The sequence below is a fragment of the Ceratotherium simum genome, chromosome 9 (assembly GCF_057802395.1).
Source record: "Ceratotherium simum simum isolate JZ-2026a chromosome 9, ASM5780239v1, whole genome shotgun sequence".
NCBI lineage: Eukaryota > Metazoa > Chordata > Mammalia > Perissodactyla > Rhinocerotidae > Ceratotherium > Ceratotherium simum.
In genome coordinates, this window is record NC_141908.1 from 54,248,742 (window position 1) to 54,392,920 (window position 144,179).

The window sequence follows — 144,179 nt, forward strand, 5'->3', positions numbered from 1 at the left end:
GTTTCATTGTATATGAGTGGGGCTTAAGGTGAATGCAAAGAGGAACAAGGCCTGAGCACCCTGCAGTTAAAAGGTCTCTGAGAAGGAATGAATTTTACTACAGAAATAGAAAGTCTCAGGTGATAAATGCCCTTTTAGGAAAAAAACATATTATCAGGTGATGTTACTTTACGAAAGATAGGTTAAGAACAAGCAAATTATGAACATAATTTAAAGATAGAATTTATTCTCTGATGGTTTACTCATGCAAACTGCACATAAAAGAAAATAGTACAGTTTGTGTAACATTGCAAATATAAGGACTCAAAATGCTAGGTACAGAAGTAGTGTGACATTCTGAAAGTCAAAATGGAATTTGTGTTTATACAACTAATAATGATTTTTATTTGCTGAGTACAGACTGATTTACAATGAAAGTTTTGCTAACCTTGGTAAGCTCATTAACCGTTTACATGACTTCTTACATCTATGTAGTTTTATTTTACAGTTGCAAGAATTCCTGTTACCAAAGAACTTTAACTTGCATAAATAATAAAATGAAAGAAAAATGCACTGAAGGACTTAGGAAGGTGAAAAATTGAGGCTATTTATTCCTAACCCATCCAAACTACAATAAAAAATAGCCTTCTTGCAGAATTCATATTTTGTGCCTTTGAGATCAACTCCTTAGCATAACTATGGCAAAATCATAATTAGAAATTGATTACTTTAAAATTATAAAATCAGTTAAAAAATAAAAAAATTTTAGAGTAGAATTATCAACTAAAAATGCTCTCATTTTCAATAAGCCAAACAATAAAATTCCTATTCTCTTCATACTTAAAAGTCCTGAAATGTCATTTGTATAATTTGAATGTTTCCCAGTTTGGAACTTAGGCAGGTGGGCTATTTCCCTGAATTATCAAGGATATTCCATATAGGTCTTTTAAATGTCAGTCTCATTAGGAGATGGCACTGAGACTTTAGCAAATAGTGTAGTATGGTTGCAGAACTACACAACTTATTATAAATGCATTACAGATATTTACATAATGGAATCCTGCTTGAATGCCAGAAGTTGCTACTGGGTAGGACTCATAACTATTTTACAAAGTTTCCTTACACACACCTACTACTTTTTTATTTTTAACAATTTAGTCTATTTTAAAATATTGTACTGTATTTTGAACATAATTGCAGAATAAAAATAGATAATGGCACATTAGAAAACTCAGTATCCCACAGATGATTGGATAATGAGAAAAGTGTACCTACAATCATCTCATCAGAAACAAACTACATCATGGAATGTTAGTTATCCAAGCCTGCACAGTAATGACATTTTAAATTGCAATCATCTATTGGCCAGCATCACACTGAAGGCATCTTAAACATTCAAGCAAAGATTGCTGGCATGAACTATTGAAAGACACACACACACACGGACATACATACACTCTCTCATTCACTCTTGCTTCCCACATTATAATTACATTGTTCTAAAGATAGATACTGATTTTTTTCCCACGAGAAACGTTATCAAAATTCGCTACTAAAAGATGACAGTGCTTTCACAAGAATAAGTACAAGTTAGCTTGCAAGTACAAGACAATGGGGGTAAACAGTCTTAAATTTTCTAAGTAGTAATTTTTAGGCTTTTCTGGCAACCATACCATACTTGATTAAGCATAAACTTCTCAGTTTGTAACCTGAAATCCACAAAAAAACAAACAACCACCTAATTTCAAAAAGTTATTAGATATCTGATAACCCTGTATCATACATTATATAATTTCATATTAGCCTCAAAACATAGGGTTTAAAATACTGAATTTAAGACTTGAAAAATAGTCATTTTTGAAGTGATAAAGGATTTCAAAAATTTATGCCTACTTAAAATCTTAAAGAAAATGCACTACTAACGATCTTGATTTAGTTTGAGTGTGCATAAAAGCACTGTATGTCTTTTACCATGTTTCACTCACTTAAAAAGTGTTCTCTAATGTTCTTCCTTTTGCATAAGGTGCAAAATAAAAGGCAAAAAGATTAAAAGCAAATTTCTATCTTTCTCTGGCTAGTGCTTTATGACCTTGTTAACATGACAAAGTCAACAGGGACTATGCAGAACTTTGGTTTAAATGATATAATACTACTACCATCACAGTTGAGGGTTAAGAGGTGGTCAAAAGAAATGGAAGTGGGAAAAGAGATTCAGTAACACCCCCATTTATTAAAACACCACCAAATTAAAAGTGAAATAAACCACAATGAATTATAATACAATTTACACATTGAGCACAGAAAAATTAATAAATCTAACAATATTTATAAAAAAAAAAAGCAAAATCAGTCTTTTTCCAGAGACTAAAAACTGTTGTTCAGTCTGATCATCAACTGCTGCTACACCAACTTTAGAGCCAAATTTAATTTCAAGTAAAAAAAAAATTTACAACCACAGATTTCGCATAAATGGAAACTGGTCTTTCCTTGATTTCCCTTTGAAGTCACTAATGAGTATCTAAAACTGCTGCACTGCAGGATTTTAATCAACTTCCTGAGGGCTGTGACTGGGAGGAAGGAGCCATAACAATCTGCGAAAGCGCCGGCTCTGTACTCTGGTCCGCCATCTGCGTGAGGACTGATGTGGCTACAGCCTCTGCCTTGGAGGTTGAACTGACTCCATTGGATGTGCTGACAGAACTATGCTGTATCGCTTCAGCATGTGGGCTACTCGGCACTGACAGGTCTTCTGAACTATCATCTTTATCAGCAGCTGAGTGGAAAACAGAAAAATTACTCAGTTTCTTAAAATATCTAAGAATGTATCAGTAGGTTGAGTCAATATACAGAGTAAAAAGTTAGAAGGTATTTTACAAAACCAGTTATTGAGATAAGTCGGTATGACCGGAATTGAGTAACTGAAAGGCGGCTGTAAGTCATGAAGTACTCAATTTTACCTGCGACAGGTCAAATGAAGGCACAACCATGCACATGGAAACATCTGGGTGCTCAGTGCCTCACAGAACAGAGCTGAAGAAATTTTGCTAAACAGTGTTAAGAAAGAAAATGGGGTAGGAATTTGGGAGATAGCCTCTTACAGATATAATAAAACTTATCAAGCAACCCATTTAACAAAACCAGTCTGTTTGCCTACATGCCATTCTTATTAAAAGATAAAAAAATTTATAACCACATGCATAACCAAAATGAATTCTTACATACAAATTATATCTTCAAATTATTCCCTCTGCATTTTCCAGAACTATATTTATTCTGGCTGACTTTCCATCTACTTCAGCAATGGATGATTACAACACCTGATTCTAATGATGCATACACATGAGAATAAGCAATATTTAGAATCTAAATGCCACCAGCTGTTGTAGTTGCAAGAATTAATTGGGATTCAAATAAAAATCCATGTAAAACTCTGGACACTGCAATTGAAAAGATATTCAGGAAAGGGCATTCTAAATATTTATGAAAATAAATCTAACAATTTTTAGGCTTGAACAATGTATCTTCTATATCTTATTTTAACAGAATAGAATCTAGTAATTTCATTTAGTAAAAAATTTGATATGCACAACACACACACATAGTTATAGTGTAAGTAAGTTACGAGACACAACGATAACATGAACACCTGTGAACCCAGTCCCCAACCTGAGGAGACTGCCAATAACACTGATGCTTCCCAGAGGCTCCTCTGCTCGCTAAAAGGTAATCACCATTCTGACATCTCTTTAACCATTTGCTTGTTTTTTCTTTGAAGTTTTACCAAATAGGTATGTATCCCTGAACAATATCATTTAGCTTTATTTTTTAACGTTCTAAAAACAGTATCAAACTGGATGCATTCTTTTGCACCTTTTTCACTTGGCATTAAAATAATTTTTATTTAGTGTTTAGAAGTGACAATAAGCAGGCTTTCTATCAAATCTGAGAATGCATACCGGCCTGCTTACTGATGGCCAGCTGCCTATTCTGAGAGTCAATTATTAACAGACTGTGGACTCTATGAAGCAGGCCTTATCCCATGATCTGAATGGTAGGAGATGAAGGAGGAGGAACCTGGCAAACATCACTTTAGTTCAAAGAAAACTCCTCATTTTGAGGGTTTTCTGAAATATAGTAGTTCTCACAGAATTTTGACACATTTGCCTCAAATCTGTGCATTTTTGAAAAGCAGTTTTAAAATATATTAATGAGACAGAATCCCATCTTCTCTATACATCTGCTATAAATGCAAAACCATACCCCTGGATAAAAATTTGACCTCAAGAAATAACAAAAAAAATCAGAATCAGTAATCCTTTTAAAATTATATAAAGAAGAAAGAATATTTTTCTGATCAAGCAATAATGAATGTTATAAAATATTTACAATTCAGTTAAATAGCCAATACAATAGTTACATGTTCAAAGAAAAGAAAACACTGGCAGTGACAGATTAACTGGCAAGAATACATTCACCACTATTCTTCAAGAGGACAACAAACTGACCTTTCTCTCAATGTTTAAGTTCTAGGGATACACCAGCTTCAAAAATAAAGAGGCTGAACTGTGATGAGTGGAATACGGAAATCTAAAAATATAGCTGAGGCAATGACTCAAAATGAAACAGAAAATTGTAAGGGACAAATCTTCAGCCTGTACAAAGAATCAGGTAATCACTTATAAATTATGTAACTAGACATTTTATATATAAAATACCTTTATAATGTGATATATCTGCACCTATGTCCACTTCTAGAAGGTGAGGGAAGAAAATTACTAGTATAATCACAAGCACTAGAAAGAAAGATCTTACCGCACTCCAAGAGCCATTTTCAGCCCTACTTAAGCTAAAAGAAACCAGCTGTTTGACAATTCCCTCTCTCTGAAGTTCTCTATGTTTATGCATATTTTCATTAATGAAAATATAAAGCTCTCCATTACATTTAGGGCCCAAGAAGCTTTCCTTCCCACTTATGATTATAGAAACAACTATAATAATAAAATTTTAATTATGCCCAGAGATTTGGATAATAGGAATTAATGGCAATAAAATCACTCTTATGCTTTATTCTTCATGGAACCCAACCATTAAAAATGTATTCATATTTTCATTCATGTTTTATACTATTTGACTGTTAAGGTGACTATTTGTCACAGTTTTCCCATGACTGAGGGGATTCCTAAGACGAATGACTTTCAGTGTTAAAATGGAAACCCTAATATGGTGTGACTTTATACTGTCACCTTTACCAGCAAGATTTTGTAATAATCTTTAATTTCTACTAAACCTTAGTCTTCTTTCACAAATGTTTTGACAGAGTTAATTAGTTTTATAGTTCACCACCATTAGCAACTGCTGTGTGCTACAACATGATGAATAGTGTTAGGTATCTGTGAATTTCCCCATATTTTCTCCAAGATTTAAATACTCACTTCGTCAATCTCTATATCACTTCGTCAATCTCTATATTTACCTTGACTATTAAACAACAGAGAAGTCAGATTTTTTCCAAAAACTTCAAATTTGAAAATAGAAATTACTTTAAAATTTCTACAAAATCCAATTATCTCCCAAAAGCTGAAGAGAAGTAATTTTATGCTAGAACTATACTCTAAACTTCAGTCAATTTGATTACCTAGATGACTAGACAGGAAAAAAGGTAGGAATAGTTCCAAAACCCAAAAATGTCTAATTCATTTCTTGCATTCTCACAACCTAGTAGAAATCGCTTGCATTTGCTGAGCATATACTGCCTGGTAATAGAGATAAAATTGTTGGAATTATCCAATGAATTATCTAAGATTAAAAAATTGCAGATAATTTTTAACTAAATGCAACTTAAGAGTTAATTTTCCTTCTGATTTTATAGAATCATTTGTATATGTCTTTCTGAACTATCAAAATTTAAGAGAGCTCTCTTGTTAAGAAAATCATGTATGCATAATGCTGAACTCAGTAGCTTCTATAGGAAATTATGTTGTTAAGTCAGATGGGAGCCATAATGGCCTCATCCCTGCAGCAATCATTGTTAATACAAACCCCAAACATATTTCTATATGGTTCCAATTTACTCCACAATGTGTTTCACCATCCTGTCAAAATGACTAGATATCAAAGGACTGAGATTTATTTGCTCAAAACTGACAAAAATCAATGTTCTAAATATATATGGCAATAGAGAGTTGCTAAATCTACTGAATCTTTTAAATTAAAAAATATTGCCCATTCTGATGAAACTGCTTACAATGACTACAAGTAAAGATGGTGGCCATTAAGTTTTATTGTAAGCACCTGAGGAACTGTTTGCATCCAATAGAAAATGTTTTTCTTTTGAATTACTGACACTGGTAAATTAAAATGAAGTGGATACATATGGTTGAAACAATCTTCACATTTACAAATATCCTGAAATATCACTAAATCATGAAAATGAAAGCTGTGGGTTATATATTATGAATGTTGCCTAATGCATTCCCAGCTCTGTTATTTGTTACAAATTTGTGTACGATGGACAAAATTGGCCATTTATTCAAGAGTAACAGCTGGTTCCAACATTGTGCATCTTATCAAAAAAGGACATTACAAGAAGGAAAAAGCACAATTAACCTCTAAAATGCTGAAAATAGAAGAATCTCATTTTTGGGGAAAACATTTATGAGGAAACTTACAAGTAGATAATTTAAATACTGTTCTATTTTAGCATTTTTATGACTAGAAGACTCAATATAAAGGTTCCCTACAATAAAAAAATCACACAATGCTGATATCTAAGAAAAAACAATAGGATCTGATATTGTAAACAGATACTATATATTATTTATTTTTTTTTTTTTTTAAAAGATTTTATTTATTTTATTTTTTCCCCCCAAAGCCCCAGCAGACAGTTGTATGTCATAGCTGCACATCCTTCTAGTTGCGGCATGTGGGACTCGGCCTCAGGATGGACGGAGAAGTGGTGCCTCAATGCGCACCCGGGATCCGAACCCGGGCCGCCAGCATTGCAGCGCGCGCACTTAACCACCAAGCCACAGGGCCGGCCCCAGATACTATATATTATTGAGTGAAGACACTTGATTAAAAAAAATCATTACTGATTGGAGGCTGGAAAAGAAGTAGTGTTTCACCCTGTCAATCGAAGATAAAGTGTTACTCCGGGAAGATAAACAAAATATCATCAGTACTTACAATACACTTTAAATTATTAACTAACACATTTTGTTGATTTATAGTAATCCCTAAAAAAATGCTAGAAACAGGAAAATTAAAAAACTCTCTAGATTCTAAGTATACCCCCTATTCCACAGTAACCTTGCAGAAGTTCTGATATTTAATATTAAATATTAGAGCTGCAGTCTCCATTGTTTTAATGGTAGCTTGGTTCATTCTGGCAGTATGTCACTGATGTAGCCTGAGGCTATAGGTAATGGAACATTACTCACTATGATAGCCAGATTTCTTCTGCATGGCGGTTACAGGGCAATCTTTATGAGCCAGAAGAAGCTGTTTCAGCTGTGCCACTTCATTTCTCAGCAGGGTGACTTCACTCTGGAGAAGAAACAACTTATGTACCTTACCAGCATCAGACTGAATGTTTCTTACTGTTTAAAACAAGTAAAGATTAAGATATGAAAATCAAACATCTTTAACAGAATATCAAGGAATAAACAAAATATGCTACTTAAATACATTTAATCTGTACACAGAGGTTTTTATATTTTTGCATTTGTACAAAAAACTGCAACTTTTATAAAAACTTAAATGAGACAATGCCATGACTTGATGGCATATTTCAAAGTTTTCCCATTACCATTTGCCTGTGGACTGCTTATATATTACAGGCTACCTGCCAAAGGTTTTTTTATTTTACATGTTACCTGGTCTTTTGATTATCTGGAAAATTAGAAACATCAAAGGAGTCAGGATAAATTTTCACTGACTCTATTCACTTGAAAATGAAAAATTTATCCTGGAAACTCAACTGAGCAAGTTTCTAGAAACTAGGAGAAGCTCCATAGGGGAAACCACAATAACCAAAGAATAATAGATACCTGAAAGTATTGCAAGGCACCGTGTTGGACACGGAACCAATGAAAGTAGATGTAATATCTAAATGGCTTAGTTGCCTGTGACCTAGGCAATTTGTAGACATCTAAATTTAAATCTGATAAATAAATGGTGGTTTGTCCTACTCCTTATTACAGAATGAGGACTTCAGCCTTAGTTTTGGATGGATTAATCTAGTAGATTCTATGTAAAAGTTCCAAATTGAGAGAGTCCAATTCCTTTGAGTCATCCCCAATATTAAAGACACAAATTAGTGATGATTACCAATACTCAGGAGTTAGAAATAACACGAATTTAATAAATTGGTAACAAAAAAAATCTTAATTTACAAACACTTCTACTTATTTGGACTTACATTAACCTTTAACTACTCAAACTTCATCCATGAACCCAAAATTAAATAAAGAAATACAGGAAACAGCTGTATATAAAAGCTCAGGCACTTCATTTTCCATCCCTCAATCTCTTAATCAGAAAGCTAAATGTAAAATAATTCAGCAGATTAGACTCATCAGGCTCCCTTAAGTGATCAATGACATAAAAATCAAAAGAATAAAAGGTAAACAATCTAAAGGCAAGTCTGTTGGGTCAAATAGTTCCTCACACACCAATAACAACGAACTGCAACACTATATTAAAGCACACAAAAACTGGTGCTCACAGTAACTCTTAACCATTGATAAAAAGGTTAATTATGTTTTGAATATTGTATTTCAGATAAGAATGGGTGTATAGTGATCAAAATACAGAAGAGAAAATTTAAAAGTTTTGCTTTAAAAAATAAGCTGTTTTTAGAAAATACATTTCTATGGACTAGTGCTGCCATTAGTGTCAATACTACTAATTATAGCTCTTTATTGACACTATTGATGAGAAATCATGTTATGAATAATCCAATATATATTATCCAAAAAAGTTTCTCCCTCACTCTGTCTCATCAGCTTGATTTTGAGATTCACATCTACAAGTTTCTCTTATTAATTGCTGTAATATGAAATAGGGCTAGATATGTATTTTTAGTCAGGAATACACAATCTTTTATAATCTGGTACCTGTGACCACCCTTCACATTAGTTTGAACCTATGAAATAATATTTAAACGTTCTGACCTATAAAAATAGAAACTTTGTGTGGATAACTAAATACATACGGCTGTCTCTACCTAGAAAACCTTTCCCCTCCTTTTTGCCTTGCTAATTATTCCACCCATCTTTAAGAGTCAACTTAGTACAGTGTAAATTCGCATAGGAAAACAACTTAGGTGTCCATTTCTGTGGTCCCACAGCCATATATACAGTCATACATCGCTTAACGATGGGGATACAATCTGAGAAATGCATCATTAGGCAATATCGTCGTTGTAAAGAATATCATGGTGTACTTAACCAAACCTAGATGGTATAGCCTACTACACACCTAGGCTGTATATGCTACTATGGTCCCTTATGGGACCACCATCATATATGCGATCTGTCATTGACAGAAACGTCATCACGCAGCACATGACTGTACATGTGTGTTGTGTTTACTTGTTTGCCACCTCTGCCGGATTGGGAATTTCTCAAGGGCAAGGATTATCTTGCTCTTTGTATCCCCAGAGCATAGCACACAGCCTGGCGCAGACTGAGTACATAGCTATATTTTAGAGAGGATCATGGTACTTCTACGTCCAGGGGGTATAAAATACCAAAGAGGTGAAATGAAATAGCTTAAATAATATAAAACTGGTCAGAGGTCCTAATTTCACTCTTTATGCCAACACCCTCACCAACACAGCTACACTGTTAATTTTCTTAGGCATGAAATGAAAATTGGCATATTTTATAGCATCATCTCAATTACAGAATTTTAAAATTCAAAGTGCCTTCTCTCCTAAATGCTCTTATACAGACATTCACCATAAACCATATGATGAAACAAATGTATTAGATAACATTCCTGAAAGAAGTTATGACTTGATTATCTAATCGATACAAAACAGTTGATTTAAATAATTCTGAGGATTAACAATTAAAATATTCCTATGCACTCAAAATTAAATATATATATTCAAAATCTCTCTTTAAGGCAAATTTGAAACTGATGAATGGAATATCAATTTCTATATTTCAAACTTAACAGTTGGTGGTATTGTGGCTGTTCATCTAATTAGACTACCTGGTCCATTAAGAATGAACAAATGTGAAGATGCCAATAGCTAACAATGGGTAATGAACATTAAGGACTGAACAGGTAAGGCCTTCAATTCCTGTTACAAAACTTGTATTTGTCTTAACTGAATTTCAATCGGAATCACATTTAACAGAGCAAACAACTGAAAAGACCAGGAAGAGAGGAGGAAATTAAAAATAAAAACTTTTGAATATTTTAATATAATTTACATATACCTAAAAGATACAATACACAAGTATGCTGTTCTTTATCCAAAATTCAAATAATCAAATTTCCGCCCAACAAATTCAAGGTATGCTCAATACAAATTCAGTCCACTCTTTTATATCATTCTGATCTATAATGTTTTACAATGATAAAAGATTTTCCTAATGATGATCTTGATGCTCAAAAGTGCTTTTTTAATTTTTTTTTGGTGAGGAAGATTAGCCCTGAGCTAACATCTGTTGCCAATCCTCTTTTTGCTGAGGAAGATTGGCCCTGGGCTAACATCTGTGCCCATCTTCCTTTACTTTATATGTGGGACGCCTGCCACAGCATAGCTTGATAAGCAGTGCATAGGTCTGCACGCGGGACCCGAACCTGCGAACCCTGGGCCGCCAAAGCAGAGTGTGTGAAGCTAACCACTAAGCCACCGGGCCGGCCCCTCAAAAGTGATTTTTTATTGAAAAGTTAAATTAATAGTTTGTATTGTTATTGTATCCTAATATTCAATTTCTTGAAAAGCTGGTATCAACATTAGACTGGAAGCAGCAAATGGGACATGGTTATTAGCAAGGAATTGGGACTGAGAGAAATACTGCAAAGCAAACACAGTTGGAGTGCTGATTAGGAATGAGAATGGGCCAAGCCTTGAAGGAAGTGGATTTAGATGAGCTCTAGAGCCCTAAGTGTAAGTATACGCTAGTGGTCAAGATCAGGTCAAGTAGAGGTTGACAACAGGAGGCTCATGGAGGTAAAGGTTATAAACTGAATTAGGCACAAGAATTTAACCAGCGTTTTTTAAGTCACTTATGATAAAATGTAGTAAAATTTGACAAATTAATCCAAACATTCAAAAACTATAGTCTCATATCCATATGTAAAAAGGAAAGGACTTAAATATAAAGATAGGCATGACTTTTTTAACATTATAGGAAGTGGTTGCATAAATCATGACTTTAATTCTGAAATTTTTCTATGATAAAGATCAGAAAACAGGTAGAATCAGAGAGAAATCCCTACATACACATAATGAGAAGACTTCTGAAGATTCTATAGAGATACCTTAGAATGAAAAAAAAGAAAGCAGTAACAGACATAAATAATTTGTATTTACGTGTAGATAAATTATTTGTATTTATATAAATATATAAAACCAGTTTGCTTTAAGCCAAAGTGAATCTGAAGGGGATAAATGTTAAGCCATAAACAGATTTAATATTAAATGAAAAAAGAATTATTTATACCTCTACCATCTACTCTGTAGATTATTTTAGATTGAATATTAATTGGAGTCAGCCTCCAAAGCCCATCTATTATTTGTTAGTATATTTGCAGAATATGTTAATTATCTTCCTGCATCATTTTGAAGACGAAGTGAAATAAGGGACATGAAAACATTTTGAAAACATAGAAGTTCCATTCAAATGTGAGCAATTATTGTTTTTTTTGTCAAAGTAAAATGTATTTGGTAAAATAAAGCAGATGCTGAAAAAAATTATTATTCTGGTTTAAAATAAAATGTAAATTATTTTGGCATTGTCTGTACCACTGCTCCACTCTATTTGTAGCCACTCAAAGGTTTATTACATACTAATGAACAAAATAATATTTTTTTTTACAGTTTAACTGAAGCAGATCAGACTGATGAAATCATGACAGAACAGCCAACTGATTAATCAATCAAAACTTTTCATTGATATTTGGCCATAGATTGATGACCAGGTATTGCATAAATTTATAATCTTTGACTTTCTAGTTCAGCCACTACCCCTAAAATTAAAGAAACAATTTTGGATAGTTTCTTCTTTGGGAAATTTCTCATTGCTAAAGCTATGATTTTTTTCACGTTTAGTCTTCACAAAAATCAATGGTTAAGTATCAAGATTCCCACCACACAGTTCCAAAGGTTGTCATAGATGCAAAATCTTACACTTGAGAACAAAATAGTTCTTTAATTTATGTCTACAACAATAGAAAAAAAGATGACGAAGTTCTTAATATTTTGGAAATACTTTGCAAAATGAATGGGAATGACCCTTTTCCTATTCTCACATTTAGTTGTTTCATGTCTGTCTCTTCTGCTAGTGGGGACAATGTCTTTTTCACTGTTATAACCCCTGTGTCTAAAGCATGCCCTGCACACAAGAGATGCCTAACGACAGAATGAATAATAAATAACTAGCATTTGCAGAGTGTAGTTACAATACACTTATCTAAACCCTCTCTCATTTGATCTTCATAATAGTACTTATTCTATGAGTTTGACAGGTGAGGAAGTAAAGGATCAGACAGATTTTTAGTAAAGCCCAGTAAAAAAGAAGTAGTAGGGTCTCAAGCTCATAAAAAATTGCATGAGGTAAAAGATGGCATCACTATTACCCTTTTTCTCCTCTAGAATATAGCTAAAAACTTGGGAAAGAAAGGAAGACAGTTATATCATAGAATAATACTTTTTTCAGAAATTAAACAGGTATTATATAGCACCTTCCAATTGTTGCTATTCCCTTCTATTTCAAGTGATAAATACTGAAATAAAATATTGTTTAGGTACCAAGAAGAAAAGATTTGATCCTATTCTCTTTAAGTCAACGGACCAATAAACAAAACCTTTTCCATATCATTAACTTAAAAGTGAAAACTCCTTACGTATCCAGCTATCAAAGAATGCTTCCATTAATTTATTGAGCTTCTATTCCACACACATTTTGCAATATCTAAATTTTAAAAGCACAATCCACAACAAAATATCCAAGTTTTACCCACAGAGTAATTAAGGAGCTACTGTTAGTAACGACAAGAGTCAGCCTTTGTTCATAAAGTTATGCTGAAACTGTAAACTGAAAACTAACCTCCAAAATGAGTGTGACTGAAAAGACAAAGCCATAAAGAGGTTAAAACCATTTCAAGTAAAGACAACAAAGTCACATATTGCCTTTAAATATATAATAATTTATAACTAGCAGTATCCGATTCTTGGTCTAGATTACCATAAATGTCTCTAATACAATTTGATGAAATCGCTTTTTTAGCAATGATTTTAGAAAGCTAAAATATAATTAAATTCAGTGAGTGGGGCAATAAGGCTGAATATTAATATTTTCTTTAAATCTTAATATACATTTGGTAAAAATCTGATCAGTCACATCTCAACACTCGTTAAACCTTTTATTGTATATAATATATAAGTAACCATGGGTCATTACTGCCCACTACACTGATCAGCTAAGCCTGTATGTCACGTGAAGGATTATTAAGGAAATGTAGAATTGATGAATGTTTTCACATAAAGTAGAGTTTAATTATTTCTTTGACATTCACTTTTAAGTCACTCTGTTCTTCACAGTTAATGGTTTTGCTGTTGGCAGACTGAAAGAAATTTTTTCTCCCTGAATCTACTATAAGCAAGTTACCTCTTCACACTCTGAAAACTAGAATCTGTCACTTACTTTTTTTGTGTGTGTGTGAGGAAGATCAGCCCTGAGCTAACATCCATGCCAATCCTCCTCTTTTTGCTGAGGAAGACCGGCCCTGAGCTAACATCTATTGCTAATCCTCCTCTTTTTTTTCTCTTTTTCTCCCCAAAGCCCAAGTAGATAGCTGTATGTCATAGTTGCACATCCTGCTAGTTGCTGTATGTGGGATGCCGCCTCAGCATGGCTGGACAAGCGGTGAGTCGGTGCGCACCCGGATCCGAACCCGGGACTCCAGTAGCGGCACGCACGCACTTAACCACTGAGCCACAGGGCCGGCCCCTGTCATTACTTTTTAAAAAGTGTTTCTATTTTATTTCACAAATAACTAAAAAACAACAAAAAATAAAAATCATATATCCATTTGAAATAACAGAGAAAGTCATAATTCAAGTACTCTTTCTTCCCAAACCATCCATGCTTCCCAATACCCTCTTTACCACTGTTACATCCTGGTACATCATTCCTGAGATTTTACCTATATTTGGGGATTCATTTCTATACTGATTTCCATACCTACACATTTATCCATCTAACTATAAACCTTTTATTAACGAAAAAGAATTATGCTGTACATTTTAGTATGCAACTTGTTTTTTGAGTAATTTATTGAGGTGAAATTCCCATAATATACAACTAACCATCTTTTTTTTTTTTTGTGGGGCAACTCATTTTTATTTTTTATTTTTTTTAATTTTTTGTTTATTGCAGTAACATTGGTTTATAACATTGTAAAAGTTTCAGATGTACATCATTGTACTTCTATTTCTGCATAGATTACATCATGTTCACCACCAAAATACTAATTACAACCCATCACCACACACATGTACCGAATTATCCCTTTCACCCTCCTCCCTCCCCCCTTCCCCTCTGGTAACCATCTTAATGAACAATTCAGTTGCATTTAGTACACTTATTTACAATGTTGTAACCTTTGTTACAACCTTGTAACCTTCCTCTATCTAGTTATAAACCACTTCTGTTACTCCAAGTAAAACCCCCTACCCATTAATCAGTTTCTCCTTATTTCTTTCTCCCCACAGTCCCTGGCAACCACCAATTTGCCTTTTGTCTCTAAGGATTTATCTGTTCTAGATATTTCATATAAATGGAGTCATACAACATGTGACTCTGTGTCTGGCTTCCTTCCTTAAGCATAACGTTTTGAGGTTCATCCACATTGTAGCATGTACTTTCACTCTCTTTTATGGCTGAATAATATTCCATTGTACGTATGTACCATAACTTATCTGTTCATCCATTGATGGACCTTTTGCCTGTTTCCAGCAACTTTTTTTTGCCCATAACAATATATTACAGGCATTTTCCCAGGTTAATACATACAATACATACAAGATGGGCTTTTTTTTCTTTTTTGCAGAAATATTTTAAAGAAAATCCTTGACAACACATCATTTCACCTATCTTCATATTTTGGTATGCATCTCTAAAACTAAGAATATTTTCTTTACTAACCATGATGCCATCATCACTCAATTTTTATTAAAAATACATATTTTACTTGTTCTATTTGTAATTTGAGGTATTAACTAAAGTTATATTCAACTTGAGAGCTTAATTTAGTGATTTCTTGAATTTGACTTCTATTTAAAAGTTTCACGTTTTGAAACTGATGTGTTAGCTAACTTTTACCTAGACGATAAATCCTGCCTTTATTCCTCCAATCAAGAAATTTCTACCCGAATTAGGAAACATAAAAATGTAACACATTTTACAATAATGACATTTTAATCATAGTTTAGTTTGTATGGTGGAAAAAACATGACATTAATGAAGTAAAGATTATGTTTATTTTGAATACCAAATTTTCCAAGGTTTTCTGAAATAATAAAGCACTATTGCTATTAATAATGGTGACCAGGGCTGCAGTATAATTAAGGCAACAGCGAATACTCATTAAAAGCTGTTAAGGGCCTGCCCGGTGGCTTAGCAGTTAAGTGCGCACGCTCCGCTACTGGTGGCCCGGGTTCAGATCCCGGGCGCGCACCGACACACTGCTTCTCCAGCCATGCTGAGGCCGCGTCCCACATACAGCAACTAGAAGGATGTGCAACTATGACATACAACTATCTACTGGGGCTTTGGGGGGGGTGGGCGGAAAGGAGGAGGATTGGCAATAGATGTTAGCTCAGAGCCGGTCTTCCTCAGCAAAAAGAGGAGGATTAGCATGGATGTTAGCTCAGGGCTGATCTTCCTCACAAAATATAAACTGAAAAAAAAAAAAGCTGTTAATACTGTTATAACCTGGGTCAAAACAGAAAAGTGGCCAAACTTAAAGTATAAGAATACCCTGTAAATGATACCGTATTTGTAAATACTACTTTTTAGTTTTCAAACATTTTTACTTCTTAAAAAGGCACAATAGCCAAATTACAAAGGAAAATATTGATAAATTTATCTTATTAAAATTAATTTATATATTTAAAAATACTTGCATTCATTCTAATTCAACTGATTTATGCAACAACCCAGAGAAGTAGGACCAGCAAGTATTATTATCTCTAGTCTATGCCTAAGACAATTGAGGCTAACGAAGAAGGATATGTTGTTTAATGTCATACAATGATAAAAGAGCAAAGTCATTCAGAAGAATGATTTTGTTAAGAAAAGAAAAGGAAAAAATAGATACCTAAATGACTTTATTAATGTAACATAAATGTTTGACAACTTAAACAATAAGAGTTAATATTCTAATAGAGAGACTTGGTAAAGAATAGCCATTTTTATAGCATATAAATAAATTGGTACCTATAATCTGTTTCATTTTATTTAATAGGAAAAAATTCAGAAGTTTTTTTCTAAAAAATTATGAAAATAGTTCTTGAATAAGAATTCATTTATCAGATAATTGTATTATAATATTTCTTAACATATTGTAGTATATAAATATATATTTGAAGTCTCTGTGATGTGGTAAATCACATTTAAATTAACGGTTAAAAATAAGTTTTGCAAGACAATTTGTTTGTTCTAAAGCTAACATGTCAGTATTCAAAGCACAACAAAGAGTTTTAAAAGAAGTCTGCCTCACACATGAAAAAATTTACGTTATAAAATTCACATTAGATTAAATGCTATGCCTGATGTCAAAACCTTTTTCCTAAGCATTTAAACAGACATTTATATAGGTGACATCTTTCAAGATAGATTTAGGAAGAGAGCAAGTCTCATCATCAATTATGATTATACAGAAAGTTTCATTTTTAATTGGGAATGGATAACTCACAAGATTGAACAATAACAACTATAAGTCATTAACATCAATTTTCTAATTGATGCTCATCAACTGGTAGTTTAGAAGACTTTACCAGAGAATATTCACAACATTAGAAAAAAACAAAAGGAAGGAAGAAAAAACAGAAAGAAGGAAATAGACTTGGTGCTGCCCAATACCATCATTGGAAATCTCATGAAAGACTGAATGGGAAGGAGCCTTAAAACCTTTATACCCCATGAGATTCCTAAGAAATGTACCTAAGGCACACTGGCAGGGCAGTATGAAACGATTTCTACTGCCACTGGCCATATTGTACCTGTTCTGTGGATAATTAGAGTCCTTCAGTTTCCAAAGCTGTCAATGTGGCATCTTTCACGAGCACTATATTCACTTCAAATAAAACAAACAAAACAAAACAAAATTTATAATTCAAAAAACAAAAGAACTTAAAAACAAAAACTGTTACTGAAGCAACTTTATAGTTGTGATAAAACCAAAAAGTAAATAAGTGAAATACCAGTGATATTTTTAATTTTAAGATTCTTTGTTTGAACTTTCTATCACAACTTTATAAAGTCTGAGCCAGATAGTTTAGGTACTTTTGTACTATACAAGTAAACACTTATATTTAAAATTTCTTCATCGTATCAGTGTTGAAAGTTTTATATTACTTCATCTCAGTATTCCAATAGGTTTATAAAACTATGCTTTATTATAGATTCCATACACACCCACTATTGTGTCCTAAAATGTCTGGGTAGCTGACTAGAAAAACAGGGAAGAGCTATGTTCACAATTATTAAAAATAAATAAATAAAATGAAATTTACATATATGCACCATACCTGCAGTTGACCATTTAATGAACTCAAGTCTTCTGCTTTCTTCTCTAAAGACTGAACCCAGACTTTCCTTTTCTGTCGGCATCTTGAAGCTGCTGCTCTATTTCGCTCCAGAAACTTCCTCCTTTTTTCATCAGGATCTTCATTAGCTGCTCTCCTTCGACGACCACTTGTATTTTGGGTCTGTGGAGTTGTGTGAGCTGGAGAAGCCTATAATAAACACAAATGGGAGCTTTTTATATTTGTATCTAGTGAATGCACACAGGCAGTAAAGGGTGGCAGAAGGAGAGAGCTACTATTTTATTTTCTAAGTCTCACTGTATATATCAATATTTTGGGGCAATGTGAAAATCACTCTGTGGTGTAACAAATTCCTTGAAATAAATGAGCACTGCTAAAACAAGATTCTCACTAATTCACTATCATAGTGATTATATTCTTTAAAGTTTATATAATATTTTTCTTTATATAGAAATATGAAGAAACTGAAAATGCAATACAAACGATCATGTATATATCTTATATTTTTTCAAGTGTATTTTTTAACAAATATTTTATTATTCAATCCTTTGAAAACTAATTATAAGGCACTAAAGTAAAAAATTAATAAGTTACTTAAATTCACTATGGGAAACCATGTTTTCTTTGTTATTTTTGAAATAAAAAATAGCATTAAATCTGTAAATTTTCTTTAAAAATTGATTTCTCTAAAATTAAGGAGTGAAAATATGCACATACTTTGGTATATGCAGCTTTTCTTCAGTTTTTGAAATTTAGGGTCATTCTTTTTCTACAGGTCAGGTTCATGCAATTATTAATGCTCATTTTTCTGGTAGGTAGAATCCCACAGGAGTCCAGATATTCATTTTAATTGGTCCCTCACCCCTCAATGGATCAGCCTGGTTATCTCAGATCAGCCAGAGACAAAATCTTCAGTCACTAGTAATATCGTCTAGTGTCTAGGACTACAGAACAATAAGTATCTTCAAGCCTCTCACAAATCCCAAAATTGTGCCACAGAACACTTGAATATGGGAGACAGGAAATGAACCCTCGGAAACAGCTCTTTGTGGCCACAGGCACCTGATCCAAAAAAGAAGCCTGAAAACAATCTTTTACCTATAATTAATTATATTTTTAAATGGTGTGAACAAACAAAACTTCTATCTTCTCTTAATCTACACAATAAGCAAAAATCTTATACATAAGCTCAAGATACATTCTGTAGGGAAATCACCAAACTAGTTCTCACTCTAAAAACTCCAAAAAATACAAAGTTATCATTTAATATTTTCCAAATAATTAGCATTAAAAATTATGAGGGTTATTTCATTTATACTGTATTTTAACTGTAATAAAGATCAAGTATTAAATGAGATTATTTATTTTACCTACATAATTGCAAGTTAATCTTTTAGAAAAATATTTCTATGCCTGGCTTCAAGAATGGCAACCTTGAAATATTTTCTTTTCTTCATCCTCTTAACTTATTGATAACAGCAGGTTTTTTCCTTTACTCATTTGGCTGAATAGGAGAGAAGAGTTTTTTTTTTTTAATTGACAACTCAGTTATTACAGCAAACGCTAATCACAAGTATTAGAAGCAAAAACTATTACAGAGTTATATTTGTATATTTTTATGCCTAACAAGGATTGGAAACTACTTAGAAGCATATATTTTTCCTTCTCTCCCTCCTTCCATTGATTCATTCATTCCACTTCATTAAAAAAATATAGAACTATTCTAGAAACTAGAGATACAGTAGTGAACAAAAAGATAAAGGCCTGCCCTCATGGAGCTTCCCATACAATACAATAAAATATAAAGATAAAAAATTAGGGGCCAGCCCAGTGGCATAGTGGTTAAGTTTGCGCGGTCCGCTTTGGCGGCCTGGGGTTCGCAGGTTCGGATCCCGGGCACAGACCTATGCACCGCTTATCAAGCCATGCTGTGGCAGGAGTTTCACATATAAAGTAGAGGAAGATGGGCATGGATGTTAGCCCAGGGCCAATCTTCCTCAGCAAAAAGAGGATTGGCAATAGACGTTAGCTCAGGGCTAATCTTCCTCACACACACACAAAAAATTAGACCCAGGGAAACTATAGTTAGTATAAGAAAACAAATTATATTCATTTCTTCTCTTTTAAATAAACTCTTAAAGATGTAAAAAGCATACTTAACCTGCAGACCATACACAAAAACAGCCATGGCATTTGGCCTGTGAGCTGGTTTGCTAACCGCTGAATTATGATATTACAACACACTCACTCACTTACTTTCCCTCTCTCGGTCCCTAAGTAAAGTTGTTTAGTGGACGACAAGCACAACTACATTCTACTTTATCTTAGGTTTTGTAAAGAAAAATACAGTTATCTAAATACCTATGCTTAGAAGGCAATCTGAAATTTCCTCTTTATCTGTGTTTCTTTAATTAGAAAGTTTTGCTTTTTAATGCCAATGCTAGTATTTTTTAAGAAGAGAAGACAAAAGGTCTAAATAGAGTCTTGAAACATTTAACAGAAATATAGTAATCCTTTACTGTAGACATAGAAATATCAATCATCTAACAGGCAGTCACAAACTAGAGATAGATGCAAAGGGCCTCTAGTATAACAGCTCCCACACAGCATATCTGCTCCTTTGGAGATGTTTGAGAGATGTGAATTCAAGAATCATTCATGTTAGTAATGTAATACATATATACATTACTTGTTGAATACAATCAACAACAAAAATGCTTTATTTAAAAAGTATTGATGGATATTGTGCCATGTCAGACCAACAACATAGAACACCCACAGAAACATTTACAGGGTGTCCTGAGCAGTAACAATTGCTTGACTATTTATTTTTTAATTATTTTAATTAATTTATATAAAAAATATATATATCAATACTTTTATACTGAACTACCTTTCCCTAAGGCTTTTGATACACTTTTGAAATAACAACATGACCAGAAATGATTTTTTTTCAAAGTATATGAAGTAGTCATTTAAGTTACATTGTATTTGTTTTTTTAAGGATGATAGAGTGCTGAATGATAACAACAACACACATACCGGAGTTTCCGTAGTGGATGTGGCTGGCTGTTGTAATGACTGTGGTCGAGATTCCTCTGACTGAGTCCTAACCAATCCGCTACCATGACTTTTGACAGTATCGCCATTGGTAACTGGAGGATGTTGCTGGGTCAAAGCAGCTTTTAATCTCTGAAATGCAAACATCAATTTAAAAAAAGTTCCCTGATCTCTACCCAAATCCAACTCCCAATATACTCTTTGGTTAACCAAAAAGGAAAATTTGTTAAGGAATGAATAAATACATTTGGCTTTAAAATTAGTTTTCATTGATCATATTCCATTGCATTCCTAACATCATTATTAAATACCAGTAAGACAAACAATAGGACCTTTGGAAAGCTTCCCTGCATCTTTTTGTCTAGTACTACTAGAGGATTCTGTACTTTGTTGTACCTAACCAATTCTGAGAAAAGAGTGAAAAATAAAAACACTGTTGACTGAAAATAACTAGTTTTGTTCAACTAAAATAAGCAACACAAGTTAACATGTATATTTTCACCTATTGTCTCCACCCCATTCCTACATCTCATAATCCCAATCTTCTCAGGCTCTGCCTAGATTCTTAGACCTAAATTTCTTCTTTTCCAGATTTGGGCCCATATGGTCTCTGAAAAGGACCTCAGGGACTCTGAGAGACCTGGGACTATCATTGTTGATATTATTCTTAATAACTGAGATGTAGTCCTTGAGCTCCAAATAAAGTTTTATCATAAAATTTGATGCAGAGATATGTCCATTACATTTTCTTCAGCTCCACACTCCAGGTACATATTTGGAGGGAGGAGGCTAAAATATTGATATGAGGACTGTGCAGCAGTCTATCCAGTGCTTCCCCAAAGTTCTAGAAGTAAATAATTGCCTAGGTGTTACATGTTAAAAACAGACTCTTGGCAACCTTGACTCTCTTCTTTCCCTGGATGTAGCAGAAAGGGGTATGTAAGAGAGAAGAGCTTTTGAAAAAAAGCCCTCAAATGTTTCTAGTACAACTGCTTTCATTCACTCCAACTAAGAACAATTTAGAAAATTTTACGACTATTCAAAAATTTGTAATTTCTGTATTTTTATCTATGCGTATCTTCTTATAGTCTGTAAGTGATCCAGATCCCTTAAAAAACTGAAGCATAGGGAGCCAGCCTGGTGGCGTGAGTTCACATGCTCTGCTTCAGCGGCCCAGGGTTCGTGGCCTTGGATCCCAGGCACAGACCTACACAGCTCATCAAGCCATGCTGTGGCAGCATCCCACATACAAAATAGAGGAGGATTGGCACAGATGTTAGCTCAGGGACAATATTCCTCAAGCAAAAAGAGGAAGATTGGCAACAGATGTTAGCTCATGGCTAATCTTCCTCACCAAAAAAACCTAAAAACAAAAACCAAAACCTGAAGCATATATGAAAAGGTCACCAAAATTTCCACCGAGGCAATAATTATACCTGGATGAGTGTTAGTGGACATTGTCTCTCTACTGCTAATCATTGTTTCAAAAACAAAGTTGGTAGTTAAAAAAAGTTTTGTTTTTTTTTCGTGAGGAAGACCAGCCCTGAGCTAACATCTGATGCCAATTCTCCTCTTTTTCTTTTTTTTTTTGCTGAGGAAGATTGGCCCTGAGCTAACATCCATGCCCATCTTCCTCCACTTTATATGGGACACCACCACAGCACGGCTCAACAAGCAGTGCGTCGGTGTGTGCCTGGGATCCGAACCGGTGAACCTGGGGCCGCCGCAGTGGAGCGTGCGCACTCAACCACTTGTGCCACCAGGCTGGCGCCTAAAAAAAGTTTTATTGAGGTATAAGTTACATACAGTAAAATGAACTCTTTTTAGTGTACAGTTCTATGAGTTTTAACAAGCATGTGCAGTCTTGCAACCACCCCCTACAATCAGGATACAGAACGGTTCTACTACCCCTCAAAATCCCCTCATGCTCCTTTCCTGTAACATTTTCCTCCCATCCCCAACCCCTGGAAACCACTAATCTGTTTTCTGATCCCAAAGTTTTGCCTTTTTCAGAATATATAAATAGAATCATACGCTGTATAGCCTTTCGAATCTGGCTTCTTTCCTTTAGCATAATGCATTTGTGATCCATCGTATTGTTATCAGTAGTTGTCAAAGAGTTCTAATATGACAGTATCTTTATTTTACAGATTAGGAAACCAGAGATCATTTGCCCAAGGTCACACAGCCATTAAGCTAGTTCAAATCCTGGATGTGAACCTGGACCTCTTTAATTTCAAAGTGCACTATTTTTCCATGGCATCATGTTACATGCATTATCCTACCAAAAAAAAACCAAGAAAAGGTCAAGAAAGATAATCTGAGGCTGGATGGCTTAATGATTCAAAAGACAACCAGAAAGGATTAGACTGCCAAGTCTGATACTGCAATTGCTAAAGCCAGGTCACCCCAGGATCAGGTATGTTTTTCCCCTCTTTTCTGACGGAGTACTTCTTTATGACTTGTGAACAGCACCACAATATGTAAAGTCCTAGTATCTTCACTCATTAGCATACAGAATGTATACAGCTGAGAAGACACTTTATGTTCAGAATTTAACTCTACCTCAAACTAGGTGTGTGAGTCTGAACAAATCATTTAATCTCTGAATCTGTTTCCTTATCTGTAAAACTGGGAATAAGGATAACCTCCTTGCAGGGTTGAGGTAAAGATTAAACATAACATGCAAAACTTCCTAACTCATAAAAGGATTTCTCAAACATTAGCTTCCTTATTTCTTCAAAAATAGCGACTGAGGGGGGCCAGTCTGGTGGTGTAGTGGTTAAGTTCGTGCATTCCGCTTCAGTGGCCTGGGGTTTGTGGGTTCAGATCCTGGGCATGGACCTATGCACTGCTCATCAAGCAAGCTGTGGTGGCGTCTCACATACAAAGTAGAGGAAGACTGGCACAGACGTTAGCTTAGGGACAATCTTCCTCACTGAAACAAAACAAAAAAATAGCAACTGAGGTCTCTTATTTTCTTAGCACGGGGTTGCGGGGGATGCCAAAGAATCAGGAGAGTTCCTACATTTTTGTATTTTCAAAATGTACTTAGGAAAAAAAATATACTTAGGGGGCATCTTAAGCACTGCTTTAGCCTGAGACATATTTCATTATGTAAAATATGTTCTCAAGACTACATCACACACTGCACCTTTTAGAATCCAGATAAGATTCCTGGTTCTTTCCTTTTTTTCTTCATTCGTTTTTAAACAAGCAGAAATAACCACATTAGTAGCTAAGACACAGGAAATTGAGACACTCATAACTGATGGGATAATGTGGAAAGGGATGGATTAAAACTAAAATAGATAAGTGACCACAGCAGTAGTTGGCCTATAATCAGGTAGGAATACTTAGGCTAAATGGTCAAAGAATTGAAAGTAGAAAGACAGGAGTTTGAAAGTATGGCTCATATAAACAGAAAAAAAGAGGAGAATCTGGGGTGTTATTCTGTCTGCATAATTATATCTTTTAGACACAAAATGTTAGATATCAAAATACAATGAACAATACCCAGTCTATAGTGTTAGGTTAGGGCTTTCATTTCTGGATATAAAATGTGCATAAATATAAGTATCAGTTGAGATGTGAAGCTTGGTAAATTATGTGTTGGTAAAACATTTTTAAGTCCTTAGGTGGAAAACATCACAGAATTGAAGAGCATTTAAAGTTTTATAGTGAAGAGCTTAACTCTTAGAATTAATGAAATACAGTAACTGCACATAGGGGAGTCTGAAGCACATAAACATCACTCTCTTGAATAATCTTTAGTAGGGCAAGTTACTACCTTATAGAGCACTTAAAAGCAGCATCAGTATTCATTCATTATCCTCTCTTGACTGCCCTAGGGTATACAGTACTCATCCAGTGAGGAAGCTCTAATGTTTGCTCCATGCTGTTACATTGATTACAATGGGTCTGACTTGGAAAGTGTGCCACTGGGTACAAAAGATTTTTAAGGGTTAATTAACGCTGTCTGAACTGCAGATTTTTTTTTTTTAATAGCAACAAAAAACATATATGTCAAAAAAAATTAGAATGGGTTAGGTGAAAAAAGTTGTCACTAAATATGATTCATACAAATTTTACAATTAATATGAGGATATCTATAATCCACTCATATATTTTGTTAAAGACATTTTAAAGAAGGACAAATAGTTTGGTTCAAAAACAATTAATGAGGGCCGGCCTCGTGGCTTAGCGGTTAAGTGCGCGCGCTCCGCTACTGGCAGCCCGGGTTCGGATCCTGGGCGTGCACCGACGCACTGCTTCTCCGGCCATGCTGAGGCCACGTCCCACATACAGCAAAACTAGAAGGATGTGCAACTATGACATACAACTATCTACTGGGGCTTTGGGGAAAAAAAGGAGGAGGATTGGCAATAGATGTTAGCTCAGAGCCAGTCTTCCTCAGCAAAAAAGAGGAGGATTAGCACGGATGTTAGCTCAGGGCTGATCTTTCTCACACAAAAAAACAAAAAAACAAACAAAAAAAACAATTAATGAAAACATATATAAATATAATGGATATTTATTTTATGATAAAATTTTGGAGCTAGCAGAGATGTTGGAAATCAATTACTAGTCCAATCACCATCTTACAGATATAGAAACTAAGGCCCAAAGAATGAAGTTACTTCCCAAAATCATGGAGTTAGAATCAGAGCTAGGAACAGAAATTCTATCTGTTGACTCTTAATTCACTGAACATATTTTAAAGAAAAGCTTTACCAAACTAGAGCTTTTGTCTAAGTATATTAGTAATCAATAAGAGTATTAGACATTGGTCAGTCCACTATTAAAATCAAAATTTCTCTCAACAGAGAAATGTAACGTAAGTAAATAAAGATTGAGTACTCAGAGAAATTAATAAGATTTAAAAGGTCTACATTCTCCAACATGTACAATAAAACCTAGACATAATTTTAATTTTAAACTAAAGGGATACTGTGTTTGAAAGAAAAGAAAAATATCTTTATTACTATATTTATAAGCAGTCTAATGTTTTAATGTTTAGAGTTAATTTTTAGCAATGTAAAATTCAACTACTATATTGAAATTCTTTTTTCTTAGAGACACAGACTGTGTCAATTAAATAAAGGGTGAATAGTTTGTTGTGACCAATCTGACATATTCATTTTAAGAGGTAATCTGCTAAAAATAATTTGCTATTCAAATTCTACGTTGTATGTTGCACCCTTGAAAACAAATTTCATCACATCTGTCAGAACTTAGTAGGAACAAACTACTCCATCATAGTTCAAAGAAAAAACATAATGTTCTCTAGAAACAATTTATGAAAAAGTCAGATCCATATTTCATATGTGCCACAAAAGCTCATCAGAGTAATAACCCTCCTTCTCCTGGGTGTTATCCTACCATCTGCTGCTCTATTACTTATCTTTATTTTGCAACTAATTAACAGTATAATCTTCTAAATTCAGCAAGTTAATTATCATTATTGTGGTCTTTGCAGCATCATCAGTCCTCATGAAGTCTTGTCTCCCCACCCCCAGAGAACATATGAAAATGAAGTAGGTTGGAAGAGAGTCTGTTTCTTTGGAGTGGGCTCATTAGGTGTTTGCTGATTAGCTTGGCATCCAGAGGCAGGTCAGAAGAATTCTGCTGAACATGAGGTTCCATGCAGGGCTCAACTAAGTTAATGTAGGTTTCTGAACATTTGCCAAGATGCCCTCTGTCAGCTCTCAGTAGAAACCCCCTGCAGAAAAACTACTGGCTACCCACTGTGTGCAAAGATACTTCTCAGTTTGTCACACAAGTCTTAAAGGCATGATTTTGGAGAATACTACTTAAATACTTCACTAAACCTTCTTACACAAAGCTCCCAGATGATTAACATTTTCTTATTCAGAAGAGTTATTTTTCGATGACAAATATTACATAAGAAAATTGTTTTATTAGAAGAGTAACACAGATAACAAATATCTAAGGTTTATGTTCTTAATGACAAACAGAAACCCTAAACCTAAATTTGGTGAGATCTAATGCAATTTTGTAGAAAATAATAGATGCTAGGAATCTTTCCGTAGGATTCAAAAGTACTAAATAGGGGCTGGCCCCGTGGCTTAGTGGTTGAGTGCGCGTGCTCCGCTACCGGCGGCCCGGGTTCGGATCCCGGGCGCGCACTGACGCACTGCTTCTCTGGCTATGCTGGGGCTTTGGGGGTAAAAAAAAAGTACTAAATAATCTTGTATTTGTGGACTCCCACCTACACCTTTTTAAACCACATTCTTACTTTTCCAAAGACTTATTTTAAAGTTCTTAAAAAAAAACAAAAAAGGCTTGCTCTGAAGAAATTTCTTTAGCACAAAAGAAGGATCTTATTTCAATATTTATAGTAGACACAGATACAGTGTATCTTCCTGTAAGGACTGGAGATCTGAAAATCAGGGCACTACAAAAGCATCCTTAGCTACCTTAGGATACAAAGAAATTTCTCTTCACCTGTAGTGTGCTACTTACTCTTATGTGTTCCAATGCTGCCATTTCTCTGACACTATTTTTTAACCACAGGTCATTTGAGCAGAATCACTACTGCTATACTATTTAGCATGTCATTAATAGACTGTGACCACAAAGGTCAAATAAATCCTTAAGAGAGAGGATGTTTAAATATTTTCAAAAAGTTGAAAATAACAACAAAGCAAAATCCAACCAAAGCAATGAAAGAACAAATTATAAGTTTCATTGGGGGGCTGCAGGCTGGTGAACAGTCAGAAAAATTATTTAATGTGTAACATTAATCTAGGGCATGTGAGCTGGGAACCTCTCATTTGGAGAGCATGGATTTGGAGTTCTATCAGTGATGGAGAAAGAACCAAGTCCCATGATCATTTATCTGGTCATTAAGAAACCTCCGTGCACTGGGTATGAACTCAGTCTCAACTTTCTTCAGTTGGGATGATACAATTATTTCTTTATTTGGTAAGTCTTTTTAGCCCCTTGAAGCTTAATAAAGTAAATCAATGCCACTAACTGAATTAAACTGAAATTCAAATTTAGAAATAATCTGTACCTATTTGGTATTTTGTGTTCTAAAAGTATCTAAAATACCTTGCCACATAGAGTAATGGATGACCCTTGGATTTCTATTTAAAATGTTTATTTATTTTTTTTTTTAAAGATTTTATTTATTTATTTCTTCCCCCCAAAGCCCCAGTAGATAGTTGTATGTCATAGCTGCACATCCCTCTAGTTGCTGTATGTGGGACTCGGCCTCAGGATGGACGGAGAAGTGGTGCCTCGGTGCGCGCCCGGGATCCGAACCCGGGCCACCAGCATCGGAGCGCGCACACTTAACCACCAAGCCACGGGGCCAGCCCTATTTAAAATGTTTAAAAGAATGATTTAGTTCTGTGATTTTCATTGGAAGAGCTAAGATAATCTTAAGTAAGCCTCTAAATAATACAGAAATATTTAAGAAAATTAAGCCTCATTATATCTATAAGTTTAATTAAATTAAAAAGTTATTAAAGTACTTGGAAAAGTTTGTTAGAAATTGAGGTACCCGTAGAGAAAATAGGATATATTAAGTTTAAAATGAAGTTCAGCATGTTTAAGATTAATTATATTTTAATCCTTTTAAAAGTGATCATTATATAACTGGATTTGTAAATTGGCCTTAAGAACTTAGGGAAGACCTAAGTTTTTGAATTTATACCTTTAATAAATTTAATATTATTTTTAAAAAGGAGTCCCTGAATAATGGTTTTGTGCATAAAAGCCACCATCAAGGGCATCAAAAAATTGAAAACAAAAAACAAACACCTCATTGATATGATATAAGCCTAACTGTCATATCCGTTGAAAAAAATCAATAATGGCCTTCCTAAAAGGTAAGAAGACTCTTAACTCTCTTCGGGATCACTGGAAACATCTGCAAGAAATCTCAAAATTTAAGATCACATCTACTAAATTTCTTAGTACTCAAGAAATTTTTATTAAATAAATAACAACCAATAGAAATAATTGTTAAATGATGCTGAAGGAAAATATATGAACATGAATTAAACCATAAAAGCCAAACTATTTCTGGGTTATTCTCTAAAGTTGGTAGATTTGTTTTGTACTTACAACAAAATATAAGTATACAGCCATGCATCACTTAAATACCTTCTGAGAAACGCATCGTTAGGTGATTTCGTTGTTGTGTGAACATCATAGAGTGTATTTACACATACCTAGATGGTATAGCCTACTATACACCTAGGCTACATGGTACTAATCTTATGGGACCACCATAGCATATGTGGTCCATTGTTGACTGAAACATTATGTGGTGCATGGCTGTAGCTGATATTGACGATGACATGCAAGCACTGAAAATTCTTGAATCAAAGAGATACTAAATAATGTTCATTCTAGGTTACTTACTAAGACAGGGAAAATGGACTAATATGTGATAAAAATATATAACCAACAGCGAAATGTGAAATAATTTTTGTACCAAAAATCCCCTCCAATTAATCATAATTCCTTCAGCATTCCAGGCAACTGATATTTTGTTACCAGTTCATGTTACTTGAATAGCATGGCAATATCTAGTGTTTTCACAAATGAGCCAAAGAACTACGATGTACAAGAAAATGGATACACAGGACAATCAAATATACCAAAGGTAGTATATTCCCAAACGACAATGTAATTAAAATAGAAATCACTAAGAAAAAGATAAAGAGAAAAGCCCCAAAATATTTGGAAATTATAAATACACTTTTAAATAACCCATAGCTCAATGAAGAAATCACAAGGGAAATTATAAAATGAATGATAATGAAAATATAGCATATCAAAATTTGTACATAAAATTTATAGCTTTAAATGCCTATATTAGAAAGGTAAAAAGATTTAAATCAATGATTAAGCTTCCACCTTAAAAAACTAAAAAAAGATAAGTAAATTAAACCCAGTTAAGTGGGAGAAAGGAAGTATTAAAGATAAAAGTAGCAACCAATGATAGTACAAACATACCATTAAGAAAAATAAAGGGAAGCTACAGACTGAGAAAATATTTGTAAGATATACATATATATACCAAAAATCTGTATCTATGTGTGTATATACACACATATATATAAAGAATTCCTATAACACAATAATAAAGGACAAATAACCCAATTTAAAAAATGGGCAGGGCCGGCCCCATGGCTTAGTGGTTAAGTGCGCGCGCTCCGCTGCTGGCGGCCCGGGTTCGGATCCCGGGCGCACACCGACGCACCACTTCTCCGGCCATGCTGAGGCTGCGTCCCACATACAGCAACTAGAAGGCTGTGCAACTATGACATACAACTATCTACTGGGGCTTTGGGGGGAAAAAAAAATGGGCAAAAGATATCACAAAAAATGTCTTGCCAAATTGGAAATGCAAATTAAAACCACGAGATACTGCTACACATTCCTGGAATGTCTACAATGAAAATGACAGACAAAACCAAATGTTGCCAAAAATGCAGGAACAACTGGAATTCTCAAACACTGCTGGTGGGAATATAAACCTTTGGCAAAAGATCTGGCACTTTCTTATAGAGTTAAATGTATATCTACCCTCTTACTCAGCAATTCTACTCTGGTAGATAGACCAAATGAAAATATACATTCACAAAAAAAGTTATATAAGAATGTGCATAGTAGCTTTATTCATAATAGCTAAACACTGAAAACCATTCAAGTGTCTATCAACAGAAGAATGGATAAAGAAATTGTGGTATATTCACACAATGGAATACTACTTAGCAACAAAAAGAAGCAAACTATAATACACTCAACAACATGGATAAATCTCACAGACATATGCTTAGCTGGACACAAGAGTATATATTGATTCCATTTATATAAAGTTCTAGAATTAATTGCTGATAACAAATATCAGAACATTTGTGGGAGGTGGACTGATGGGGGAGGGAAATAAAGAAACTTTCTGGGTAGATGGTAATGTTCTATACCAAAATAGGGGTGTGACTTACATGAATGCACTTATTTATCAAAACTGTACAGTTAAAATTGGTCCATTTCAATGTATGTAAATTTTACATTAAGAAAGGCCTGTTAAAAAATAACCCAGTGGGGGCAGGGAGTGGTCTGAAGTATAGATAAAACAAGGAATGGCAGTTCCTTGGCTAATAATCTAAGCTGAGTGATGAGTACATGGAGGTTCATTATACTATCCTGTTTACTTTGTATATGTTTGAAATTTTCCATAATGAAAAGTTAAAAAAAAAAAGGAAATAAACTAATTTCTGAGTCTTTTTATCTAATTAAATATAGGACAATCTTATTTACTATCCCAATTAAAATAGGTAATCATCTAAATATGGCTTTTTACCTTAGCAAAATTCTAATAAGAAATTTAATTAGATTGTTAAATTTAAGTGGGGCAATCTGTGACTCCCCATGCTATTTTTTGGGCCTTCAACCAATGATTGTTTTCCATATATAAATTCGTGAAAGTTATAGCTTTGGTATTTTTTAATATACAAGCATACAAAACACTTTTATTCTTATTAATTTCCTGACCTAAAAAAAAAAGTCATTCAGAGAAGTGTTATATTTAATAGTTTCTACAAATATGGCCTACTCTTGTAATCACAAGTACTTCTTTAAATCTTATTCATTCCTTTTGAATTCTTTTCTGGAAAAAAGTCCTTTGAATATGTAAAAATATTTCTAGATGCAGTGTACAACAACAGAATCTCTTTAACTCCTATTTCTATTCTACTCAATTCTCACTAACTGAATTTTTCATTAGTACAGTATGTTTAAAGAAGAAAGAACAAAAACCGTTCCCAGTGAGGCTCTTTTGCTATTAAGTGAAAAAGATTCATCTTAGTATTTCCAAAGCTTTGACCTAAACATGCTGTTATGTGAAAAATTTCCCTCAGGTTTTCAAGCTGTCTCACCACAATCAATAACCAGCTGATTTTTATACTCCTCAACCAAGTATTGTTCATTCAGATGGTGTGTAAGTATTATTGTTAAAAAAAAGTTGGGTGTGTAAGTTTTATTGTTAAAAAAAGTTATCACATGCCAATTTCAGATTGATTATTTGCACTAATGGAGAACAGCAGTAAAAAATTTAAAGCCTTGTAATATATAACATTTTTTTGTGTACAAATTTATATCGTTAGTATGGTGCCTACCATAGAACTAAAATAAATAATAGCTGTCTAATAATTATTTATCTATTGATTTCCTAAGGATACATTCATTAATTGATGTTAAGAAGAATTAGCCCTGAAGTGTGTTAGACTGTAGAAGGGAGAATTACACTGATGGAAAAAAAAAAAAAAAAAAAAAAAAAGGCAGCAGCAGCTTCAGGTCTTCTACCAAGAAAATTACCAAGTTTATAGGATTTGGGACTAAAAGAGACCCCAGAAATCAAAGTTTAATCCCTTTATTTTACAGATGAGGAAAGTAAGACTCAGAACTAAGTTAAAGTGGCTTGATTAAGGGTAGTGAAGAGCAGATTAAAATTAAAATACATGTCTCCTGACTTATAACCTATAGTTCATCCTTTAAATAATACCAATTTCTTAGTGTCTGAAACACAACTCAAAGTTATGGTTTTCCTTTATATATTATGTGCAATGTTTACTAACTTTTATACTATTTCAGAATTCTTGTTAATACTATTCCACCAATTTGTATCACTGTTTAAAACCACTCATTACATCAGCACTGCCGTTAGATGATTACATCTAGTTTCAGCTGTAATATTCCTAGCCTCCACCAGGAGGAGAGTATGTTTCAAAAGCCACAGCCAAAAACCAGACAAACCAATGACAAGAACTAGAACTTTACTCCCAATCCATCCATTTATTTTCAAGTACCACTAACTATTCACGGGGCTAATGGAAGCTTCCCTTTTCCAAATTTTCTGGTTCTTTTAGAGTGTAATACAGTCCATAACTTTATAAAAGGTGATCTAAATTGTGCATTTGAAGCAGGCTTTAATGGAAAAAACTAAAAACAGACTCAAGAAATGCACAGCACAAATAAAATCTTGCTTACCATTTTTGCTTCTGACTGTACTGGTTGAGGGGAGGAAGGACCTGGAATTCCTGGAACACTAGGCACCACGGTGACTGGTCGAACGAGCTTTGCAAAACATATTGAAAAATAATTGCTAGAGAATATATTCAAAATGAGATTTGCACTTTATTTGCACAATGGCTGCTATGATAATTTGAGACTTCAGAATCAGAAAATTGTATCTCTACCCTGAACCCTTATTGATCTTACATCCTGATTTATCCTTCAAAAGTTGTCAATTTCTCTGAGACACTGGCTTCCCTAATCTTCAATTTCCACAATTTCTTTTTTCAATGGTTCCTTCTTATATGAACTCATAACATTCAAAGTGATTGATACAAAATTTCTCACAGACCCATCACCCTTCCATTTTGAATGTGAAAGGAAAGAATGTCAAAACTTGTGACAACTAGGCATAAAAAATAATTTCAATAATGAATTTTGCTTTTCTAAAACATATAAAATGTCTAAAATTCTTTGATATATTAATATACTGCATAATGACAAAGAAAGAACCTAATTACCTCTAATAACAATAATAATAATAATAATAATCTGGAAGAGATTTTTACATTTTGTTTTTCGCCTTTTTTTAAAACCTAATATCAACACTGAGAGATTTGTTTTTTGTATAATTAAAGTATATCTCTTCTTTAATTTCAGTTTCTTTCATCACAGTTACATTTAACAGGATAACCATATAATCTCAAATATATGTGTCCTCTCTCAAAAATATCCTAAGAAGTAGTCACCTTATATTTGAGTCCTTATAAAGTCTCTCAAATAATTCATTTTGAACAGCAAAGTTCTGTTTGAAGATGACACATTATCTTGAAATTATTTAATCAATCCTAATTTTGGATACTTAGGTCACTTGGAAGAATTATTGAATAAAAAAAGTAAATAATTTTAGTAATATTCCTAGGAGTATAATCTCACACCAAAAGAGTTGGATGTTACCATAAGTAGGCTTTTAAAAATAACTTTTAAAAGCTATACAATAAATTATTATAGTGTACTGACCAGAAATATCTATCTATAAGGTAAAAGAAGAAACTATCTTTTTATTATATGAATGAGCTCTAGGGTTTGGGGTAAGATTTCCAAGAAGAGAATGATAGATTCAAAAAGTATTATATTGAAATTACTTAGGTGAAAATGAAAATAATGTGTTTTGGAAGATTGTGCTAGATGTCTTAAAAAGTAGTTCTAATGATGAAAACTCGAATGTTGAAGGCACATTTGATGAGTGTGAATAAAATTGTTTTATAAAATGTGAGAATAAGAAAAAAGCATTATTTCTAACTTATATTATTCCAAAGAACGTGCTTTTATATATCCACTCTATTACTAAATATTATAAGTATATATTTAACTATTGTCTATGTCTTTCAAAATTTATGTATTTAACAAGCCCTCACAAAAACTTCTTTTGGGGGCTGGCCCGGTGGCGTAGTGGTTAAGTTTGGCTCTGCTTCAGCAGCCCGGGTTCACGGGTTCGGTTCCTGGGCGCAGACCTATGCCACTAATCAGCCATGCTGTGGTGGCAACCCACATACAAGATAGAGGATGACTGGCACAGAAGTTAGCTCAGGGTGAATGTTCCTCAAGCAAAAAGAGGAAGATTGGTAATGGAGGTTAGCTCAGGGCAAATATTCCTCATAAAAAAACAAAAAAACCTTTTCTTTTGGATCTTACATCCTGATTTATCCTTCAAAAGTTGTCAATTTCATTGAGACACTTGCATTAGGAAAGTGGAGACCGTTCAGATTTTCACATGTTTGGGCCAGCAAGGAATTCTGTAAACCCGAGTTGACCATAAAAGTTCACAATGTTTATGAACAACTCCTACAATAACTGAAATATCATGGAGTTACCCGACAAGTATTCTAGTATAAATATCTTCTTAAAGAATAGAAATCTGTATTAATATTTGAATTCTACAAATCCAGTCAAATTGAAATGGGTTGAACAAGGAATAAAGTTAATATTAAAAATACAAGGAAAATAATTAAGATTTTTGGAGGATGGAAAAATGTTTTCTTTTTTTTTTTGTGGTGAGGAGATCAGCCTTGTGCTAACATCTGCCAATCCTCCTCTTTTTTGGCTGAGGAAGACTGGCCCTGGGCTAACATCTGTGCCCATCTTCCTGCACTTTATATGGGATGCCACCACAGCACGGCTTGCCAAGCAGTGCATCGGTGTGCGCCCGGGATCCAAACCGGCGAACCCCGGGCCATTGCAGCGGAGCGCGTGCACTTTAACAGCTTGTGCCACCGGGCCGGCCCCAGAAAAAATGTTTTCTATCCAATTATGTTTGCCTTGAATGCTCTATGCTAGCACTATAAATGTCAATGAGTATGTTGAATTCAGTTTCATAAACCAATCAAGCAGCCCCAAGTGTACTTTCTGACTACCAAGATCAGTTTTGCTATAAAGAAAAGATTTAAATAACCTCAATTTCAAACTTACTGGGACTGCAGCTGGAACATGCACATTAGAACTTGTAATTGATGCAGGAATAGCAACAGGCATGGTTTGTCCATTAGGCAGATGTAATAGAAGAGGGAATGGGCCTGGTACAGGACTAAGAAAAACAAAAGAAGGGAAATAAAATAAATCCGTATCAATCATCTCTAAAAGAGAAAAGAGTACTTTTATTCCTAGTATCATATTTAAAATAAATTTTCTAACCACTGCAAAGCAAATTGTAAAATTTAATTATTTTAATTGCATCCTAAATGCATAATGTATGTAGCAGTGTGAAAAAAACAGGGAAAAAATGGAAAAAGTTATGGATTTACTTAGGACAATCTCCAATATGTTAAATGAAAAAAACTGTTATCAAAAAGCTCTTGAGAGCTACCTATAAGAACTGAAAGAAATGTCATCTGATGGTGGAGTAATTTTCTTTTGTGTGAAATAGCATGAAAACAAGAGACCACCTTAAATTCACATTCTATCAATTGATTTGTTTTTAAAATTAAGTTTTACATATTTATTTTCTAACCTATTAGATATTTATATATATAAAAAAAGACTACCCAAGTACTTTTTCCAAAAATCAAAGCATGCAGAATATGATTAATACACACACACAAACACACACACACACAAAACAAAGGCCACTCTTTGAACAATTAAATGTCTTAGGAAAAATCATAACAAGAAAAACTTAACAATTCATACACGGTTCAATGATTGGCCCAAATCACTTACACAATTGGCCTGTTGGAGGACGGTGCCTGGGTGATTACAGTACTTGAGGTTGGTGAAGGTACTGCTTGCTGAATAATTACACTTGAGTCAGAACTCGTAAGCAGCACATTGGGAACCTGTAATGATGCTGGACGAACGATAGCTGATGTGGGCTGTGCAGTTTGTGCCAATGGTACTTCCTATTTAATAATGAGATAGAGAAAGTGTGGAATTTTAAAATGCAAGTCAATTCACGTACCTTAGTGAACAGAATATAACACACTTCTAAAAGCATCCACAAGATAATACATAAGAACCCCCCCCAAGTAAATTAATATCTAAAGTTATTTAAAAGATTTTCAAAGCAGCTGTAAAATTTCAAATGCAATGTTCATATTTTAATTTAAAAACATCTGAGTGATTTTTTTTTTAGTACAACTTGTTTTCCTATCAATCCAGAAATAAATTAGACTGGGCAACTTGGCTATAGATTCCATGAGAATTTTAGTAAAAAATATAATCCATTCTCATGGAATCACAGAACTTAAAATCCAAAAGGGATTGGCTAGTCCGACTCCATCATTATACTGTAAGAAGAGGAAAGAGGTCCAGGAAGACTGTATTATGGTTGATACAAATTCAATAATAGAAATGTTTAAAAAATTTTTAAAGCAATAGAAATGTCTGCTAATCTCAGGTAGCTACCCCTCCGTTACCAATAATTTCTCAGTATCAAAAGGCCAAGTAATGCTGATAACTTGAATGTAAAATAAATAATTATTGGAGTGAGATCTTTCCAAATTAAAGGAAAACATAGAATTTGTGAATTAGCCGTGACCTTACAGATGGTCTTTTCCCCAGTTTTACAGAATAGGAAACAAAGAGTGAAGGGCCTTAAACTCCTTAACTAGTTAGTATAAAAATTGGGTCTACTGCAAACTGGTGTAGCCACTATGGAAAACACTATGGAGAGTTCTCAAAAAATTAAAAATAGAAATACCATACCAGCCAGCTATCGCACTACTGGGTATTTATCCAAAGAACTTGAAATCAACAGTTCAAAGAGACTTATGCACCCCTATGTTCACTGCAGCATTATTCACAATAGCCAAGACGTGGAAGCAACCCAAGTGCTCACCAACTGATAAATGGATAAAGAAGAGGTGGTATATATATATATATATATATATATATATATATACACACATATATATACACACAATGGAATACTACTCAGCCATAAAAAAAGACAAAGCCCTCCCATTTGCAACAACATGGATGGACCTTGAGGGTATTATGCTAAGTGAAATAAGCCAGACAAAGACAAACACTGCATGATTTAACTCATATGTGGAAGATAAACAAATACATGGACAAAGAGAACAGATTAGTTGTTACCAGAGGGGAAGGGGGTAAAGGGGCATATATACATGGTGACTGACAAATAATGTACAACTGAAATTTCACAATGTTGTAAACTATTATAACCTCAATAAAACAATAAAAAAATTGGGTCTACTGTGTTCTTTGAATTGGCCTTTATGATGCCGCTTATTATCGAAATCTTATTAAGCTTATACAAAGGAAGAAAGATAAACTAGTATTATTAGAACTTCATTTGCTCAACAAGTTGGAGAAGTTGTAACATGCTCTCAAGAACTAGTGGGAAGAGATAATAAACAAGTAAAACAAGAAAATTTCAGATTGTAACGTGTTATGGAGTAATAGTACAACCTAATAAATCATGAAAGATTAACTGAGGGATGGTTGGAGTTGGCTACTTTAGACAGCATACTGAGTAAGATGAGCTTTTCTGCAAAAATGGCATTTGAAATGATACTGAAAGGATAAGGAGGAGAGCATTCCAGGGAAAAGGAAGCAATACCAAGAGTAATATCTCTGAGTCAGGAAAAAGCTTGGAATATTTGATGAACACACCAGAGAGTCGCATGAGGTGAGGTTTGATGGGTAGACAAGTCCAGATCAATGAGAGATTATGGATAGAGTGTGAGTTACCTTAAATGCAATGGCAAACTACAGAAGGATTTTAAGCAGAGAAGTGACATAATGTATTAAAAATAAAACCATCTAGGGGCCGGCCTGGTGGCGCAAGCAGTTAAGTGCGCGTGCTCTGCTGCGGTGGCCCGGGGTTTGCCGGTTCCGATCCCGGGCGTGCACCGATGCACTGCTTGGCAAGCCATGCTGTTGCGGCGTCCCATATAAAGTGGAGGAAGTTGGGCACGGATGTTAGCCCACGGCCAGTCTTCCTCAGCAGAGAAAGAGGAGGACTGGCAGATGTTAGCGCAGGGCTGATCTTCCTCATGAAAAAAAATAAATAAATAAAATAAAACCATCTATGAAAAATAGATTGGAGATGGAAGTATAAAGTCCCGTTAGAAGGTAACTATTGGGCCGGCCCTGTGGCTTGGCGGTTAAGTGCACGCGCTCTGCTGCTGGTGGCCCGGGTTTGGATCCTGGGCGCACACCGAAGCACCACCTCTCTGGCCATGCTGAGGCCGCGTCCCACGTACAGCAACTAGAAGGATGTGCAGCTATGACATACAACTATCTACTGGGGCTTTGGGGGAAAAAAATAAATTACAAAAAAAAAAATTATAAGAAGGTAACTGTTAATAATCCAAGTAAAAGATGATGATGGCTTGGACTAAAGTGGTGACACTGAAGACAGAGGAGGATAAATTAAGGATATATTCAGGACATAGGTCTGATAAGATTTGCTGTTGGCTTCAGTGTGAAGGAAAAGAAGGAATTAAGGTTTCTTGGCTTGAGCAACTAGATGGATGGAGAGAAAATTTACTGAGATAGGGAAAACTGTGGAAAGAATCAGGGGCTCTGATTTAGACACATTAAGTTTAAGATGTCTATTAGACATAGAAAAGGAAATGTCAAGATGAAGTTGGATATGAATATGGAAATCCAGGAAATATTTGGGTTGATATAAATTTGAGAGTCATCCGTATGTAGATGGGTTCTAAAGTTACGGGCCTGGATGAGATCTTCTAAGAAGAAAATCGAGAAAAAGAAGAGAAAGGGGCCCAGAACTGACTTTTTACAACTTGGCATCACTATGCCCTGCCCATGGGGAACTAACGACTAAGGAATGCAGGAAGAAGGAATGCCTCTCAAACGGGCTAAAGTAGCAATGAACAGGGAAAAATTATTGACTATGAAGGGATCGAAATGCTCTGTAAGAAAAAAGATATGTATGTCAAAGATTTAACAGCATTTCTAATAACTGTGATAATGTGGAAACAACCTTAATGTCCAACAAGAACAGGATAATTAAATATATTAAGATAATGATAAAATAAAGTGCAACCATTAAAAATTATGATTTTGGAAAATTTTTAGTGACATAGAAAAAGGTTCATTAAGGCTGAATGTCTAAAGCATGTCAAAAAAGGATCTTTGTATTTTTCTGTGTATCCTTCTATCTTTCTGTGTAACTATTCACTTATATATACTTGTATGTATAAATGCGTGCACCTATCTAGGAAAAATGTTTCAAAATATTAGTAATTCTTATCACTCAATTATGGGCTAACAAGTGATTTTGGTTTTCTTCCTTGTATTTTTGTATTCTTAAAGTTTTCATAGTAAGAACGCACTTTTATAATCAGGAAATGAAAAAAAAACCCCACAAAACACATGCCTAGGTAAAAAGCTACTTCTTCTGCCTTACTTCTAGCTCCTCTGCCATGGCAGAAGTCCATTAATTAGGTTATGGTTTTAGAATAACATATTCTACAAAAGAACATTACCACTGCCTCTTTGTATGTCCCATTATCTCTTTATTATGCCCCACATGGTGCCCCCAAATAAATGTGTTCATTATATGTTCTTATGAATGAAAAGTGATCAAGAAGTACCCCTAATAATGGTTATTCAACCCACACTATAGCCCAGGTAGTCTCAGGTTACCAGGGTATTCAAGATCCAGGAATGAGGCCCAAAACCACACACAAAAGGCCTGTACTAATACAGTATCATCATCTTACTCTGCTGCTACCAAAGATCGATTGCTGAGAATGAGTAATTATTCCTTTAACCCTTTAAAAGCCTAAATAAATCATCTTTGTTCAAACAATTTTTAGTTGTAAAAATTCTTAATTACGCTGTCACTGTATAAAAGCAGTTAAAAATAAAATACCAAAACTCAGACAAATTAAGTTAAATTTATATAGCATTTAAAGTAACTGTTTTATCTAAAATGACTGCTGTTCTCCTCTACAATTTTTCTGTAATAAAAAACTATCTATCTACAAAGGTGGAGTCTTCTTTCCCTGAAATTTCTGTGAGTATTCACAGACTTTCATACATAAGACTATTACCATCTGACACTGAATTGAGTACAATTTATTACATTAACATTTTACATAGATCAAATATTAAACTTTACTTGGGGTGCTGATTTTTTCCACCTAGTTTGTGTTTCTACCATAAATATAAATTTCTAACCTTTTCATCACTGGTGGTAGACTCTGGGTGAGGTAAAGGACTATCCTGGTGAGTTGTTTCTACAACAGAGGGCTCCTCAATTTTACTTCTTATGATGGGTGTTGCAAGAGGGGACAGATCTAGAGGCATCTAAAACGTGAATATTAAAGAAAATGTTAGGAGTTCAAAAACAGCCAATCAGTATGTCTAAAATAAGAAAGCACAAAGTGTAAACTATGATTATTGTTCTGTCAGAAGTACTCTTTTTTAATTTCATAGTTCACAACATACTTTTTTAATGTCGTCTTCTGAGGCTTTCTTGAATTCATTCTCAAATGGACTTGCCAACTCATTAAACAAACCCACTTCTTCACAGTTTTTCAAGAATCTTGTTGGTGTTGGGGTCTGATCTGAAATAAATGTCAAGAAGTAATCACACAGATTTAAATATCATATAGGACCCTAAAACATAGCTAGTAAATTAACAAACTAGCAGGACTGGTTCAGTCAGCTGTTAATTCTCTCTTTGGAAAGACCTCTTCCTTTAAAGCAAACAAAATTTGGTTAAGTTTTTGTTGCAGTTCAAGATATTTCCTCCAACTTTATGAATATAAAAGTATAACAGAAGTCCCTCTTGTTCCTTAGTCCATACCTTCTGTCTGAGTAGACTGACATAAGCATCCTCTACTCAGAGATCAACTATTATCATTATATAACACAATAAGAATTTTTAAAAATTTACGTAACTAAAAATTATGACTGTTTAAAATACATGCAATTTGGGGAAAACTAGGACAAGAGCATGTATATTTGCTCTAACTTGACCCTTCTACTAGTGTTTATAATCTATTCTGAAAGTAAGCTTAAGACAAAACAGAATCTTTAGTAGGTAGATCAAAATATTACAAAGAAGAAAAAGAAAGTTAAAACAAGAGCCCTAAACGCAAACACAAACCAAAACAAAACCCTCCTTATTACTATCCATTGAAGCTCATTTTCTATATTAATGCATTTCTCAAGCTTGATACGAGGGGCTATGTGAGTTCATATCTATGGAATGTTCTAACTTAATTTCTAAGCAGCAGAGGAATAGTCAACTCTATTTTCTCACAACTTGAAACATTTATAACAATACTTGAATATGTACTCAAGCTATGTGCATACATGTATTGGTTACAGAACAAATGCCAGTTAAGGTCCATGTTGAATGAAAAACAGCAAATTTATGAATTTTGCCTCTTCAATCTTATTATTTTCAAGGCTATTTATTTATATGGATCACAGAATTGGTAGCACATTCAAATTCTATTCACATTTTATATATTTTAGGGCATCAATTTTATATCAGGGATCTAGTCTAAGCTAAATAAAAGTATAAGGATGACTGCTAATTCAAGATAAAAGATTTATAAAATCTGTGAAATTAAAATTCATATATCTGTTAACTATTGTGTCCCCAAAATGGGCATTACTTACTGTTTTATCTTTGCGCCCGCACACATATACCCCAGTACTCATATCCTCACTATATATAAATATATTTAACCCTAAAATGACCGTAGGCCTATCTCAGACACTATTAGTATTACCAGAATAAGTGAAGGGACTTTATTGCGCCATCACTTTACCTACTAGTTAGTCTGCAACATACATACCTCTACCCTCAAAAAGACTTCCAAAATCATATTATAGTAAGGGCCCAGCATACAAATATCAGCTTAGGTCCATAGTGACTGAATTAGTAAACTGAATATAAATCTGACTCTTCTATTCATGCCCAAAGGGCTTGTCTATCTAAGTTCAACAGAAGGCTCCTAATTTGTGTTAAAGGGAGAGAAAAGTCTTAAAAATAAAATGCATATGCATAAATCACTTTTATCAGTAATTACTGGAATGATCAGGCTTGAGAAGAGAAGTCAATACAGGTACAGTCGTCTAAACATGCAGGTGGCAATGGCTATTGATCATCAAATATATATCACACACATCATGCATTATGTTTCTACAGTAATGCTCAACTATTCATCTCAACATATGTTAGTGAAAAGATGGTCAACTGCTGTGTTTGAATGTGTTCTATTTTTCTACTGTATTAAATGTAAACAGGAAGGTTAACTTTTAGAAACCAATCTCAAAACAATTTTGAGTTAAGAAGTTACAGAGAGAAATGCTGCTCTAAGGCAGTAAGTTTCAGAGAAGCAAAGACCCTCATGCCCAAGAGAGCGAACCTTCCAGGTTGTTGTTGTTATTTTGCTTGTTTGACTGTTTTTTTCAGTTCTAGCTCTTAATATCAGATGTACAATATTCTAAAGAAATGTATACCTCACTCTGCCTCCTTATACTTATGGAACTGAAAATATGTTAAAAGTTCCCCTACATTTTTCCTAAATAAATTATTTTCAATACATTACCAACTTTTTGCTACCTCAAATTTTTTCATTACAAAAATTTTGACACTAAAAGTACAGGAAGAACCATCTACTATTATTAGCTTCATTATCTCTCCAAATTATTGCATATGACAATTTGATCTCTATGTTGGGTAGTAATTTAAAAGTATTAATAATATTCAGTATTCAGGTATAATTCCAGGCTAACAAATAGTATAACTTAAGCTTTACAAGAGAAAAGAAGAATTTAGGGTTAATTTGAATATTTATGATATGTGAATCTGTGGTTATGACACAAAAGGGTCTGAAATTTATAGAAATATACTAAATTTTATATAAAACTTTTTCTTATCACAATACTTATAAAATATACAAAATGCAGTGAAATTACATATATTATGTGTGTATATATATTTACATACCAAAAAAGGGGCAGCTAATACAGCATGCAAGGACAATAAACCAATGCATGAAGTGAGTTTCTCTTTTCATATATTGTAACAGATAATCATCTGCTTAAGTAACACTGTATGTTCATAAGATCAAAAACATCCTCTTTATTGAGAGTATTTTACCAAAATAGATGTTTAGTCCAAAAAGAAATATAAACAAAATCCCACTGAACAAGTCTGCTAATTGCTCTTTCTCCAACAGGAAGAGCTTGATCATTTTCTATCTTCACACAACATTGTAAACCAGGTGTAAAGTGCTAAAAGAAACATGGACTAAACATCACATTAGTTCAATTATCAGTTAAATGAAAGCTTTGGAGATGGTATGAATGCTCCCAGGATTCTAATTAACTTCCAGAAAATTAACATTAAAATCTACATTTGAAAACTACACAAAAAAGTGAAATGAATGGTCAGAAGGAAACATGAAAATGTAATGGGTAAAATACATGTTGCCAACATTTATTGTAAATGAAGTCATTGGAATATCACCAGACTATATTATTTACAGAGAATACACAAAAATTGTGCACATTCCAGGTGAAATATGTATATAAGCTATTAATAAAAGCATATACTAACCAGCCACAATGACACTGTCATTACGTGCTGGACCAAATTTCAGTGTCATCTCATGTTTATGTTTATGGACAGCCAAATGATCCTCGTTGGTAAAACGCTGTGGCAAAAAGTTTTAAAATATAGTTAAGATTTTCACTTTGATCAAATAAGTAAAATGATAAGGAAATTCATTTCCACAACATGTAAAACCACCATTAACAATGAAATAGCAGTTTGTTAACTATAAAAGAATCTATTGTTAGTATAGATTAACATACTAGATTTCAAATAATCATAGAGAAACCCATTACTCAAGAATAAACAATACTGATATATTACTAGGTCAAATAACTCATTTGAGAGCATTTAAAAACAAAACCTGAGGCAAAGAAACTTTATATAAAATTCATTTGGATACTAAAAATAGACCACTATTAATTTTTTGCCATATCATAGTAGAAATATATACTCTATGGTATAATGACTTTTGACGAAAGTACTGTATTTATATAGACTTCAGGTTACTTACCCACTTCTAAAATGAGAACTTTCTTATAAAAATATTAATGCTGGACAAATTAAGAAGTAAATCAGGGTCTTTATGTCACCACATAAAAAAAGAATGCCTCTGTTATAATCCAGTGAAGAAACAGCAACCAATACAATAACAAAGCAGTTCATTTTAAAGTAAAATTAAATTAACTTAAAGATTATTTTTCATCACTGTTTCATCATAGTTCTTACATAAAAAATGAAGCAAAATTATTTTTAAAGCTACAATTAATTTGGATAGGTCATGCATGCCAAAGGTGACCTTTATGATTACAACATAATAAACGCATTGTTTAAATATTTCCTGACTGTATCTGGACATCAACCTTTATGAAGGTGCTCCTTATTGAGCAACATTTACACTGAAAATAGGGAGCACTTACTTTTTGTTATTTCAAAGCAATAATTATCCCCTTATAAATGGGTATGTATTTTAAAATTATATATATTTGAACTTGGTTCCCCTAAATCATTAAAATAGATTCCTTCTCTTGTGGAAATATTACTTCTGGATAAATTAAGAAGTAAATTAGGGTCTTTATGCTACCACATAAAAAAGGAATACCTCTGTTATAATCCAGCAAAGAAACAGCAACCAATACAATAGCAAAGCAGTTAATTGTAAAATAATCCAGCTCTTCTCCAGTCAAGTGCTGTCTTCCTATTGCTTTATCATGATAAGAATCCCTCCCAAATTCGGAGGAATAAGTAGTCGTCATCCTTTGATAGACTGTTGAATAACAAAGCCCTTGGAGAATGAACTTATGTATAGAGTCTACTGGCATTATTTCATTGCTTTTTCCTTCACATTATGGTTTTAAATGTACATGTCTTACATGCCATGCTAAAAGTATCTTAAAGCAAGATTCACTTTACGTTCCAAAGAACCTGACAATGTGGCTTCTCCATGGAAGGCAATCATTACACATTTGGGAATAAACACCTTTTGGTAGAGGGTCTAGATTTAAAAACAGCAAAGTCAGCATAATTCCAGAACTTGGAAAGTTATCTTCTACGAATTTTATTCTACCTGTATCCTCTGTTTGGATTGGTTTGACCACAAATATCCAAATCAAAGAGCAACTACATATAGAATAAATAACATTATGTTTTATACAAAACATGTGAAAATGGCACCAAGATTGATCCGAAGTGAAAAGGAGAGCTAGAAGGACTCTAAAAACCATTTAAGATCATATGAATATTAAAAGGGGAAATGCAAAGAATTTCAATTTACAAAGTCTCATGTAGGATCTATAGATCAAATTTACCTAAATGGTATTTATAAAGGGATTGTTGATCATGTAATGATATTATTTATACACATGGATAAAATACACTGAAATTGGCACTCGATACAGGTGAGTTTAACCTTGGCTATCATCTGAGAAAATTTATTTACCTCTAACAAGAAACTTAAAAAGACAGTGACAAAATGCAACCTTGTTAAAAGGCAGTCACCAGGAGAAAAAAAAATATATATATATGAATAAATGAAATGCATTCTTTTTTCAACAAATACTTATAAAATACCTACTACATGCTAAGATAAAATTTTTGTAGAATCTATTTGAATTGCTTTCCCAGCCAAATTAAAGTTTATTCTAAAAATAAATTTTGTAGAAAAATTATGATACTGCTAGTAATAACAACATATCGTATTCATATAATTTCTTTCTTCCAGGCAATTGAGAGCACAACTCCAATGCAAAACGTTGTACATGTGCACGGTATTTTGTTAAACAAGACTTTGAACACACAGCTGAATAAACAATGAGAAAGGCAGTCCAGAAAGGTAGGTTAGGATAACCACCTCTGTTAAAAGTTTAAAAAAGAAGGGCAACCTGATAGATGGGAGGGAGGTGAATCAGTTGCTTCCACAATAAATTAATTTAAGCTCTGATAGCTGAAAAATCTATGTTTCCAAGGCTTGAACACTCTCACTAGAATTACTTCCTAAGACATCAGTTATTCTGCATTTAATATATGCATTCACATCCATGACATAGATTATTATTCCCATTTAACTGATAAAGTAGGCGAAACTAAGTTATAAAGACATCAGGCCAACAGCTCATTTTATTACTTCTTTCACTAGTTGAAGGAGTCTATTCAACATCAGGAAGTTACTGATTAACACACACACAAACACACTCACTCACACACACCCCTTCACTGAAACTTTATACTAAATAAAATAATCTTTATCTCCTTTGTAAAACAGCTTATAGTGTATAAACATTCAAACAATAAAGCAAAATGTACAAAGAACCTTAAAAATGTGTATACATTTTAAGCCAGTAATTCTATTTCTAAAAATATATTTTGAGGAATTAATTAGAGATGTACATAAAGGGTTATGTAGAAGGATATTCATCACAGTGTTGCTTATAATACTGGAATTAATTTAAAAGTTCATAATAAAGGAATGGGTAAATAAATTATGAGACCTGTTCTGGCAATACATAGCAGCTTAAACCCATGTGTTCAATTAACACACAAAATGCTCACGATACATATAATATCATCTGCATACAAACAGAATACAAAACTCTATGTGCAGTATAGTTCCAGTTATGTTTTAAAAACAAAAGAGGGAAGGATTTAGGAAATGTACCAAATGTTAACAGAAGTCCTCTCTGTATTTTATTTTGTCCTTTTAAACTTGTCAACATTTTCTGTGATGCTTTTTTAATTAAGAGGAAATAAAACTTTTATATACAAAGACCTGTATTCAAATATAACTTGAAGTCTGAACAGTCTATTTATGCATGTTTCACTATACACTAACACCAGACTAGGCCTGGGTTCAAATTTATCTCCAATACTTGCTGGTTCTGTGACTCAGAGGAATTCAGTAATACGTTTTAAGTTCAATTGCCCACCTGTAAAATGAGGCCAGTAGCATCCATTTCATAGGATTGTTGTGAGGATTAAATGACATAATCCATATAACCTTCTTAGCACAGTGATTGGCTAACTTAGAAAACGTTATTATCATTATAATTGCTTTTATTACTATGACAGCTATTATATGAACCTTTAATTCCTCAAATCCTTTTTGAAACAAGTTGGGGCACAGATAAATAATAGACATGGTATCCAACTGATAAATATTTGAAAGCTCTCTTTGGTGGTTCAGAGGTAATTTTGTGTGTGTGTGTATTTCTTGGGTAGAGGTTTTTGTTGTTATTGTTTTGAATAAACGTTTTAGTTTGGAAAACCCTTAAATTTACAGAAAAGTTGCAAAGATAGTACAGAGAGTTCCTACACACTCCTTTCTCAGTTTCAGTTCCCCAATGTTCTCATCTTACATTACTGTGGTACATTTATCAAAACTAAGAAACAAACATTGATACATTACTATTCACTAAACTCCACACTTCAGTAACTTTGTTTTAAACTTTAAAAGTACTACCCAGCTTAACCAGACTCAGGCTCCAAATGACTTTTTGCTAAGTTTCCAAATTCAGAATCATCTCTGAAAACTATGGTAAGGACTGCTTGCCTCAATATCTATTACTCTTTTTCCTTCAATAAAAGAACTTCTGAATTTTAGGTGAGCACTTGGGTGCCCAGAACAAAGACTACATTTTCTACCTTTCTCTGCAGTTAGGTGGCCATGTAATTGAGTTCTGGCCAAAAGGAATGAGTGAAAATTATTTGCATTACTTCCAGTTAATGCTCCTAAAATGGCAAGGGTGTCTGTGTTCTGCTCTGCTTCCCCTTCTCCCTCCCTTATTGCTAGAATGAGGACTTGATGGCAGGAGCTAGAATGGCCATCCTGGGCTAATAACACAAGTTGCATATTGAGGACAGCAGAGCCAGCCAGCCCTGGAACTCCTACTTCCGGGCTGTTACATAAAAACAAACTGTTCAATCTATTGTTAGGTTAAGTCTTTGTCTTAACCTGCATCCTAAGTAATACAAGGGGCAAAAAATCTGCCACTCCTAAGGCTATGTAAAACAATGGGCCATAGCCTCTAAAGGTAATTTCTTTTGTACAAAAGGATAAACAGAAATATAGTTTCTTTATGGCAACTATAGCAAAGGAAATATGTTTGTATGTCTAAGTTTTGATAAGCTTTCTTCTCTCTAGTCAAACCTTCCACACCTCTTCGCCCCTTTTCACTCTTAGTTACTATGGATAAACTGTCCACGGTCCTATCTAAGGCCGGTCCCTTCACTTGAGCACTGGATCCTATCCTCTCTTACCTATGTAAGGACCCCACTCCTGCAACAGTCCCTCTCTGAAGCGTCAAATATGCTGTGATAGTCCCACCCTAAAATGCAAAACAAATAAAAAAGCTCCATCTTTAATCTTCCTCCAGCAATAGTTTACTGTTCCCTTTAAGCTAAACTCCAAGAAAGAGGTGTCTTATAATGTCTCCACTTCTGGTTCTCCCCATTTACTCTTCAACCTACTCTAATCGCATTGTTGTCACTGCTGCTTCACTGAAGCTACTCTTAGCAAGGTGTCTAATAATCTCCATTATTTCTAAATCCAACGGTAAACACCAAATTCTCCCCTTATCCTATCAACTATATTACTACATTGTTCCCCCTACTTTGAAATGCTTTTTCTACTTGAATTCCAGGACACAATTTTCTCCCTTTTCTGCTGCTTCTCAGCCTCCTATGTTACATCTTCCCCCTCTTTCTGATTTTTAAACACTGGAGTGCCTTAAAGCTTAATTCTCACTCTTCTTTATCTACACTATCCAAATATAGAAGTAAAACTAAGCAATATGGGAATTACAGGTTATCAGACAAAATGTACTACAAATTTTAACAATGTAAAAGTAATAGAATAATTATCAGACATCAAGAGATGAGAAAGAAGAGGCAGGAGGAAGCATGAAGGTCAACTCCTTTCATAATAGGGAATTCTAACTTCTTAATATGTTTCATATTTTTTAATAATAGACAGGTCTTTTAGAAACAATCTCTATGATACACATACACACAGATATTTCTTATATTCAGCAATGTTTCTTTTTATTCTGTTGAATTTAAGTAAATTTAAATATAATGCTTTTTATTAAAAATGGCATTGTATTAGTAAGCAGTCAATCATAAGGCAACAGAAACCATTCTAACTATTTTTTGAGCAGAAAAGAAGAACGACAAGGAATTAGGGGCCTTTTTGAGCTGAGTTTCCAAGAATGAGTCCTAGAACAACATGGCAAAACTTGTCATTGTCCCAAGGCTGGCTCTAGAAACTTACTGTATTTGCTGTAATCCAGGGATTACAGAATCACGTTGCGTCTGTTCAATCCACTCCAGCAAAATGGATGACTTGAGTAATACCACTCTCTCTCCATTTAACTCAGTACCAAATCCAAGGAGTAAATGGGATTTACCAGAATGAGTAAATCTGGTTGGTGGAACCTAAAATCATATCCAGAATTCTGCTTGCAAAGGATTCTGAGAATTGTAGTTTTTAGCTTTCTTGAATTTACAGAAAAAGGTATACCAAATATTTCTTCAAAATATATGTCAAATCAGTCTATTTCGCTATATGTCCACTGTTACCACCAAGTCAAAGCCACCATTATCTTTCACCTGACAGCTGTCAGTCTCTACTCTTCCTGCTTCCACTCTTAGCTCAGCAATGGCTTTTCACTGCTCTGTGAATAAAACCCAAACACCACCTTATCTGTCTATAAAGCTCTACAGGGACTCTTTTTTCCTACCTTTCTGACCGCATCTCTTACCCTTACCCTCACTGATAACTATACGATCCAGCCACAATAGTTGTCTTTCTATCTGTAAACACACCAAACTCATTCTCTCCTTTATATTTGCTGTTTATGTTTGCTGTTCCTTCAGTTTGGAAAACTCTTCCCCCAAGGGTATGGTCCCACATTTTCATGTCTTTATTCAAATGTCACCTTATCAGAGAGGCATTCCCTAACCAATGTATCTAAAATAGCACCAACTCCAGTTAACTCCTATTTTTTACCCTGCTCAACACCATTAGACACCATGTAAATCAAGATCATAATGAGATACCACTACTGCCTCACCGGAATGATTAAAATTAAAAGACTATCCAAAACAATCTTGAAAAAAGAGAACTAAATTGGAGAACTTACCCTACCTGACTGGAAGTCTTACTGTAAAGCTAGAGTAATCAAGACAGTGTGGTACTGGCATAAAAGTTGAGAGATTGTTGAAAGGAATAGAATAGAAACAGACCTACACTTACAGTCATTTGATTTTCAATAAAGGAGCTGCAGCGGGCTGGCCCCGTGGCTTAGCGGTTAAGTGCCCTCGCTCCACTACTGGCAGCCCGGGTTCGGATCCCGGGTGTGCCCCAACGCGCTGCTTCTCCGGCCATGCTGAGGCCGCGTCCCACATACAGCAACTGGAAGGATGTGCAACTATGACACACAACTATCTACTGGGGCTTTGGGGAGAAAAGGCGGGGGGGAAGGGGGAGGATTGGCAATAGATGTTAGCTCAGAGCCGGTCTTCCTCAGCACAAAGAGGAGGATTAGCACGGATGTTAGCTCAGGGCTGTTCCTCCTCACAAAAAAATAAACAAATAAAAAATAAAGGAGGGGTCGGCCCCGTGGCTTGGTGGTTGGGTGCGCGCGCTCCGCTGCTGGCGGCCCGGGTTCGGATCCCGGGCGCGCACCGACGCACCGCTTCTCTGGCCATGCTGGGGCCGTGTTCCACATACAGCAACTGGAAGGATGTGCAACTATGACACACAACTATCTACTGGGGCTTTGGGGAGAAAAGGCGGGGGGGAAAGGGGAGGATTGGCAATAGATGTTAGCTCAGAGCCGGTCTTCCTCAGCACAAAGAGGAGGATTAGCACGGATGTTAGCTCAGGGCTGTTCCTCCTCACAAAAAAATAAATAAATAAAAAATAAAGGAGGGGTCGGCCCCGTGGCTTGGTGGTTGGGTGCACGCGCTCCGCTGCTGGCGGCCCGGGTTCGGATCCCGGGCGCGCACCGACGCACCGCTTCTCTGGCCATGCTGGGGCCGCGTTCCACATACAGCAACTGGAAGGATGTGCAACTATGACATACAACTGTCTGCTGGGGCTTTGGGGGAAAAATAAATAAAATTATTTAAAAAATAAATAAATAAAAAAAAAATAAAGGAGCTGAAGCAATTTAATGGAGAAAAAAAATCTTTTAAACAAATGATGCCAGAATACCTGAAAAACTATATGGGAAAAAAGTGAGATTCAACTCCTACCTCACACTATATACAAGAATTATTTCAAGATGGAACAGAGACCTAAATGAAAAACCAAGCTTTCAGAGAAAAATAAAAGGAGAATATCTTTGTGACTTAAGGGTGGGCAAAGGTTTCTTAGACAAGTCACAGAAAGCAAAACCACAGAAGACAAAAAAAATTAACACATTAGACTTCATTAAAATTAGAGACATCTGTTCATCAAAAGACATTATTATGAAAACTAAGATGCAAACAACAATCTGGGAGAAACTATTTGACAATGGACTGGTATCCAGGATATATCAAGAACTCATACAACTCAATAATTAAAAGACAGACAACTCAATTTTTAAAACAGGCAAAAGATTTGAAAAGATATTTCACAAAAGATAAGGTATACAAATGGCCAATAAGCACATGAAAAATTGCCCATCTTTTCATTAGTCATCAAAGAAATTCAAATTAAAACCACACTATAGGGGCCGGCCCCATGGCTTAGGGGTTAAGTGCGTGCACTCAGCTCCTGGCAGCCTGGGTCCAGATCCCGGGTGCGCACCGATACACCGCTTGTCCGGCCATACTGAGGCGGCGTCCCACATACAGCAACTAGAGGGATGTGCAACTATGACATACAACTATCTACTGGGGCTTTGGGGAGAAAAGGGAGAAAAAAAAAAAAAAGAAGGAGGATTGGCAATAGATGTTAGCTCAGGGCTGCTCTTCCTCAGCAAAAAGAGGAGGATTGGCATGGATGTTAGCTCAGGGCTGATGTTCCTCACAAAAAAAAACCCAAAAAAACACCACATTATGTATCAGTATACACAGCGAAAATGGCTGAAAATCAAAGACTGACAACATCAAATGTTGGCAAGGATACGGCACAAGACCTGTTATACACTGTTGGTGGGAATGTAAAGTGGTACTTCCATTTTGGAAAGCAGTTTGGCAATTTCCTGAAAAGTAAATGTATAAATATCATATGTTCCCATCATTATACTCCTAGGTATTTACTCAAGAGAAAAGAAAGCATGCATCCATACAAAGACTTGTACACAAATATTCACACCAGCTTTGTCTGTAATAACTAAAAATTGGAAATAAGCCAAATGTTTATAATTGTAGAATAATGAAATACCACTCCCACGAGGCCGGCCCAGTGGCGTAGTGGTTAAAGTTTGCGTGCTTTGCTTCGGCAGCCCAGGGTTCGCAGGTTTAGATCCTGGGCCCGGACCTATGCACCACTCATCAAGCCATGCTGTGGGGGCATCCCATATATAAAATAGAGGAAGACTGGCACAGATGTTAGCTCAGGGCCAATATTCCTCAGCAAAAAGAGGAAGATTGGCAAGGATGTTAGCTCATGGCCAATCTCCTGCACCAAAAAAAAAAAAAAAAAAAAAGAAAGAAATACTACTCCCTCAAGGAAAAGAAATTAACTAGTGATCATATAACATGGAGAAATTGTAAATTATGTGGAATGAAAGAAGTCAGACAAAAGTAACATACTATATATTCCATTTATATAAAATTCTAGAAAATGCAAACTAATCTATAGGGACAGAAGGCAGATCAGTGGTTAACAGGGGCGAGAGGGGCAAGATGGAGGGAAAACAAATGTGCATGAGGAAACTTTTGGGGCAACGAATATATTCGCTATCTTAATTGTGGTGATAGATTTCTGGGTATATATGTGTTAAAATGTATCAAATTGTACTCTATAAATTACGTGCAGTTTACTGTATATCAATTATACCTCAATTTAAAATATCAAATTTGTTAGCCCATGGCCAGTCTTTCTCAGCAAAAAGAGGAGGACTGGCATGGATGTTAGCTTAGGGTTGATCTTCCTCACAAAAAAATAAAAAATAAAAACTAAAAAATAAACTATCAAATAAAGAAAATAAGACCCAATGAAACACTTTAATGCTTATTTATGATTTATAGTTGTATATTTAAGTACTCTGTAATTTTACTACACATTAAATTTATTCTTTCAGGGCCGGCCCCGTGGCTTGGCGGTTAAGTGCGCGCACTGTGCTGCCGGCGGCCTGGGTTCGGATCCCGGGTGCGCACTGACGCACCGCTCCTCTGGCCATGCTGGGGCCGCGTCCCACATACAGCAAATAGAAGGATGTGCAGCTATGACAGACAACTATCTGCTGGGGCTTTGGGGGAAAAATAAATAAAAAATCTTTAAAAAAAAATAAATAAATAAATAAATAAATTTATTCTTTCATTCCTTAATGTCTAGTTATTTTAAGATTAGAATAACTATAATAGCAATGATTAATAATTTAATGGCCAGTAAAAAATGCTGAAATATTATTTTCTGAAAATGTTTCCACACATGCTTTCTATTAAAGATGTTACACTTAAGAACATTAATACATTAATGATACTCTCAGAGGTAAATATTAGTTAATTTCATAAGAGTTCAGCAAGTAAAATAATTTTCATACAAGATAATGTATATTTTATTTCCAATTAGGCAGTTTACAATGATTTTCAACCAATAATGGTCAAAGGAAAGAAATTTTTTTTAGTGAGGAAGATCAGCCCTGAGCTAACATCCATGCCAATCCTCCTCTTTTTGCTGAGGAAGACTGGCCCTGGGCTAACATCCATGCCCATCTTCCTCTACTTTATGTGGGATGCTACCACAGCATGTCCTGATAAGTCGTGTATTGGTGCACACCCGGGATCCGAACCTGGGCTGCCAGCAGAAGAGTGCACGCACTTAACCGCTACGCCATGGGGCCAGCCCCAAATGAAAATATTTCTAAACCCTGGATTTTGTCCAGGGTTTCCACCTTTCCATTCCAAGATTTTTTTTTTTTTCCATATTAGATTGTGTTTTTTAAAACTCAGATATGCTATTGAGGAAAAAGAAGAATTTCTTCCCCAAATTTTTCTGGGTTATTTTCATTCTAACTCCAAAATTGTACAAATCATTGTAAGAGTATCCTTTTAATGATAACATAAATTGTCATCAGTGTTTTTAATAAATGTGAATATACAAAATGATTTAAAGTAATTTATATATTACCTGGCCACATCCAGGGGCAGTGCATAGAAAGGGTTTGTCATCACTCATATTCCACAGGTCCTTGTATTGCCTATAACAAAACATTAAGAGATGGCTAAATGTTTTACAGTACAGATTTTTAAATAAAGAATAATTTAAAATGTAGTATTATTTGATTTTTACTAAGCTTATTACCTTTTCTATTTGAATGTGAAATAAAACACGTTTCCTGACATTTTAACCCTATCTTCCATCTTCTTATTATGAGTAGACAAAATATACATAACATGCAGATTTTACACTACAGAATAAAAGGGGTTAAGAACTCTGGTCTATCAGGCTCTTTCCTATTCAACGGTATAAGGGCAGAAAAAATGAAATAATTAGAAAATCACTACTTTGATCCCCAATGAAATAATGGATCTAGGTAACTAACATAAATGTCTGATAAAACCACTAGGAGAAAAGGTGATGGGAACTTGATAAGAGTTGCATCAGGCTGACAGCACCTGAACTCCCGGGTCAGTCTTAAATTAACATCACTGAAAGTGGGACAAAGAGACATTATGTGCCTCCTGATAAGATGCAACAAACAGAAAGCACATAAAGTATTCTTAGGGGGGAAAAAAGTCAAAGCTCAATCTAATCAAGCTTCTCTAGATCCAACTACAGGAAATACAGGAGATAGGAAAATATGTCACACACCAACACCAGAATGCAATCAGCCAAATTCTATAGGACAAAAGACCTGGTCTCTTCAACAAATAAGTGTCATGGGGAATAAAAGAGAGGAGGTAGGGGAACTGTTTTAGATCAAAAGAGGTTTAAAAAACATATTAACCAAACACAATATGGGGACCTTTTTGGATCCTGATTTGAACAAAATAACAACAAAAAGACATTTTTGAGTCAAGATTATTCTCCTACTTTTTGATTTAGGCTTTGAGTTCCCAATCATTCCTGCCATCAACTTGTAGGTTTTAATTTGTTTTGGCTTTCTTTCTAGAAATTATATACAACTGTATTTGACTCAACTAAAAATTCTGTAACATTATTCCTTTTCCAATATTAGTTTGTTAACCATTCAGAGCAACGTTTCCCAAAGCATTTTCAACAGGGATAACAATGGCTATTACAGAAAAAAGGTATGTGGCCAAACAAATTTAGAAACTGCCAGAGTACTTTTTATGTAGGACTTTTCAGAGCCTTTAACCTGTTCAAGTGAAATGACTGCAGAAGCAACCAGAAATATGGCATTTTTGCCACATCCATTTGTTATTTGAACCTTTTTTTCAAAGAACATCTCATCTCACAGAACATCAATGTTAATACTAGTAAGTATTATTTGGAACTCATTTTAGGGAAAATCAAAACCCTAAAATATGTTTATGTTTGTCATAGTCGAGTATATTTTGATGCTCTATTTGATAATTTAAAAACACAATATCAGCTAAACCACATACTAGATAAGTGTTTTCATATTTATGGAAAAAAACACTGAAATATTTATCTGGAAACAACCTATGAAAATTTTTATAATCAAAAATATGAAAAATGGCTAAAAATACCAAATATTGCATACATACCTGGCAGAATTCACATGTAACTTGAATTTCATAAGTTGACCAACTTATCACGTCCTCTTTTTCATGGCAAAGATACTGAAAAACAAAGTGGTTTCATACTGTTAAAAATGGTTTTGAAACATTTCTTGAAACACAGTAGAAAATAAAAACACTCAAATAATTACACTTTCAGTAACATTATTGTAATCCAAAAACCCTGTCATCATCAAGAATCTAATAGAGTACTGCTCCTGAAAAACAAATACCTATATAAATGCCTTAAACATAGGTATTAATATATCTATTAATTGTCCTCCATCACAAAGAAGGCAAAAGAGGAAGAAACATTTAATTCAGCCCATAGGCTATGGTTGAAGGGCAGCCACTAAAAGAGTAACTTATGAAGTCTAATGAGAAAGATGAGATTTAGTATTTCAAAATATCTATTCAGAAAGCTTTTAATGTTTTAAAATGTAGTCAATAGTGATCTGATTCTCTGCCTAATTCATTAAAATCTATTTGTCCCATAATGTAGTTGATCTATATAAGCAGCTCCCTCTTCCATAACTTTATAACTTAGTTATTTGCTATCAGCTTAAGGACAAGTACAACATACTGAAACTATCCAGGTCAGAGGCCCATTTTTATAACTCTGCTAATACTTCATCTTACACTCACTGAAACCCCATCTAGTGGTGAACGAAGTAACTATACGCTTATCCAAATAAGCCAATGGTGCACAGAGAAAAATTTTATTTTTCATAATTTTGCTTATAAATGTGGTGTCAAAAATGTCTCGCTCAGAAAAAATTGGATAATTGCTGTGGGGAAATGTGTAAACAACCACAGTTCTGAGTCCTGGAGTCAAGGGTGATCCAGTATAGGAGACAGGAAGAACAAAGTTTTTTCCTTGGCCCCAGGCAAAGAGGCCTTGCTTGTTATCTGGTAGGATTTCATTTTTCCATTCACATCTAACTTTACCATGCTGTCTGTGAGAAGAGGGAAAAGAACAATAGAATAATCCAAAGGAAACCTATAAAAGTTATGTTTCTGTCATCAGTAGAATGTGAGCTCAATGAGGGCGAGGATCTTATCTTGGGTTAACTACCTAAAACAGTGCCTAGCTCATAGTAGCATTTACTCATTAAATATTAAGGAATGAATAAATAACTGTATGATATGAACAAGTCAAGTAAGTTTAGTTCACTTGAACTCTAAATCAAAAAACTCTTCTAAAACTAGTAAGAAAATGCAGTTCATGTTGCTTAAAAAAATCAAAGCAATATTTTAACTCAGTTAAGTTCAAGAAACATTTAAACACCAAATATATGCCAAGACACAAAGATGAAAAAACAAGCAGTCCCTGTACTTGAGAAACTTTCAATCTAGCAGAAGAAAGAGGAATACAGATATATAATTTCAATTCTTTTGGTGAGAATAAGAGCTAAAATACTCTAAGAATATAGAGGTAGTGCAGAAACCAATCCAATAGTTCTAGAAATGCTTTCTGAGGGAGTTAACCCTTGGTACCCTTCTCTCTCATCTTTTCCACTCCCCCACCACTACAACTGTCCCCTTCCTCTACAAAAGGAGTTCCTTACCTATGCATCAGCCTATTTCCTAGCCAACCAACAAAAATTCCCATTCCTTATTACTGTTTTCTAATACCTAGCTGAGGTAGCTAGAATTATAACAGTTGAAGCACTCTGAGACATAAATGATGATAATCCCTCTGCAAGGCTTAAATGCTACCTCTTTGTTAATCTAACTGAATCTCAAGCCTCTAAATCCAGGTTTATCTCCCTTTTACAGCAAGATTGAAAATATGCTCACAGGGAAACCTGAAAAGGAGGCTTTGTTTAACTATAAATTGGGGAAGTCGATGACTGCAGACAGAGAACTGTTAATACACCACACCACTTTCCGGTGGAGAGATTTTCCAACCTATACTGGTAGGAAAATCACTCTCATGAAGAGTACATGGGAGGGTTCTAGACAAAATTTAAAAGAAGCCAGCTTCTTTGGTTTCTCTAATCTCTCTCAACTCTTCTTCTAATACTTCTTTATCTTCCTTGCCCTCATGATCTAGTGCCAGAGTCTCCCCTTTTCTTCTTTCATTCAACAAATAGCTGAGTGTCTACTTCATGCTTGGCACTATGCCAGATGCTAGTGACACAGTGGTGAATTAAGATAGATACCTGCCCTCAAGAAGCTTCTAGGAGAGTGAGGGAGCTTACACTAGTTAATCAAGCATCCAGCTCAGATCTCCTCTTTCCAGTTTTCTAAGATAATTCCACAAATAAACATGTATATTCTCCTCATATTTTCTATTTCATTGCTATAAGGCATTTTATTTTAGAACCCCAAACTTGGTTAAAGGTATACTTTGAATTTTGGTATACTTTGAATTTGGTTTGTTACAAGATAGCCAGAGCAACTTCTACTATTAGGTATCCCACATAAATGATCAATCTTCCATAATTCTAAAAAACTCTTAAAGCTGAAGTGTGTGTTTTTTGTTTTCTGTTTTTTTTTTTGGTGAGGAAGATTGGCCCTGAGCTAACATCTGCGCCAATCTTCCTCTATTTTGTTTGTGGGACGCTGCCACAACATGGCTTGATGAACAGTGTGTAGGTCTGTGCCCAGGATCTGCACCCATGAACCCGGGCTGCTGAAGCGGAGTGTGCAAACTTCACCACCACACCACCAGGCCAGCTCCGAAGCTGAAGTTTTAACTGGGGTTCAAAAGGAGGTCATTGTTATTTGCTGATAATATGAACTCAATTACACCTACTGAACTAAGATGTTGTAAGGAACTCTAAATTTGCTCCCAGAAACATATAGAAGAGCAAAAACAATAACTGTCACGCAAAATAACACCATTCAGAGTTAACTACTGTTTAGCATTCCAGAGTACATTACTCCAGTCTTATCAATGTATAGAGATATAAAACTTTAAAAACTAAAAAACAGTATTACAACTTTCTTTAAAATGCAATTATCTAAATTCTGCCACATGATTAAATAGCAATATCATTAAGTATTAGATGTCATTTTTAGTGGCTATATAGTATTCCATCATACGGGTATGACACATTTACAACAATTCTCTATTAGTGAAGTTTTATTATCAATGAATACCCTTGATGACAAATCTTTGTGCAATATCTGTTATAATTTCCACAGGATTAATTTCTAGAAGTGAAACTGCTATGTCAAAGTGAAGGCATATTTTTAAGGCTTTTGATTTATATTGCTCAACTGCTCTCAAATATATAGTATTGAGTTCTCCTTTACCAGCAGTGTACAGAAAGACCTCATTTCTCAACACCCACACCAACAGTGAATATTATTTTTTAACATTTTTATCAGGTTAGTTTATTTTTATGAGATTAGTTTTTATCAGAAAAAATCTAATTTTAAAATTGCATATCTTGACACACTAATGAGGTTGAACTTTTTCATACATATAATGGTCATTTGTAGATTTCTGTAAAATGCTTCCTTTGCCCATTCTTAAAAAAATAAGATGTTAGTCCCAAATTGTCTCTCTTGAATATAGATCACGGGCTCTTTCTTATGACATGGATTTCTGATCATGTACCTCATTGTGTTCCTGATCTAATCCTAACTACTCAACCTGCAAATGAGGTCCCAAAGGGTGAAATGACTTATTCAAGGTAAAAAAATGCGACAACAACATTTTTACTGCTATACTGTGTCTACCAGCTGGTATGCCTCACTATACTATGTATATCAACTATCAGACACTGCCATTCTATGCCTACCAACTATATAGAAAATTTTATGTAAACTAACTTTTTAAAAAAATAGTAAAGACTCTTTTGGGACTTCTAAAGTTATTCGACAGACCCATTATCAAGTAAAATCACACATAATATGAAATGTCAATAAGAAAATAACAAAGAAGAACACTTAAAAAAAGACGAATAGAAGAAAATGGGAGAAATTAATTGGTAAATCATTTCTTTTAACTTAAAATTAATATAAAAGCCAAGCTTCCAGAAAAAACATATATAAGTGTGTTTTCATGGGAGGCAGCTTAGACAGGCTACTGGGGGGGCAGACCAGTGCAGAGTGTGAGAGCCTGGGCAGGTGTCTGCGGTGGGGAGAGGGGTTGGGCTGGAGGGGAGTCTTTGTTGGGTGAGGAAAGGTCTATGTGTGGACAGGAGATGTAGCCTGATGTGGGATGTCAATGTCCAAGCAAGGTGAAGAGGCATCCACATGAGGTAAAGGATAGAGATGGCACCAGTCCAGCACAGGATATCAGGGCCTAAGCAGGAGGACGTCTACTTGATGGGGAGGAGAGGGCCTGGCAGCCACAGGCAATTCATTATATAAACACACAGGGCTTGATCGAATAAGTAAATATATCAAGGATGTGGCAGGTGAAGGTAAATTCACACTATAGGTGAAGGTAATTACACAGAATGAACCTTGGTATTAGATGACATTTGGAGACACTGGTGTGAACTCATGACTTTCAATATAGACATAAAGATACAAAAATACAGATGATAATGTGTGTGTATATATATATATGCATATATGTTGACATATTTCCGTAGCTGTGCCCATTGAGGGCCTGGGAACACTGATACCCCAATAGCAATAAGCCCACTTAGCACCCAGATCGTGATTATCTAAATACCATTCTCCAACAAAAGGAACCTGGGTTCCTTCAAGAATTGTCTGATTCCAGGGCTGGGGCAGGGAAAGTACAGTTGGGCCTTGAATATCTTGTGTAAGAAAGTAAAGAAGGACTTATGGATTTGGCCAGAAAGTGACCAAATGTGAAACAATTTGAGAATCAAAATAAATAATGATAGTAATGGATCATATGGTGAATGAAATAGGATTCCATTAATTCATCCTGATACAAAAGAATAAACTGAAAGTTTGATAAAACATGATATTTACATCCTCTCAAAGTATCTCCCTATAAAATACATTTTAATTCCTAAAAGCAAAAGAGTAATTTATAGTACAAAAGCCCAGCAAACATCACCTTACTCACGTGATCAAATTAACAACACTAGAAATAAGGGAACTCAGTAGTACCATGTGCCCCTGATAGGGTGCGATGAGAAGAACATAGCGTCACTTCCATGACAGTCATCCAAAGATACACAACCTGAATCTAATCATGGAGAAATATGACACAACCCCAAATTGAGGTAAACTCTTCAAAATAACTGGCCTATACTCGTCAAAACTGTCCAAGTCAAGGAAAGACTGAGGAAGTGTTTCAGATCGAAAAGACCAATGAGAAACAACTAACTGCAAAGTGAAATTCTAGACTGAAATCTTTTGCTATAAAGGACATTATTGGAACTGGCAAAATTTACATGTGATCTGCAGATTAGATGGCAGCAATATAGCAATGTTAATTTCTTGATTTTCATGGTTGTATTGTGGTTTTGTAGAAGAATGTCTTATTGTAGAAAATAAAGTATTTGGGGGTACTGGGACATCATGCTGGCAACTTACTCTTAAAAGGTTCTGAACTAAAAAAATCAAAAATGAGAAGGAAAAACTTATAGAAGGAATTTAAGTTATATATAAATAATATGCACTATAATAACTCACTATATAACCATTATAGAGTTAGTATTATGTAGTTTTTAGCAATAGTTATGAGAAAAATACTACAAAATATATGGATTCTCTAACAATTCTCTGCTTATTTCTGGTTTATAACTTTCATCTTATGACATGTCAAAGACTAGAAAAACAACTATGTTCTGTACTTCAAGGTTAAGAGTAAACAGAATCCTACTATGGTAGAACAATGTCCATATCTAAATAGAGACTCAAGGGGTGATATTAGACAATTATTGTCCTATTAGATGATTCTCTTTTTTTTAATGAAGTGTGGGTTAAATCTGTTAAGCAAGACAGATGATCTTTTAGCCTGTAGTATGAATATTTCCTCACCATTTTGTATCTATCATTCAAATGATTCAGCTGATAAAAACATTTGCTTTCCTAACATCTCTATCAAAAACAAGATGGAAACCAATTCACTGCAGAGAAAATAGTGTAGGGAAATGAATCTTAAAAAATGGGAGAGAGCAAATCAATTTTTGGTGACTAAATTCAGAAATCTCTAGATTCTAAAGCATGAATTTGACTGATCTTCTAACTAGTTGGTTATAGAACTATAAATGTTGTAACGTCTTACCTTTAAAGCATGTACTCAAGTTTCAAAGATTTCTAAAATATGGATAATACTAAATGTTACATACAATGTACAGCATTCCCAAACATTTCTAATAAAAATAATTTATTACATGAAATTTATTTGGAAAGCATTTGGCTGCCTATTTTATACCTGACACCATATTAAAAATAAGAGATATGGTCCCTTCCCTCAAAATCAGATTAGTAAGAAAGACAAATAAGTGAAAATAATAATTCTAATTCAGTGATATATATGGTAATAAAGATATACACAGATACCACTGGAACATGGGGGAATAAGGAGTATAATGGAGCTGGTCATCTCTCCTCAGCACCCATACTCCCCTCTTACAAAGCCTAACTGCCAGTAAAGGGCAATCCTATATATCCATGACCCTGACATACCTGCCTCAGGTATGGGGAGACACCTGACCAAGTTAAGCCAATCAGATTACCTCTTCAGGAAATTTGTAAGAAGAAAAAAAATTAGCCAAACAGAGGCGGGCACCAGAGATTCAAAATCATACTCAAGGGCCGGCCCCGTGGCTTAGCGGTTAAGTGCTCACACTCTGCTGCTGGCGGCCCGGGTTTGGATCCCGGGCGCGCACCGATGCACTGCTTCTCCGGCCATGCTGAGGCCGTGTCCCACATACAGCAACTAGAAGGATGTGCAGCTATGACATACAACTATCTACTGGGGCTTTGGGGGAAAAATAAATAAATAAATAAAATTATAAAAAAAAAATCATACTCAAGACTGGTGGACATTTTCTGTCACGTTTATACTGATAAGAAATTAACGAAAGCCAGAATGGAGTCAGTAGAGAAAAACAAAGATGGCTTTCCATACAGCCAAGAAGAAGGAAAGTAGTTTCTGTGATACCTGACTATGCTTTCCGTGAATGGATCACATGAGCCTTCTGTAACTCGAGTATGAGCTTTTTTTTTTTAAACTTTATTTTATCTGATTAAGTTTCTATCCCCTAAGACAAGTACCTAGCCAACTCTGGAGAGAGGGTCTGGGAAGGCTACTGAAGGAATAATGCCTGAGCTTAGTCTTCTCAAAGGAAGAGGCATCAGCCAGTCAGGGATGATGTTCTGGGCAGAGGAGACAGCATGTAGAAGCACAATAAAGCATAGTACACTGAGGGATCTCTAAGAACATCTGGCGGATGAACTGTGGGATACAAGGTTGAAGGGAAGAGAGGTGAGGCCAGAGAGGGAAGCAAATCTTGAGGGGCCTTTAAAACCCTGGCAAGGAATTTGGATTCCATCCTCCCCCTCATCCCATTCCCACCCTGAGGTTACAAACTATGGCCCTGCACCAAAATGTTGAGCTAAGCAAGTTTTTCACATTTTTAAATGGCGGGGGGGGGGGGGGGGGAGAAGAAGAAGTAACAGAGACCATATGTGGCCCCCATAAAGCCTAAAATATTTACTATCTGGCGCTTTAATTTAAAGAAAAAGTTTACCTAATCCCGCTGTAAAAAATGGAAAGATTTTAAGTAGGTGAACTAGATAACCAAAGGAGCATTTTTGCAAGATCACTAACAGAAGTGTGGAAGATGGATTAGAGAGGACAACACTATGCACAAGAAAACCAGTAGAAGCTAACACTATGCACAAGAAAACCAGTAGAAGCTACTGCTAAACTCAGGAAAAGAGAATGATGGTTTACACTCAAGCAATGCCAGTCAAAACGAGAGGAAAGGACCAGTTATGAAAATAATGCTCCTAGGATAAGGCCTCTAATCCATAACACTGTCTCCAGACCATTCCAGACACTGACCCCTGCCTCCCACCCCAGTCTTGTGCTACCCCTTGATCTCCTGGCTCTACTTACGCAGGCTTTTAATCAACTCCCTCTCTCAGACCAGAATGCTCTCACTTAGTTAACACCTCTCACCTCTGATCTCCCTGCATCCACTATCCTCCTACCCTGAAATTCAGATCTCTTATTTAGTCATTCAGTCAATAAATATTTATTGAGCACATGCAAGAGGGTAGGAATTGTGCTTGACTCCAAGGTCCAGTGATACAGACACAGTCCCTGCCTTTACGGAATTTACATTTTACGGAAAATACTTCTAACCAAATCAGTGGACTTGAACATTTAAGTTCACCAAGTAGCTCAAAATTATTCAATGTACATATCACTGTGCAAAAAAAATTACAAGTGTTCCCACTCTTTCCTCCTTAAGCCTAGTTAAAAATGTTTACTTTTTCAAACAGATATGACATTTATTTTCCAAAATGTCATTATTACAGTAACTGTACATTTACACACACTTTCCCTTTTTTTTTTTCCATGAGGAATTTAAGGATTTTTCGGTTATTTCAAATTTACAGCAGATGATGTTTCAGAAACAAAGAACATCTTGCATACGAACACATGAAATATACATATATACTATTACATACATACAATACATAACATATATACTCATATATACATACATATATTCATTGATTGTATCTTTATTTTTTTAAATTTTTTGTTTATTGCAGTAACATTGGTTTATAACATTGTATAAATTTAAACTGTACATCCTTATACTTCTATTTCTGCATAGATTACATCATGTTCACCACCCAAATACTAATTACAATCCATCACCCCACACATGTGCCGAATTATCCCTTTCGCCCTCCTCCCTCCCCACTTCCCCTCTGGTAACCACCAATCCAATCTCTGTCTCTATGTGTTTGATTATTGTTGTTGTTATATACTACTTAATGAAGGAAATCATACGGTATTTGACCTCCCTCTGACTTATTTCACTTTGCATAATACCCTCAATGTCCATCCAGGTTGTCACAAATGGCTGGATTTCATCATTTCTTATGGCTGAGTAGTATTTCATTGTGTATATATACCACATCTTCTTTATCCATTCGTCCCTTGATGGGCACTTAGGTTGCTTCCAAGTCTTGGCTATTGTGAATAACGCTGCAATGAACACAGGGGTGCATGTACCTTTATGCATTGGTGTTTTCAAGTTCTTTGGATAAATACCCAGCAGTGGAATAGCAGGATCATATGGTAGTTCTATCCTTGTTTTTTTTGAGGAATCTCCATACTGTTTTCCATAGTGGCTGCACCAGTTTGCACTCCCACCAGCAGTGTATGAGTTCCCTTCTCTCCACATCCTCTCCAACACATATTGTTTCCTGTCTTGTTAATTATAGCCATTCTGACGGGCATGAGGTGATATCTCATTGTAGTTTTGATTTGCATTTCCCTGATAGTTAATGATTTTGAACATCTTTTCATGTGCCTGTTGGCCATCTGTATATCTTCTTTGGAGAAATGTCTGTTCAGGTCTTTTGCCCATTTTTTAATTGGGTTGTTAGTTTTTTTGTTGTTGAGATGCATCAGTTCTTTGTATATTTTGGAGATTAAGCCCTTATCAGATGTATGGTTTGCAAATATCTTCTCCCAATTGTTAGGTTGTCTTTTCGTTTTGTTGATGGTTTCCTTTGCTGTGCAGAAGCTTTTTAGTTTGATGTAGTCCCGTTTGTTTATTTTTTCTATTGTTTCTCTTGCCTGGTCAGACATGGTGCTTGAAAATATGTTGCTAAGACAGATGTCAAAGAGTGTACTGCCTATGTTTTCTTCTAGAAGTTTCATAGTTTCAGGTCTTACATTCAAGTCTTTAATCCATTTGGAGTTAATTTTTGTGTATGGTGTAAGGTAAGGGTCTACGTTCATTTTTTTGCATGTGGTTGTCCAGTTTTCCCAACACCATTTGTTGAAGAGACGTTCTTTTCTCCATTTTATGTTCTTCGCTCCTTTGTCAAAGATTAGCTGTCCATAGATGTGTGGGTTTATTTCTGGGCTTTTGATTCTATTCCATTGATCTGTGTGTCTGTTTTTGTGCCAGTACCATGCTGTTTTGGTTACTATAGCTTTGTAGTATATTTTGAAATCAGGGAGTGTGATACCTCCAGCTTTGTTCTTTTTTCTCAGGATTCCTTTACTTATTCGGGATCTTTTGTTGTTCCAAATAAATTTTAGGATTCTTTCTTCTATTTCTGTGAAAAATGTTGTTGGAACTTTGATAGGGATTGCATTGAATCTATAGATGGCTTTAGGAAATATGGACATCTTAATTATGTTAATTCTTCCAATCCAAGAGCATGGAATATCTTTCCATTTCTTTGTGTCTTCTTCAATTTCTTTCAGCAATGTTTTATAGTTTTCCCTGTACAGCTCTTTCACTTCTTTGGTTAAGTTTATTCCTAGGTATTTTATTCTTTTTGTTGCAATTGTAAATGGGATGGTATTCTTAATTTCTCTTTCTGCTACTTCACCGTTAGTGTATAGAAATGCAACTGATTTTTGTATGTTGATTTTGTATCCTGCAACTTTACCATATTCGTTTATTACTTCTAAAAGTTTTCTGGTGGATTCTTTAGGGTTTTCCATATATAAAATCATGTCATCTGCAAATAGTGACAGTTTCACTTCTTCCTTTCCAATTTGGAACCCTTTTATTTCTTTCTCTTGCCTGACTGCTCTGGCTAGGACTTCCAGTACTATGTTACATAGGAGTGGTGACAGTGGGCATCCTTGTCTGGTTCCTGTTCTTAGAGGGATAGGTTTCAGTTTTTCACCATTGAGGATGATATTAGCTGTGGGTTTTTCATATATGGTCTTTATTATGTTGAGGTACTTTCCTTCTATACCCATTTTATTCAGAGTTTTTATCATAAATGGATGCTGTACCTTGTCAAATGCTTTCTCTGCATCTATTGAGATGATCATGTGATTCTTATTCTTCATTTTATTAATGTGGTGTATCACGTTGATTGATTTGCGAATGTTAAACCATCCCTGCATGCCTGGAATAAATCCCACTTGATCATGGTGTGTAATCTTTTTAACGTAGTGTTGTATGTGATTTGGTAGTATTTTGTTGAGGATTTTTGCATCGATGTTCATCAGTGATATTGACCTGTAATTTTCTTTTTTTGTGTTGTCCTTGTCTGGTTTTGGTATCAGGGTAATGTCAGCTTCGTAGAATGAGTTAGGGAGCTTCCCCCCCTCCTCAATTTTTTAGAAGAGTTTGAGAAGGATAGGTATTAAGTCTTCTTTGAATGTTTGGTAGAATTCACCAGGGAAGCCGTCTGGTCCTGGACTTTTATTTTTGGGGAGGTTTTTGATTACTGTTTCGATCTCCTTACTGGTGATTGGTCTATTCAAATTCTCTACTTCTTCTTGATCCAGTTTTGGAAGGTTGTATGATTCTAAGAATTTATCCATTTCTTCCAGATTGTCGAATTGGTTGGCATATAGCTTTTCATAGTATTCTCTTATGATTTTTTGTATTTCTGAGGTGTCTGTTGTAATTTCTCCTCTTTCATTTCTGATTTTACTTATTTGTGCCTTCTCTCTTTTTTTCTTGGTGAGTCTAGCTAAAGGTTTGTCAATTTTGTTGATCTTTTCAGAGAACCAGCTCTTGGTTTTATTAATTTTTTCTATTGTTTTTTTGGTCTCTATTTCTCTTATTTCTCCTCTGTTTTTTACTATTTCTCTTCTTCTACTGATTTTGGGTTTTGTTTATTCTTCTTTTTCCAGTTCCTTTAGGTGCATTGTTAGATTGTTTGAGATTTTTCTTGTTTGTTGAGATAGGCCTGTATTGCTATAAACTTCCCTCTCAGAACTGCTTTTGCTGTATCCCATAAATTCTGCCATGTCATATTTTCATTTTCATTTGTCTCCAGGTATTTTCTGATTTCCTCTTTGATTTCTTCGTTGACCCAGTCGTTGTTCAGTAGCATTTTGTTTAATCTCCACGTATTTGTGGCTTTTTTGATTTTCTTCCTATAGTTGATTTCTAGTTTCATACCGTTGTGGTCAGAAAAGATGCTTGGTATTATTTCAATCTTCTTAAATTTATGGAGACTTGTTTTGTGGCCTAATATGTGATCAATCCTGGAGAATGTTCCATGTGCATTTGAAAAGAACGTGTATTCTTTGGTTTTTGGATGGAATGCTCTGTATATATCTACTAGGTCCGTCTGTTCTAGTGTGTCGTTTAAGGCCAATGTTTCCTTATTGATCTTCTGTTTGGATGATCTATCCGTTGGTGTAAGTGGAGTGTTAAAATCCCCTACGATTATTGTGTTACTGTCTATTTCTGTTATTATGTCTGTTAATAATTGCTTTATATATTTAGGTGCACCTACATTGGGTGTGTAGATATTTACAAGTGTTATATCCTCTTGTTGGATTGTTCCCTTGTTCATTATGTAATGCCCTTCTTTGTCTCTTTTCACAGTTTTTGTTTTAAAGTCTATTTCGTCTGATATGAGTACTGCTACCCCAGCTTTCTTTCATTGCCATTTGCGTGCAGCATCTTTTTCCATCCCTTCACTTTCAGTTTGTGAGTGTCTTTAGGTCTGAAGCGTGTCTCTTGTATGCAGCATATATATGGGTCTTGTTTTTTTATCCAATCAGCCACTCTATGCCTTTTAATTGGAGCATTTAGTCCACTGATGTTTAAAGTAGCTATTGATAAGTATGTACTTACTGCCATTTTTTAACTTTTTTTTTTCCTCAGTATTTTAGTAGTCCTTCTCTGTTCCTTTCTTCTTCTACACAGAATTGATGGTCTCTTTAGTTTGACCTCTGTCTGAAAGCTCTACTCTTTAACTCCCCTCCTCCCTCCTTTTATGTTTTTGATATCATATCTAACCTCTTTTTTGTGCATTTGTATCCATTATCCTCTTATGGAAATAGATAATTTTTCCTATTTGTGGTCTTCTCTTTTCCCCTTAAATCAGTCCCTTTGACATTTCTTGTAGCACTGGTTTCTTGGTGACAAACTCCTTTAATTTTTGTTTGTCTGGGAAATTTTTGATCTCTCCTTCCATTTTGAATGATAACCTTGCTGGGTAGAGTATTCTTGGCTGTAAGTTTTTTCCTTTTAGCACTTTAAATATATCGTGCCACTCTCTTCTAGCCTGTAAGGTTTCTGCTGAGAAGTCAGCTGATAGGCTTATGGGGTTTCCTTTGTATGTAACTTGACTTTCTCTTGCGGCTTTTAGGATTCTCTCTTTATCTTTAATTCTGGACATTTTGATTATGATGTGTCTTGCTGTGGGCCTCTTTGGGTTTATCTTGTTTGGGGCTCTCTGTGCTTCCTGTACCTGGATGTCTGTTTCCTTCCTTAGGTTCGGGAAGTTTTCATCTATTATTTCTTGAAACAGATTCTCTGCCTCTTTGTCTCGCTCTTCTCCTTCCAGGACACCTATAACACGGATGTTAGTGCGCCTGTTGTTGTCCCAGAGGTCCCTTAGACTGTCCTCACTCTTTTTAATTCTTTTCTCTTTTACCTGTTTAGCTTTGGTAATTTCTTCTAGTCTTTTGTCCAGCTCACAGATCCGTTCTTCTGTATCCTCTACTCTGCTTTTGAGTCCCTCTAGTGAATTTTTCATTTCCAGTATTGTATTCTTCATTTCTGATTGGTTCTTTCTTATATCTTCCATTTCTTTGTTGACATTCTCACTGAGTTCATCTGTTCTTCTCCCAAAATCAGTGAGCATCCTTAACACTCTTTGTTTGAACTCTCTGTCAGGTAGGTTGCTCATTTCTGTTTCACTTAGTTCCTTTTCTGGGGTTTTGTCCTGTTCCCTTACTTGGAATGTATTCCTTTGCCTCCTCATTTTGCCTCTTTCCCTGTGCTTGTGTCTACGTATTAGGTAGGTCAGCTACGTCTTCTGCTCTTGGATAGGTGACCTTATGTAAGTGATGCCTTAGGAGGCCTGCAGTGTGCTTCCCTCAGTTCTCAATGTTCCAGAGATGACCCCTATGTGGGCTACGTGTCTCCTTCTGTTGTGGCCTGTTTGCTCTCCCTGTAGGCGCCCAGGGAGGCCGAGTTATGCTCCTGGCCAGCTGTTGTCATGCTCAGCTGCTTGTAGTTGTTGTGGACCCCTCAGTCTTTTTATCAGATGTGGGGAGCCCCAGCACAGTTGGCTGCAAGTTCTAATACCACATTTGTGTTGCAGTATTTAAGTGAGTAGGCCCCCAGCGTGGCAGGTTGTTAGGCTGAGGGCCTTACAATTGCTGTAAGCCTCTAGCCTATTAGGTCTCTTGTCAGCTCTCTGGGGATTGCAGCTGGGTGGGGTTGGCCTCAGGCACAGGAGCACCCAATCATTTCAGGTTTTGGAAGGTGGGGCAAACCTCCTATGTGGGTCTTTGAGAAGCACAAGTCTTCTGCAGCTGACAAACCCTGCCGCCCACAGGTCCACACACACAGTCAACTCAGTCCTGCCCCGTGTGAGCGCCCCGACCTCCCCAAGCGGACCCAGTCTCTCCACGGTGGGAGCCCCACACACTCCGTCACCGCCCCACACTCTCCACCCACTCCTTGTGCACACCCTGCCCCGCTCAAGTCGGCTCAGTTGCCAGGCTGCAGAGAATCCAGTCACCTATCTATGCAGGCCCACAAGTTGCCTGAGGGCTTACTGTTGGGTGGGGCCAGTCTCTAGAGTGGGCTGCCTGCCTGGCTGAGCTGGATTAAAAGGGTGCTCTAGCGGGAGGGGCAGACCTTGGGTTAGCAGGCCTCAGGGGGAACTCCAATGGCGTCTGTGTCAGCATGGCCACACCAGGCCACAACAATGGCCGCCGCCAATGTCTCAGTCCCTGGAGAGGTCTCACCTCTCACCGAGATGCACTTAGGGCCTATTAGGTGAGTCTCTTTTCACCAAAGCACCATGCACCTTTCTTTCTGGTGATTTTAGGTTGCTTTCTGAAACGGATGAGTTTGCACGTGGGCCCTTTAAGAGCCGGTTTTAATGTCTTTGTGAACCAGCTTTTCTGAGGGTACTCCCCAAGGTTTTAGTAGCAGCAAAGTCAGATATTTGCCACTCGTCTCGATTGTGCTGGGTCCACAAAACGTCCACAGCGGGGGCGCTCCCCGGCTCAGGGCCCCACTCCTCCAGGGAGGGCTGCATTCCTTTGGGCAGCTCCCGGGCGGCTGTGAGGCGCTGCGGCTTGTGAAGGCGGCATTTTTCCTCTCCAGAAGGGAGTTTCTGCCTCTTCTACCTCAATTAGGATTGTCCGTTGTTGCAGGAGTTCCTCTTATCCAGTTTTCAGTTCTGACTCAGGGGTAATTTTTCCACGAGTAGTTGTACATTGGCTGTGTCCGTGGGAGAAGGTGAGTTCAGAGTCTGCCTAAGCCGCCATCTTGACTTCCTCCCTATTCATTCTACACACAGTTTCTCTTGATCTGAACCTCCAGATTCAGGCACAACAGCGTAGGCCAATTTGCTTGTGTATCTTGATATATCTGACAAAGTCTATCACTAGACTACCATGTTTTGACAGATTCTGTATGCCAGATCACATTTATTAAATCAATATTTTCCTTCCATTTTTGGAAGCTATATCCCCAAACTGTAAATGGCCTGAGACCAGAAACCATTGTACTTTGTATCTTTAACATCAGTACACTGTGGCTGGCACATAATAGATGTTCAATGAAGGTACATTTGAAGTGCTACATAACTTCTATTAATGTTTCTGAACAGCATGAAATAATCACGGTACTAAATTTACCTGATATAATTCAATCCAAAAGCAAATAAATTTGACATTTTAGTTAGCTTGTATAGCCTTAGAGTGGGTAATACTTTTTGTCCAAAATATTTCTGAAATATAGAAAATACCTCATGGATTAACCCCTGTTACTATCCTTATAAAACCCTAGGAGAATTGGGACTTTCATATTGGGACTCTTTGCTACAGAGGGTTCCCTAATCAGGTAAGTTTAGGAGCCTCTGGGTTAAGCGAAATTTAACTCTTTAACATGAGTCTTCAGTGCTTTTATACGTTGATATGCACTCTAGCTCCAAAAGGACATTTCCAAATTTGTTGAACTCAGAATTTTTTTTTTTACTAAACACTATCAATAGCATAGGACACTAGCATTCTGAGGACTACTGTCTGGCAACATCTGTTGAATTCAGTCATATTTGAAAGACAACCACAAAATAAAAAGACCACTTTTGCATTAAAAACTTAAAATCTCTTACCTTCTCAGCTGGTGGGCCATGAGCTTTATTCACTCTGCTGCCAGGAATCCCTCAGCTCTAATCAAGTAAGCAGTCCTTCTCAAGTTGCCATCTAAGCGTCCCTAGAGCAAAGGAGAGGCAGAAAAGAGCGAACTCATTACTGTGTGAGATCTAAAGAAACAGCCTCAAGCAGTTCATCTCCACTACAAATTTTTAAATGTTTTATTTTATATTTAAAAATGCATGTGAATTTTGCCTTCCATTCTATTATATTTTAATATAAAAATTAAGGTTCTCTCCAAAATCTTCAATGCTCCAGGAAGCTGTTTATCCTGTGGCCTCTCATAACTTCTGGCACACTGCCACTTCTCAGAGATATAACAGTTTCAAGGATGGATGTACAGCAATGGAATCTCAGTGAAAGGAGAAAAACGAAGCTTTTAACCATAATAGAAGGGATAGGGAGTCACAGACGACAGACGAAATGGCAGTGCTGAATCTGAGCATCAAAATTCTCAGAGTAGAGATTAATAGTTTTTATTTTGTCAGTGCTGCACCATAACATCCATGGGACCCAGTTTACGTACTTCTTATTTGGAAACAGCTTGACTTTTTTATACCTGTATCAGTTACGATTAGGATCAGCTGTGAGGGACAGAAAACTCAAAATAACAATGGCTCAAATGATTCTTAGGTTTATTTCTCTCACATAAACACAGGCAATCCAGAACCATGATGATTAGGAACCATGATAATTTTGTTGTTTGGCCATCCTCAACATGTGGCATCCCCTTCATGGTTTAAAATAACTGCTCAAGGTCTAGTTATCACATCTGCTGATCAGACAGCAGGAAAAGAATGCGGAGACGAGCAATAGCCTCCCTTTAAGGAAACTTTTCAGAAATCTCACAGGAAACTTCTTTTTCTGGCCTATTCCATAGGCCAGAACTTGAGTTACATGGCCACAGCTAAGGGCAGCTGGGAAATATATTCTTTATTTTGCCAAATGCTCAGCTAAAAACTGGAGCATCTATAATAACGAAAAACGAATATTGGTGGACAATTAGTTGTCTTTGTCATCACACTCATCACATTCTAAAATGTAAGATGGTTGGATACCTTGTAGAGATGCCTTAACAGTCTACTGACATGAGCTTTCAAAAGCAGAAAGTCCTGCCAGTGGCCAAGGAGCAAGACTAACGTTCATAAGAACTTCTCTAAACATGCAAGGCCAATCTGTAGCTAACAGAGGAAGAAGGGAAAATTCTGAAGACCAGAGTAACAACGCAATAGTAAAGAAACAACCTCAATAGTTGTAGTTTGGCAGGAACTGACAAAGCAGTCACAAAACTTGGAAATGATTACACGAGACCATTATGTAAGTAACAGAGTGCCCATGGTACGCTTGGGTAAGACCCTGGCACAGAGCCAAGTTAGAAAAAGGCCGTGAGGCCGGCTCTGTGGCTTAGCGGTTGGGTGCGCGCGCTCTGATGCTGGCGGCCCGGGTTCGGATCCCGGGCGTGCCCCGGGGCACCGCTTCTCCGTCCAGCGCGAGGCCGGGTCCCACGTACAGCAGCTAGAAGGATGTGAACCTGTGACATGCAACTATCTGCTGGGGCTTTGGGGGGAAAAAATTGAATAAATAAAAATCTAAAAAAAAAAAAAAAAAAAAAAAAAAAAAAAAAAGAAAAAGGCCGTGATCCCAGGACCAAGACATTAAAGAGAAAGTAGACTTTCCTCTACCATTATGTGAGGGCTGAGCTCCCATTATTAGGCCATCTATAAACTTGGGAGATTTCCCTATTGCACAGACTGTTAGAAATAAGGGTTGCACTTTACATTGAATAAGGTTGGCTAAAAAAACCTTAATATGTTTAAAACTTTCATGCGAATACCAGAAGCTAGAAAGACTCGTTTCAAAGCAGGCAACAAAATTCTGTTCTATATATAGACTGTTCTTTGAAGGGAAAGGGATCCAAACAGGTTATTTAGCTCTACAAATGTAAAATGGGGCCTGTAAATGGAGCGGCAATTCAAAGGACAAACGGCTCTGTGGGATAATGTAAAGGTTCACGTCTTCAAGGCAGAGGCAAACTTCTGCAAACTGTTTCTTTCAAGGAAATGTTTAAGCATGACTTCAGATGTTCTTATGGAGTGTCTGTGTTCTTATTTCAGTAGTCGCTCACAAAAGACCAGGAACTAACATCCTAGAAAACAGCAAGATGGACTTCCGGTCTTCACTTCAAGGGAAAGACAACAAAATTAAGCTAGCCAGCTGCACCTAGCCTATACAACTTATGTTTTACACATGCAATGTGAAAATAACCATCCAGAGTTTGAAAGACATTAAAAATAATGTTTTCATTTTTTTGTAACTTGAAAGGCACAGATGTAAGGAACCTCTCCTTTGCCACTGCTACCCTACCCTAGCCACTGTATATGTATTTCTTATATTTGGATACAATTAACCTGTGGGTAAGGGGCTGGATCTCTGCTGAAGGGAGCAAACACTGCTAATGGCAAGTATTCTGCACAGAAGCAGATACTGTGCCAGGAAACAGAGCCCAAAAAGTAGACATTAGTGTGAGAAAGGAATTAATTCTCCCTTGGACATGGACTCAGACGAGTCTAACATACTCAAGGGCAGTCCTGGGTAGTAGAGAAAAGTTGGCTTCTGGCCTTGTGGGAGGACAGGAGCTAGGCAGGCACTCTTTCAAGGCAGCAGTGTTCAAACACGTGTATGTATTACTAAATGTACTAAGACTTTCCAAGGGACATCTGAGCTTAGAGATAAGTTTTAAGAAAATCAATTTCCAAATCTTTAACTTCCTATGACTGCTTGCCTAAAAACGATCTGCCTACTTTGCCTAAGTCCCCATTCTTCCACATTTCAAAAGAAACCCATACCTCTCACCCATACCAAATCTTATTACAAGGCATTGCCCCAGTTTGTAAAAACCTCCATGGAACAAAACAAGGGGATAATTTAAAATAAGAGTCTTAAAGCCTCCACTAATCGAGGCACCATTAAACCCCAGGCTGTGTCTTTCCCTGTGTTATAAATATTTCTGTTAAAGCAAAGCATGGCTTTAAGAATGGTGTTTTGCCCTGTGTTTAGGAATGTTCTGAATTGAGATATATTACAGTGTGATGACAGGAACAACAAAAACTTTCATTTAGTGACTGCCTCTTCCATTCTCAAAATATTGTCCAAAAATGCATTGTCCTGAGAGCTCCATGAGAACCAAGAAGAAATCATTAAGAAACTTTGAAAAGTTCAATTTATATTTGTTGTAGAGAAGTATGGTAAGGTGATCAATAAAATACTGTAAAACATTAAAATACACTGGATTCAAGCAAAATTATGTTGGAGAAACGGAAATTGGAGTTCAACAAAAAAAAGAAACAATGAAAATTTCCAACCGTTAAAGATAAATTAATTTAAAGTTTGTTTTTTAAAACCAATGACGGTATCAAATCACTATGGAAATTGGGTACTTATAAAAGAATGGTGTCAGGGCCAGCCCCGCAGCCTGGTGGTTAAGTTTGGTGCGCTTGGTGGCAGCCTGGGTTTGGTTCTTGGGTGTGGACCTACACCACTCGTCAGTGGCCATTCTGTGGCAGTGACCCACATACAAAATAGATGAAGACTGGCACAGATGTTAGCTCAGGGCAAATTCTCCTCAAGCAAAAAAGAGAGGAAGACTGGCAACAGATGTTAGCTCAGGGCCAATCTTCCTCAGCAAACAAACAAAAAAAGATTGGCATCAATGTCTAGAAAAGCCAGAAATTACCCCTTTTTCAAGTATTTAAACTTGTGATGAAAAATTTTAGGAATCAACTTGGAAATGTGCAAGGGTACATAGTTTATCAAATTTCTTTTCAGGAGTATATGTGAGCGTAGTAGGCAGAATGGCCCCCCAAAGACGTCCACACTGTAATCCCTGGAACCTGTGAATAGGTTGTTAACATGGCAAAATGGACTTTGCAGATATAAAAAGATTACAGATCCTAAAATAGGAAGATTATCCTGGGTTATGCAGGTGGCCCAATCTAATTACATGAGCAGAGAACTTTCTCCACCTGGAGTTCAGAGATTCAGCAAAAGTCACAGAGATTAGAAGCACGAGAGAGACTTGACCCGCCATTACTGGAGGGGGCAGCATTGAAAGCACTTCAGCTTCTAGGAGCAAGTATCAGCCCCAACTGAGAGTCAGCAAAGAAAGAGGGACCTCAGTCCTACAACTGCATTCAGCCAACAATCTGAATGAACTTGGAAGTGGTTCTTCCCGAGAGACTCCAAAAAAGGAAGGCAGCTCTGCCAACATATCGATTTTGGCTTTGAAAGACCCTAAGCAGAGGACACAGCTGAGCCCACCTGGACTTGTGACCTGCAAAAAACTGTGAGTTAAGTTTGTGTTGTTTTAAGAAGCAAAGTATGCAGTAATTTGTGATGCAGAAATAGAAAATTAGAGTAAGCAAAAATGTTAAGGTACCCTGGAGGACAGGCTTGTGTCCCAAGGCTTCAAGGGCAGCAGTATCTTACAGATACAGAGTTTTCTCTGTGCTATAATTTCCTTCTTAGATCTTGGTCAAGAACCACAAAATGCAAGCAATGATCCTAGAGCTCACTTTGGGAACAGCAATATGGTCACAGTAACACTTAAACCTATGAGCTAGTAGAACTTCATTCTCCTTTCAAAGTTAAAGTATCTTTGAGTTTCTATATCAGAAAAATTTAAAATGGTATGATTTCACTACTATCCTCTCCAGTAAGAACTAATATACTAGTTTTAGGGTTATCAAAAAGAATAAATGGGCCGGCCCTGTGGCTTGGTGGTTAAGTGCGCGCGCTGCGATGCTGGTGGCCCGGGTTTGGATCCCGGGTGCGCATTGAGGCACCACTTCTCCGTTCATCCTGGGGCCGAGTCCCACATACAGCAACTAGAAGGATGTGCAGCTACGACACACAACTATCCACTGGGGCTTTGGGGAAAAAATAAAATAAATAAAAAAAAATCTTTAAAAAAAAAATTAAAAAAAAAAAAAAAAAGAATAAATGAATAATATATGTAATATACGTAACAGTGAATGGCACTCAAACAGTATCTATTACATTTATTAGAAGTTTTATTGTATTTTACTTTGAGTTTAAATGTACATTTTCCTAATGCTTAATTAATCCTAATCTTACTAATTTCTTTATTTTTAAAGCTGGAAACTGAGAACTACATATTTAGTTTAACTTTTAGACAGAAGATTTTTACATCAATCTTTAACCCATGAATTTGATGTTATCCCATAAGATTATTTGGTACATAACGTTTAGTTCATTAATGTAAAGAAATCAAACCACTCAGAAGTGAGAAAAATATAAACCCGGCTTTAATGAGGAAAGCAACAGTTTTTTTGTGTGTGTGAGGAGATCAGCCCTGTGCTAACATCTGCCTATCCTCCTCTTTTTTTTTTTTTTTTGCTGAGGAAGATGGGCCTCTGCCACAGCATGGCTTGCCAAGCAGTGCATCGGTGCACACCTGGGATCCGAACCGGCAAACCCCGGGTCGCCACAGGGGAGCTTGTGCACTTAACCACTTGCGCCACCGGGCCGACACCTAGGAAAGCAGCAGTTTTTAACTTTTTACCACTCACAGCAGACATGACAGATGTCCTTCCTTCACACATATCTCAACTCCCAAGAGTACACAAAAGTTTTGATGAAACTGCTCAAAGCTGATGGGACACATAAAGAGCATCACAGACTTTTCTCAATATTGTATTCAGGAAAACACATGAACAGTGATATCAGCCTAATATTTCAAAATATTCTCTAATAAAAATATCAGTAGTCCACTTTTTAAGTTAAACTTCATTTTTTAAGTGAGTCTTGATTATTCCCAGACCTCTAGTCTCTAGGTGATGTAAGGTAAGGAAGTTCTTGTTTTATAGTTTAAAATTACAACAGAATAACATTAGAAATATATAAATACAAAGAACTTACAGATTATAGTTATGAATATGAACAGTGCTAATGCAAGTTTTTACTAATAACATCATTTTAGATTTGGTAATTGTACCTGTTATATGAAATAATGTCCATAGCATTATGTTTGCTCAAGGTAGATGTATAAAATGTACTTATCATTGCTTTTTTTTTTTAACTAAAAACTTATCTTTTGCAAAAGTAAAAAGAAAACAGAAATACAAATTCACAGCTCACCAAGAATTACGATGATTCATAATCATTACCACCATTAGGAGTACATCAATAATAATTTCTCATTATAAAGAGGGCACAAATAAGACAGGGTGTAGATTATACCCTGTATATATATAATGGGAATTATACACGGTATAATTCCCATTACAACACTCGTAAGCTCACCTCTCTCTCTCTATCTCGAAGTATGTCAAAATTCTAGTAAGTGAAAGAGTGATTACTACAGGAATAACCCTCAATCCAACATCCATATTTCAACAATCATTAAAACCTTCCTTACAAATGATACAAGACACCAGTGACTCTCAACACTGTGGTTGAGAACTGATGGTGGTTATATTAGTTGAAGAATTAGTAAAAAATGCAAAAGAACAAACGTTAGAAATGTGGTCTTTTTGGGCCGGCCCCGTGGCTTAGCAGTTAAGTGCGCGCGCTCTGCTGCTGGCAGCCCGTGTTCGGATCCCGGGCGCGCACCGACATGCGCCATGCTGAGGTCGCGTCCCACATACACCAACTAGAAGGATGTGCAGCTATGACACACAACTATCTACTGGGGCTTTGGGGGAAAAAAAATAATAATAAAATTATAAAAATTAAAAAAAAAAAAAAGAAATATGGTCATTTAATTTAATCATCATCTCATCCACTATGGAGAAGAAGAAATAAAAGGTTTCACCAAAATGTTTATGTGGTATTGGTGGAACAGAAGAAAATAATTGGAATTTATGTTAAGCATAGTATCACAATTTTATCATCTCAAAATACAGATATGCTATACTGCATGAGTTTTATGTAGAAAAAGCCTGAGGGGCCGGCCTGGTGGTGTAGTGGTTAAGTTCACGAGCTCCGCTTCAGCAGCCCCGGGTTTGCAGGTTCCCATCCCGGGTTTGGACCTATGCACCGCTCATCAAGCCATGCTGTGGCGGCATCCCACATATAAAATAGAGGAAGATGGGCACAGATGTTAGCTCATGGCCAATCTTCCTCACCAAAAAAAAAAAAAAAAAAAGTTTGACTTGGGGAGAAGGGGTGTATACGGAACAAAAAATATCAGATAGCCCCTCAAGTGGATTTATGAAAATTCTAAGGTAGTAAGTTCGAGCACAAATTCTAAGTTCCTAGGGAACTTTATTGTCAAAGCTACCAAATAGATGGCTGATGCACTGCCTTCAAGTGACATCACACACATGCCCAGAGGTGCTGTGCTAGATTATTATTATTTCTGAATGAATTTTACAATAATAATTATTACACCATGTACTGAGTACTCATTAAGTTTCTGACACTGTTTTAAGCATTGTATATACATTAATTATTTGAATGCTCACAACAAGGCTATGAGTTAAGTAGTATTATCCTTAAAGATAAGGAAATTGAGGCACAGAGAAGTTACATTATTTGCTCAAGGTGACAGAGATAATAAGTGGTACACCCACGACAATCTGGTTCCTAATAACTACCCTAAAACATTGATTATATTCTTACTATGTGCCAGAAGATGATATTGAGGGAACAAAAATTCAGTCAATTTGGCTATAACATACACATTCTTTATTTCGAGGGTTACCTATACAGAAATATGTCATTATGAATATTAATAACTCATAAATCTACAGTTCAGAAAGTAGCTCTTATATTAAAACAAACTACCATAAGATAGCCAAAGTGTAAACTACATAAAACTGCATAAAATTTAAGGATTATTGTTACTAAATGTCAAAAGTTTCAGTAATCTTTAACAGAAAGTCAGTGAAATGACAGAAAGTATAAAATATACAGTATCTGTCCCAGCACATAGATCACTGGCAGACAACTACAGACTAATATGGTCAACTAAATAAAGCAACTTATTCCCATCAATAATTCCTAATTAAGTAATCCCACTTTATTAATAAGCACAACTCCAAAATTGGTAAAATTATGACAAAGTTGGTGCATTCCTATTTTGATGATGATATAAACTTGCTCAACTCTTTGGGGAGGCAAAAATTTGGCAACTGTAGAAACATTTACATCCCTTGACCTACTTATCTCATTTGATTCAGTATCCTATGGAAACAAATCAAAATAAGAAAAAAAGATACACGTACAGATATGCCCAATTCAATGTTAAAATAGGCAGAAACTGAAAACAATTATTTTCCTGTTGGGCATTTAAAATGAAGACATTTTAATAGTCATTTGGTAAACTATCATGTAACTATTAAATATTACAAAGGTTAGATAACACGGGAAAATGCTAATGCTATCAAAGTAAAATAAACCACACTGTATCTTTGATATAATTATGCAAAAACTATAATGTATAAGCACAAATTAGAAGACAACAAAAATAATAAAAACAATTATTTGTTATTAGGGCAAATCTGCAGTTGATTTCTAGTAACACTATTCTAACAAACGTTCATTAAGTAAAAGGAATCACACTAGTCCAAACAGTAGAATTAGAAAAAAACAAAGCCATAAAATTGGAACAACAAAGGTTTAGGTTCAATTAGGCAAACTAAAGAACAGACAGGAACATATTTATAAATTTAAGGTTATAATATAAATGAAGGTAACCACATACTAGCAAAATACAGTTGGTATTTTGCCAACTGGCTCTTGCCAATTACAATCATTCCCATCCTGTCTTTCCCAACTAATCTTTCTAAGAGTCTCTGTGGTAATAAGCTTCTACTACTGTTGGGAGTGTTTTCTATTCCTTAGGTATTAAGACAGAAAAAATGGTTGAGAACCACTATCTTTGTTAAGATACAGAATGCAGACATGGGTGAACAGGCCTAGCCCCAAAAGCATTCTGTTTATTTACATCACTTCTTGTTGCAAAAAATGTTTTTAGTCACTTTACTACCACTGCCAAAATGCCAAGAAGAAGAAAAAAAAAGCATCACTAGACATAGTACATAAAAGGTAAATGAATATACCAGTTTTGAGGTTATTAAAAAGAATAAATGAAAATAACATATTTAACAAATGCCTGTATCTATAATTATATAACTACAATAACATATATTTATAATAATATATGTAAAGTAATTCCAATTATTGTTGGCCTTAAAGATCCACAAACTTTCTTAAATTTCTATAAAACTATACCTTACTCTAACTTTGTAACCTTGAACTTAAAAAACAGAACAAAAGAGATAAAATGTTTCATGGGGTTTTCCCCTAGATATAAATAGGTGAATACTATCACTAGTACCTCATCATTAACAATTTAGAGAGAATTAAAGAGAACATGCAGCAATTTAGATACATTCTTAGCCTCAAGGAATAGGTGTGAGTATATGATAAACACAGAAATACTAAGTTAAACTACTGACTATAATAATGCACATTTTTTTACAGTACATTTTAATTACACAGAATAGCATAACAAGTACTGTATGTACTGATTTTTATAAGGATTAGTTGAATATCCAATTATTATTATTCCCTGGGTTTTAAACAAGAGACTTTCTGGGGAAAATTTGGTTTTAAATAGGGAGATTTCAACTACTTTTTCTTCTCTAAGGACATTACAATAAGAATATTAAAGAGAAAGAATTGCTTACAGACATATTTCATATTGGAAGGAAGAGCCTGAAGATAAAATGAGTGGAAATAGCATGTATGGTGGGACTGTTTACCTGATCTAAATTTAATTCACCAGCAGAGAACATATAAATCATTAAAACCCAACTTTTCCAAAATACAAAAATTTAGGCAGAAAAAATGTAGATGATTTCTTGAAAGTTAATGTTAGTTATAGGTAGATGTTTGATGTACAGCATATCATTTTTTTAAATGATATTCATATAGCTTTCAAATCCTGAATAGCAATAAAAAGCATCCCTCCAAATTATTTGTTAAAGAGCTGACATGATCATTTCTACTGTTATCTTAGTTTAAAAATATGAAACAAATACTCCAAGTAAAAAAAGTAAATTCAGGAATTTCTGAATTATATATTTAATAGATAATGATATAATGCCCCAAATATGAAATACACCTTCTAATAAGGTATTTAAAAAAGAACTTCCAGGAAATGCAATCAGATCCTCACCAGGAATTATCTACCTTAAAAACACACCTACAAAAGCCCCTGAAAGCTCCTGCCCTACTAATTAAAATTCAAACCCTACTTTCTAAATTACCACAATATTATACTTCAAATAATTAAAAACCTAATGGTAGTCGCATCCTCTCAAAGCAAGATTAAACATGTCTTAGGCATGCAGCATACACACCACTGTAAATCTGGAAGATTCTTATAAGTCACAAAGACTAGGATTCTTAATTGTTACTCATTTATTGACGGCCTTAAAGATTCACGAACTTCCTTAATTCTCTTTCTTGATCTGCAGAAGAACATCTCTATTTTTTGAGCATACTTTACAACTATGTGCCTGCAGTTTTGAAAAAAGTGTTCAGAGTGGATTCCTCAAGTCAGTATAACAAATTGTATTACAAGATATAACTGCTACTGTCTGTGTCCTTCAGGACACTTAACCCTGTAGGGCTGACTATTTAACAAGCTTCTCGCCCTCACAGTTTTGATACAACAGACCAAGGATATATAGCTATTTAAAGATTACACCTAGAAACGCTATTACTGACAATGCCGGCGGTTATGAATTTCTTCAAATGGGACAAAAAAGTGTGCTGATTTCAAATATATACATTAAGTTTATGCACTGTTACCGTCTCCATTATTTAAAATTCCTAAGAAACTGTTAACTTTCACATTTTAATTGAGGAATTAGTCAGTAGGCCTAGGGTCCATCAGGAGTACTCCCTTTTACTCCATCACATTCACAGTAGTTTTGATCTTGGCCCCACCAGTTTTAAGACTCCTTAAGCAAAGACAATTTCATACTACCTAAGGGCACAAAAACAGTCCCCATCTCCTCCGCCCTCTCCCTCCTTCTAGCGTCGGTTCAACGAGCGAATATAGATCTCTGTTCCTCTCTCTGCTCTGGTTCCTACAACTAGCTCTGCAGTCCACCCAGGAAGGTAAAAGAATGGGGGAAAATACTAGAATCAATCTGCACCCACACCTCAGCCCCGCCCACGGGGATAAAGCCGGGGTGGCGGGAGTGTGGGGGGCAGAAAGGACAGAAAAGGCCGAGAGTTCTCCATACCATTTGTTCCATCACGTTTCACCGCAGCCAGAGACCCTGACCCTATTTCCAGCCGCGCCTCCGGATCCTCCTCCCCGCCACCATCACACACACACACACAGTCCCCAACGTCTGAGTCCTGGGTGCGGAGACCAGAGCCGGCCCTCTTCCTGCTCAATCCAAGGACTGCAGAGAGGGTCTCCCTGCGCCCTCGGCGCATCGACGTGTGCCCTAGGGACCTCTGAACTGACCGGAGAAGGGGAAGATCAATCGGGAGGAGGGGTCTAAGAGGAGCCGTTATTCCCCTTTCCTCTTCGTTAGGAAAGCGCGCGAGCGGGGAGGGGCGGAACAACGAACGCGTTACCTAACGGTCCGGCCCGGCCAGTCGGGCTCCTGAAGGCGACGCCGCGCCGGCCGCTGAAGTGCCAGCTCAGCCACAGTCGCCTCGAGGGTTAGGCACCGAAGCAGGCGCGCCCGAGGTGATGGGGGGTGGGGACTATGGTGAGCGACGTCGCCATGTTAGTGCCTTCTTTCTCTGTATCCCTACGGTCTCCAGTCCTGCGGCGCACTCCCCATGACTACTCACCTCTCTAGGTCACTAGTTCATGCTTCTTTCGGTCACCGGCGAGGCCCGAGCTCAGCCGTGTTTACAAACTACCCGTGGAGGAAAGGCTGAACCGCACTTTAAAGGCCACGGGCTCCCACAGGCTTCCGTCCTCTCTCGCGAGATCGGACTGACAACCCTTCTCCCCGCCCCACTCCCGGCATCCCCCCTTTCTTCTCGAGTCCCTGCCCTCCACGCACACGCCGCTTCTTGTCTTCCTTCAGACGAAGCGCCTCCGGGTCAAGCGAGTCCGTCAGGTTTAAAGGAGGGGGCGGGACTTCAAGGGGGCGGGGCGGAGGGGCGGGAACCAAAGAACACTCGGTGCTGGTGATTGGACAACAGCTCGAAGGGCGGGAAGCAGTTCTAGAGGGGGCGGGACCAGAGCGCGTTGGTCCTCCGTAACCAAGGACCTGCGGAAGCCTGTCATTGGCAGCCGCTTGAGGCGGGCGCTGGAGCAGGTGGATGTTGAGGTCGCCGGAAGGGCCTGACGGTGTGCGGGAAGGGAAAGTGAACTCTAGGAATGCTGCTAGTGGCGGGAGAGAAAACGGGACGAGTCCTCCGAGTCCTGCCCCGGGAGCTCGGTATTTCCATTGCTGTCACGTCCCGGCTCTAGGTAGGAAGCCGGGTAAAGCGTAGGGAGGCGCGCGCCTAAACCCGCCTTCTGGCTACCCTGCAGCCTGAGAAGGGGAGCTTCGGTTAAGCTGAGGTTTGGAAGAGGCGGAGTTTGCCGGAAATTATCCCCCAACCCCCCTACACGCCCAAAGCGGGAAAGCAAGATAAGTCAGTTCTGAAAAGAAAAGAAAAAGCCATTACTCTGAATGGCATTTGTTCGAATTTTTCTAAACTGTAACGGGACTGATTCTTCCGGCTTCTAAACGCCTAGTACCGTGTATGATATTAGCATATAGTTATGTTCTAAGTAACTTACCAAAAGGAAATACAGTGACTTCCACTAGATTACTGTAATTTAAAATAGTGCAAGGCTTGTTTTTAAGAGAAAAATCTTCCATATTATGGTGAATCCTATTTTATCAATTTTCGTTTACTTAGTAGTTATACATTTAAAAATATCAATTTTAGTAGAGATAGTTTCAAACCTTTAAAACATCCACAACTCTGTATTAACATTTTAGAGAGGACCAAAGGACACCAAATTAGACTATGGCATAGAAATGGCACTCTTTCCACAATATAATGCCAATGAAATGTCTGTGAAGCTTTGAAAGTAGCTCTTTGAAAAAAGAAGGAGGGGGGAGTTCATTTGGTTAATTTAACCTGAGGGACAAAAAAGACCATATTTACTACTCTGCAGTTGACATAGAGACACTCCTAAAAACACAGAAAGAAGTACATTGCTGAAAATGTTTCTTCTTAATGTTGCTCTACGATTCTCTATACAACTTAAAGATTTCAGTGTTAAGTGTAGGGATATTCCTTTTTCAATAAATACACACTGGCACAAGTTGAAAAGTATGATCAGGGGCCTCTGTGGAAATTTGCATTAACTATTAAAAAAAAGGCAAGTTGGGCCAGCCCCAGTGGCATAGTAGTTAAGTTCAGCATGCTCCACTTCGGTGGCCCAGGATCGGTTCCCGGGTGCAGACATTTACAGCTCTGTTAGTGGCCATGCTATGCTGGCGGCCCACATACTAAAAAATAGAGGAATATTGGCACAAATTTTAGCTGAGGCTGAATCTTCCTCAGCCAAAAAAAAAGCAGACTTTTTTCAATGCCTTGTTTTTCCGTTTATTAAGTGCTGATTTCTGGTCTATAACAAGATTATGAATAAAGTTTGTATATTAACATAAAATGAACTCTCAAACATTATCTCCAAACCATGGTGAAACTGAAATTATTGGAAGATTGTGGGGGATAGTATTTGAGAGTTAATGAACCTGCAGTTCAATAATGGTATCTGGCATAAAAGATGAAATTGTAATAGCACTGGACGTTTTAACAGGTTTCTGGCCTGTATACATGTATGTGAGCCAACTCACTCCTCTTTTAAAACTAATTTCGTTACTCAAGAGACCTGAAAGAAGCCAAATGTTAGCTCTGTTTACTTCTCAAATTAGAATGAAAGTACTATCCCTATATAATATTAGTAACGCTGTAGTAGTGTTAGTGTAGTGTAGCACTAATTATTTAGCACTAATTATTAAAACCTCAGCAGCTCAGATTACTGATGATGAACATGATGATGGACAAAATGTGCGATTGACAGATCACAAAATTGTTAGGTCTAGAATGCATTCCCTAAAATGGTGCTTCTCTCCATCCCCCAAAATGTCTACTGTGAGATGAAGAACTATAAATGTTATGGCATTTAAAATTAGAGTAGATTATTAAAACTAATTATTTTCCATTCTCTTATGTCAAAAATTTGAAAGTCTTTTCTCCAGTTTTGGTTCATTTTCAGTTGGCAGTTGGTCTGGTTTTTAATTTCTCCTCCTCGTCCCTTCTTCTCCAGTCTGTTGTCAAGTATGCTGTTAATTATCTACATAATGCTCTAGAGGAATATGTTATTTTAAAGAAAGTCTTGGGCCGGCCCCTTGGCTTAGCGGTTAAGTGCGCGCGCTCCGCTGTTGGCGGCCCGGGTTCGGATCCCGGGCGTGCACCGACGCACCGCTTCTCCAGCCATGCTGAGGCCGCGTCCCACATACAGCAACTAGAAGGATGTGCAACTATGATATACAACTATCTACTGGGGCTTTGGGGGAAAAAAAATAAATAAATAAAATTATAAAAAAAAAATAAAGAAAGAAAGTCTTTCAGGAATCCTTTTAGATGAGAGAAGAATCATTTAGTAATACAAATAGTACTCTGTTGTGAGAATGCAATTTTAGCTAATTTTCTAAAGAGATGGTATACCTAAAATAAGAAAATATAAAGGAGATTAGGGGAAAAAACAGGTGGAGAGGAAGCAAATCTGTTATATATGCATGTCGGCAGCCTGTCAGTTAGCAGAGGGCCTGACTTTATCTACGTATTTCTAGTTCCACAACAGTTCCTTTACTGTAGCTTTTCTCAAATGAAGAAAACATTCAGTGTAAACAAAATGAATATAGTTACTATTTTCAGTTCTGATCCAGTGAACTTGTAAGTCTCACTATTTATCCATATCTCATAAAAGGCTTTGCTTTTCAGTTTTTTCCCCTTGCTTCCAAATTCCTCAATATCCCCAACAGCCCTAAGATTCTCTAGAATCTTCTCTTTCAAAATGCAGGAAACTTCTTCCAGACCGCTTCTTTGCCTGTCTTATTGTTCCAAACATGCATCTACCCAACATTTGTTGTTAGTGCCATTGAGTCGATTCCGACTCCTAGTGACCCCATGTACAGCAGGGCAGAACCCTGCCCAGTCTTTTTGCGCCATCCTCTCACCTTCTGGCGCTTTATCAGACAATGCTCTGCTGCTATTCATAGGGTTTTTGTGGCCAATTTTTTCAGATGTGGGTGGCCACATTCTTCTTCCTAGTCTGTCTTAATCTGGAAGCTTCACTGAAACCTGTCCACCATGGTATTTGAAATACCGGTGGCATAGCTTTCAGCATCACGACAACATGCAGCCACCCCAGTATGACAACTGACAGACAGCTGTTGTGGTTCCCTGACTCGTAAATGAACCCGGAGCCTTGGCAGTGAGAGGGCCGAATCTTAGCCACTAGACCACACGGCTGGCTCTACTCAACTTACTCCTAGGAAAATTAGTGAGGATCTGGTGAACCTCTTTTAAGAACCCAGCATGACTTCTGAATAAAACTGGTATTCCTTAGATATAAGAGGCTATTTGAAGAAAACTCATTTCTATTGAAAAAGTATCCATTACCAAATACTACAAGAAACTATAGTGGCCTCTAAATGCTCTCAAACCTTCCAAATGCCACAGAATGTGGCATTTCCACTTTATTTAGAAATATTATGTGATTGTTAATCCATCAATCTGTTATTGCTCATAAAAAGTCTACTTAGCAGCGTCTGTGGAAAACACTATGGAGATATCTCAAAAAATTAAAAATAGAAATGCCTTATGATCCAGCTATCCCACTTCTGGGTATTTATCCAAAGAACTTGAAATCAATAATCCCAAGAGGCTTATGCACCCCTATGTTCATTGCAGCATTATTCACTATAGCCAAAATGTGGAAGCAACCCAAGTGTCTGTCAACAGATGATTGGATAAAGAAGATGTGGTATATATTTACAATGGAATAGTACTCAGCCATAAAAAAAGACAAAATTTTCCCATTTGTAACAACATGGATGGACCTGGAGGGTATTATGTTAAGTGAAATAAGCCAAACAGAGAAAGACAAACACTGTATGACCTCTCTCATATGTGGAATATAAACTAACACATGGACAGAGAGAATAGTTTGGTGGTTACCAGGGGGAAGGGAGTTGGGGGGTGGGCACAAGGGGTGAAGGGGCGCATTTATATGGTGACTGACAAATAATAATGTACAACTGGAATCTCACAATGTTATAAACTATTATGGCATCAATTAAAAAAAGTGCTTAAACGCTGTGCAAATGTATATATAGAAAAATGGAGTGAAAAGGGAAGATTTAATATATAAGACATAGCTTCTGTTTGTCTGTAGCTAAACAAAACAGCATACTCCAGGGCATCCCTTATGTCTGCTCTGGACTCGGGGAAAGAGCCTGTGCATTTTCGCAGGCATCCTCAAGATGCAGCCCAGAACAGTGGATTAGCTGGGATTTTGCCAGTGGGATCAGGAGGGGTGTGGTGTACAGGAGTGAAGGAAGCAGGGCATGGTTATCCACCCACCTGATATCTGAGAGATGGGATAAGGACAGCATGGCCCTAGATATTTTAGTTGATATTTTGGTAGCTTCTATCTCATGAACGATCTTTCCCTCCCTCTGACAGCCCAGGGTTTTCCTACACATTGCTGAAATGGCTTATGATATAGTTACGTCTCAGCACCTGTCCTCACTGGAAATTTCCACTTAGAGCATTTCAAGTGCAAGGACGACCATTGTCCACCTCCCACCCCTAATCTTTGGTTTCTCAAAAGAATTTATAATTAATTGTGTGTGGCATTGTGGGGAAAAAATTAGAGGGCTGTATTTATCTTTAAGTCATACCAATTAGCTTATGCCATCTTCAGTGAGAACAGCCTAAAGAGAGAAAATGGAATTTAAGGGCCTTGTTTTCATCCTTCATATTAATGGCTCATCTTATCTCTCTCTCATCCACTCAGTAGAAAGAGTGCTTGTCGTCATTATACGTATTCTGCTTTCCATACACTATTAAGTTACCGATAAAAGTAGATAGAACCAATCCTAGGGTAAAGATTTTTGTCTGGCATTCCAGTGTCTACCCTTCATGGCTCCCCATAACTAGTCTATTTGTCAACCTGAGGCCCACATAATACCAAAGCTATGAATTCCTTATGCCAGTAGCCAAGGAAGGTCTGGTCATATGGACTCCCCTGGGCTCTTAGACTAATGTACCTTGCTCTTTCCAGTTACCTTCTTACCTTGGATACAGCCACTTAGGTTAACTGTCAACCTAATACTTTGTCTCTATAGTTCATTACTCATAAAGCATCAATATTTATTGAGCATCAACATGCCAGCCACTGTTCCTGGCTCCTGGCCCTGAGGCTGCAATTATAAACGAGACAGAGTCCCTTAAGGAGACTCTCATGGGGGAGGAAGGTAGACACAGTACATATATTAACAATAAGATAATTTAAATAGTAGTAAGTGCTATGGAGAAAATAGAGCAGGAGTGTGATAACATGCAGTATTATAAACTTACTCCTTTTATACAACTGTAGAGGACTTGAGAGCTACAGACATCTAGATATCTCTAAAGACGTAGATAAATGCTTTGAATTAAAGCATTGAATTAAAGACTTGTATTAAATCCTTTACATACAAGTCTTGAGGGAATAATACTGAGCTGTCCTGTATCTGAGAGACTAAGCCAACCTATGTAGCTATTTGAGGAAGCAAACCCTGGGACTCTCCCATAAGAAGAGAGATCCTGGAATTTCCATGGCTGGGAAGTGCTGACTAAATGCTTTTTGTTGAAAAGCAGCCATTGCCAACAACTGTGGGTCCTCTTAGGAGTCTCTGCCAAGATCACTTGTAAAATGCTAGCTCATACTAATAGGTGGAACAATTAAAAGCCTTTGGATTTACAAGTCCCTGTTGATCTTAGGTCAGTTCCTCTCTTCAGTATTTAAGCTCCCTTGAGAAAGAAGCTCTAAGCTACTAAACATCTAGGAAGAGATAGATTACTTTCATCATTCAGGAGAAAGAAGTAGAGTCTTACCAGGAACTTGGGCCAATTTTTAGAGATTATAAGCAGATTGATAGCTGAAAAGATGTGACCTAGGGAGATAGGGTTACTCTCAATTTACAACATTGACATTTCTACATAGTAAGTGAAATGTCATATTGGAGCCTGTTTTCTCACTGACAGATTAGACCAGTGGTTCTCAAACTTTTTGATTTTGGGACCCTGCACCCCATAACAACATGTTAACATAAATAACATTTTTTGAAAAATAACTATATTTTCCAAAACAAAAATAGAAGAATGGCATTGTTTTCATTTTGGTAAATCACTATGTCACACTTAATAGAAGATAGTTGTATTCTTGTATCTGCTTCTGCATTTGATCTGTTGCAATACGTTGTTTTGGTTCAAGTATATGCTAGCGTCTCACAACTATGTACATGGAAAAGGGAGGACCTCATGAACCCCTTGAAAGGCTCTTGGGGCCCTCAGAAGTCTCAGACATGCTTTGAGAATCACAGAATTAGCAGTACATTCCAATGGGAAGGGGAAAAAAAGTCTCCCAAAGAATGAGTTGACAGCTTCTTGAAAGATAAGGAGTTTGAGTCATGGCATGCTGGGAATTACAGTATCCTAGTACAGTGTTTCTCACAGTTTAATGTATATACAAATCACCTGGGATCCTTGTTAAAATTCAGATTCTGATTCAGAAGATCTGGTGTGAGGCTCCAGAACCTATAGTTCTAACAAGCTCCCCCAGGTGATGCCAATGCTGCTGATCCGTGGACCTCACTTTGATTAGCTATGTTCTAGTATATTATGATATACACAACACCAGAAAGCCTGGAGGAGCACGCACAAGTGAGCTTGTGTGTGTTTGGTTGGGGGCAGGAGGGCTGGATAGGATAGGGATGGGTGGAGGGAAGAGAGAAGTATAAATAAACTCATGCTATCTACTTTTTAAAAAATTTATAAAAAGAATGTTACTGTTTTCTTGTAAATCCTATACTATGACAAGTTTTGCCTACTACTTATTAACTATCTCTACCTCAAAGCAAGCGAAGGCATAATGTTGCTATTGGAAGAGACAGAATCTAACTGCCATGTTTGCTGAGACAGAGGAGGATGGTATTAGATCAGAAAAAATTAATTTTTGCCCCTAATAATGTAAAAAATTGGGCAAGTAATTGATGGACTATGTATTTGGGTCTTAAGTCTATAATATTATTACTAGAGTAATACCATGAAATTACTAAATTAATATATGCTCAGCTTGTAGAGAATTTAACAATTCATTTATAATTTCATGTGTAGAAATCACATAATATTTTAAAAAGCTTTGCAGAGGATAGTACTGCAACAATACAGACTTTTCCTTTCCCAAACACTACACGCCCAAACCAAACCATATTGGCTAAAATTACATAATAGAATTGAAAACTTACAGGAGAAACATGAGTATAGTTTATCTGGTTCTCAAATGTTATTTCCCATTTGTCTACAATCCTTCCTTAAACTTAACTTTAATGACATTCATTTCTACCCAACTTTAGCTGTTTAGCAACTTGACCACAAATTTTGATCTTTCCTCGGACCTACCTTACCTGCAAAATCTTGAACTCTGGCATTCTTTAAATTTCTTGTCTATTTTCTGCCTCTTGCTGAAATGGATCTTCAACCTTACTATGACTCTGGGCCCTTGACCCCTCTCACTTTTTTTTTATTTTGATAAAATACACATAACATAAAATCTACCATCTTAACCATTTTAAGTGTACATTTCAGTGATATTCAATATATTCATACTGTTGTTGCAACCATCACCACCATCCATCTACATAACTCTTCATCTTGTAAAACTGAAACTCTGTATCCATTAAACTATAACCCCCCCTCGTTTCCTCCCACCTCAGCCCATAGCAACCACAATTCTACTTTTTGTCTCTGTGATTTTGACTACTCTAAGTACCTCATATAAGTGGAACCATACAGCATTTGTCTTTTTGTGACAGGCTTATTTCACTTAGCATAATGTCCTTAGTTTTCCCAGCACCATTTATTGAAAAGACTGTCTTTTGCCCATTGAATGGTCTTGGAACTCTTGTCAAAAATTATTTGACCATATATGCGAGGGTTTATTTCTGGGCTCTCTAGTCTATTCCATTGGTCTATATGTCTATCTTTATGCCAATACCACACTGTTTTGATTACGGTAGCTTTGTAGTAAGTTTTGAAATCAGGAAATTCATACACCATTTTTTTTTTTACTTTCTCTACATCTTCCTTTAGTTCTTTGATCATCTTTAATATGGTTGTTTCCAAGTCTTAGTTTAGTAGATCTGCCATCAGGTCTTTTTCAGGGACAGATCCTGTTGATATTTTTTTCCTTTGAATGAACTACTTTCCTGTTTCTTTGAATGCTTTGTGATTTTTTTGTTGAAAACTGGACATTTGGATGTAATAATGTGGTATCTCTGGAAATCAGATTCTCCTCCTTCCCCAAGGTTTGCTGTTTTTCTTTATGGTTTTTGTTTTTTTGATTGTTGTAGGCCATCTCTATGCCAAGGATCGGCCAGACCTGAACTTAAGGTCTCAGGTCTTTTCTGAGACTGCGCCTTTCCTTGGGCCTGAGTGGTCACTGTCTAATTTTCCTTGTATATGCAGTTGCTTTTGCATGTCCTAGTCTTTAATGTCTGGCTCCCAAAAGAGGAAAAAGAGAAAAGTGAAGGGGGAAAAAATGGTTGCAAGCTCTTTAAATCCCCTGGAAGTCACTTCATCTGGAGGGGGAGGGGCTTGGAACAATGAGGGCAGGTGCAACGACAATGGCTGCCCTCCTCTTCATCTGCACGTCTGTAATCAGAAGTAGCAGTCAGAGATCAGAGCACAGATTCCCAATATTTGGAGGATGTGGTTCTTTTCCCCACCCTGGCTCCAGCAAGCTGTGTGCAAGCTGCTCCAGGAACACCTGCACAGCTGCCTGCCCTGGGGCTAGGACTGCGGGATGGTAGCTGCTACTCTACTAAGAGCTAAAATTGACTGATATTAGCATTCAATAGACTCCAGAGTTCCAAAATAGTTACATTAGACAGATCCTGACAGTGCACTTGTCCTCTAGATGGGAAGAGAGATTCTGGGTGCTTCCTGCCATCTTCCCAGAATCCTCTTGGATGCCTCCCCCCCCCCCCCCCCCGCCAATATTAGAACTTATCACCTCTATGTGGCTTTGCTTGTTTCTTACCCAGTTTAAAGCTCATAGGTCAGCCTGTTGAACAATGTATTTACCCACTGTCTGCTTAGAGCCCCCTTGACCTCTGTCATCTCTTGCCTGATAACCTTCACTGCTCTTTACACCAGTTTGTGTTAACAAGCTTTCCAACATTGCTGGCGAGTCACAAAACTAGGTTAATGAGGCTCACTACAAATTCATGTTATCTCCCTGGAGCAGGGTCCTTACTGCTGCTCTGCACTTCTTTTATTCACATCTACTCCATACCATACACCATACTTTTCATCTCAGTTCAAGCCCACAAGTCTCTCTGTAAGATTATGCTTCAATCTTGTATTTAAAATTCTATAACAATAATTTCCCTCAAGTCAGCTTTTTCCTTGTCATCCCTAACATAATCATACTAAAAATCAAAGCATGGGCTTTGGAATCAAGGAAGATCTGAATTTGGATCCTGACTTTGCTACTTAATGGATACGTGATTTGGGGGAATTGTTTAACCCCGCTGAGCCTATTTTTCTCTGCATCTTGGAAACGAGTCCCAATTTTGCAAGGTTGTCATGCCAGTTAAATGCCATAGTATATATAAAGTCCCCAAGAGAGGGAATGGCACTTATTTAATGCTCGCACCATCTCCTCCCCCAACTGGTTCCCAAGATCTAGACATTAAATCCTACTGATACTACTCTTGTAGACTCTTTAAAAATACTCATTGCCACCATCCTAGACTGGATCCTCATTACTTCTCAGCAAAGCTACTACAGCAACCACTTATCATTACTGGCTCCGGTCCATCCTACACACTTACATTAACCTTACCTTTCTAAAACACAGCCCGAAACCTTCAATGGCTGGTTGTGATCCTGAGTAAAACCCACACTCTTACATCTGCTAGAGTACATACTTTGGCCCCAGTTTGCCTTTGCAGCCTTATCTCACACTATTTCCCTCCCATACCCCAGCAGCTCTGTTTCTCACGTACCTTGCCTCATGCAATTCACTAGCCAACATACTCTCTTCTTCTGGCCTGTCTTCATTCCACCAGTTCCTCAAGGTTTATTTTAATTTGTAGACAGGTAACACTTCGTATGATTCCATCAGTGGAAAATCCTTTCTACTCCCTCTGAACATCTTAGTACTTATTGCCAGTCTTCTGGAACTCACCATTCTAGGCTGAGTTTTAGTTACTGCCATACATGTCTAGTGTTTGTGACCAGATGACAGGTTTCTCTTTGGTTCAAACATATATTTCATACTCAAGTTTATATTTTGAGTTAACCCCAAAGGCATTAAAAAATATCACATTTCTGCAATATGGAAAGGTAATAACATATTACCAAATAAAAAGTACACCTGGAAATCTGAAATGCCTTTAGGAACAAAATTCTGAATAAATATAGTTGAATTGGCACTCTACAACTCTCGGGTACTCTTGCCTGTTGGAGTTTTAAAACAGGCCAAACTCTTACCAACATGGAGAATTCATTTGGCGTTTGATGTGAAAATAACATCTTTATTGGTCTCTGTTCAGAAACTAAGAAGTTAGTGAGAAGCATATACCATCAATATCTGTTTATAAGGCTAGTGGTACTTCCTATAAAAATGGTGCACAGGAAACATTTCTGCTGTCAGAGTAGATGTATTCCAGTGATGTACTTTCAGTGTCAGAAACTTGTCACTGGAAATAAAAATAATGAGTAGAGAGATATATTCCAGGATGTTGATCGTTTGATGCAGTATGTCCTTTCCCCTTCCAGGCAAAATAGATTGTGATTATACTTTGAAGTTATACTGATTTTCTAAACAATTTTTTTTGCTCAGTAACTTGGAGGCCAGGCAGCCACAGCACAGATATTTCCTTTTCATTCTCAGGGATTTCTTCAGTTGAGGGCATGTCTTGCAAGAAAACTGTTTCAGGCCTCTTCAACAACCAAACCAGCACTAAGAACACGTTTTTTTTTTTTTTTTAACCTAAGTTGATTTTATTTAAAATGAACTTGGAACACAGGTCTGATTAATGTAAGTATTTCCCCAGGATTTAAAAAATTTGCTATGATTTTATACTATGTACTTTGGGTTAACAATACTTCTTTCTTAACTGTAGTAAAATAATCACCTCCCCTACCCCGCATCCCCATTTAACAAAGCTTCAATTCCTAAAAACCTGACGTGATTTAGTTTTAGATCCAGCTGTGTAAGACCAGCCAAGTTAGTCTTGGAAGGTGATTCTGCTTCTAACTATTCTAATTCATGTTAGCCCTTAAAAACACAAAACCATCTTGAGCAATTAACTATCTTGGTTTAATTAATCATTTCATAGAACTCAAAACACTCAAATATTTATCCTTTATATGAATAAACAAAAGCCCTATAATTTACAATGTGCAGAACACTATAAAAGAATTTCCATAAAAATTACATTAGGATCTTTTTCATCAGTGAGGCAACTGCTGTAGTTTCCTCTGACTTGTACAGCATCTGCCCAAATGCATGTTCTTCTTTGTGATGATCTACATTTAGGTAGGTACAAATCACAGCAAAAAATAAAGTTTTCATCTTTAATGAAATGACTTTGGAAATAACATACATTTCCATGACACCAATACTACAGTTTTCGGAGTCACAGTAAGATATACAGAATTACATCCATAATTAATATGAACACCAACATTTCAAGCAGTAATTTCGGTTACATGGCAAACAAAATCAAGAAAGCAACCATCAAACAAAAGAGACCCATAGCTTCAGACAAGGCAAATCCCAGGATAGCATATGAGAACAACTGCTGCTTCAGCGAAGGGTTTCTAAAAGAGATACAACACATATAATTGTTACTTTGAAATATTATTTGAATTTCAACATGTTTGGTTAATGTTAAAGAATCAGATTACTAGTGTGAGGATCTTTGTAAAGTGGAAAGTACTGGAAGCGTATCTGCCTAGATCTCTTTTGGTTTCTGCCTTTGACATTCTCTTCTCCTCAATCCTAATCATATGGGAAAAAGGGAGGGAGATGGTTAGTCTTTATCCATTTTGAGGGGTCTGACATTCTTCTTATCCTTGTGAGAGTATGTTCTATACCTTTTAAGATCTGATAGTTCAGAAATAAGGTCTTAAATAATAAAATGGAAATTGATACTTTTTTAAAGAATGTTATCTGTTAATTATATTCCCAATATAGTTTAATAATTAAGAGTGCAGACTATGAAGTCAAACTGAGTTAAATTTTTTTTTTGTTTTTGTGAGGAAGATCAGCCCTGAGCTAACATCCATGCTAATCCTCCTCTTTTTGCTGAGGAAGACCAGCTCTGAGCTAACATCCGTTGCCAATCCTCCTCCTTTTTTTTTCCCCAAAGCCCCCTAGTAGATAGTTGTACGTCATAGTTGCACATCCCTCTAGTTGCTGTATGTGGGACACGGCCTCAGCATGGCAGGAGAAGCGGTGTGTCGGTGCACGCCCGGGATCTGAACCCGGGCCGCCAGTAGCAGAGCGCGTGCACTTAACCGCTAAGCCACGGGGCTGGCCCTGAGTTAAAATTTGTCTTACGCTGTATGACCTTCGGCAAGCAGTGTGACTTCTGCGTCTCTAGTCTTTCATGGGTAAACTGGATTATATCTCGAAGGAGTGTTGAGGAGTAAGTGAGATAATGCATGCAAAGCCCTCAAAATATAATGCAAGACACAGAGTAGGCACTTAATACAAAGTAGCTATTATTATTTCACTAGTTTTCTAAGTTTCCAACTATTCCAAGCATGCTCTTAAACTAGCTTATTTGGCAAGAGAAATTACCTGGCATAACCAATGATAAGGCTGCCAAAGACTGTTCCAATACCAGCACCAGAACCAGCCACTCCTACTGTTGCAGCACCTGCACCAATAAATTTGGCAGCAGTATCAATGTCTCTGCTGATTGCACTGGTCTGAAACTCCCTTTGGATTAGCTGAGACACGCCATTCCGGGCCCCGTTAAATACCGTAGAGCCCTAGAGAACAGGAAATAAAGGCAAGGGTCAAATCAGTACTCAGCTATTTTAATTACCATACTGTCAAAATGATAAGAACTTCTCTATTTTGTTGCTGTGTTTGAATAGGAGGTGGTGTGGCACAATAGAAAAATCAAGGGCTTACAATAATTCCAATCTTGTAGAATAGGAATAACAATATCTCCACCCTATAAGGTTGTTGAAAATTAAGAAACAGTGTACGTGCATATGCTTTTAATAGAGTAGACTTTTTAATAACTGTTGCTATTATAATCTTAAATATAACTAACTCAAAACTATATACAGACAGACTGTATTTCTTAGCCAACTCAGGTGGATAAGTTTTGGATACCAAAGTTTCTTTCACTGGCTCATCCTCTGCATGTATTTTGGACAAAAGGGTGGAAAGGATTGCCCTCAAACCATTCATCAATGAGGTTTTTTTTTTTCTTCACTTTAATCAAAACAAAAGACTTAGTATTACTTAATTTCTATGATTACTACTATTACCTCTCCAGTCCTAGTCTCTGGTCGAGATAACACTGATGCAGAAATTGGTCTGTATGCAATTCTGGATCCAGCTCGGATCTATTAATGAAAAAAGATTCCCTGTATTAAGAATACAGAAGACTTGAATGACCCTTCCTGCACCATGAGTTCTGAAAAAGCAAGCAGCAAAATGAATCAGAAAGTTCATGACCTTTCTGTATCAACTCTTATCTTGGCTATTTCGACATTTTCAATACATGAAGCAATTTTAACAGTTTAAAGTTGCTAATGAAATTTTAAAGCTTGCTTCATAATCTATTTGTAATACTCTGAACAAAATTTCTAAGAACAATTAGTTAAAAAGAATAAATATTGCTTTTAAAGTTTCAATTATTGTAGTGCCACAATTCAGATGGGAAAAATGGCAATCAAGACTCCACATTCTTTGGTAAGTTTAAATGGACCAACAAGTAAGTATATGAGGAGTGTCACTATACACGCTTGTCATTTAAAATAGCCCATCAGTTAATATGCGCTCCCACCATTTCCAAGATATTCCTACATACACATTAATTGCAAAATTAAAAAGCAGTTTAAGCAATCCTACATCAGTGCAAAAAAAATCAGTGAAATAGTCTGACCATAAGGACATATTCCAGTCCAGCTTCTCTGCCCTTGAGTGTCCACTAAACTAAGGTCACAGAAAATCCCTTCAGAACCAAGACCTGATTCTCTAAGACAAATCCCCCAGATCTTCACGCCATCTAAAGCCTCCAAAATGGTTATGGAAATGACCAGAGGCAGGAAGACAGACTTTCGGCTCCTCCACCACCTTCCTCCGCCCACACTGGGTAAGGCAAAGTCCCTCCCTCCGCAGCAGCGAGTTTGACCTAGAGATAGGCAGTGGAGAGCGCTGCTGCGTTGAACTAGGCCTCAGCGGCCCCCTACATCCTTCACAGCCCCCCAGCCTTCGCGTGCACCCCAACCCAACGGAGTGACCGACGAGGTGGGGGAGGGGGCCGCTCGAGACCAGGGGCAAGCAGGGTATGACCTAGGCCGAGTAGGGCCTGACAGCTAGGCCTCGGCTCTCTCCACAGCCCTTGTGGAGGGGAGGCGCGGAGTGCGATGCCCCAGGATTAGGAGGAAAGGAAGAAAAGGACACAGGTTCGGGGGTGAGGGGAGAGCTGTCCGGGAGGGCGGTGTCCCATTCAACAGCGTGGACGCTCCAGGCCCAGGGGCCCGGCCCTCAGTCCCACTGCCCAGCCCGGGTTACGCACCAGAGCAGGGGCGCAGGCGAGCTTGGCGCAGGCGAACATCTTATACGCTGCGGGGCGGCGCGGCTGGAGGACTGGGTGACAGGCGACGTGGGCTCCTCTCCCGCTTCCTCTCTGCGGAGGCAAAGAGGCTTAAGGTCAAGTGCCCTCCGAGGGCCTGCCCTTTCCCACTCAGGTCCCGCAAGCTCCCGTGCACGCCGTCAGCTTGGGGCCCGCGCCAGGCGAGGCGCCAGCAGAATGAATGGGACCCCGCGGGGCGCGGCTCCGCCCGGGCCAGGCCCGGCTCCCGCGCCCTCCGCTTACCTTCCCGGGAGGCGGCGGCGGCGGCGGCGGCAACGGCGGCGGCAGAGGTCGAAGGAGTGGGGCTGGGCGCGCAGGCGCGGTCGGCTCTTATCCGCGCCGCGGCGCCCGGATGGAGAAGGCGGGGAAACGGGTGCAGTAGGGAAGGCGCTCAAGGTCACTTTGTAACAACTTTATTGGTAACCAGTTGAAAAGGACAAGGACAGCCACCCAGTGATGGGCTGGCGGGCAGGAGTTGGTAAAGGAGAGACAAAGAGAAGAAATTGAAGACTAGCCCTGGCAAAGAGAACTGGACAGGTTGTTTTGTCTTTGATCTGAGCTGGCCAGAGGATAGTGCGACTTTTTCTTTCAGTTGACACCTTCTTGTGCCATCTGGGCTTTTATCCGTTGCTACTTCTCTTTAGTAGAGGGGCCCCCTTCCTGATCATTCTCTTCTGTGAAATAGGACTCTGTGTATGTTGGGGGGAGGGGAGGTTCATTCATTACTTAACAAAAGAAATTAGGGTTCCCAGCAAACTGAATACATTTCTTTAAAGGAATCTGGAAAAGGATTCCAGAAGTATAGCTAATTGTTTGTGTGAAAGAGAGCCTGACCTAGAAGTACTGGGACAAAGGAATGAGTGAATGAATACATCTAAGAGTTTTGTGACTTTAGGCACAAAATTGCCTCTTGGTAAAGTGAGGGAGGTCAGTTTTTTTTCTAGATCTATGATTGGAAGAATTAAAGGATTGTACTGTATGGTATTTCATGTAGGGCCTGGGACTAAAGAAAGTCTGAGTATTTTCAAAACCTACCCAATTTTAACACCTGTTTTTGGTAACTTTGGACAAATCATTTTCTCCAGATAAATACAGAAATGTCTCATAAAAATAGCTCTTGCTGAACTTCTGGTAAATCCTTGAATCCTGTAAATTACTGTAAACATACTAACAAATGGCTACTGGAAGTGATACAAGTCAACATGAAAGATTAAACATCTAGTCTGCCCAGTTTAAGCGATGGCTGGGGACTGAAATCCAGCCCGCTCTGCATAGAGCCCTGGCATGTGATAGCATCGACCCAGAGGATCACCCTTTTTCTAGTTAGCACAAAGGTGCAGTATCATCAAGCCCTAAAACTTGGAGAATGAATAAGACTTTGTCACTGATCCAACTTCAAATGCAAAATGGATCAAAATCATATGAAAGCTAATCATTTTAGGTTCGATCTTTAGCCCATAAAATAGATAATTTGCATGAATTCACATGTACCGTTCAAAGAGAGATTATTAGTGTATTTTCCCAAGTACTCGGTTCTTACCTGAAGTATGTGGTGTCCTGTGATGTCTAAAATAGAATAAACAATAGTTTAGATCAGTCCCATGATCTGCCATCTCCAAGCTGGAGCTCCAGGAAAGTGGTGGTGTAATGCAGCTGGAATTCGAAGGCCTGAGAACCAGGGAGGCCAATGGTGTAATTCCCAGTTTGAGGGCCAGAGAAGGTAAGATGAGATGTTGCAGCTCTACAGTGAGACAGGGTAAAAAAAGGGGCAAATTCTTCCTTCCTCTGCCTTTTGTTCTATTCAGGCCCTCAATAGATCGGTTGATGCCCACCCACATTGGGGAGGGCAGTCTACTTTACTGAGTCCCCCAATTCAAATGCTAATCTCATCCAGAAACACCTTCACAGACACACCCAGAAATAATGTTTAACGTAGGCACTCCCATGGCCAGTCAAGTTGACACATAAAATTAACCATCACATGCCCTATACTTTAATAATAGATCCTCTTAGGGGGAAAATTGTTCTAAATGGATTTGTGTATGGAGATGGTTTAAGGGAAGTTCCTATCTCTTCAGCCACAAATCAGTAACAGTAACTGTTGAGGGAGAGGAGGCAGGAGAGAAGCCAGGATCCATAACAGGATCACTTCCAGGGTAGGCAGGCCTTAAGAAGTCTTAGAGCTTTCATTCTCTCCTCTTGGAAGTCAGTTACCATATCAAGAAACAGGAGTTAGACTACTGAATGATAAGAAATCCTGTGGACAGAAAAAAACCTCATGAAATGGGATAGATTCAACTGGCTCATTTCTTTTTTCCTTTTCCTTTTCTTTTTCCTGCCTGGAATATGGACCCAGTGTCTGGAGGTGAAGCAGCAGTTTTGCACCCATGAGTACAGAAGTCACACATTAAGGATAGAGAAGCTGGAATCTAAAAGGAGCCTGAGTTCTTAACTTTTTTTTTTCTTTCGAGTAGCTACAACAGCTTTTAACTGCCTGTTTGTGGACTTCATGTTATATAAGAAAATATATCTCTATTTGGTTAAGCCACTGAGGTCAGTTTTTTGTTATACGCAGCTGAACACAACCCAAACTGATACATAATTGTATAGATCTGTACCTCTGAAGCTTTTTGGTCATTGGGCTGTGATTACACAGAAATGGCCTTTCTCCCACAGAATTTACGTAAATTTACATCTATCTTTTTTTTCCTTATTCCATGGTATATCTGCTAGGGACTAACCAGGAGACAGAAACCATATCAGTAATTTAAACAGGGAAAATTTAATATAAAGATTGTTAACTAGTAAAAGGTGGCTAACTACTAAGAAGGGTGGAGTGGACTCGAAGGGGTTCAGAAGTAGCAAATGTAGGAACAGCTTCTACCGTTGACTGAGGAAGAGTTAACAAGGAAGGAAGGACTTAGAAATTTAGAGGACAGGGCATGGCTCCCACAGGAACATACAGTCCGCTTGTGGTGAAGAAACTTGCTGGAGGCACAGGCCACAGGTGAACCATGAAGACTGCAGAGGTGAACATCACCAGGCCTCTCCTGCAGACCAGTCTACTGGCTCCATGCAAAAACAGTACACCAGAAGAAAGGAAAGTCCTTTTCTCCTGCTCTGGCCTCCCAGTGTCTTTCCGTTTCCCTCTATCAGCAAAGCCTAACATTTTGCCAGTTGTCATGCAGAAATGTCTACAGAGTCCAGCTCTAGAATAATGAAACAAGGCAAAGAAGGATGGATTTATAGCTGAGAAGTTGTAAGTTAACAACTGGTGCAGATGGTAAGATTTTCGAGGGCAAGTATTACGTCTAATTCATACTGATGTCTTCCATAGCACCTAACATAGAGTGTTAAACATAGCAGTCACTCAGTAAATTTTTGCTCAATAATAAATATGGGGCTTAGTATGTACAAAGTTATTTCCAATAGCTTTATTATTATTCTCTATTAAGTAAGATTTTAGTCTCTTTGGACAAATAAGAATGACCAATACAATGTCCTTTTCTTTCTAGTATTGTGAAATTCAAACTTTAGAGAACTCAAGGAACATTTTTTGATTTGTGGCATGAATTTGTTCAAACAAACATTTTTGTGTGCCTGTGAAGGCTCCTGTGTTTGTACCTCATGTGCGTAAAGAATTTGCTAAAAACCGAAACGTTAAGGCCCTTTATTGATTCATTCTATGATGTCATAGAATATTGGCAAAGCTGGGAAGATAAGCTGAGGCAGATAGGCCCTGAGTTGTGTGGTGGGCAATGTTTGCCTGCATTTACCCTTTCACTTCTTTTTTCAATGCCTTTGGTCCGCCTCCAGGCAACTTAAGCTCTCTGGAGGTACCTGGTGTCTTCCTGGTGTCTCGTGACCGTATAAAGTTCTCCATCGTAGCACCTACTGAATCCATCTCTCTCCAGGCAGTGTCCAGCTTCAGAACTCTTAACCATGTCGAATCTTAATCTCTTAGTGCTTGCTTCAGCAGTAGCTATACCAGAATTAAAATGATGCAGAGAAGATTAGCATGGTACCTATGTAAGGATGATACACAAATTCATCAAAAAATATTCCATATTTTTATAGTATGCTACCATTTATCTCAGAAGTAGGGGGAGAAATATGAATATATCTAAGAAGTGGAGAGAATTACAAATGTATTTTCTGTATTTAAAAACTAGAAGGTTCATAGATGATTACCTATGGGGGAAGGAGTAGGTTGGAGGGAACAAGAATAGAAGCCAGACTTCTTTGAATATACTTTACTTTGTAGATTTGAATTTGGAACCATGCAAACCATTTATAAAGGCAAAATCTTTAAAAATCCCTAAAAATTGAAAGTAAATGAAACAAATGAATTTAACTGTATCTAGTTGGTCGTATAACTTCACAGGGTAAATACAAAGAGTTTCTATCACTGGATAGAAAGACAACTCCTTGATCGCTCTGCTTCATGTGCATTGGCCTCTGCTATTTTCCAACATGCCAACCACATTCCACCTCACAGAGCTGCACTTTTTGTTCCTTTAGCTTGGAACACCAACACCTTTCCCCTGGGTATTCACTTGGCTTACACCTCCACTTCATTCAAGTCTTTGTTCAAGTCAACCCTTAAGAGAGGCCTTCCTGGATCCCTTACATATCTTTACATTTCTTCATAGCACTTATTGCTACCTGGCATTATTTATTGTTTGTTTGTCTCTTGCTTTAGACTATAAGTCCATGAGAGCAGGGACTTTGTTTTATTCATTGCTGTATCCACATAGTCTAGAACATGCTTGGCCCATCAATAGGCACTCAATAAATTTTTGAGCAGTGAGGTTGGAGAAGGAAGGGAGAAACTGTTAACTTTTTCTTCACACACTTCTGTATTATTTGATATGTTACCATAAGCAGGAATTACTTAAAAATTTTAAAAAACAACGTTAAGAAAGTTTTAACAATTCACAATAATTGGTAAAATTTATTAGAATAACCCCCTTTGTGGTGCTTGCATTAATTAAACCAAAGGGAAGCATTATTAAATGTTGAATTTCAGTTCTTGGTGATGGACTTGGGTGTACTTTTAGGCAGTAGCCCTACCCAATCCTTTTCAAAGTATATGCAATCTCTAATCTATCTATGGCAAGGCTGTTCTTGTTTTAAGGCATCGTGTATGTGTGTGTACCTTCTTGTCGATATACTGGCTGGAGTTGCTTGTATGTGATGGGAAGGTGTTATGTCAGTTTCAGCCATTTTTAAGACAATCAGTTGCATGTGTAAATCCTTATTCTCCTTCAAGAAATTAAATCCATCCATATTCAGTGGACCTAGATAGTCAACTTACGGTTAAGAGATAAGAAATTTCACAACACTAACAAAATGTTTGAGAGGATTCTTGCTTATCAAATTTTCTGCTACTCTAGCCCTAGTGACGGCTTTAAGGGTCAAATTCCTAATCCTAGTGCTATGTGATATATGAACATCTTACATCAATTTAGGGAATTATTGGGTTTCCATATGGTACAAGTGCACCATGCTGAGTAACGCTTTATTTTCTTTCCACGTTTGGGTCATCCTGGCTCTATGGAGGAATAATATGGTTACACAATACGAATTGCTCTTTCCTTGGCCACCTCTTACATTGTTGATTTTAGTCAATTATTGCATTAGTTTGTTCAGGTGAATAGTCTCAGACTTCCTTACCCATCTTGCCTTTCTAAGAATGTCTAATCTAGGGACTTTGATACTAAGGTTAGTTTCCTACGTCATGTCCCCAAGCCAGGGAACTTGGCTTAAAGTAGTGATGACTATGTAGTAATTTTAAGGAAAGTGTGGTTTTCAGGGGCAAAATATCAAGGAGACACATTCTACAAAATTAGGTCTGTAAGTAGAAGCCTTAAGGTTCATTTAAGCCTCGAGGATTAAATTAGAGTGCTTCCTGAAATTGCCTTTCTTGATTTGAACTAGGGGAGAGAATAAGCTAAATATGCAAGTTTTAAATGTAAGAACTTGTATTTGAACTTGAGGTAGAAAACATGGTCAGACAAACACTCATGATAATAACTACAGGAAAGCAAGGCACAGTTCATAGCAGATGCTTCAATTTAGAGGGTGCCATACCCTCATTGTGATAAGAACATTCCAATTTGGAAAGCTACACATGGAAAGCACTTGTTTTATCTGGTCATATTTTTGCTTGGTCTTGTACAATCTTACAGCGCTGGTGAATCATTTCAGGAGAATGGCCGTATGTTCATGGTAGCCATGTGTTATTTAATTGCAAATTCTATCGGTTGTTCAAGGTTGTTTTCTGGTCAGATTCCATCTGCCTTCCTTGACCATTTAAGGGAGTCCTCTCAACCTGTTCTACTGGAGAACTACCAGCAGAGAAGAGCAAACAGATCCCCTATAAGAGTATAGCCTTAAAGGAGCAGGGAAACTTTATTTATTTATTTATTTATTTTTTTAATTTATTTTTCCCCCAAAGCCCCAGTAGATAGTTGTATGTCATAGTTGCACATCCTTCTAGTTGCTGTAGGTGGGACGCGACCTCAGCATGGCCGGAGAAGCGGTGCGTCGGTGCGCGCCCGGGATCCGAACCCTGGCCGACAGCAGCGGAGCGCGCGCACTTAACCGCTAAGCCACGGGGCCAGCCCCAGGGAAACTTTTTAAATGGCTCCTGTTCTATTTTATCATGCAGTGTTTACATTAGATTCTATTGTAGAGGTTGAGATAACTTAAAATGCTTTAAATTACCAATTAAATTACTTAATTTTCCTCTCTATTTTTCTTCAGTAAAACTGATGTACCAGAAGGTATGTAATGCTTTTCTGTGGTTTTGCTCACTTCTTACCCCACCACTGCTTACTTCAAGAGTTCAAGGACCTCAATTTTAGGGGGACGGATTTATTGTCAGCCCTTCCTCTCTCTGGTCTATTCATCTCATGGCCCCTGGCTAATTGAAGGTACATTAATATACAACAATATGGACAGCAAGTAGGTAGTCCATTTTTCTGAAAACTTACTAGACTATTGCAAATTGTATACAAATCCTTTTCTTAAGATCTTAACAATTTTAATTTCTCAAGAGTTAACTTTAATCAAATCCTTTCCCCCATCCCATTTCCTCACTATCTTTTAACCTCTTGGCTGAAAACATTCCGTAAATGTTTTTTATATTACATCCTTATATCTGATCAGCATCAGTTAACCTGCTCTGATCGCACAGTATGCTGAGAGTTCTGGGGAGTGAACTGGAAGGGAGGGACCAGGTACAAGGAGTTCAGGGTAAAATCAGGGCCTGAAATGATAGCTTCTTCCCCCATAGAAAGGCTGTGACTTCTTCAGATAAGTTTTGGAGGGTACTTTTGGTAGGCAGAATGATGACCTTCCTCAAAGATATCCATGTCCTAATCCCCAGATCCTGTGAATATGCTACCTTACATGGCAAAAGGGACTTTGCAGATGTGGTTAAGTTAAGGATTTTGAGATGAAGAGATTATGCTGGTTTATCTGGGTGGACACAATGTAATCATACAGGTTCTTATAACTAGAAGAGGAAGGTTGGAGGGTCAGAGTCAGAGAAGGAGATGTGATGATGAAAGCAGAGTCAGAGTGGTGTAGCATGAGAAAGACTCTGCTGACCACTTTGAAGATATGGAAGGACATCAGCCAAAGAATGCAGGTGGACTCCAGAATCTGGAAAGGCAAGGTAATGGATTCCCTCCTAGAGCCTCCAGAAGGAATGCAGCCCTGTCAACACCTTGACAACCTCACATTTTAGCTCAGTGAGACCCATTTCAGACATCTGTCCTCCAAAGCCGTAAAATAATAAATTTGTGTTGTTTTAAGCCACCCAGTTTGTGATAATTTGTTACAGCAGCAGTAAGAAACTAATAAAGTAGTCAAACTCTTGTCTGATTCCAGTCATAGGTAATTAATCTGGAAGTACAAATCAAAGAGATGGGATGGGGCCTTGATTTTGGAATTCAGGCACCTGAGGTGCCCAGTGTTGTCTGGGATGGGTCATTCATTATGGATCTTAGTTTAGTACAAGGCCAAGGAGATGAGCAGCAGGGATGTGCTCTGACAAATGATGGCATGATCTCCAAGAGCACTGTAGGTATACTAGCCAGCTGGCTAGGTCAGAGGACCAGGCCCATCCTGGGCACTAAAAATTTGAGAGGACAGGAAAAAAGCCCAGGTACCCAAGAAACCGGACAGAAGTGTATCAGAAGGGAAGACTGATTATCTCTAGCTAGGCAGATGCAGGAAGCTGATATACAATAGTGCTGCTGAAATGCTCTTGAGCATAAAGCAACAGAACACTTTCTGAACCACACTGACTTCTAGAAGAAGAGCTAGATATGTCTTTCCAGGATGACCTCCAGATTGCTCTTAGGGTAGAAAACCCTGTAGGAAGAAGGCAGTTAGAGGAGAGTCATTAATAAGAGGGCGTTGGCCAGAGAGGGAATAGAGTGAGAGCCAGGAAATGGGAAGCAGGATCAATTCAATGATGAGTCAGTTTCACTGATAGCTTACTGGAGGCTAAAAGTCATAGGCTTCTGAATTTACACTTCTTGACTAATCAGGGGTCTTGTCCAGGTGGTTCTGGGCTATAAGTCTAGACACATTCCTTTCTTTTCTTCTCCCACTGAAACCACTGTGTTTAGGCCAATTCTTACTAGTATTAGTCTACTCTTATTTACTCTATTTGTCTTCATCTTTTCTCTTTCAGATTCATGTGTCTCTTTCATTCAACAAGCATTTTATTCATTTGTTATATACAATTGTGAGACTGCTTTCCAAAGATATTTCTTTGGTGAAAACTCTAGAATAAAATGTATACTAATTGCTGTAAAATTAAAAGCCTTTTTTTTTTTTCCCTGTCCCCCTGCTGCTCTACTATTAAAACCCTCTGGTCTGGCCAAAATGGTCCACTTTCCATTCTCCAAACAATCATTGCATAAGAGCCTCTTTGTAACTCTGGCTGCTTTGCTCTGGCAAAGCTCACAGGGCCCTCTGAGTCTTACATATATAATATATATATAAGCAAAACATTTGCCATCCAAATGCAGCTGAAGATTAAAAATAAAATAAATTGGGGGGGGGGGCTTAGGTGGAAGGTTAAGAATTAGGACCAAGTCTTCTTAAATGTCTCTATTTGCTATCACTGCTGTCAGATTATCTGGACAAACAGCATTACCCTGGAGATCTGCTAATTCCTTCCCACACTAGAGTTCTTCTGCTTTAGAGTTTTTATTTAACTTGGACCTCTACCTGCCAGAATATTGACCCTTGGCTTACCCATCCCAGGCTTTGACATCCAACCAACTTTCTCTTAAAAACAAATAGGAAAAAAAAAAACCCCACTAAAACTATCTTTTAAAAATTATATAAGGCGCAGAGTCTGGGGAAGGGGCAGCAGGCGCCACGTGCTGCCACAAAGGTGGCAAGAAGAAGCTCCTGAAGCAGCCCAAGGAGCAGGCCAAGGAGATGGATGAGGAAGCAGGTACAGAAGGAGGAGCAGAAGAAACTGGAGGAGCTAAAAGCGAAGGTGGTGGGGAAGGGCCCCCTGCCACAGGTAGAGTTAAGAAATCTGGGAAAAAGTAAGCTGTTCCTTGTGCCTGAGGCAATGGTGATCCTTAACTCCATTCCTGTTTAAACATCTGGATTCCCTGCCATAACATCTGTTGCAACCTATAGTTAGAATGAAGTGTTGTCTTGGAGCCTGTTGTGCATTTAAAAATAAACTTCTGTATAAAATAAATAAATAAATAAATAAAATTATATAAGTAATGTATGAATATGGGCTTATAAATAATCTAAGCAATATAAAGTTATATAAAGCAAAAACTATAGCCCTTGTATATCCTCCTCCCTAATATTGTTTTCCTTCCCAGAAGTAATCACTATTAACAGTGTAGTGTATATCTTTCTACACTTTCATTATGAAAGTGATCTTTCTAGATTTTTCACTGTTTTTATACAAAAATGTATGAATATAGTGTTTAATTTTCTTAAATAAAAATTTATGTCTTTTTTTCAAGAAATAATGCTGGGAAAACTGGATATATATGTGCAAAATTGTTGGACCCTTACCTTATACCATATACGAAAATTAACTCAAAGTTGATCAAAGACCTAAATATAAGATCTAAAACTATAAAACTCTTAGTGGAAAACATAGGGGAAAATCTTCGTGACATTGGATTTGGCAAGGATTTTTTGGATATGACAACAAAAGTATAGGCAACAAACGAAAAAACAAATAAATTGGACTTCTTCAAGATTAAAAATTTTGCACATCAAAGGACACTCTCAAGAGAGTGAAAAGACAACCCATAGAATGGGAGAAAATATTACAAAACATATATCTGATAAGGAATTCACATACAGAATATGTAAAGAACTCCTATAACTAAACAACAAAAAACCCCAAGCAACCCCAGTCAAAAATGGACGAAGGAATCAAGAACCAAATAGATGTTTCTCCAAACAAAATATACAAATGGCCAATAAGAACATGAAAACATGCACAACATCACTAGTCATTAGGGAAATGCAAATCAAAACCACAATGAGATACCACTTCACACTCATTAGAATGGCTATTATAAAAAAAAAATGAAAACAACAACTGCTTGTTGAGAATGTAGAGAAGTTGGAATCCTTGTACATTGCTAGTGGATGTAAAATGGTGTAGCTGCTGTTGAAACATTGTGATGGTTCTTCAAAGAGTTAGATATAGAATTACCCTATGATCTAGCAATTCCACTTCTAGGTAATATACACAAAAGAGTTGAAAACAGGGACTCAAACAGATATTTGTACACCAATGTTCATAGCAGCATTATTCACAGTAGCCACAAGGTGGAAGCAACACAGATGTCTATCAACAAATGAATGGAAAAGCAAAATGTGGTATATACATATAATGGAATATCATTCAGTCGTAAAAAGGAATGAAATTCTGATACATGCTACAATATGGATGAACCTTGGAAACATGATGCTAAGTGAAATAAGCCAGTTGCAAAAGGATAAATATTGTGTGATTCTACTCATATGATGTATTTAGAATAGGCAAATTCATAGAGACAGAAGGTAGAATAGAGGCAACCAGGGGCTGAGGGGAGGGGAAATGGGGACTTATTGTTTAATAGAGTTTCTGTTGGGATGCTGAAAAAGTCCTGGAAATGGATACTGGTGATGGTTTCACAACATATGAATGTACTTAATGTCACTGAACTGTAAATTTAAAAATGATTAAAATGGTAAATTTTATATGATGTATATTTTACCATAATAAAATAATAAAAAATTATACCTTGATTATTCAACAACTATGTATTAGTAATATTCCAATTTCAGTAAACATATGGCTACCTCAATCTTTTAAAAATAATGTTTAAAATTTATAATTTCACATGTTCAAAAGTGAAGAGAATAGTGTATTAAACTCCCACCCAGCTCCAACAGTTATCAATACATGGTTAATCTTGTATCTTCTATTCTCCCTCTCATCTACTGCTTTCTCCTTCTACTTCATATTATTTTGAAACAAATTCCAGAAGTCATAATATTTAAATTATGAATGTTTAAGTATGAATCTCTATAAGAACTCTTTTCTGAAAAACATAACCAAAATACCATATCACACCTAAAATATTTAACAGTAATTCCTTAATATCATCAAATATGCAGCCAGTGTTCAGATATCCCTGATTGTCTCATAATATTTTTCTAACAGTTGGTTTGTTGAAATTAAGAATCTGTACAAGTTCTACACATTGTAATTAGTTACAGGCCTTTTAAGTCTCTTTTAACCTATGGATTCTCCCTCCCTCTTCTTTCAAATTTATTAATTGAAGAAACTCAGTTGTTAGTCATGTAGAATTTTCCCACATTCTGGGTTTTGCCAATTTTGTCCTCATAATGTCATTTAACATGTTCATCTGAACTCTGTATTTCCTATAAATTGTTAGATAGATCTAGAGGCTTGGTCAGTTTCTTTTTTCTTCTTCTTCTTAAAATATCCTTTACAGGTGACATTGTGCACTTCTTGTGCATACCATTTAGGAGGCACAGAATATCTGGTTGTCGTTTTTCTGATATTAAAATTGATCAATGAAGTTAGCCTGATTCATCCATTATAAAGTTCCCCATCAGCTTTTTATTTAATGATTTTAGTGGTCATTGATGATTATTTCCTAGATCTATTATTTCATTAGGATTGAAATATGGTGAAATTCCTCTTCTGTCATTTCTTCTTCATTTATTATCTGGAATTCTTCTACAAAGAAGAACTTTCCCATAGCAACTGTTTTTTGTTACCTTGTATTACAGTTAGGACAGAAAAGGCAATATAAATTGTTGTTTCTTTCCCTTTATTCACCAGTTTTCAGGATAATGAGTCATATATAATTTTAAACCATCAGGAAATGAGTACAGAGTGATTTATCCCATAGATTAAGAGTGGGCGATATATCTTTTTTTTTTTTTTTATGCTGGGGAAGATTTACCCTAAGCTGACATCTGTTGCCAGTCTTCCTCTTTTTTTTTTTTTTAATGTGAGCTGCCACCACAGCATGGCCACTGACAGATGAGTGGTGTGGTTCTGGACTCCGGAACCAAAGCTGAGCGCACCAAACTTTAACCACTAGGCCATAGGGGCTGGCCCAAGAGTGGGTGATATATCTTTAAGTCAATTTGGATGATTTTCTGTCTTTGGAATAACTAGATGATCTCTAAGTTCCCTTTGAGCTCTTATAGCTCATAATTTTTCTTGCTGATGAAAAACATTTAACTCTCAATTTCAAAAAGAATTAGTTAATATAGTCCAATGCTCTTTAGAGAGTAGACATTCCTTTAACATATAGCATACTTTACTTGCCAAATAATTTGCAATAATTTTGTGGGTTTGTCTCAAAGTACTGGATAGATAGCTAATCTTTTTTCCGGGGACTACTTCACTATCTTTCAAAATTTTTTATACATAAAATTTTTTATAGATAAAAAATTTTAAACCTAGATTTTTAAACTTTAAATATTAAACAAAGAAAAGTTACGAGAAGAGTGCAGAGAACTACTGTTTATCCTTTACCCTGATTCACCAATTACTATTTTCTCCACTTTTTTCATATTCTGTCTGTATACACACACACGTGTTTATGTATGATGTTGTCTATATACATAGACATCTGTCTATTATCTATACACATATGCACACAGACGTATTGTACATATTTTTATCCATTTTTTCTAAACCATTTGAGAGTAGGTTGCATGCATCATGCCCCTTAATATTACTGTGCATATTTCCTAAGAACAAAAAGATTCTCAATATACAAATATTGAATTATGTTGTACACTTGAAACTAATATAATGTTATGTGTCAGTTATACCTCAATAAAAAAAGATTCTCTTACATAATCACTGTACGGTTGTAAAGTTCAGGAAATTTAACATTGATAAAATATTTTTGTTCAATCTACAGTCTACATTCCAACTTCATCAGTTGCCCCAATAAGGTCCTTTATAGAATTTTTTCACCTCTTTCACCTTTAGTTGGTGTGTCTCTTAGTTTGTTATAATCTAGAGCATTTCCTTAGTCCTTCTTTGTCTCTCATGACACTGACATTTTTGAGGAATATAGGTCAACTTCATTCTTTCTCACTGCCATAATCATATACATTTCTCAGTTCTCAGTTGTAAATAAGAGAAGTTGCCTATAGCTGATTTAAGCAGAAAAGGAATTTATTGAAAAGGTCTTGGGTAACTCCTAGAACTTTACTTTATCTCAATAAATATATTTTATTTTGTATATATATCAAACAATATTGTTTACAAACAAAAATGATAAATGATATTTATTGAGCACTTCTGGACACTGTCCCTATCACATTACATGTATTGTCTTATCCAAAGCAGCCCTAAGAAGTAAATACTCTTCCAAATACTCCTAAATCTCATTTTAAAAATGAGACTATTGTGGATTAGGGAGGTTAAGTGAATTTCCCAAGGTTACCCAACTAAGGGGCTGAGTTCAAAGTCAAGTTTTGTCTGATGCTAAATTCCATCCTTTTTCTATTCCACACTTTCATATGGCAGCATAACTTGAAAACTTTTGTGTAAGATATTTACTAGAAAATAAATGATCTGTGATACCCTGAAACACTAAATATTGTTTCAGTTGATATTATAGAATAAGAGATGTATGCTGAAAAACATACAAACTTTTATAGCTTTTTTTCATCTTGAAAAACACTTCACAGACATGACCTAATGCTAGAGGAGCTGGCCAGAAAATCCTCAGCATGCACATCAAAATGTACCCACTTGGGGGCACCCACAATGCAGCTTTTCTCTCTGTTCTCATGCCCAGAAGCTTCAAGCCCTGCAGAGCTGGAGTTGAGCCAGCTGATGAGTTCAGCCTGCTCTACAGGACTCAGACCGCCAGATCTGATGTCTCAGGGAATAGCCTCCTATATCTCCAAGTCTGGGAAATATCTCACTTAGCATGTTGCCCACACAATAAACTACTATGTGCTATTTAAAACGTTAATAATTAGTGCATTTGCTACAGGCCAAATTATATTATTAGGATTTAATGACCAAGAACTAAAAATAATTTGATAATTAAAAATGATATATTTGTCCAAAGGAGTTTTTGGATTTATGCTATGTCAAAATTAGAAACATAATAATTAGCCAGCAGTGGTGAAAATGTGCCATAAAATCAAGCTACATGTTTTGAATTGATGTTGCATGTGTTCTCATCTTAAGCGTGCTCTCTGATATGAGTGTATACGTGTTGGTGGTCCCTAGAGCGGGGAAGGTTTCTGCACGGGCTGCTGATGTAATCTCTAGGTCAGTCATTTGGTCTTCAGCTGCATCAGATAGTAGAGATGCTCCTGAAACATACTGATGTCAAAGATGTCATTGACCCAGATGTAGCTGCTGTGACTCTGCCTAGAAAGGGCTTATTAGCATAAGGAGAGAAGATATGGAAAATTAGGTTGTACTGGACATGACTATCACAGTGTCTTTTATACCTACCATCTCTGCTAAAGAGGCAAATGAAGGTGGCCATGTTTTGTACCATATAAATCCACCTTTCATATGGCTGATTGTGCTAGAGGGAGCCAAAATATAGACTGGAGGGCAGCTTACGGGGTGGGCTGGCTTAAAAAGCTCTACTCAAAGAGTGACAACCAGACCAATCACATGCTCATTCATGGGAACCTGATTTGGGAAACAGAATATGAGGCGGGTAACAGTAGGAGCTGATATGAAAGGATGTATAGAGGGGGTATAATGTAGATTAGAGGCCTAGATCAAAGCTGGGTTGCAAGGAAGCTGAACTATGAAGAAGATGAGACAATAATTAAGCAGAAGCTATGAGAAGGAGAAAAGATAGAGAAGAGGGCTCCAGTCTTCAGTGGGAGAAGTAGCAAGAAGACATGTGAGAAGAAGCAGAGACAGGGAGAGCTGTGTTTGTGATGGAACACTTGAGAGAAGAGTCACAGCTCTTGCTCCTGAGGGTCTTTGAGTACAGTTGTGGTTTCTGTTCCAGTCTGGTGCCTGTTCATTGATTGCCATGCGATCCTGGCTCCATCCTGAGTCTTACAATAAACAGCCTTACTTGTAGAAACTTGTGTGAATATCCGTTCCCCTCCAACCAAAGTAACTAACTAGAATAGGAGTAATATGAGAGAATACTATTACAGCTTACTTTTTCCAGACTCTTTTAAAAAAAACTGTGGTAAAGTATACATAACATAAAATTTACCACTTTAACCATTTTTAGGTGTACAGTTCAGGAGATTGTCATTCATGCTGTTGTGCAGCTACCACCACTATCCATCTCAACTTTGTCATCACCATCAGAACTTTATCATCATCTCAAACTCTGTACCCATTAAACAATAACCACCCCCATCCCCTCTCTGCAGACCCTGGCAACCACTATGTCTCTATAAATTTGTGCAGAGTCCTTTTTGAGTGAATACTATTGGTATTAAATGGTTAAGCTTTTATTTATACAACAAACCTGTAAGTGACAAAGCCACTTCCTAGAGTTTTGGGGGAGCTGGAGTTATCCCAAACAGCCTGGAAAGTGTAGACTATTTATTGTGTGCAGTCAATCAACTGCAGAAGGAATACAAACCAGACAGGAAACCAAACCTGAGTGGGAGGCCCCAAGGGAGTCTGAGATGTCGAGCTATGGGCTTTTGTCATGTTCTAGCAAAGGGGTTGGTGCGTTCAGAGGAACACTTTCTTGATGTGTGAATTAATATGGCCCTATCTGTGGTGGGGAAAGACTAAGATCTGGGAAGAAAGGAAGCCGAGGAACTTGTGGGTTGAAGTCTGCCATTTTTATATGGCTAGAATAGAATTATTATAGCAATTTGACTCCTGAAGACTGTACTTTGGAAACATCCTTCTAAGAGGCTTCAAAGTGTCATAGAATATATAATTTGCCAGTGGTCATCCTGGACCCTCACCATTGAGGAGATGAGAGTAAGCTTAAGCTTTATGCGGCAAGGGTTTAGGGGAATGACCTGACCGGTTTCCAAGGAAGTTGGATCAGAAGTCCAAATCACAAAATCCAAATTAAGGTATCAGAAAAGGTGAGCTGGGATCCTGCAGCAAGATTCTCTGAGCAGTAGCTGTGCTGGTGATACTTAATCAATGGGTGATATCATTTTGGTTGAGATGAAAACAGAATACCAGATAGCATGTGGGGATCAGGGATGTAGTCCAAACCCTGGGAAAAATAGATTAACCAGGACTAGGAAGATTGATAGAGTCCCAGCGTTCAAGGCAGGACTGGACCATTGAATAAACCAGAACTGGTGTCAAAGCCCATTCCTACCAACTGAATTTCTATGACAGAGATTCAGGTAGAAGGCTGCTGTTTGTCCCTTCCAGGCAAGATTAATGAAAGGAGAGAGAAGCATTACCTAAACATAGCCAGGTTTGGTTCTTCTTTAGCATACTAACAGGGTGGGACTGAGCCAGAAGGTTGAACATGTTAACTGCCTACTTCTGGCTTGAGCATGCAAGAACAGAGAATGTGACAACCAGCGTCTTGCCGTAGAGTCTGGAGAAGTTCCATGGCCTTATTGACCAATCCCCTCTTTCAGACCATTCCAAGTAGGGCTAAGTGGGCATTGTCCCGAGAACACGCAACTTCCCTACTTCAGAAACCATCAACCAAACTCTGGACATAGAACTAATGAGTTTGATCAGGGCATTCATGCTGAAAGCTGACCTGGGAGATGGAGTCGTGGCACTGACCACTGGGATTCCATGTTATCCTGCATACTTTGTCCACCCCTGTTATGTGCCACTCAGATCCTCCTTTAACGGATCTTATTAACCCAGCTGTTAGGAGTGTTAGCAGACAGCTTCAGTTGTCAGCCCCTTCAGGAATTACCTAACCAAGGATGATGGCCTTGCCCAAGGTCATACCCTTTCCAGGGCAGCCCATATCCAATGATTGATCAATGGGGAATATAAAGACACTGATATCTCAGCCCAACTTGAGACAACTTTGAAGGGCCATTCTAGTTCCAGCACTGCCCATAGAGTCAGCTGAGGCAGCTTGATTTCTCCTTCTGCCCAATTTTGCTTCTGTCCCTGCTATGGTCTGAGTGTTTGTATCTTCCCAAAATTCATATGTTGAAATCCTAACCCCCAAAGGCGATGATATTAGTAGTTGGGGCCCTCGGGAGGTGACGAGGTCATGAGGGTAGAGACCTCATGAATGGGATTAGTGCTCTTATAAAAGAGACCCCAGAGAGCTCCCTAGCCCCTTCTGCCTTGTGATGAAGACACAGTAAGAAGGTGCTGGCTATGAACCAGGAGGAGGGTCCTCACCAGAAAATATGACCATGCTGGTGCCTTGATCTTGGGCTTCCACCCTCCCGAACTGTGAGAAATAAATTTCTTTTGTTTATAAGCTACCCAGTTGGTGGTGTTTTGTTATTGCAGCCCAAATGGGCCAAAATAGTCCCCTTCCTTCCACAGGTGTTCATCTCAAGGATATTCCTTTATAAACATCCTTGCCATGAGCCTCAATTTATACTTTGGCGCTCATTCTTAGTTCTTTTTCTCAATCCCTGTTCTGGTGACCTGTCTTATGCCCCAGTCATCACACTGGGGCCTGGTCCTGTTCTGACTTTGTTCTCTGTGTAAGTGCTATTGCTATTTTGGTTTCCATTCATTTGAGGAACTTTATCAACACTGGCTAAATTCCAGTAGCATTCCTTAGCTGTGTACAGCCAGAAATGTTTCCAAACACCCCCTTGCTTGTTGTGCCACCCTACTTGAGAGCCACCAGGTCAGCACACCTTCCTAGGGCCCAGCAGCTTTGTGCTAAACTCAGCCTGGAACCTCATTGTCTGAGGGCAAAGCATGCCTCACCATTTCCCTGGACTTTGCTATGCCCTGTTCTGTTCAACTGTTAGAATGGTTTAATGGCCACTCCTTCAGTAGGTCCATCTGTCAGAGCCAGAGGAGACTGAGACAAGGGAAATGAGGCTGAGGGCTTGTAATAGTTCCACACAATGTGAACATTAGATGTAACCACTGTTAATAAGACTAGTGACCACTTCATCACGGCTTACTATGTGCTTCCATACATTAGCTTGTTTAATTTTCATAACAACTCTATGAGATAGGTACTTTTATTTCTCCATTTCATAGGTAGGGAAATTGAGGTACAACATTATTAAGTTACTTGCCCAAGGTCCCATAGCTGGTAGGTGACAAATCTGAGAGTCCACCACAGGAAGCTAAGTCCAGTTACTTAACTTCTCACCTCACATTGTTTCTTATCAGTGTTAAGCTGAACTTCAGTGGAGTCAATAGAAGTACAAAGGGCCATCATTATCATCTTACAATAGATTAGTTGCTGAAAATTGAAGGGAAACCAAATATTTATTTGTTGTCTCATTTTCTACAGAATTGTATTAAGATTTCCTCTGTGAGTTTTCATCAATTCAGAGCTTCCCAACGGTGAATTTGGTGTGTGTGAACTCCTGATCTCTTGCCCTCAGAGTGGCCTAGTGGACAGCAGCCTCTCCCATTCACTCTAGTGGGATGTGCCAATATTATCACGTCTACACTGGCCTTGATGAAACGGCAGTGAAAGCACAGCAGTGAATGGATATTTCAAGTTTTCTTGCTCTTGCCTTCTTAGTGAAATAATTTTTCTAATACTAAATATGCTGGGTAAGTATGAGGCTGAAAGGGTTTTTTTTTTTTTTTTTTTTTTGCTTTTTATGATCTCAATTTAGACTGTTTGAAGTTAAAATTTCTGATATCAGATCTCTTCCTGGCTGGGAAGAGGTAAAGTTTCCGTCTTTGAGAGACACAGAGGAGTGAGATACCGGTAGAAGAGAGTTTTTGGATGTTACATTAGAGATGTCAAGATGTCATTGAGATTAGAAGAGCATCCTGAAATCAGGAGCAAACTTAAGCATGATGCTATGAGAGAGGGTGATCTTGAAGGTAAGCGACTCACAGAGCACACAGGGCTTTGCCAAAAGCCACAGATTACGTAAACTTTATCTTATCTAAAGGCTTAAAAAAGTGATTGACCAATCAAAGAATTATTTAAGCAAAGATCTATACAAATGTTCTTTCAATAAAGACATCTGCATTTGCGAAGGTTGGAAGTATTTCTTCTTAAAGCTTGTACAAGGTATTCTGAGTAGACAGTACTTTTCAAACTTTGCTGCACATTAGAATTACCTGGGAGATTTTTAAAACTTTTGAGGCCCAGGCTGTACCCTATATCAATTAAGTCAGGATCTCTGGGCCTGAGACATAGGCATCTGAATTAAAAAAATTTCTTAAGCCATTCGATCGTTCGAGAATATGGCTTAGAGCAGTGGTTCTCAAACTTGAGCTGCATTAGAATCACCTGGAGGGCCTGTGAAGCCACAGATCTCTGGGTCCCACCCCCAGAGTTTCTACCTCAATAGGTCTGGGAAGGGGCCCGAGAATTTTCATTTCTTGCACTCTCCCAAATAGTGCCAATGCTGCTGGTCCAGGGAACCACACTCTGGGAGCCACTGATTTGGAGAATTATTTACATATTCATTAATGCCATTTGAAGACGTGTAAGTCATAAATTTTTTGCTGGGCAGCTTAAGTAGATGCAACATCCTTGGAAAGGAATCTAACCACAGTTGTGAGCTCACTGCACACACCAGTTCTTTGGCAGGGTTACATTTATGCCCATCTGTTGGACTGGCCGCCTGCCCATGGAGAATGTGCTATGCCAATTTCAGCAGGGCATAGGTGCTAACCAAACACCGTTGTGGAGGGGCGGCTTTCATCACACAGCAAGCTCCATTTCTTGGGCCAGGCAATCCTGCTGTTTGCAAACAGCTCCAGTCTAAGGCCACATGCTTCGTTACATCTGTAGATGCTTGAGGACATGATTAAAAAATAAATAATCAACAAATGGTTGATTACATTTCTCCCTCAATCTGCCCTAGCATTGTAATTTGGCATGTAGAGAAACACTCTCTCTTCAGTGAGCTGGAACCATTCCTAAGGATTCTACCTGTGTAATGCTTTAAAACGGCAAGATTTGGATCTCTGCATCTATTCATTTGTAGATGTCATTATTGGTTTTTTTGCTTTCTTTCTTTATCTAAATTTTTCTTTATTTAAATTTTAAAATTTATTTCTCTGTATGTTTTTTCTTTGTTTTACTTTAGGTTTTCACTCTGTTTCTGAGCTAGGTTTTTTTCCATTTTATCACCAGTTTTCTGAAGTCTCTGATTTGACTTTTAAAATACAGAGAGTCCTATTAGAAAGTTAGACTGGGAGTGGGGGAGTTGCTGCTACAGAATTCCAATTACATTATGTCAATTACATTGATTATAAATCAAAGTATATACATTATTTTATTTGTTCCATAATCAAACCTGGGCTATGAGGAGATCTTTAAACAGTTTTAAATTAAAACATTAATTTTTAGATTAAAAATTCTTTGAGCTATTTCAAACAAACAAAAAGTAAAACAATAAAGAAAGAAATTCGTTGATTTGTAAGAAACAAACCCACTGATTTACAAGACCTGCAAAAATATTACTTTCTTTTGAGAAAGCATACTGATCATGCTGGGATTGTACAAGGGAGCTTGGGGCTGGGAGAATTGATAGGCAAGGAAAAATGAGAAGAGACAGCCCTCTTCTTCTACTATGGTTGGATTTTATATTGGGTTAAGTGGGCTTGAAAGGGGTGTTAGTGGTTTGAAGTTAGTGGTATGTACCCCAAATTCCAGGGAAAGAAACTTCTGACTGTAGGATCCAAAGCAAGACTGGATAATGAATTGTGACTATGCAAAATCACTTTTATAAATTGGCCCCACTTGGTTGGATAAGGAAAGTCATAAAAGTTAAAAGTGGATTTAGAAATGATTGAGAATCAGCTAATATTCCTTACTAGCCTCTAAAGCCCTTGAAAATGTCTGGAAGTTTCCTTCAGAATTTCCACAGAACTCTCCATCGACCATCTCTCCAACTTCTGTATACAGTATTTTCTCTCAAGGGCAAGTTTTGAAGTTAAATTATGGAAAAAATGTTTTATAATTAAATGTTATTTTCTTTATTAGTAATAATTATTTTTCAAGAAAAGTTTTTTATTCCTTTTTATTTTCAAGATTGGATTTGTGGCTGTACTCAAATAGGATTTGGGGAATGAGCCTATGGACTCAGCTAGCAGGTGAATCATTCCTTTGAGAAAATGTGATACAAGAGTGGAGCACACAGCTTAGAGGTGGACAAAGAACTTGGGAAGACAACCTATTCAAAAGTGGAGGATCATCTGCACACAGGAGTGTTGTTTTGTTTTGTTTTGTTTTGTTTGTGAGGAAGATTAGCCCTGAGCTAACATCCGTTGCCATTCCTCCTCTTTTTGCTGAGGAAGATTGGCCCTGGGCTAACATCTGTGCCCATCTTCCTCTACTTTATATGTGAGATGCCTGCCACAGCATGGCTTGATAAATGCTGTGCAGATCCCCACCTGGGATCCGAACCTGCGAACCCTGGGCCACCAAAGCGGAGCGTGCAAACTTAACCACTATGCCACTGGGCTGGCCTCCACACAGGAGTTTTATGAGTAGGAAATCAGCACATTAAGTATGCTTTTCATACACTTCTCAGTTGGGATATAATGTAGTTCATAGACTAAATTACTATTCCATTGCAACCTTAGGGAAACATTCCTTTGGAACAATTTCTAATTATCTGAATAAATCCACCTCGGTATAGAGAAAGGAAGAAATGGAAAAAGCCAAATATATCAAAGATCTAAAACATCAATTTAAAACATTTTCTGTAGCATTAAAGTAAAACTTTTAAAGTTTCAATAGGTGGAAATTATTTTATAGTAAAGCCACAAAGTTTAAAGGCCAATTGGTGGCTTTCTAAAAACACCTTTATTGAGATATAATTGACACACAATAAACTACAGATATTTAAAATGTATAGTATGATAGGTTTTGACATGTATAGACACCTGAATCCATCACTACAATCAAGACAGTGAACACATCCATCATCCTCCAAAGTTTCCTTGTTGTCCTTTGTAATCCCTCCCATCCAAGCAACCACTGTTCTGCTTTTTGTCACTATAGATTAGTTTGTATTTTCTGGAGTTTTCTATAAATGGAACCACACATTCCATACTTATTTTTTCTGAATTCTTTCACTCAGCATAATTATTTTGAGATTATTTCCCAATTTGTGGCTTTTTATCTCTGATTTTAAATACTCTTCTGGTAAGGTGAGTTTTAGGTTTGCATTAGGATGGCATAGGATCTGTCCAGGTAGAAGGCTGATCAATTAGAATTTTAAGTTGGAATTCATGGTAGTCAAAGAATTACAGGCAGTCACTTTTACTTATAATGTCACACTCCATCTCAGTTGGGTTTTGGGTTGTAAGCGAAGAAAACACTTTCTGGTTAACTTATGGAAAGGAGGAATTACTGGAAAGATAGGGACTGACTTATGAAAACAAAGGGCAATGTGAACAACCAGGGCTCTATACAGCCATTTCAAGCCATATTGGGGCCTATGGCAAAAGGAAAAATTAGTAACACTGATCCTGTTTTTAAAGTTTTGATATTGTGTTTATCATGGATTTTTGTGTTAATTTTGGTTTTTAAAAACATGGCATTAAAATATTATTTATCTTGATTACTGAATATTTTGGAGCCGTCTTTTTTTCTTTTTTGTGAGGAAGATCAGCCCTGAGCTAACATCTGCCAATCCTCCTCTTTTTTTTGCTGAGGAAGACTGGCCCTTGGCTAACATCCATGCCCATCTTCCTCCACTTTATATGGGAGGCCGCCACAGCATGGTTTGACAAGCGATGTGTTGGTACGCCCCCCGGGATCCGAACCGGCGAACCCCGGGCCGCTGCAGCAGAGTGTGCACACTTAACCACTTGCGCCACCAGGCCGGCCCCTGGAGCTGTCTTAAATTTTGTACTCCAGGTGAGTGTCTCACTTACTTCACCCACTCGCCCTAGTGCTGGCCCTGGCTCTGGCCCAATAAAAACTAGGGCAGCTCTGGGTTCTAATTAGGAGGACGGTTTCTTTGGGACACGGCAGAAGTGCAGGTCAGCCTTCACTGCTTTGAATTTCACTGCCTGAGATTCAAATTCCAGGAGGCAAGACCCTGACTGGCCCAATTTGCATCACAGCCCTTGCCCCTCTTGATCTCATTGTCAGGTGAGGGTGGGGTCACCTCGTTTGACAGTTTCACCAGAAATGCTGTTTTCAAAAGAAGGTGGAAGAGATGCCTGATAGATAGAAATGGTAGATGTCAATTACAGAGTCCAGGAAAGAAAAAAAAAAAAAGAGGCATTCAACTGCAAATTATTGATCAAAAATCAAATCTTTGTCAGAGGCTGTGAGAAAACGACTGAAGAAAGTCATGTGTGGGTTATCCTCAAGTAGCATGGAATTTGACTTCCTTCTGGCATTAACATGTTGACTCTCTTTCCCTCTTGAAATGGGCTTTCTGCACACCAGGCCTTTGGGGGTTCTTTTGTTATAACTTCTTTTTCTCAGTGCCCAACCCTGGCTTCTTATCTTCTGCCTTCTCCTTAAATGCTCATGTTCTCCCACTTTCCCTCCTTGGCCCTGTTCTCTTTTCATGCAACTCATATCTCTGAAGTGTTTCATTCATATCTCTAGCTTGTTTGGTTTTTATATGCCAATAAACTAATAGGACAACTTAGCACAAATTTCTTTCCTGAGCTTGTGACCCATATACTCAATAGCAAACTGAGCCATAATCCCCACCCACCCACACACAAACCTTTTTCTTATCATTTTTCCTTGTCTCAGCAGTGGTCCCAGCATGTATCTAGTCACTCACATCTAACACATGAGTCATTTTAGACTTCCTCCATATAGCTAATTAGTTCTCATCTTTGGTGGTACTCCTTTCTAAATATATTTTTGGTTTGTTCCTTCTACTCCATATCACAACCTCAGTTCAGGAATCTTTCATCTCTTGTCTAAATAATTTTCAGTAGGCTCTTAACTGGCTTTCCATGTCATCCTCTCTGATCCACTCTCTGCGCTTCTTCCAGAGTGATCTTTCCATAACTTACATTAAAACGCTTAAATCTTGATTAAAACCCTTAAAAGTTCTTCATGACCTTTGAGATTGAGAGTCCATTGTTCTGCCTTAATAGATTTCAGAGGATTGAAACCATATAAAATAGGTTCTCAACACTCTATGGAATTAAATTAAAAATCAATAATTGAAGGAAATTTAGGAAATTCACAAATATATGGAAATTAAGTTATACACTCCTAAATAACCAATGGGTCAAAGAAGAAATCACAAAGGAAATTACAAAATAGTTGAGACAAATGAGGATGAAAGCACAAATGCCAAAATTTATGGGATGCAGCTTACATGGTGCTTAGTGGGCAACTAATAGTTGTAAATGCCTATATTAAAGAAGAAAGCTCTCAATAAATAACCTAACTTTTCACTTTAAGACACTGAAAAGAAGAAACTAAACTCAAAGCAAGGAGAACGAAAGAAATAATAAAGATTAGGGCAAAAATAAATGAAATAGAGAATAGAAAAATGATAGAGAAAATCAATGAACTAAAAAGTTGGTTCTTTGAGATGACCAACAAAATTGACAATCCTTTAGCTAAACTAACCAAGAAAAAAAGAAAAAAGAAGACTCAGCTTACTAAAATCAGGGATGAAAGAGGGAACATAACTACTGACTTAAAAAATCAAAATGATTATGAGGAAGCGCCATGAACAATCATATGCCAACAAATTATATAACCTACCTGAAATGCACAAATTCCTAGAAAGACACAAACTATTAAAACAGACTCAAGAAGAAATAGAAAACCTGAATAGACTTACAACAAGAGGCTGAGTCAGTAACCAAAAAAACTTGCCACAAAGAAAAGCCAAGAATCAGATGGTTTCATTGATGAATTCTATCAAATATTTAAAGAAGAATTAACACCAACACACACTCTTCCAAAAAAATAGAAGTGGAGAGAACACTTCCCAACTCATTCTATCAGGGCAGTATTACCCATATACCGAAACCAGACAAAGACATTGCAAGAAAACTTATGGATATAGATGCAAAACTCCTTAACAGAAAACTAGCAAACTCAATCCAACAATATATAAAAGAAATTAAACACCATGACCAAACAGTATTCATCCCAAGAATGCAGTGTTGGTTTAACATATAAAAATCAATAAATATAATACACTATATTAATAGAATAAAGGACAAAAACCACATGATAATTATGACTTAATAGTCATAGAAAAAGTATTGACAAATTCCAACAACTTTTCATGAGAAAAACACTCAAGAAACTAGGAATAGAAGGAACCTACTTCAACCCAATAAAAGGAATCTATAAAAACCTGCAACTACATCATACTTAGTGATGAAAGGCTGAATGCTTTCCTCCTAAGATCAGAAATAAGACAAAGATGTCTATTCTGGGCATTTCTATTTAACATTGTACAGAGGTTCTAGCTAAGGCAATTAGGCAAGACAAGGAAATAAAAAACATCCAGACTGGAAAGGAAGAAGTAAAAGTATCTCAATTTGCAGGTGACATGATCTTGTGTACAAAAAAATCCTAGGGGATCCACTAAAAAGCTGTTAGAACTAATAAATGAATTCAGCCAGTTGCAAGATACAAGATCAATATGGAAAATCAGTTTTATTTCATACACTAGCATGAACATTCTGAAAATGAAATTAAGAAAATAATTTTGTTATAATAATAGCATCACATATAAAACACTTAAATTTAACAAAAGAAATGTCAGATTTGCACATTGAAAACCACAAAACACTGTTGAAAGAAGTTAAAGAATATGTAAATAAATAAAAAGATATCCACGCACATGGATCCAAAGACTTACTATTGTTAAGAGGGCAATACTCCCCAAATTGATCTCTAGATTCAACACAATCCTTATAAAAATCAAGTGAGCTTTTTGCAGTAATTGACAATCTGATCCTAAAATTCATATAAAAATGCAAGAGACTTAGAACAACCAAAGCGATTAAAAAAAATAGGAATAAAGTTGGAGGTTTCACACTTTCCAATTTCAAAGCGACAGTAATCAACACAGTGTAGTGCCAAGATGAGGATAGACATATAGATCAATGGAATAGAACTGAGAGCCCAGAAACAACTTCGTACATTTACGCTCAATTCGTTTTTCGGCAAGGGTGCCCAGACAATTCAGTGGGGGAAGAATATTATTTTCAACAAATGGTGCTGGGACAACTGGATATTCTTATGCAAAAAAATAAATTTGGATCCATATCTCACACTATACACAAAATATAACTCAAAATAGATTAAAAAACCTAAATATATGAGATAAAACTGTAAAACTCTTAGAAGAAAACGTAGGCATAAATCTTTGTGACCTTAAATTAGTAAAGAGTTTCTTAGATATTACACCAAAGCCTCAGTAGCAAAAGAAAAAAGAGGTAAATTTGACTTCATCAAAATTAAAAACTTTTGTGCTTCAAAGGGCACTATCAAAAAGTGAAAAGACAGCCCACAGAATGAAAGAACATATTTGCAAATCATAGATCTGAGAAGAACTCTTATAACTCAAGAATAAAAAGACAAATAGCTCTGTTAAAAATTGGCAAAGGATTGGAATAGACCTAGCTCCAAAGAAGATATACAAATTGCCAATAAGCACATGAAAAGATGCTAAACATCATTAGCCATTAGGGAAATGTGAATCAAAACCATAATGGGATACCACTTGTTGTGGGTTGAATTGTGTCCCCCAGAAAGATATGTTGATAAGTCCTGACTCTGGTACTTATGAATATGACCTTATTTGGAAATAGTCTTTGCAGAGGTAGTCAAGGCAAGATGAGATCATACTGGATTATGGTGTGTTCTAATGCAATAAGACTGAAGAAGAGACAGAGATACAGGGGAGAATTCCATGTGATAACAGAGTCAGAGATTGAAATGATGCATCTACAAGCCAAGGAATGCTCAAGATTGCTCGCAAAACAAGAAACTAAGAGAAAAGTATGGAATAGCTTTTCCCTTAGACACTTTAGAGAGATCATGACCTTGCCAACACTTTTTTTTTTTAAAGATTTTATTTATTTTATTTTTCCCCCCAAAGCCCCAGTGGATAGTTGTATGTCGTAGCTGCACATCCTTCTAGTTGCTGTATGCGGGACTCGGCCTCAGGGTGAACGGAGAAGTGGTGCCTCGATGCGCACCTGGGATCCGAACCCGGGCCACCAGCATCGCAGCGCGCGCACTTAACCACCAAGCCACAGGGCCGGCCCTTTGCCAACACTTTGATTTCAGACTTCTAGCCCCCGAACTGTAAAAGAATAAATTTCTGTTTTAAGTCACCCAGTTTGTGGTAATTTGTTACAACAGAAAGCTAATACACCACTTCACTCCCACTAGGATGGCTATAATAAAAAAGATAAACAATAACAAGTGTTGTGGAGTTGTGGAGAAATTGGAACCCTCAAATATTGCTGGTGGGAATGTAAATATGGTGCAGCCACTTTGGAAGACAGTTTGACAGCTCCTCAAAAAGTAAACGGAGTTACCATATAACCCAGCAATTCCACTTCTAAGTATATATTCAAGAAAAATGAAAACTTATGTCCACATAAAATCTTGTACGTGAATGTTGATAGCAGCATTCTTAATAATAGCCAAAAAGTGGGAACAACCCAAATGTCCTTCAACTGATGAATGGATAAACAAAATGTGATGTATCCACACAATGGAAAATTATTTGGCAATGAAAAGGAATGAAGTACTGACCCAGGCTACAAAATAGATGAACCTTAAAAACATGCTAAATGAAAGAATCACAAAAGACCATATCCTCTATGATTCCTTTAACACGAAATGTCCAGAATAGGCAAATTTGTGGAGGCAGAAAGTAGATTAGTGGCTGCTTAGGCCTGGGGTTGAGGGATAGGAAGTGACTGCTAATGGGTATGGTATTTCATTTGGGGCCTGATGAAAAAGTATTCTAAAATTAGATAGTGATGATGGTTGTACCACTTTGTGACAATACTAAAAACCACTGAAGTGTAATCTTTAAATGGGTGAATTTTATGATACGTGAATTATACTCCAATAAAGCTACGAGAAAGAATCCATTCTTCTGTGGGCGCTTTTCATTTTAGTTGTGCTGAACTCAGTTAGCTGTTTCCCATCTCTGAGATCCTATACATGCTGTGCCTGGAATGTTCTTCCCAATTTTGTCTCCTGGTAAATCCCTATTTATTCTTCAAAACTCAGCTTACACCTCACCTCTTCTATGAAGCTTCTGTCCTCCCAGGAAAGTAAGCACTTTCCTGTTGCCATTTTTTAAAAAATTGAGATATAATTGACATAGAACATTATATTAGTTTCAGATGTACAACATATTGATTCAATATTTGTATATGTGTGAAATGATCACCACAGTAAGTCTAGGTAATATCCATCACCACACATAGTCACAAATTTTTTTTTTGTGATAAGAACTGCTAAGATTTACTCTTAGTAACTTTCAAGTATACAATACAGTATTATTAACTATAGTCACCATGCTGTACATTACATCCCCAGGACTTACTTATTTTATAACTGGAAGTTTGTACCTTTAGAGCCCCTTCACCCCATTTCAGCCCCTCGCCAACGTCTGCCTCTGCCAACTACCGATCTGTTCTCTGTATCTATGAGTTCGGTTTTGCTTTATTTTGTTTTTTAGATTCCACGTACAAGTGAGATCAAATGGTATTTGACTTATTTCACTTAGCATAATTCCCTCAAGGTGTTGCCGCTTGATTTGGCACTGGTGGGAACAGTGGCACGTCTCTCGCTGTATCACCACTCTGCATTTTCTTTTTGCTTCGATTTCCCCTGTAGATTGTGCTCTTCTGAGGACGAGGAACATATCTTACCACGTTTACATCTTTCCTCAGTGCTCACCTCTGTGCCCGGCATATAGCAGGGCCTCGGTAAGTGCTTGCTAAATCCAACTGAATAATTTGAAAGAATATGGAACAAAGCTCAGGAGTAAACAGCAAAGAAAGGATTACATAAGGTTGTGGTCATGAACAGCATTTCCTAACTAGACTGCTAAGAATGTGGTAATAACATGGCATTTGAGGCACCTATGGTTATAAAACCTCTTAAATTTATCCTTTTATTACCCTGGTTATACTTCCAAAAGCCTTTAGCTTTGGCTTTTAGCTTTCATTCTTTCTTTTCTCTTACTCTCCTTCCCTCCCTCCCTTCCTTCCTTTTTATTCATGGGTCAACATATGCATGTTTTCTCCTATTAAAAATTTTTTTTTTTTTGTGAGGAGATCAGCCCTGTGCTAACATCTGCCAATCCTCCTCTTTTTTTGCTGAGGAAGACTAGCCCTAGGCTAACATCCGTGCCCATCTTCCTCCACTTTATGTGGGACGCCACCACAGCATGGCTTGCCAAGTGGTGCGTCGGCGCGCGCCGGGGATCCGAACCGGCGAACCCCGGGCTGCCGCAGCGGAGTGCGCGCACTTAACCGCTTGCCCCACCAGGCTGGCCCCTAAAATTTTTTTACCTTTCCATTTTGAAATAATTTCAGGCTTGCAAAAAAGATTGCAAAAAGCATTCAAAGAATTCTCATATGGCCTTCACCCAGTTTTCTAAATGTTAACATCTTACAAAATGATGGTATGATGCTCAGAACCAGGAAATTAATATTTATACAATGCTATTAACTAACTTACTGACCTTATTCAAATTTTGCCAATCGTTCCATTAATGTTCCTTTTCTGGTCCAGGATCCAACACAGGATCAGAGTCATGCCTTCTTAATCTCCTCCAATCCGGGACAATTTCTCAGTCTTTCATGACCTTGACACTTTTACAGAACACAGGGCAATTGTTTTGAAGAATGTCCCTTAATTTAACAAATGAGTAGCAAATACTTTTTGTAGGCACTGTGCTAGTCTTTGGAGCGCTTTAGCCTAGGTTCAGTCTTTAGCCCCAGGAAGCTGGTTTTATAGTGAAGAGGAGCAGAGATGCACAAATTAACAAGTAATTACAATACAGTGCAATAAATGCTAAAGCAGAGGTGAACACTGAGTATGGAGAGGATATTAGAAGGGGCAACTGGTTATATCTTGGGGGACTTGGAAAGACTCCTTGCAAGACATGATATCTAAACCAAGAGCAGAAGGATGAGGAGGTGAGCCAGGCAGAAGGTGGGGGCCCTAGAGAGAAGAGTGTTCCAAACAAAATTTAATCCATCAAGTATAGCAGAATACTGCAGTCATTTTAAGGAATAACCTAAATACTCCTTGTAAAAATCTTTATAATCAGGACCACATTTGAACATGTTGAAGAAATCTGCTTTGACCTTTTCTGTCTTGTCAGAATTCATTAAAAAACCCTTGACATTCTGGCATTCATCCTTGTACTTTGGCAATTTCAGAAGTTCTGATGATAAAATTGACTTTAAGAACCACAATAAATGTGAAGCTGAAGAAAAAAAGATTTTTTATCGAGGTGAATTAATACAAGTAAATTCTGAAGTACATGAGCCTCTGAAGAGAATGATTAAGGATGGTATAAAAAGAAATTAATTTATCAGAGGGACTCTGGCCTTGGTCATTGCCAAGAAGCAATCACATAAATGTCATCATAAAGTTAGACAAAATCATGCAATTGTGTAACCTTTTGTATCTTGTAATACCCAACAGGAATAGCCCCCATTTGAACACAAGGGTTATAATAGGTTTGTGTAAGAGAGAACTGGCCAGGCTCATTTAAAGCTGGGCATCTGCAAGTTGACTTGTGAACTGGAGTCTATCATCACTCAGGTTCAAGTGTTTTTGGTTGGGAACTTTGAATAAAATTCTTGGCTGTGAATTAGAAACAAATTATTAAAGGATGAGGCTACAGGCAAACTATATACTCAGAGTAGACCTCCTCCTCCTCCTCCTCCTCCTCCTCCTCCTCCATCTTCCTTTTTGTTCTCTACTTTCTCTTCTGGTAACAGCCTTTGCCCACCTTACCCCATCTGCCGCAACTTCACCAATCAGAATCCTTCATTTCTTTGGCCACTGTGATTGGCTTGAAGAGTGGGAACAATACATCGGGAGGGCAAATCAGAGCCTTTTGCAGGTATATTTCAAACCGGATCTAGAAGGAGAATCCTCGTTCCTCTCTGGTTGTGGAGTTAAGCAAGTAGGAGTCTGGAAGCCATGACTAGTGGAATCCTCTCTCTGTTGAAAAAGATCTGCAGCGGATGTGTGAGAAAAGCCGAGAAAAGAGGCTGAGGAAGAGCTCTTATGGCATTGGCTCCAACCATCCTTTGTATTTCTTTTTTCTTTGTTTTCTTTTATTTCTTAACAGCTTTATTGGGACATAATTCATATACCATACAATTCACTTATTCAACGTGTACAATTCAGTAGTTTTTAGTGTATTCACAGAGTTATGTAACTGTCACCACAGTCAATTTTAATGTAAGAGTTTATCTCTGGACTCCCAATTCTATTCTATTTGATTTATATGTCTATCCTTATGTGTATTTCTTTTTTGCACTGTTTTACGATATAGAATTTATACCATCTATTTCTATTAGTTATCCTCGAAATTTTATTATACATGTGTAACTGAACAAAGCCTAAAGTTACACAATATCTTAATTCCCTTTGGAATAACACAAGTCCTTAGAGCTGTTTAACTTGGTTCACAGCCTTTCTCCTTCTGACTTATGGGCAATTGTCCAATACAGGTTTCCCCCACTATCTGAATGTTTGCTTTACACCACTTGGCTTTTAGAAACACCTACATTAGTACCTATTTTTGCTAACGAAAAAAATCAGAAGAGGATTTTGCTTTTATGAAAAAAGGTGAAAAGCAAAAATAGCATTCAGTGTTTGTTTTGCAGTGAGCGTTTATAGAGGCTAAGCAGTCAAGCATGCTGTTGTATTGCAAGCCTCCCACATCAGCCACATAACCACATCAGCCACAGCAGACGACACACCTCGACTTTCGACATCCAGGCAGGCAGACACAGAAGAAGGTGTAGACATTAGTGACCTGCCTGCCCTGATGGATTCAGATGACAATGAGATGTTAATAGATGACGCTCTTCCTCTCCTCCACCCCAGTCTCCTGTACCTCCCACCACCCCCACCTCCAACGACTCAGCCTAACACACCATCACCACAACCACCTCTCAGCCTTCCAGTGTGCTCGCTGTCTTCGAGATTCTGGTAAGTGAAACTACACTGTGCATACATTATTTCTACTTTATATGGGCTGAGTATTTATCATATCATTCCTGCTTTTACCATATGTTAGTGTTATTTTAGGTTTTATGTGTTATTTGGTGTGATTTAGTAGGTTATTTTTTGGGTCTGAGAATACTCAAAAATTTTTTCTGTATAGATTAATGGTAATTGCTTCTTCACTTTCTGCCATTTTGTCTTACAAAAGGTTTCATAGGAATGCTCTACTTTCAGATAATGGGGACAATGGGTATCTTAGTCTTGTCTTTTTCTTTTTCCAGATTCATGAACTAGACATTACTCTTGTTATTATTTAAATAGATAGTAATTGTGTGCATTATTACCATTTTATTTCCTTACTATTACTTCTCATAACTCAGATCATCGTTCTAGAGTCATTTTCATTGTTCCTGAAGTACCTCTTTTGGAAGTTCTTTTAGGACAGGTCTATAGGTAGTAAACTCTCCCAGTTTTTGCTTAAATAAAGTTGTCACTATTTCAGTCTTATTCTTGAAATGTAATTTTGTAGGATATGCGATTCCAGATTGAGAATTTTTTTCTCTCAGTATTTGAGAGAAATACTGGCTCCTGGCTTTCATTACAGATATTGCAAAATCAACTAACAGTTTGTCATTCCTTTGTAAGTTATTTACTCTTGGACAAATTTTAAGGTCTTTGTCTTTGCTGCTTTGCATTTTTACAGGATATGTCCAAGCATGAATATCTTTTTATTTATGATTCAATTCCAGAAAAATTCTAGTCACTGTTTCTCTGAAGATTTCTTTGATTCTCTTTAATCTTTTTTGATGGGACTCCGATTAAACACTGAGACATACCTCACATCATACACAAAAATAGTTTGGATTAAAATTAAATGAAAAAGTCAAATTTTTAAAAATTTTAGGGGAATATTTTTATGACTTTGAGGTAAGGAAGGATTTCTTAAACAAGATGTAATAAAGCACAAACTTAAAGGAAAATATGAAAGAATCCAACTACATTCAGGTTAAAAAACATCTGGACAAAAGAGAACACCATTAGAAATATAAAAAGAGGGTTTTTTGGTGTTACTTGAACTAGTGAATTTTAACATATAAGTTGTGTTTCAATCTTTTAATTATTATTCTTCCTTATGCTCAAATTACCCTATAGTTGGTCTGTGGAAACTTCTTCAAGTTGGTTTCTCAGCACTACTGATGCAATTCTAACAGCTTCCTCACTGTTCACAGCTTCCTCACTTTCAGTGATAATGTGTAGACTTATCCTATATATTTCCTCTTCCAGATCAGGAGATAGCCATTTCTCTAAGGGTCCTTGGTTTCTGTAGTGGAAAACAGTATTTGGAGTCCACAACCTGTTCCCCTCTGTAGGATCCTAGGGAACTAACTTATTTTTTATTTTTATTTTTTTTGTGAGAAAGATCAGCCCTGAGCTAACATCTATGCCAATCCTCCTCTTTTTGCTGAGGAAGACCAGCCCTGAGCTAACATCTATTGCCAATCCTCCTCCTTTTTTCCCCAAAGCCCCAGTAGATAGTTGTATGTCATAGTTGCACATCCTTCTAGTTGCTGTATGTGGGACGCCGCCTCAGCATGGCCAGACAAGCGGTGCATTGGTGCGCACCCAGGATCTGAACCTCGGCTGCCAGCAGCGGAGCGTGCACACTTAACTGCTAAGCCACAGGGCTGGCCCCAGGAACTAACTTATGATATTGAAAACTGTTCAAGGGAAAATAGCATTTATCTTGCCTTTTCTATGTGAACTGTACCTCAGGGTATCAATAGGTCATAAGGGGAAGTTTTTGTGTTTGTTCTGTTTTTTGTTTTTTAAATAGAAGTATTCCAGCTAACAAATAAAGGTGGACTGGTACCATTAGAATATGACCATTTTGCAACCCTTATTGAATTAATGAACCTGGGCAATGATCATCAATGACTGCTAGCATCTCAAAAAGAGAGACAGCTAGACATTACATACCTCTAGGTGGAATTACACTATACCGTCAATGAAGTATTCTTGCCAAAACATTGCAGCTGAGTCTATTCAAGTGTCTCAATCTAACTACCAATTTATAGAAAATACAAGGGACAGATAAACATGTTACACTATACCACACAGATTCAAACAGCAAAATTCCAGCCTTAGGAATGACACATGCTTGATGCTCGTGCTATTTCTAGGCCTCTAGACATTGCTGCCTCCAGAAATTGTACGTAGGTGCTGTTGCTGCTGCCACCTTCGCTGTAGGGGTTCCTCTTGGTCCCTACTTTTTAGGAACTCTACAAGACAAAAACCTGGCTTCTTCAACGATAACAGTTAAAAACATTTCCAAAAAATAAAAAAAAGAGAGAGATAGAGGGGTAACCTATAGATTAAAATGTACTTAAAAGACATATCAACCAATTGTAATGGTTATTGAATATTGATTATTGGATATTGATTGTAATTGGTTATTTGGATATTGACTCAGACAAACTAAAAACATTTATAAAGCAATTGGGGCAATCTGAACATTGACTGGATAATTTGATGATACTAAGGCATTGTTTTTTACACATTATTAGCTTGATGATGGCATTATGGTTCTGGTTTTACAAAGAGTCCTTTTCCTCAGAGATTCACACTGAAATATCTATGCAGGAAGTGATATAATATCCGGGAATTTTCCTCTAAATAACCTAGTGTCGGGGAGTGCAGGATGGTGGTGTAGATGAAACAAGATTGACAAGCCAGGTGATGGGTACACTGAGATTCATTATATTATTCTCTCTATTTTGTATATGTTTGAAGATTTCCATAACAAGATATTTTTTAAAATTGAAAAGTCAATCCATGACCTGGGAAGAGATATATTTAACACCTAGAACTTAAAAAAAAATTGAATATATAAAAAGCAGTCCTTAATATCAATAACAAAAAGGCCAAAAATCCAACATAAAAATTGGGCAAAAGATATGAATAGGCAGTTTATAGAACAAGCTCTAATGACTATGAAACATATTAAAAGATGCTCAGCCCTACCATTAATCAGGAGAATGCAAATTAACACCACATTGAGATATCTGTGCACAGCCATTAGTTTGGCAAACATTAAAATGCTGGATGACACCACATGTTGGAAACTATGTGGAGAAATGGGAACTGTCCTTTGCTATGGTAGGAATTAAAATTTTTATATCCACTTTGGAGATCAATTGGGTAATAGCTAGTAAGTCTGCAAATTTGCACATCTCCCAGAAATGAAAAATTACAAGACACTTGTCTTCCAGGCCCTCTGTAAAGATGAGAGGCAGGTGTTTGACTCAGTCTGCCAAACAGATGCATCGGCTCCAAACTCTGAATCTGAAGATGGTGTTGAAAAGTAGGGACCAAGCAGAACCCCTGTAGTGAAGGTGGCAGCAGCGACGGCACCTACGTACAATTTCTGGAGGCAACAATGACTATAGTCCCAGAAATAGCACTAGCATCGAGCATGTGTCATTTTGGAAATAAAGGGGCTATACTTGCCTTTAAGCAGAGCAACATTGTCCTCATTAGATCAATTCCATGGTGTGGTATTAGGTAGTTTATCTTTAAGTTGGTTCTCAAGCCCTTCCTGAGATTCTGTAAGCTATCCAACATCCTTTAAGAAATTATTTTTTTTGTGTAAGTGATCCACAATGGCTTTCTGTTGCTTATAACTAAGAATCTTGACTGATGTGGAAAGCAATTTGGCAATATCTATTGAAATTGAGACTATGCATACCCTACAATTCAGCAATGCCACTGCTGCATATATAATAGTAGAGCAGCATTGTCCAGTAGAAGTTTCTATGGTGATGACTGTGTCCTTCATTATACTAGCCACTAGCCACATGCAGCTACTGAACACTTGAAATGTGGCTAGTCTGACTGAGGAATTAAATTTTTAATTTTATTTGATTAATTACTTTTAATTAATTTAATTGATTTTTTAATTAATTTAGATTTAAGTATCCACATGTGGCTAGTGGTTACTTTATTGAACAACACGACTCTAGCAAAATGCTGCCTATGTGCACAAAGATGCTCATTGCAGCAATATTTGCAATAATAAAAAATGAGAAGCAAGCCATAGTCACACGAATACCATACGGCAGTCAAAGTCAAGAAATCGAGTTTATATTATGAACATGGATAAATCTAAAGAACACAATTTAGAGGGAAAAAGCCAGCTATATTATGATAGATACAATGAGGTACCACTTTATGTAAAGTTAAAGAGAGACAGAATTATTCTTTATATTTTTTATTGCTTTAAGAATGTAACAAAAATTTAAAAAACACAGAAGGGAGGGCTTCACACTAAATTCAGGAGTGTGTTCCCTCTGGTAAGGGAAGAGAGAATTGGAGGTCTTCAACTGTATACATTCTAAGATTTGTTAAAACTTTGGTAAGTATCATTAATTTGTTTTATTATTAGAATTTTTATTGATATCTGAATATTTCATATTAAATATGAAATAATAAAATATTTAAAAATTTATATATATATGTGTATACCTTTTATACATTGAGTAACAGACTAGCCTGCCTCTTCAGCCTGCTTTCATTCCAATGATCATAAGGATTATCTGTTTTCCCAAATCCATTCTCTTCTTCTTCCAGGATAATGGAGATGTGCCTAGGATGACACTTCCCATTTCGCAGGCTCCCTTGCAGCTAGGTGTGGGTGTGTGGCTAAACTCTTGCCAATGGAAGGTAGGTGGAAGTGGGGTGAACAACTTGCCTCTCACAGATTCCTGGCCCCAGACTTCCAGGTTTCCACCCTCCTGGTGGCTGGAATAGCAACGATCAAGATGGCCTTGGAAGGGCATGTGGAAGAGGGAGTGCTGTCAGCCTCAGTCTGTGAATGGTCATGTGGAACAGAGCTGCCTACCTACCTGTGACTGTCACCTGAGAGAGAATAAACTTCCTTGTTTCTCGAGTCTTATTATTGTCAAGTCTCATTATGGCAGCTCCTATAGATATGTAATCAGCTCTCATTTTTTTTCACTTACTGTGTTTCAAATTATTTTTTTGATACCTGCGTTATTCTTGGTGTTTACTAAAATAAGGGATTAGGAGGAAGTTTCTCCTAATTAGTTACTCTTTACTAAAATAACGGTTTAGGGATAAGCATAAAATAATAGTAGTTTTCACTCCTATTTAGGAAATACATATAGAAAGTATGACAAGTTCTTATAACTGCCAGACATCGGATAGTGAGTAGAAGGTTAATACAAATAACATTTTCATAGCAGTTATAATTTACTAAGAATTTCATATTTGGCACCCGTGGGCCTGCCTCTAGTTCCAACCTCTCAATCACAGATAAAGAAACCACAGCTGAACGTTATTGTACTTGACTAAGTTCACACCATGAGTTAGTGGCAGAACCTTCTGGTTTATTCTCACTCCATTCCTCACCTCCTCCCACTGCCTCCCTAGCTTGGAAGGGAACTTAGAGAGAATTTGGTTGATATATGATGCTTGAATTCTACTCATAATAATTTATTGAAACATCAGGACGAGATACACACACTCCTGGAAATTTATAAATCTGGGCCACTCTGAATGTTCACTTACACATATAGTGTTGGAATAAACTTCTCAGAGCTAGTTAGACATTTTGAGACACAGTAGTAAGTCTGAATATAAATTCTGGTGCACTGACTCCGAGGTGCAAGTGATATTCTTTACACTGGGAGATGAGAATTCACTTTCCATAAGGCAATGCGTCTCCAACTCTCCCCTTGAAGTTCCTCAGTGACAAGAACAGGGAATAGCTCTTTGTGTGAGGGGACAGGAGAGAGACGGGTTCTGGGTGTAAAATCTAAAGCTCCTTCCTCATGAACAAAATTTCTTTGAAGGGATGTATTTTATTTTTATAATTCATGCTAACTTTTGCATGCTACTACACAACATGGCTTTATTGGTTTTAATATAAAAAAGAATCTTTTAACTCATCAATTAAATTTCTTAATTCCCCCTTCGAAATCTTTGTGGAAAGTTGCTGCCTTATTTATCCTTTGTCCGCATACACTTCCTCACGTCCACAAGGGTACAAGTCTCCCATTTTTATAGTCATAGCTAAGATATTTGGCATGAGAGTACTTAATGCTCTTCATTTCAGAGTATCACCTCTCTTTCACTTCCCTGAGATTCAGGTCAAAGTTGCCTAGAATTCCTATCTTCCTGCAGGGGCTGTTTAAAAACTGGGACTAACTATAGTCCCATGAGAGCCTAGAAACTTTTTTTTGGAGGTGGGGGGAGAGGGGTGTCACTTACACTTTGGGTAGAATATGGACAATAAAACATTAGTGCTGGAAGGATGCATGTATAGCATCGATTCATAGATGAACCAACAAAAACCCAGATAGATTACGGTTCTTGCCCCAAATTACAAAACTGACCAAATATTAACACTTATTTTTTTCCTTGACTAATAGTTGGTTGGGATATCTTTTGCCCACATTCTGGATTACTACCAGCTATAGAATGTCTAGTGGCCATCAGCCGCTTCCCAGATTACCCAGAAGTTGTGGAACATTTGTGGTTTCTTAACTCTTCAAGTACAACTGAGATATACATTTTGATAGATGATTTTAGAATCCTTTTGCATTTGAAATGATGTTTAAAATAAACATCATTTTAAGCAATGTTCAGCAAAAATACCAAATAGCATTCCTGACTCATAAGAAGAAACTAATTATTTAAGTAGAAATAACACGCAATGCCGTAAGTCAAGGGCCTAGAGCAGGCGTTGGCAAACTTTTTCTGTAAAAGGCCAGATGGTAAATATTTTAGGCTTTGCAGGTCATATAGTCTCTGTTAAAACTACTTAACAATGCCATTGTAGTGTGAAAGCAGCCATAAAAAATATGCAAAAGAATGAGCATGACTATGTTTCAATAAAACATTATTTACAAAAACAGGCAGCGTGCTGAATTTGGCCTTCAGGCTGTAGTTTGCAGACCCCTGCCCTAGAGTCCTATATTTTATAGGCTTTAAATGGTGTGTGTATATAAAGTTACCCAGAATGCTTGCTCTAAAAATGCTGCTAATCTTTTGTTTGGTTAGTTTTATTTATTTTTTAAATAGCTCCTACATATTTTAATAAATCGAATGTAAATCTAAGTGACAGGATACTTCTAGAGATGTGTGCATGGCCTGGCAAGAGTCATGTAATATGACTCATCTCAGTTACCTCATCCAAAAAACAGCATATAATATAATCCTTGTTTAGTTGCTATTTCGGAACTAGCTAGTTCAGGAATGATAGTAGGATGCACTGAAGACAAAAAGGGCATACTATTTACTTAGAGATGAATTTGTTATATCTGTCTGCTTCTTTATTTTGTTCCTTAAGAATGCCAAGTTTCTATCCCAGCCTCTTGTGTGGCCTTCTGTGAGTTATCACAGCTTCTTTATCTGAAGCATAAAGAATGATGCTTACCCACATCTTATGGGCATGGCAAGGAAAGCGCTACGGATGCCAAATGTCATCTATCTAGCACTCAATGCTATTGGGGCTGGACATATCCCCACGCTTTAATTGTAGCATACTGATGACTGCCAGGCCTCATGGTCTTGTGGCTTTCCATCAGACAACCTGAGAAGGGAGATAAAAAGGACAGAAAACTAACAAAACAGAAAAGGAAAGACGATAAAACCTAAGGATAATGGCTGAGCGGATAATGGCAGGCAACATCTTTAGCTACCATGAAAAGTATTAAGCCAACGTGTTTGTTGAATTCATTTTGTTGGTGGTCACTTTGTGTTCATTCTGAACATCCAGCAGTTAGCTAAGTAAACACACATGACTGATGAAAGAAGAAAGGGAACTATTTTTACGGGGGCCATTAAACTTTAACTACCATCTGGCAGGGAATGATTAGAGAAGATCAAAATTAAGGCAGTCAACACAAATGCTGTGTGAATACCTCAGGGAATTAACGTGGATAAAGACAGTGAACTTGTGGTTAAATAAAGAGACAGACATAAGAGGGAAGTGCTGAACACGTCCTTTATAGCTTTGGACCTCATGGTCACATTCATTGCCAAAGGAGCTCAAAGAGGGGAGAAATAACAAGGAGGCCACGAGAAAATCTGAAACACCTGGAAATAATCAGATGCTCTGCACTAATCATAAAAAAGAAAGTTAAAGAAGTACACAGGACCACATCATTTGGGCTTCCTCCCTACCCAGGAAGGAAACGTTTATAGGAGAGGTGTGTTGAAATTGGCAGATAGTTAATATTAAGATTAGCCTACTATTTAAAAGTAGGAAATGGTTGTATATAGTGCTGGGAAAAAATGTTAGGAACTATATCCTTGTGAACACTAAAACCTCCATAATTTCTGGGAATCACTGCCCACGAATTGAACAGTCACCCAGCAGGTAGTTTGAGGGAGAATAGAAAAGGGAAGTTGCGCCTCTGTCTTCCATCAGTTGATAGCACAGTACTTAACCCTAGGGCAGCTTCTCCCCATTGAACGTACACATAAAAGATTCTTGGGGAAAGCTACTTGTTTGGCTTTGTAGCTTGTCTCTGTGTTTAGATGGATGCAGAAGGCCAACCTTTAAACATCTGCAAGAGGAACCACGACAGGATAGCTGTGCTGGGTGGGCCCTTTAGCCTGCTCTCAGTTCTGAAATAAGAAGCTCCATCTGGGGAAGGTCCAAGGCCTTGGACTTTGATTACTAGAGTGATCAAGACAGGTTTGGAACAAACATACTGAAGCTGGTCTGTCCCGGGCATCAAAAGGGAAATATCCTGAGGCAAAAGGAAGGAAGGATGTGTTACCTGAGGCAGTGTTTATGAAAATTCATGATGCATAGTTTTTCTCTCTCTCTCTCTGATTTCTTTTTATTTAAGGACTTTATATCAGGCAGCGTGCAAAGTGCGTTTCCATTCCATATCTCATTTAACTGTCAGTGCAATCTTAGGAGGTATGAATTACCATCCTCATTGTACAGAGGAGAAAACTGAGAACCAAAACAGAAAGAGGTTAAGTAACTGGTCCAAGGATAAGGCCACATGAGTAGTCAGTGTTGGAGTCAGGATTCGAACTCAGGTCTTACTCTCTGCACATTACTGCTCTTATGCTCTTACCCACTGTGAAATAATCTGCCTCCAGCAGCTCTACTGGCACGAAAGTCCTCACATCAGTTCCCCGGCATTATGACCTTCACACTTTCCCCTACTTGAATGAGGCCAGGTCCAGAGGGTTAAAAATAATGGACACAGCCTAGGAAGTGTTGGAGAAGACCTGCTACGATCCCCCGCAGCAAGGGCCAGGGGCTCCCCTGCATAGCCAGGCGGACCAAGCCAGGGAGGACTGGACCAGACATTACCACACAGCTGGGCTGGGATATTTGGGCCAGGCCCCTTCAAGGGCTTTCCAAAAAGAATATCAATAGGAAATAAAACAACTGAATTTTTTTCAAGCTTTGAATAATATTTGCTATAGCCTGGTGATGGTATATAAGCACATTTTCCTTGTTTCTTATTTTTAGAATAAAATTCTTTAGAGCAAAATTCTATTCTAATTAAAATTCAAATAATGGCATGACTCATGCACAGATACCCGATGTGCAAGAAAATGCAGTGTTAAAAGTAAAAAAATTCAAAGGTGTGCCAGAATCCTCATCATTAAGGCACTTCCTTCTGCCTTTGTACTTCTGGAATCTCTAAACATCTGGCGATTTTACCATCAGGAAACAGTGCAGTGTCCATCTGTTAAATCAGGCTTTGGCTTCATTCACCTGGGACGATCAGCCAGATGTGGGCGTCCTTTACATTATTAATGATTTCAGTCTTCCCTTTGTACATGCCCTGTGAGGGCACAGTGTGGGGTACAGTCTATAAATCACTAAAAAATGAAAAAATCATATTTTGCTTTATTTTAGGCATAATGAAGCAGCAGAACACCTTTTTTTAAGTCAGAGCATAAATCATTAGAATCTATTTAAATTTTTGCCACTAGAAGACTTTTAACTGCTTTTTTTTCTTTGACAGAAAAACCATTGCAAACATTACCTCAACACACAAAAAATGTTTCCCGATGCTCAGACAGTGGATGCTAAATGAGTTGTGCGAAGATATTCTAGATCTCTCACAGTGGTGGTCTATGTGATCTTCACAACTTATTTATAAACAGCTTCATACGAAATTTCAGTCCACAGTCTTTCCTATCCCATCACAGTTATTATCATGCCCACATGTTACAATGTCCCTGTGACATTGTAGTCAACACAAATGTGTCGACACACATTTGTGTGTCAGTGACAGAGCACTGATTTCAGTCAGCGTCCGTGGCCTGAGACAGCATGGCATGATGACGACAAGCAGAGGCTCTGTCCATTATGACTCTGTGACCTTTGGTCAGTTACTCACTCTCCAACCCTCATTTCCTCCTCTGTCAAGTGGGGATGATGATACTAATAGTACCTACTTACAGAGTTGTCTTCAGGATTAAATGCGACCGGGTATGTAACCGTACCTGACACTTAGTAAGAACTCAGCAAAATTAGCATTATCAAATACTTATAGACACTGAGCAAACTACTTATAAAAAGACTTTCTCAGCAAAATTGAGCAGAAAGTACAGAGATTTCCCATGTACCCCTTGTTCCCACACATGCACAGCCTCCTCCATTGTCAACATCCCCCACCAGAGTGGTACATTTGTTACAACTGGTGAACCTCCATTGACACATCATTATCATCCAAAGTCCATGGTTTTTCTCAGGGCTCACTCTTCGTGTTGTCCACCCTATGGGTTTGGACAAATATATAATGACATGTATCCACCATTATAGCATCATACAGAGTAGTTTCACTGCCCTAAAAATCCTCTGTGCTCTGCCTGTTCATATGTCCCTCCTCCCTAATCCTGGCAACCACTAATCTTTTTACTGCCTCCATGATTTTGCCTTTTCCAGAACATCCTATAGTTGGAATCATATAGTATGTAGCCTTCAAAGACTGGCTTCTTTCACTTAGCAATATACATTTACGTTTCCTCCATGTCTTTTCATGGCTTGATAATTCATTTCTTTTTAGCACTGATTAATATTTCATTGTCTGGATGTACCACAGCTTATTGTTCCATTCACCTACTGAATGACATCTTGGTTGCTTCCAAGTCCTGGCAATTATGAATAAAGCTGCTATAAACATCCATGTGCAGGTATTTGTGTGGACATAAGTTTTCAATTCACTTGGGTAAATACTGAGGAGTGTGATTGCTGGATCATATGTTTAATTTTGTTCGAATCTGCCAAACTGTCTTTGAAAGTGGCTGTATCATTTTGCATTCCCGTAGCAATGAATGAGAGTTCTGCTCAATTTTGCTGTGAGCCTAAAACTGCTCTAAAAAATAAAAGTCTATTAAAAAC

The 144,179-nt window shown here is 37.1% G+C and overlaps 2 protein-coding genes, 1 non-coding gene and 1 pseudogene across 4 annotated transcripts; 2 read left to right on the forward strand and 2 right to left on the reverse strand.

Moving 5' to 3' along the window:
* Positions 1-206: 206 nt before the first annotated feature.
* Positions 207-84,378, reverse strand: ATF2 (activating transcription factor 2). The gene is given in 15 exon segments (XM_087435411.1): positions 207-2,545; positions 2,547-2,752; positions 7,419-7,524; positions 17,975-18,181; positions 21,035-21,184; positions 33,083-33,169; positions 35,576-35,690; positions 36,323-36,501; positions 40,781-40,909; positions 41,051-41,169; positions 44,184-44,280; positions 54,958-55,027; positions 56,523-56,597; positions 72,747-72,847; positions 84,069-84,378. Coding segments are annotated over 13 exon segments (1,521 nt in total). The 5' UTR covers positions 56,555-56,597; positions 72,747-72,847; positions 84,069-84,378; the 3' UTR covers positions 207-2,521.
* Positions 84,379-96,697: 12,319 nt separating this feature from the next.
* Positions 96,698-101,661, reverse strand: ATP5MC3 (ATP synthase membrane subunit c locus 3). 2 transcript variants are annotated; one of them, XM_004426648.3, is made up of 6 exons: positions 101,500-101,661; positions 100,203-100,370; positions 99,903-100,013; positions 98,647-98,724; positions 97,943-98,136; positions 96,698-96,957 (listed from the first exon to the last, which is right to left on the reverse strand). In XM_004426648.3, the coding sequence occupies exons 3-6, from the start codon at positions 99,939-99,941 to the stop codon at positions 96,843-96,845; spliced, it is 426 nt and encodes a 141-aa protein (XP_004426705.1). In that variant the 5' UTR covers positions 99,942-100,013; positions 100,203-100,370; positions 101,500-101,661; the 3' UTR covers positions 96,698-96,842. The 2 variants fall into 2 exon arrangements, with proteins under 2 accessions (XP_004426705.1, XP_087291538.1); XM_087435412.1 differs by lacking the exon at positions 100,203-100,370 and having other exon boundaries at positions 101,500-101,660.
* A 2,265-nt stretch (positions 101,662-103,926) lies between these two features.
* LOC147916306 (U6 spliceosomal RNA) lies at positions 103,927-104,032 on the forward strand. Its single transcript, XR_015553293.1, has one exon. It is a non-coding gene; the product is annotated as a U6 spliceosomal RNA (small nuclear RNA).
* Positions 104,033-107,588: 3,556 nt separating this feature from the next.
* On the forward strand, positions 107,589-109,544 carry LOC147916307 (translation machinery-associated protein 7B pseudogene; annotated as a pseudogene).
* The last annotated feature ends 34,635 nt before the right edge of the window (positions 109,545-144,179 follow it).

What these genes read in the sequence shown, in the direction of transcription:
- ATP5MC3 (XM_004426648.3), bottom strand. Translation starts at nt 99,941, where the DNA reads ATGTTCGCCTGCGCCAAGCTCGCCTGCGCCCCTGCTCTG. An exon ending in CAGAGACTAGGACTGGAGAG is followed by an intron (nt 98,137 to 98,646) that starts GTAATAGTAGTA and finishes CCTGTTCTCTAG; the next exon opens with GGCTCTACGGTATTTAACGG. An exon ending in CTTATCATTGGTTATGCCAG is followed by an intron (nt 96,958 to 97,942) that starts GTAATTTCTCTT and finishes TATCTCTTTTAG; the next exon opens with AAACCCTTCGCTGAAGCAGC.